Raw genomic sequence first — 138,787 nt, 5'->3', positions numbered from 1 at the left:
GTAGGGAGGAGGGACTTGGGGGAGGGGCATTGGGAATGCGATAGGTGGAAGGAGGTTAAGGTGAGGGTGATAGGCCAGAGAGTGGGTGGGGGCGGAGAGGTCGGTAAGAAGATTGCAGGTCAAGAAGGCGGTGCTGAGTCCGAGGGTTGGGACTGAGATAAGGTGGGGGGAGGGGAAATGAGGAAGCTGGAGGAATCTGCATTCATCTCTTGTGGTTGGAGTTGGACCACGAGGTTACCAGACCAGAGGGAGTCTGATTAGAGAGGTACAACAAGCAAACCACTGACCTTCTACACAACTGGACACCGTTTATTAATGCACACAACCCTTACACGGGATGTGCAGGTATCTCATCCTCCACTAACATGTCCACCTCGGTAGCACTTTATTAAAAACGGTTTCTCATGGAAGAGTCTTCAGGGCACGCAAATGTGCTACAAGGAGGAACCTACCAAGGGCCAGTGGGGTATTTTGACCCAACACAAACATACCCCTGTGTGTATCACTACATCTCAACTCCTAATTAGGAAATGGAAATTTCACATCCCATCAATTGGTCAGCCTTGAGGCCACATTTCCTGCTTGTGGGGACTCTAGCCACACAGCTACATCCTGGTGAGTCTATCACTAACACAGATATGGATGGAGGCTTTCACACTGGGTAAACTGAGGTGGGGCAGATTTGGGTGACATGGGGGTGAAATAGGAGACATAGTGATGTTGCAGTTATGTGATTGGAAGATCAATCCAGGGCCAATCAAATCTGGCACTAAGGTTCTAAACTTCTGGTTTCCAGGGAGAGGGATACAATTGGTATCTAGGAATATGGAGTTCATGGTGGGATCCGAAAGAGAATGTTTTCAGTCATCCCAGCAGTAATTTGGAGCAAGTGTGTGCTCATACAGTACAGTTTGTCTGTGAAGCAGTCTGTCTGTTTTGAGTGGGTGCTGCTGTTGAGGAGGGGATGCTGGGGTCTGTCTGGTTGCATCATGGAAACTGACAATGGGCCACTTGTAGTGTTGATGATCCCACTGCTCCCTGGCTGGCCTCTATCTATCTCCTCCTCTCAACATGAGTTCATCTGAAACTTTGCTGCAAGTATTCACACTGGCACAAAGTCATGTTCATGAATAACTCCTGAGCTCACTGACCTCTGCTGGCTCCCAGTCTGGCAATGTTTCAATGACATATTCATATTCTGGTTTCAGATCTCTCCATGGCCTTATTCCTCACTCTGTGTGTGACCTCCTCTTGTCACACAACACTCCAACGTCACTATGCTTCTCCAATTCTGTATCTGGTTCATACCTGATTATAATCTCTTCACTATTCATTGCTGTTTCTGAGCTCTGAGCTCTGCAATTACCCCCATGAACATCTTTACCTCTCCCCCTCCCTCTTCTTTCCAAAGTGCCTTAAAAGTTTCAAAGATTTTGGTCATCCATTCTCATGTTTCCTTTTATTTCTTACTATCAACAATATATGTTGATAGTAAGAAATGTTGATAGTAGGCAATGATCTTCTCGTCTTCACTGGCAACGGGGGTGGTACCAGGGGACTGGAGAGTAGCGAATGTTGTGCCCCTGTTCAAAAAAGGGAATAGGGATAACCCCGGGAATTACAGGCCTGTTAGTCTTACTTCTGTGGTAGGCAAAGTAATGGAATGGGTACTGAGGGATAGGATTTATGAGTATCTGGAAAGACACTGCTTGATTAGGGACAGCCAGCACAGATTTGTGAAGGGTGGGTCTTGCCTTACAAGTCTTATTGAATTCTTCGAGGAGGTGACCAAGCATGTGGATGAGGGAAGAGCAGTGGATGTAGTGTACATGGATTTTAGTAAGGCATTTGATAAGGTTCCCCATGGTAGGCTTATGCGGAAAGTCAGGAGGCATGGGATAGAGGGAAATTTGGCCAATTGGATAGAAAACTGGCTAACCGGTCGAAGGCAGAGAGTGGTGGTAGATGGTAAATATTCAGCCTGGAGCCCAGTTACAAGTGGAGTTCCGCAGGGATCAGTTCTGGGTCCTCTGCTGTTTGTAATTTTTATTAATGACTTAGATGAGGGAGTCGAAGGGTGGGTCAGTAAATTTGCAGATGATACGAAGATAGGTGGAGTTGTGGACAGTGAGGAGGGCTGTTGTCGGCTGCAGAGGGACTTAGATATGATGCAGAGCTGGGCTGAGGAGTGGCAGATGGAGTTCAACCCTGCCAAGTGTGAGGTTGTCCATTTTGGAAGAACAAATAAGAATGCGGAATACAGGGTTAATGGTAGGGTTCTTAGTCAGGTGGAGGAACAGAGGGATCTTGGGGTCTATGTACATAGATCTTTGAAGGTTGCCACTCAGGTGGATAGAGTTTGTAAGAAGGCCTATGGAGTATTATCGTTCATTAGCAGAGGGATTGAATTCAAGAGTCGTGAAGTGATGTTGCAGCTGTACAGGACTTTGGTTAGGCCACAGTTGGAGTACTGTGTGCAGTTCTGGTCGCCTCACTTTAGGAAAGATGTGGAAGCTTTGGAGAGGGTGCAGAGATTTACCAGGATGTTGCCTGGAATGGAGAGGAAGTCGTACGAGGATAGGTTGAGAGTTCTCGGCCTTTTCTCGTTGGAACGGCGAAGGATGAGGGGTGACTTGATAGAGGTTTATAAGATGATCAGAGGAATAGATAGAGTAGACAGTCAGAAGCTTTTTCCCCGGGTACAACAGAGTGTTACAAGGGGACATAAATTTAAGGTGAAGGGTGGAAGGTATAGGGGAGATGTCAGGGGTGGGTTCTTTACCCAGAGAGTGGTGGGGGCATGGAATGCGCTGCCCGTGGGAGTGGTAGAGTCGGAATCATTGGCGACCTTTAAGCGGCATTTGGATAGGTACATGGATGGGTACTTAATCTAGGTTAGAAGTTCGGCACAACATCGTGGGCCGAAGGGCCTGTTCTGTGCTGTATTGTTCTATGTTCTATGTTCACGCTCTTGCTAACCATCCAGAACCATCTTACTGTTATAAAGATGTGAATGCATTGTTTTTCCATAGGCAACATTTCCTGATAAGAGACATTAATTGCATACCAGAGCAGGCAAAGATTAAAAATGCTGTACGAATGTTGGTGTTGCTGCAGTGTTTGACATTTTGTTATCTAGGTTCTGGATCAGTGGTGCTGGAAGAGCACAGCAATTCAGGGGATCGTGTTGCTGGAGGTAAGAAACTAGGATGAGGTGGGGGAAGGGGAAATGAGGAAACTGTTGAAGTCCACATTGATGCCCTGGGGTTGAAGTGTTCCGAGGCGGAAGATGAGGCGTTCTTCTTCCATGTGTCTGGTGGTGAGGGACCGGCGGTGGAGGAGGCCCAGCACCTCCATGTCCTCGGCAGAGTGGGAGGGGGAGTTGAAATGTTGAGCCACGGGGCGATTTGGTTGATTGGTGCGGGTGTGTTGGAGATGTTCCCTAAAGCGCTCTGCTAGGAGGCGCCTAGTTTCCCCAATGTAGAGGAGACCGCATCGGGAGCAATGGATATAATAAATGATATTAGTGGATGTGCAGGTAAAACTTTGATGGATGTGGAAGGCTCCTTTAGGGCCTTGGATGAAGGTGAGGGAGGAGGTGTGGGCACAGGTTTTACAGTTCCTGCGGTGGCAGGGGAAAGTGCCAGGATGGGAGGGTGGGTCGTAGGGGGGCATGGACCTGACCAGGTAGTCACGGAGGGAACGGTCTTTGCGGAAGGTGGAAAGGGGTGGGGAGGGAAATATATCCCTGGTGGTGGGGTCTGTTTGGAGGTGGCGGAAATGTTGGCGGATGATTTGGTTTATGCGAAGGTTGGTAGGGTGGAAGGTGAGCACCAGGGGCGTTCTGTCCTTGTTGCGGTTGGAGGGGTTGGGTCTGAGGGCGGAGGTGCGGGATGTGGACGAGGTGCGTTGGAGGGCACCTTTAACCACGTGGGAAGGGAAATTGCGGTCTCTAAAGAAGGAGGCCATCTGGTGTGTTCTATAGTGGAACTGCTCCTCCTGGGAGCAGATATGGCGGAGGCGGAGGAATTGGGAATACGGGATGGCATTTTTGCAAGAGGTAGGGTGGGAAGAGGTGTAATCCAGGTAGCTGTGGGAGTCGGTGGGTTTGTAGAAAATGTCAGTGTCAAGTCGGTCGTCACTGATGGAGATGGAGAGGTCCAGGAAGGGGAGGGAGGTGTCAGAGATGGTCCAGGTAAATTTAAGGTCAGGGTGGAATGTGCTGGTGAAGTTGATGAATTGCTCAACCTCCTCGCGGGAGCACGTGGTGGCGCCAATGCAGTCATCAATGTAGCGGAGGAAGAGGTGGGGAGTGGTGCCGGTATAATTACGGAAGATCAACTGCTCTACGTAGCCAACAAAGAGACAGGCATAGCTGGGGCCCAAACGTGTGCCCTTGGCTACCCCTTTGGTCTGGAGGAAGTGGGAGGATTTAAAGGAGAAATTGTTAAGGGTGAGGATCAGTTCGGCCAAACGAATGAGAGTGTCGGTGGAGGGGTACTGCTGGGAACGTCTGGAGAGGAGAAAACGGAGGGCTAGGAGGCCCTGGTCATGGCGGATGGAGGTGTAGAGGGATTGGATATCCATGGTGAAGATGAGGCATTGGGGACCGGGGAAACGGAAGTCTTGGAGGAGGTGGAGGGCGTGGGTGGTGTCTGGAACATATGTGGGGAGTTCCTGGACTAGGGGGGATAGGACAGTGTCGAGGTAGGTAGAGATGAGTTCAGTGGGGCAGGAGCATGCTGAGACAATGGGTTGGCCGGGGTGGTCAGGCTCGTGGATCTTGGATGCTGGGTTCAAAGCATCCAAATGACTGTCACCCACATGCTCTACTGTTGCTATGCCAGGGATGTGTAAAGTGCACATCCTCAGGCACCAGCTGGAAGTCACGATTCCAGAAAGTCTGAATGATACTTTTGCAGTACACCATCCTCAGGCGGTCTGTAATTGGTTCCCCCTTAATCTTCGTGATGTCTTTGACCTTGGTTGCCATGGTTCTCTGTCGTCAATCGCTGCAGGCTGCTGTTTAATTTACTTTGGCCAATTTTCTGTTAGGCCTGATTTCTCCAGCTGTTGGTCAATTTAGAATATCCAATTTTGGGTGCATGGTCCACAGTCTCTCCTGCTGATTCCTTGAAGTATCTAGCAGAAATAGGATCAGAGGTTCATAACACACTCTCATGCAGGAAATTACCAAGTCTCCGATGGAAATAGCCTAACTCCCTGAGTGTTTGAGTTCTCCATTGTCCAATGACAACAATGCCCGATCCACCAACTACCATCTATCACACATTAATAAGCTTAACAGTTCTATATTCAAACAACCAAATACATGTGGTGATGCTGTCACTTTAACAAGGTTATTTTGTCCTTGGGTTTTTTTTTAAAGAGAGTTTGTGAAGGCAGAGGTGCCAAAATGTCTGGGAAAGAGCCTAGTTTAACAATGGCAGGAGAGAGGCCACTTCCCTCAGTTCAGACTTTGTTTTCTCCTGTGGTAGTTATAACAATGAGAAGTTGCTTGCATTGGAGAAAGGTTCCAAGCTTCAGCAGATGGTTCCTGGCTGATGTTCCTCTCTGAAGTCTCTCCTGCCTGTCAGAAGCTGTGTTTGAATTTACCTTTTGCCAAGGAGTGTGTTTATGGGATGTTACGGGAATTGGAAAAGCTCCTTAGTTAAATTGCGGTATCAAGTCAGTTGAGTTTTCAAGTAGTTGTTATTCTAAAGACTGTTTTCTTTTGTTCATATTTCAACCTTAGTGTTTAAATAATTCTGTTTTACTTAAAGCCAAGTGGTTTGACCAACTGCATCATACATGGAATATTCACTTCACATCTGCTTTTAAATAAGAAAAAGTTAGGATCCAGACTACCTTCTCAGATAATGCTGACATTTTCCACCTCAAAGACTTGTGGCTGATTTTGATTTGGTGTATTGATTGGGATCCTCAGCACCATCACCATGTCCTTTCCTGGATTCCCTTAAAATCCCCACTCAACCAAACAGCGTCAATTGCCATAATTGACAATGTGAAATATTTGGGCGATTTTTCCTGCAGAATGACTGTTCTGTCCATTCATCACTGATCCATGATGGGTCCTGCTTGGCCTGCTGAATGTTCTCCCACAACTGATTTGCTCATTCACTGGCCACAGATGCTGCACAGAGTCCTATGCTTAATGTCACCATCTATCTTTTCCCAAATGATCTTATTTATGTTTCTGGCATGAACTTCTAGCACCATTGCTGGTCTTGGTCTGCCTGAGTTTCTATAACCCCCCCCCCCCCTCAGAAACGTGCTAACTGTCCTGATCAATTTTATGGTACATCATGGTGGGTTCAGAGTTTGAGTTTATTATCCATTTACTATTAGCCAAATTGAGGGTATTGACTCCCATTTCGTAAACTGGTGTCACATCATTCAATTTTTCTCTTTTATTACGTCCCACTGGCCTGGGTCTGGCCTCCCCCATGTCAATCCCTGTTTTCCATTCTAAGAGCCGATGGGTCAAATACAAGTATAATGTCTGAAGTTTGGAAGAGCCATTCTGTCTATTGTTTTCCAGATATATCTAACACCATCAGTACCAATTTGGGGTGTATATTGTGATACAGGTTTGCCTGTGTCTTTTACAACCACCCCACTGTGTGGTCCTGGGGTAGTCCTCAGACAAAAGATGCACTTCTGACTGGTTTTGACCCATTTCTGAATTCCCTCATTACTTTCCTGGGGCATTATTACCAATTTTTCCGGGCTGGTCATCAAAATTCTCATTTCCGTATATCCGTTTGTGCAAGACACCATCAGTCTCCTGTGGTGTCTGTGCTCCGGTAGTAATAATCCAAGCACCCATTTGTCTTTCTGTAGACAGCCTGCTGGTTATCACACCCAACCATCATGGATTTCTTAGGATGGACCCATAAAACACCATCCTCACACTTGCCTGCCTCCAGTGGGGCAAACCATAGAGAGCCGGGGGAGGTTGGTGGTGGGGGTTTGGGGGAGAGGGCTCTGGCAATTGGGGACTTGCTCCTCCAACTTGTCATGGTGGGAGCATTGGAATGGCTGCCTTTGTAAAGGGATTTTTAAAGGTTCATTCACGGGATGATGGCATCAATGGCGAGATGAGCACTGTTTGCCCATCCCTAATTGTTAAGAGCTAACCGCATTGCTGTGGGTATGGAGTCACCTGTAGGCCCGACCCGGTCAGGATGACAGTTTCCTTCCTTAAAGGACATTAGTGAACCAGATGGGATTTTCCTGACAACCAACAATGGATTCACGGTCATCATTAGACGTTTAATTCCAGATATTTATTGAATTCAAATTCCACCAAAGTCTTATACAACTGTAAGATGAGCTGCCAACCCTTGTATTCAATACCCCATCTGATGAAGGAAAGTATGCCATATGCCTTCTTGATCACTCTATTGACCTGCGCTGCTCCCTTCAAGGTACAATGGACCTGAACACCTGGATCTCTCTGATCATCAATTTTCCCCAGGAATGTTCCATTTACTACACAGTTGACTCTTGAACTGGATCTTCCAAAATACATCACCTCGCATTCGCCCAGATTGAACTCCATCTGCCATTTCTCCACCCAACTCTAATCTATCTATATTCTGCTGTATTTTCTGATAGTCCCCTTTATTATATGCCTCTCTACCCATCTTATTGTCATCTGCAAACGTGCTAATCAGACCACCTAGACCTTCATCCAGATCATTTATGTATATCATAAACAACAGTAGTCCCAGCAGAGATCCCTGTGGAACACGACTGGTTGCAGATCTCCATTCTAAGAAACTCCCTTTCACTGCTACTCTCTGTCTCCTGATGCCCGGCAAGTTTTCTATCCATCCAGTAAACACTGGACCCCAAGCACCTTATCTTCTTACATCAGCCTACCATGAGAAACCTTATTAAAAGCCTTCCTAAAGCCCATGTATATGACATCAACAGCCCTTCTCTCATCAATCAAATTTGTCACTTCCTCAAAGAAGTCTAGTAGGTTAATAAGACACGACCTTCCCTGCATAAAACCATGCTGCCTATCACTGATAAGCCCATTTTCTTCCAAATGGGAATAGATCCAATCCCTCAGTATCTTCTGCAGCAGCTTCCTTAACACTGACATCAGGCTCACTTGTCTATAATTACCTGGATTATCCGTGCTACACTTCTTAAACAAGGGGGCAACATTAGCAATTTTCCAGTTCTCCAAGCTCACCCGTGTTTAAGGATGTTGCAAAGATATCTGTTAAGGCCCCAATATTTCCTCACTTGCTTCCTTCAGTAACCTGGGATAGATCCCATCACACTTGGGGACTTGATCATCTTAACACCTTTTAGATTACCCAACACTTCCTCCCTCCTTAAGCCGACTTGACCGAGAGTAATCAAACATCTATCCCTAACCTCAACATCCGTCATGTCCTTCTCCTCGGTGAATACTGATGCAAAGTACTCATTAAGAATCTCATCCATTTTCTCTGACTCCACGCATAACTTTCCTCCTTTGTCCTTGAGTGGACCAACCCTTTCTCTAGTTACCCTCCTGCTCCTTATATATGAATAAAAGGCTTTGGGGTTTTCCTTAACACTGTTTGCGAAAGATATCTCACGATCCCTTTCAGGCCTCTTAATTCCTCATTTCAGATTGGTCCTACATTCCCGATATTCTTCCAAAGCTTCATCTGCCTTCAGTCGCCCAGATCTTATGTACGTTTCCTTTTTCCTCTTAACTTGTGTCACAATTTCACCTGTCGTCCAGGGTTCCCTAATCTTGCCAGCTCTATTCCTCATTTTCACAAGAATATATCTCTCTTGCCCTCTAATTAACGTCTCTTTAAAGCCTCTCACCTATCAAATGTGGAGTTCCCTTCAAACAGCTGCTCCCAATCTGCATTCCCCAGCTCCTGCCTAATTTTGGTATAATTGGCCTTCCCCCAGTTTAGCGCTCTTCCTTCAAGACCACCCTCATCTTTGTCCATAAGTATTTTAAAACTTATGGAATTGTGACCAGTATTCCCAAAATAATCCCCGACTGAAACTTACCTGGCCAGGCTCATTGTTCAACACCAGGTCCAGTATGGCCCTTTCCCGAGTTGGACTATTTACAAACTGCTCTAGAAAACCCTTCTGGATGCTCCTTCCAAATTCTGCTCCATCCAGGCCTCAAACACGAAGTGAATCCCAGTCAGTGTTGGGAAAATTAAAATCTCCCATCACCACCACCCTATTGCCCTGATATCTTTCCATGATCTGTTTATATATTTGTACCTCTCTCTCACGCTCACTGTTGGGAGGTCTGTAGTACAGCCCCAACATTGTAACTGCACCCTTCCTATCTCTGAGCTCTACCCATATTGTCTTAAAACTCCATACTGGCCTCCTTCAGCACAGCTGTGATATCCTCTCTGACCAGTAATGTAACTCCTCCACCCCTTTTACCTCCCCCTCTATCCTGCCTGCAACATCGATATCATAGAGTTATAGAGTCATAGAGATGTACAGTACGGAAACAGACCCTTCAGTCCAACTTGTCCATGCTGAGCAGATATCCCAACCCAATCTAGTCTCACTGCCAGCCAACATCCCTCTAAACCTTTCCATTTCATTTACCCATCCAGATGCCTTTTAAATGTTGCAATTATACCAGCCTCCAACAGTTCCTCTGGCAGCTCATTCCATACATGTACCACCCTCTGCGTGGAAAAGTTGCCCCTTAGGTCTCTTTTATATCTTTCCCCTCTCTTTTATATCTATGCCCTCTAGTTCTGGACTCCCCCACCCCAGGGAAAAGACTTTGTCTATTTAGGCAAAAACAAGGGCTGTAGATGCTGGAAACCGAGTCTAGATTAGAGTGGTGCTGGAAAAGCACAGCAGGTCAGGCAGCATCCAAGGAGCAGGAAAATCGACGTTTCGGGCAAAAGCCCGTCATCAGGAATATTTATCTGATTTATGTCTATTTATCCTATCCATGCCCCTCATGACTTTATAAATCTCTATAAGGTCACCCCTCAGACTCAGATGTTCCAGGGAAAACAGCCCCAGCCTATTCAACCTTTTCCAAGCGCAAATCCATCAACGCTAGCAACATCCTTGTAAATCTTTATTGAACCTTTTCAAATTTCACAATAGGAAGGAGACCAGAATCGCACACAATATTCCAACACTGGCCTAACCAGTGTCCCATACAGCCACAGCATGACCTCCCAACTCCTGTACCCAATACTCTGGCCAATAAAGAAAGCATACCAAACACCTTCTTCACTATCCTCCCTCCTTCACCATCTCTCAAGCCATGAATTCATCCTGCCTATTCTTTCATTTCTACGCTGACTGGCGCATGGCATTGGAAGCAATCCTGAGATTACTACCTCTGAGGTCCTACATTTTAACTTGGCTCCTTAATTACTAAATTCTGCCTAATCCAGTTTTTTACCTGTATCATTGGAGCTTATATGCATCATGACTGCAGGCTGTTCACCCTGCCCTTTCAGAATGTCCTGCAACCAATCTGAGACATCCCCGACCCTTGCAGCTGGGAAGCAACATACCATTTGGGAGTGTCATTTTTGACCACAGACCCACTTATCTACTCCCCTTAAAATTGAATCCCCTATGACTACAACCTTCCCGCTCTTTTTCCTGCCCTTCTGTACAGCAGAGCAAGCCATGGTGCCGTGAACCTGGCTACTGCTGCCTTCCCCTGGTGAGCCATCTCCCCAGCAGTGTCCAAAACGGTCTACCTGTTTTGGAGAGAGATGGCCGCAGGGTACGCCTTCACTGCCTTCCTGCTCTTTCTCTGTGTTTTGGTCACCCATTCCCTTTCTCCCTCAGCAATCCTAATCTGCGATGTGACCAATTCACTAAATGTGCTATCTATGACCCCTTCAGCATTGTGTATGCTCCAAAGTGAGTCCATCCGCAGCTCCAGAGCTGTCATGCGGTCTAACAAGAGCTGCAACTGGACGCACTTCCTGCAGGTGAAGGAGTCAGGGATATCAGCCGTGTCCCTGAGCTCCCACATTGAACAAGAGGAGCATAATACGGCTCTGGGATCTCCTGCCATTTTTAATCTGAAATTTAACTTTGTCATAACTTAGGTAAACAAAAAAGGAAAAAGTTTTTACCAGTCACATGATACAAAAAAAGTAGAAAATCCTTATCATATCAACACACCACAGAGTCCTTTCCTTTGGTTAGAGGACGAGGGTGGGTGGGAGACACTAGACGTGTCGTCTCAGGTTCAGCCACGGCCCAAATATAATCACCTTCCCAGAGCGCAAATCGACCACTCCTACACAGCTCCTCGTTCTCTCTTGCTCCTCCAGAAAATGGAGGCCTGAAGCTCAAGGTGAGTCCCTTTTCAGTGGGAAATTTACTTTCCTGGGAGCAAGAGATTGCTGTGCCTTTGGCAATGATCTTTGCATCATCACTGTCCACTGGTGTAGTCCCATTTGAAGGGGGCAAATTTTATTCCCTTGTTCAAGAAGAGTAAAGGGTAATCTTGGGAATTACAGATCGGTCAGTCCTCCGTCTGTGGTGGGCAAATTATTGCAAGATATTTTGAGTGGCAGAACTTATAATTACTTGGAAAACCATAGCTTGATTAGAGATAGTCAGCATGGCTTTGTGATGGGCAGGCCATGGCTCACAAACCTTATTGAATTCTTCGAGGAGGTGACAAACACACTGATAATGGCAGAGCAGTGGATCTGGTATATATGGATTTTAGTGAGGCATTTGATAAAGTTCTACACAGTAAGCTCATTCAGAAAGTGAGGAAATCTGCCTGTCTGGATATAGAATTGTCTGGCCCATAGAAGACAGAAGGTGGTAGTAGATGGAAAGTATTCAGCCTGAAGACTGGTAAGCTGTGGTGTTCCACAGGGATTGGTTCTGGGATCTCTGGTCATTGTGATTTTTATAAATGACTTGGATGAGGAAGTGGAAGTGTGGGATAGGAAGTTTGCCAATGACACAAAGGTTGGTGGAGTTGTGGACAGTGTGGAGGACTGTTGTAGGTTGCAACGGGACATTGACAGGATGCAGAACTGGGCTGATAAGTGGCAGATTGAGTTCAGCCTGGACAAGTGTGAAGTGAATCACTTTGGAAGGTTGAATTTGAAGGTGGAATACAAGGTTAAAGGCAGGATTCTTTGCCGTGTGGAGGAACAGAGGCATCTCTGGGTCCATGTCCATAGATCCCTCAAAGCTGCCACCCAAGTTGATAGAGTTGTGAAGAAGGCATATGGTGTGTTGGCTTTCATTAGCATAGGGTTGAGTTTAAGAGCTGTGAGGTTATGCTCGAAAGACCACACTTGGAACGTTGTGTTCAGTTCTGATCACCTCATTATAGGAAGGATGTGGATGCATTCGAGAGGGTAAAGAGGAGATTTACCAGAATGCTGCCTGGACTGGAGGGTGTGTCTTATGGAGAAAGGTTGAGGAATCTCGGGCTTTGCTCATGGTGCAAAGAAGAATGAGAGGTGACGTGATAGAGGTGTACAAGATGATGACAGACAGAGATAGAGTGGATAGCCAGAGGCTTTCCCCCAGGGTGGAAGTGGCTGTGATGAGGGAGCATAATTTGAAGGTCATTGGAGGAAGGTTTCAGGGAGATGTCAGAGGTAGTTTCTATACATAGAGAGTGGTGGGCACGTGGATTGTACTAGGCAAAAGTGAGGACTGTAGATGCTGGAAACCAGAGTCTAGATTAGAGTGGTGCTGGAAAAGCACAGCAGGTCAGGCAGCATCCGAGGAGCAGCAAAAGCCCGTCATCAGGAATATTTATCCTATTTATGTCTATTTATCCTATCAATGCACCTCATGATTTTATAAATCTCTATAAGGTCACCCCTCAGCCTCCGATGTTCCAGGGAAAACAGCCCCAGCCTATTCAACCTTTTCCTAGCGCAAATTCACCAGCCCTAGCAACATCCTTGTAAATCTTTTTTGAACCTTTTCAAAAGCCCTTTTTGGGCAAAAGCCCTTCATCAGTCCTGATGAAGGGCTTTTGCACGAAACATCGATTTTCCTGCCCCTTGGATGCTGCCTGACTGGCTGTGCTTTTCCAGAGCGGATTGTATTGCCAGCAGGGGTAGAAGAGTCGGATACATTAGGGATATTTGAGATGGCAGGTCATGTGTATTGCACTTTGAGTGAACACCTGTACAGGTGGTTGAACATGCACCTTCAGAGGTACAAACATTGGAAAACCAGTCAGGATTATTTGTATTTAGCTTGATGTCAGCACAAAAATAGCAAAAGCAGATCTTTTTAATACAAGTCAAATAAAAGCAAAATGTTTTCAATAATTCAAATTATTTTGAACATTTCATTTTTATTTGATGGGAGTTTAAAAATAAAGTTCCCATTGACTTTTTGAATTGGGTTTCTGGGAAGGGTCTTCAAGGCTGATTTTTTTCTAAAAAAATATTCAGTGCTTTTATCCAGCTGCCCAGCTATATTTTTGAATAAATTGAATGGTTATACCAGTATTTTCAACTTAATTTATAATTCTGCTTTATATTCTGCTTTCGGATGCATTATCTCAAATTGAAGTTAACATCTGAACCATAGCAGTCACATTGTCATATTGACATGGCAGAACAACCTATAAACTTAAAAGAAACATCCAAGACAACATCATAAATCAATTAATATACTGAATAATCTGTGCTCAGAAAAGAACTTGGTTTTATCGCTTGATGTTCCCTACTTCATGAATTTCAGACGAACATGATGTTCCAGAGGAACAGAGAAACAGGGGTAGGCCATTCGGCCCTCAAAGCTGTTCCACCATTCGATTGGATCATTGCTGATCTGTGATCTAACTCCATAGACTGCCATTGGTCTATGCCCCTTAATACTTTTGCTGAACAAAAGGTTATCTATTCCAGATTTAAAATTAACAATAAATCTTGCATCACCTGTCTTTTGTGGAACAAGTTCTAAAACTCGAGCACTGTTTTTGTGTGAAAGTTCCTCCACAACCCTCCTTCACCTCGCTGAGCTCATTCTCATTTTAAACAGCTTTTCCTTTAACTCATCTGACTTTCTGCTTGTCCTCCCTTTTTCTCACTAGACTCTGCATTCCAAGGATTATCCTCCACCATTTCGACAACCTCCAGCAGGATGCCACCACTGAATACATCTTCCCCTCCCCTCCAGTGTCAGCATTCCTCAGGATATGTTCCCTCCATGACATTCCAGTCCACTCTTCCGTCATATCCTCAATCCCCACACGCCCACCTTACAATGCAATTACAGAGGTTGAACACTGTCACTTCTTGTCCAGTCACTGTCTTAGTCCCAAACACACCTTCATGGTGATGGAGCATTTCACTTGTAATTCTTTCAATCTCGTGTACACATGCTCACATGGAACATGGAACTGTTATCATTTTGTCTCATTCCTTTCATGTAATTGTGTTCAGTAAAACCTGTGGACATACATTGACCTGAATGTGGACCTTAATCTCACTGCAGCTAAAACGACACAATCTTCCATATTAACACACTGATGTTGGACAGAATTGTGTTGAGGGAACCATCACAATCAAATAGAAACGCCATGCTAATGTAACAGTGAATGAGGGAGATATTTCAATCATTTCCTGCACATTCTTCATGCAACATTTTCTCTAATAGAGCTGATAACTAAAATAAACCCAGTTTTTCACTTGCACCTTCTGTGTGTCTGTGACACAATACAAGACCTACAAATAAAACTGAATGGCCATCAGTCTGATATTCTCTGTTGTTGAAGATTTATTGCGTACTGAGCTGGGGGATCATTTGCTGATCCTACCCACAGCATATTATTGCTAGGAATGAATTTTTAACTTGGAGGAGTTAATCTCAATATCCCTGGAACAAAACTAAATATTGAAAGAGCAATTTTACAGTTTCAAAGAAAAGTAGGCAATCCACTTGACTGCTTTTATGTTTTTGATGTTGGAAGAGACCGTTACAATTTTAACTGAGTACTAACAGGGATCTCTGTTGTATGAGCTTCTGACAAATAAAGGTTCACTTGGGACCATTCCCTTTAACCCCATCAGTGCTGTCAAACTTGTTAATGCAAAATAAATGCATTTATTCACTGAGTGTTGTGCAACCAATGCAAATACATTCCCAAAGTTGCAGCTCCCTCGGTACGGTGTGACCCATGTAGAGATGCACAGGGTACAGGAGCTGTACAAACCTCCACAGTCGCAGGTCCGGAGACATATCCCACCCCCAGTGAGGAGGGACAAAGTCTACCCAGTCAATGACATGGCAAAAGAATGAAAATCATATTCCTAAAATTCAGAATTTATCAGAGCCCAGAGTTGAATAGCAAAGGGAAGAGTACATGACTGGCAGTAACATTTCATTTGTTGAGGCAAGGATCAAGGAAAAGGCAATTAGCATGGAAAATAATTATTCTGGTCAATAGTAGAGATTGAGCAGCATGGTGGCTCAGTGGTTAGCACTGCTGCCTCACAGCGCCAGGCTCCCAGGTTCGATTCCAGCCTTGGGTGACTGTCTGTGTGGGGTTTGCACATTCTCCTTGTGTCTGTGTGGGGTTTTCTCCGGTTTCCTCCCACAGTCCAAAGATGTGCAGGTCAGGTGAATTGGCCACGCTAAATTGCCCATCGTGTTAGGTGCATCAGTCAGATGGAAATGGGTCTGGGTAGGTTGCTTTTCGGAGGGTCGGTGTGGACTGGTTGGCAGAGGGGCCTGTTTCCACACTGTAGGGAATCTGATCTAATCTAATCTAGAGGATTTCACATGAGCTCATTCTGTATCTGGGATTATCAATTACTGTCCTCTCTTTAACTCTTAATTCCAGATGTGCTGGAGGCCCTATACTGGTGATATTTAGAATACAGGCCTCTGGCACACCAAGGGGAATTGGGCATCAATGTGTGTTCAGGTTAGTTCAGTCTTGGTTTCTACTTACGTCTTCCATGTGGAATGAGGTGATGCATAGAGTGCAGTAACCACACCAGTCTCTTCACTAAAGAGCCAAGGGTATGGTTTGTACAGGCTGAGATAGGTGATCATTCAAGATATCATCAAATAGGAAGCCCTTGAGGAAATGTAAAAAACCTGTCCCAATCTCATGGTGAGAGATGACTGTAATGTTGAACACGTGACGAGAGGGTTTACAAATGAAAAAGACCAAATGGTTTCAAATCAGATGTCCTGGACCTCTAATGTTCAGATGTTTGAAAGGGATGTGACCTGCTCTGTGCTGGTTACACTCCTTCAGGTAATGGAACCCTATCAGTGGCATAGCAACAGTAACAGTTCCCACCAAGCTGCAGTGAGTCAGAGGCTACTGTTCTGGGTCAATGCCAAAATGGCAGCCAGTCAAATTTAAATTTAATTTGAAAACCTGCAATTGAAAAGAAATCCGGTCTCAGCAATAGTAACCAGAAAACTATTATAGATTGCTGCAAAAACACATCTGGATCACTCATATCCTTGAGGGAAGGCAATCTACTGTCTATCATTGGTCTGGCCTCCATGTGACTCCAGACCCATTGCACTATTGCTGATCCCACTGCCCATTGAAATAACCTGACAAGCTCCTGGGTTCAGGGACCATTAGGGGTGGGTAACAAGTGCTGACCTTGGCAGTGACGTGCACTTCCCACGATAGGAGATAGCGTAAAGTGCATTTTTACAGCAATCAACATTACACTGATGTAATGACAGTTTTCTAATTTGTGTCTCAATTTTACGGAAATGATATACATTGTTCAGCCTCCAAGTTACTGACCTCCGCAGTTAGACTTGATGCTATTTCATTTCAAAATGCAAATGTTCTCCAACCTGTTGATCTGGTAGAACTGCAATGAGATACAAAGTATTTGGATGGTGCAGTCAGACAATAGGAACAGTCTTTACCTGATGTGGAGCTGAATCATCCTTAATCAGACGTCCAGTGCTGGATACATTGGAAGACGTTTAGACAATACGACTCTCCCTAATCTTTGTATCCAACCCAAACATCCAAGCAAGTGGAAAAATCTCCCATCCTTGGTGATAAATGGACAGGGGACAATTGTTTCTTTGTAGGTCCTCGCAGATTGGCCAACAAGAGAATACGGTGAGTATTTTATCAAACCATGATAGTAAACTCCGAACATTCTGAGTGTGATGGTGTTCTGGGGACTTTGATTTATGTGAATTGTAATGGTTCTCTCTGGGTTTCAGAGTATTTCCAAATTGCCATTTGATTGCTGCAATTTAGACATGGTCTTGGAACTCATGGGGGCTTTGAGGGCAAACTAATAGCACTGACACAATGCCCTTTGAATCTGACGTCAACTTCAGTATTTAGCACAATTACAGATTAAGGTGGAAACCCTGAATTTGCAGTTGGTCATTTCCCGATTGTGCACAAGTTAACCTGTATCCCCCAGCTGTCTATCAGAAGCAAACAGAGAAATTCGTTTCTCTGACAAGAAAGTCCCATTTTCTACACTCAGCACAATGTCAGAAATCCCAGGTAAGAATCAGTATTTATCAAAATAACTGGGCCCGTGATAATCTGAGTAGTAAATGCTGAACAACTGACTTGGTTAGAGACAAACAAACTGCAGGTGCTGGAATCTAAAGGAGACAGAGAGGAGACTGGAAGAATGCAGCAAGCCAGTCAGCATCCGGGGGTGGAGTGTGCAAACCAAGGACTGTCAAAGGGAACAGTCCTTGTGGAAGACAGAGAGGGCGGGGTAGGGAAAGATGTTCTAGATGGTGGGGTCCAATTAGAGTTGGCAGAAGTGTTTAAAGCTGATTTGTTTCCAGCCCCTGTCACTCCCTTCCATTCCTCCCAGCCACCAGCTAGATTCATTCCTCCCATTGACCAACCAGGTTGTACCCTCTACCTGTCCTCACCTCTCCCCACTTCACCACTCTGCCCATGCCTCCCCCTTTATCTGCAGCTCCCCCCACACCCACCCCCAGTCCTGAAGAAGGGTTACACCCAAAATGTCGACTTCTCCACCTTCTGATGCTGCCTGGCTTGCTGTGTCCCCCCAGCCTCCTGCCTGTCTATTAACAACTGACTTGGCCCTGAAATATTCAACATGTGAAATGTTCTTACGGTTCCCTTTGCTTAATTACAGTGATTTTTAAACTCATCTTGTTACATCATTGCATAATGACTCTTTCTGAGGATAGTTCTGCTTGTACACATTTGTTATATCCCAACTCTTTAAATTTCTTATCGTGTGCTTTAATTAATTCTGATTTTCATTCCCTGATTGGGTGTCAGTGAGAATTATTTAATTCGATTGGCTGCATGGACAGCTGGATGTATCACAGCAGCTCAGCAATAGGTTCTCACATAAACTGTTCCACCATCAAAGTGGACATTGAAAAATGCAAGCTGACCAGTGAGGTTGTTAAATCTCTCAATACAGATCTCTTTGAAGTCAGGGCCAATGATGAGGTGATTGTTTTGGCACTGGGTATAAATCCCAAGTTAGTTTTTCCCTAATGGGTGAAACATGTGCTTTTTGCTTGAGTTCTGGTCTAATCTCTGACTCAGCCATTTCCACTCTCTCCCTCAGGTTGCCAACAATGATGCTGTAAATGAAGATGATGAGAATGTGGAGCGAGGTAACTGGTCCTCGAAGACTGATTACTTGCTCTCAGTGATTGGCTCTGCTGTGGGTCTGGGCAACATCTGGAGGTTCCCGTACCTGACTTACAAAAATGGAGGAGGTAATTTTAACAAATCCACAACACAGCAGAGAGAAAACAAAAGGAAAGGGAAGAATAAACAGTTTATAAATAATATTAAATTCCATTAAATTTAAAATAGTTTATTGAAGTTGGTCAATAATACAGGGTTCAATAATTAGATTAGATTACAGTGTGGAAACAGGCCCTTCGGCCCAACAAGTCCACACCGACCCGCCGAAGCGAAACCCACCCATACCCCTACATTTACCCCTTACCTAACACTACGGGCAATTTAGTATGGCCAATTCACCTAACTTGCACATCTTTGGACTGTGGGAGGAAACCGGAGCACCCGGAGGAAACCCACGCAGACACGGGGAGAACGTGCAAACTCCACACAGTCAGTCGCCTGAGTCGGGAATTGAACCCGGGTCTCTGGCGCTGCGAGGCAGCAGTGCTAACCACTGTGCCACCGTGCCGCCCACGGTGTTGACATAATGTTGACATAAAAGACAGTGAATTTAATCTGACATCTTTAAGTTGTTTATTGGGGGCCCAATTTTCCAAACAATGACAATCTCCCACAGATTTCCACTCTGATCCTTCCCTTATTTAAAAATAGAAGGAGTTCTTCATTCCTGAGATGAGATTCTGATCATGACTATTTCAGAAATGTGGAACAGTGTTACTGTTCTGACAGTTCTTTCTCAGCCTAGAACTGTAGTGGAGGTGGATAAGGAGCCGGGGGCTGGTTAGAGAAACCATGGTCCCCTTTCACAGCTCTCAGCTGCTATATCCTGAAACGTAAAGGTTTTTGCAGCCTCTTTGATAGCTGCTGTCCAACAGTAAGTATATAAAGGAAATGTGATATCCTGGCGCTGGGAGGGCAGGGTGCCATCTGGGGGATATGCCAGGGGGTGAGGTAAGGGGGTATAGACTGTGTAGCAGATAAGGTTATGCCTCAGATTTTACGCAGACACCACTGGTTGAAGACATCCAACTTTACCCTTTAAATATGAGACTGGAATAAAAAGACACAGAAGTTATAGTCCAACGATTCGAAGGGTCTGTGTCTGTGCTGCAAAACTGTACAATTCTATGAGTAAATGAGGATAAATTGCAAATTGAAAATTACTTTCATAGAATAAAAGAATGAAGCAAGGAGATAAGAGGACAATGTTGATCAAAGTTTCTCCTGCTAAAATAATGCCAGACTGGAGAATTGCCTTTTTATGAAGTTGCTCCGATTGCTCCCCAGTTACATTTTTAGAAAGTCACACTCTCATTTCCTCATTTTGATTGAATGATGGTGATGTTTTTCCTTAAATGCTAACATTCCTTCATTTCCATGAATGTTTCTTCTATTTTTAGTGGAGTGATTCGAGAAAGCACATGAAAAATGGTCAGAATCATTTAAAAAAATTAAAGTTCAACTTGGCTGTTTTCCTGGCTTGGAAATGCTGGTGTTGGATGGGGGTTTACAAAGTTTAAAATCACACAGCATCAGGTTACAGTCCAACAGGTTTAATTGGAAACACTAGCTGTCGGACCGACGCTCCTTCATCAGGTGGTTTGGAAAACCACAACTTACAACCACACTGCATGGACATTGTAAAGGGAGGCTACAACCACACTGCATGGACATTGTAAAGGGAGCCTACAGCCACACTGCATGGACATTGTAAAGGAAGACTACAACCACACTGCATGGACATTGTAAAGGGAGTCTACAACCACACTGCATGGACATTGTAAAGGGAGGCTACAACCACACTGCATGGACATTGTAAAGGGAGCCTACAACCACACTGCATGGACATTGTAAAGGGAGCCTACAACCATCCGCATGGACATTGTAAAGGGAGGCTACAACCACACTGCATGGACATTGTAAAGGGAGCCTACAACCATCCGCATGAACATTGTAAAGGGAGGCTACAACCACACTGCATGGACATTGTAAAGGAAGACTACAACCACACTGCATGGACATTGTAAAGGGAGGCTACAACCACACCGCATGGACATTGTAAAGGGAGCCTACAACCACACTGCATGGACATTGTAAAGGGAGCCTACAACCACACTGCATGGACATTGTAAAGGGAACCTACAACCACACTGCATGGACATTGTAAAGGGAGCCTACAACCATCCGCATGGACATTGTAAAGGGAGGCTACAACCACACTGCATGGACATTGTAAAGGAAGACTACAGCCACACTGCATGAACATTGTAAAGGGAGGCTACAACCACACTGCATGGACATTGTAAAGGGAGGCTACAACCACACCGCATGGACATTGTAAAGGGAGCCTACAACCACACTGCATGGACATTGTAAAGGGAGCCTACAACCACACTGCATGGACATTGTAAAGGGAACCTACAACCACACTGCATGGACATTGTAAAGGGAGCCTACAACCATCCGCATGGACATTGTAAAGGGAGGCTACAACCACACTGCATGGACATTGTAAAGGAAGACTACAGCCACACTGCATGAACATTGTAAAGGGAGGCTACAACCACACTGCATGGACATTGTAAAGGGAGCCTACAACCATCCGCATGGACATTGTAAAGGGAGGCTACAACCACACTGCATGGACATTGTAAAGGAAGACTACAACCACACTGCATGGACATTGTAAAGGGAGGCTACAACCACACTGCATGGACATTGTAAAGGGAGCCTACAACCATCCGCATGGACATTGTAAAGGGAGGCTACAACCACACTGCATGGACATTGTAAAGGAAGACTACAACCACACAGCATGGACATTGTAAAGGGAGCCTACAACCACACTGCATGGACATTGTAAAGGGAGGCTACAACCACACTGCATGGACATTGTAAAGGAAGACTACAACCACACAGCATGGACATTGTAAAGGGAGCCTACAACCACACAGCATGGACATTGTAAAGGGAGCCTACAACCACACTGCATGGACATTGTAAAGGGAGGCTACAACCACACTGCATGGACATTGTAAAGGAAGACTACAACCACACTGCATGGACATTGTAAAGGGAGGCTACAACCACACTGCATGGACATTGTAAAGGGAGCCTACAACCACACTGCATGGACATTGTAAAGGAAGACTACAACCACACTGCATGGACATTGTAAAGGGAGGCTACAACCACACCGCATGGACATTGTAAAGGGAGCCTACAACCACACTGCATGGACATTGTAAAGGGAGGCTACAACCACACTGCATGGACATTGTAAAGGGAGCCTACAGCCACACTGCATGGACATTGTAAAGGAAGACTACAACCACACTGCATGGACATTGTAAAGGGAGTCTACAACCACACTGCATGGACATTGTAAAGGGAGGCTACAACCACACTGCATGGACATTGTAAAGGGAGGCTACAACCACACTGCATGGACATTGTAAAGGGAGCCTACAACCATCCGCATGGACATTGTAAAGGGAGGCTACAACCACACTGCATGGACATTGTAAAGGGAGCCTACAACCATCCGCATGGACATTGTAAAGGGAGGCTACAACCACACTGCATGGACATTGTAAAGGAAGACTACAACCACACTGCATGGACATTGTAAAGGGAGGCTACAACCACACCGCATGGACATTGTAAAGGGAGCCTACAACCACACTGCATGGACATTGTAAAGGGAGCCTACAACCACACTGCATGGACATTGTAAAGGGAACCTACAACCACACTGCATGGACATTGTAAAGGGAGCCTACAACCATCCGCATGGACATTGTAAAGGGAGGCTACAACCACACTGCATGGACATTGTAAAGGAAGACTACAACCACACTGCATGAACATTGTAAAGGGAGGCTACAACCACACTGCATGGACATTGTAAAGGGAGCCTACAACCATCCGCATGGACATTGTAAAGGGAGGCTACAACCACACTGCATGGACATTGTAAAGGAAGACTACAACCACACTGCATGGACATTGTAAAGGGAGGCTACAACCACACTGCATGGACATTGTAAAGGGAGCCTACAACCATCCGCATGGACATTGTAAAGGGAGGCTACAACCACACTGCATGGACATTGTAAAGGAAGACTACAACCACACAGCATGGACATTGTAAAGGGAGCCTACAACCACACTGCATGGACATTGTAAAGGGAGGCTACAACCACACTGCATGGACATTGTAAAGGAAGACTACAACCACACAGCATGAACATTGTAAAGGGAGCCTACAACCACACAGCATGGACATTGTAAAGGGAGCCTACAACCACACTGCATGGACATTGTAAAGGGAGGCTACAACCACACTGCATGGACATTGTAAAGGAAGACTACAACCACACTGCATGGACATTGTAAAGGGAGGCTACAACCACACTGCATGGACATTGTAAAGGGAGGCTACCACCACACTGCATGGACATTGTAAAGGGAGGCTACAACCACACTGCATGGACATTGTAAAGGGAGCCTACAACCACACTGCATGGACATTGTAAAGGGAACCTACAACCACACTGCATGGACATTGTAAAGGGAACCTACAACCACACTGCATGGACATTGTAAAGGGAGCCTACAACCACACCGCATGGACATTGTAAAGGGAGCCTACAACCACACTGCATGGACATTGTAAAGGGAACCTACAACCACACTGCATGGACATTGTAAAGGGAACCTACAACCACACTGCATGGACATTGTAAAGGGAACCTACAACCACACTGCATGGACATTGTAAAGGGAGGCTACAACCACACTGCATGGACATTGTAAAGGGAGGCTACAACCACACTGCATGGACATTGTAAAGGGAGCCTACAACCACACTGCATGGACATTGTAAAGGGAACCTACAACCACACTGCATGGACATTGTAAAGGGAGGCTACAACCACACTGCATGGACATTGTAAAGGGAGGCTACAACCACACTGCATGGACATTGTAAAGGGAGGCTACAACCACACCGCATGGACATTGTAAAGGGAGGCTACAACCACACCGCATGGACATTGTAAAGGGAGCCTACAACCACACTGCATGGACATTGTAAAGGGAGGCTACAACCACACTGCATGAACATTGTAAAGGGAGCCTACAACCACACTGCATGGACATTGTAAAGGGAAGCTACAACCACACTGCATGAACATTGTAAAGGGAGCCTACAACCACACTGCATGGACATTGATAAATTCAGGCAGAGATTTACTTGTACATCCTATCATCTCATCACTTGTATCTGTTGCTCTTAATGTGGTCTCCTCTGCATCAGACAGACCATGTGCAAACTCGCGGGACAGTTAAGGGAACATCTCTGTTCTGTATGCACCAACCAACCCTACCTTCCCTTGGCCATGTACTTCAACCCCCTCTCTCACTCCCCAAAGGACATATCCATTCTGTGCCTCCTCCACTGCTGACACAAGGCCACCCACAAACTGGAAGGGGAACACATCATCTTCCGTCTTGGGAGCCTACAACCACATGACATGAACATTGAATTCACCAGTTTCCAAATCTCCCCTCCCCCCATCCCAGATCCGACCCTCCAACTCGAATCCGACCTCTCCATCTTTCTTCCCACCTATCCACTCCACCCCTTCCACTGACCTATCACTACCACCAGCTTTGCCCACCTGTCGCCTACTTTTCCCCTAGCCCCACACCTTTCCCCCAATTCATTTCTCAACTCTCGTCCCCCTCCCGAAAACTGAAGAAGGTTCCTGCCTGAAATGCCAACTCTCTTGAACCCCGGATGCTGCCTGACCTGCTGTGCCTTTTCCAGTGCCACATTGAAGTAAAAATGCTAACAACTTTAACAATATGCACATCTTCAAATCTATATGTTTGATGAAGCTCATCCACATAAATCTTAAAGAACATTCATTTGGTGTATCTCACTCTGCCCTATGACACTGAAATGTCACCTCGATACAACAGAGATATCCTCTCAAACAAACTGTCATCAGGATCAATGAAAGAGGAGAACATTAATTTCTAGTGTCGGGAAAAAGACGTGATTATAAATGACTCTGGATAGATAGACAGATGGAAAATAAAATGGACAGCAAGACAGAGAGAGACATATTTCAGATTGGTTTCAGAAGTTTACTTTGAGTGATTATTCTAATCTTTTCAAATCTAATGCAACCCTGAAATTGTTTCCTCCATTTTCCAGCTGTATTCCTTATTCCCTACACCCTCATGTTGGCACTCGTTGGGATGCCACTGTTTTTCTTGGAAACTTCCTTTGGACAGTTTGCCAGCCTCAGTCCTGTGGCAATCTGGAAAGCTGTGCCCATGTTACAAGGTTAGTGTTTATTCCACAGCAGTCTAAATGGTCTTGGGCACTTCATCAAGAAATACTGGTTCTGTCTTGTGATCTAATGGAGACTTGGTGAATTACTGGCTGTAACCTGATCTTCCTCCTACTTCACAAAGGCCAAAGCAGGCTGTGAAGAGACAGGCATCATCAGTGAAATGTCTTCATTTCTTGTTCAATACCCGCCCTGTTGGTGAAATAGTAATATTGGAGCTGGGTTTATTTTCAATTTTATAAATCAAAAAATCAAGTCAATTATCTGACACCAGGTGAAAAGAAAGAAATAACTTGAGGTTTCATGAGAATCATACAAAGTCTTCAGGTGTTTTCCTGTCAACACTGGAGTTTGGAAGTGCAGTAATCTGGGGAAATCTTGTCAAGGGAAGACTTTACACCCTGCCACACACATTGCTGCGAACGTAGCGCTGTGTTCAACTGAGTCTATTATTTCACCATTCAATGACATCATGGCTGATCTGTCCCTCAATTCTGTGCTTACTACATACCCCCCTGTTCCCTGTGACTGATGAGAATTAATCAATCTTCAGTTTGAGCAGTAACACCCACAGCTTTATGGACAAATGATTCAAGATTACCAGTGTCTTTAGTGAGAAAAATTCATTCCTCATTCACACAGTGACTGGTCTCTAATTTTAAACAAATGTTTCCTTTTATTTTTAATCCTAGAAACCTGATGAAACAGATTTTCTGCACTTATGTATCTGAATTTCCTAATTATTTAAAGGGTGTCTCTTAAATTAATCTTCGTCTCAATGAATACAACAAATATAATCATTCTTCAAAAAGTAACCTTTTAAACTCTGACACTATTCCTATCACCACCAGCTGTGCACTGAGCTGACCTTTCTGAGTTATGATGCTGAATCTGAATGAACCAGACGCCATCAGAGTAAATCTCTGGACAATACAACACCAGCTCCTTCCTGTGTTGTAGCTCCGTGAACAATTCCAATCGCCATTTTGGTTACATTTATTATTGTGTGTACATGGACATCAAAATCCCTTTGTTCCATATATCAAAGCTCCTGATCCGTAAGATTCCATTTATCCTTCAATAATGGGTTCGCGTTCAGATATTTGTAATTATCAAGTAAATGAGGCATTCATCTACCAGTATAAATAACTGGCATCATGTCAGCCTTTATTCCTGCTGTTGGGTGAGATTACCATAATACCCCAGATTAATCTAAACACACGTGATTCCTGAGTTAAGCGCTGTGGGAAAAGGGGAACTGGTGAATGTCCTGTTTCCATAATGTTACATGACAAAGGTTTTTCATAAATAGAATCACCGAAACCCTACAGTGTGGAAACAGGCTGATTTGGCCAATCAAGTCCACACCATTGCTCCATGCAGCATCTTCCCCAGACTCACCATCCTACCTTGCATTTTCAATGGCTCTCCACCTAACTTGCACAACATTGGACTGTGGAAGATAGATGGAGCACCCAAAGGAAACCCACACAGACATGGACAGAATGTCTGTGTGGAGTTGCACAGTCACCTGAGGCTGGAATCGAACCCAATATCTGGTGCCATAAGGCAGCAGTGCTAGTCACTGGAGTCCCAAGCCATCCCCGCATACGTTCATGACATGTAGGAGCAGAATTAGGCCATTCCACCAATCGAGTCTGCTCCACCATTCGATCATGGCTGATTTGCTCCTCCACCCCCATTTTCCTGCTCTGTCTGCATAATCCTTCAACCCATTACCAATTAAACATCTGTCTGACTCATCTTTAAATTTGCTCACTGTCCCAGCGTCCATTGCATTTTGGGGTATCAAATTTCACAGATTCACAACCTTTTGGGAGCAGTAGTTTCTCCTCAATTCTGTTTTAAACTTGCTACCCCTTATCCTAAGATTATGACTTCTCGTCTTAGAATGCACCACAAGAGGAAGCATCTCTTCCACATCTATTCTATCCACACCTTTTATCATCTTGAATAGCTCAATTTGACCTCCCCTCATTTTTTTAAATTCCAGAGATGTAGGCCGAAACTGTTCAATCTCTCTTCATACGACAAACCCCTTAATTCTGAAAGCAACCTAGTGAACCTCCACTGACCTGCCTCAATGTCATTACAGCTTTCCTCAAATATGAACACCAAAACTGTGCACAATACTCCAAGTGTGGTCTCACCAATACCTTGTGTCATTGCAATAATACTTCCTTACCTTTATATTCTATTCATTTGGCTGTAAAAGCCAACATTCCATTTGGTTTCTTTATGATCTGCTGTACCTGCATACTAGTTTTCTGTGACTCATGGATGAGGACACCCAGATCCCTGTGTACCATAGCACCCCAAAATCTCTCCCCATATTGATAATAGGTTGCCTTTCCATTTTTCCAACCAAAACGCATGCCCTCACACTTATCCACATTTTGGCCTACTCTCCTACCTATCTATGGTCATTTATAAGGTTCTTATGTCCTCATTGCAATTGACCGTCTTATGTCATCAAAATTATTCTTATGCCATCCACTAATTTGGCTAAAGAGCCTTCTATCCCTGTATCCAAGTTGTTAATGTATATTGTAAATAGCTGGGGTCCAATGACCTTACCCTGTATCCCACGATTTACTTCTTTCCATCCAGAAAAGAAACCATTTATCCTGACTCTCTGTCTTCTGTCCATCAGCCAGTCACCTGTGCAAGCTAATAAATTACCCCTAATCCCATATGATCCAACTTTGGGAATTAACCTTTTGTGTGACACCTAATCAAAAGCCTTCAGGAAGTCGAGGTATATTACATCTACAGGATCCCTATAATCCACTTTGTTCGTTATATCATTGAAAACCTCTACCGAATTAGCCAAACATGATTTGCCCTTCATGCTGACACTGATGGATAGCGTTTTGACTTTCCAAATGTCCTGACATTGCTTCCTTGATAATTGGTCTGACCCTTCCCCAACAGTAGATATTAATCTAACTGGTCTTTAATTTCCCATGTATTGCCTCTCTTTCTGAGTAAGGGCATTGTATTAGCATTTTTCCAATCCACTGTCCCCTTTCCTGTGTTCAGGGAATTTTGGAATATTGTAAACAATGGATCCACCATCTCTACCACCGCTTCCTTTAATATCCTAGGAGGTAGGCCATCAGAACCGGGGCATTTTCTGCCCTCAATCCTCCTAGTTTCCTGAGTACCTTTTCCCAATCGATTTTGATTGTTCTTAGTTCTACCCCTTTTACTGCCTCTGACTTGGAATGGTAATATTATCCTCCATCATGAAAACTGAGGCAAAGATTCAGCATCCCTGCCATTTCAGTGCTCCCCACTATTAACGCTCCGATTTCTATCTTCCAAGGGACTCTTTTCACTTTTATATACCAGTAGAAACATTTGCTATCCTTTTTGATATTTTGTACTCACTTTCTTTTGTAATTTACCTTAGCTCTTTTTATTAATGTTTTTCTATTCTTTTGTTTATGGTTAAAAGTTTCCCAATCTTCCAGCCTGCCATTAGTCTTTGCTTTGGGCATACCTTAGTTTTTGACTTGATATTGTCCTTCAACTCCTTGTTTATCCATAGATGTATTTACCCTCCTTACCATCTCTCTTCCTTACTGGTATATATTTTAGTTGTGAGGAATTGGGTAGCTCTTTAAACAACAGCCACTGCTCATCCACTTTCTTACCATGTAGCTTTCCTGCATAATCTACTCAGACCAAATGTGTCCTCATGCTCATGTAATTTCATGTGTTTAATTCCAGAACACCATTGTGGGACTCTGCTTTCTCACCCTCAAACTGAATTTTGATTTCTACCATATTCTGGTCACTACTCCCTGGAAGATCTTTAACTGAGATTTCATCAATTAATCTCTCTTCATTTCACATTACCAAAACCAGGGTAGTCTGCTCCCTGGTTGGTTCCATAACATTATGTTCTAAGAAACAATCTCAAATACATTCAATGAACTCTGCCTCCAGGCTATCCTTGCCAATTTGATTCTTCCAATCTATGTGCATGTTAAAATCACCCATAATTACTGCTGTACCTTCCTTGTAAGTCACTAATATTTCCAGATTTATACTGTGCTGCACTGCAGAACTCCTGTTTGGGGACCTGTAGATTATTGCAACCAATTCCTTCCTCCCTTTGCTATTTCTTATTTCTATCCAGACTGATTTGACATCTTGATCTCCTGTGCTTATGTCATTTCAAATGAGAACACTGATCTCTTCCTTCACCAGCAAAGCTCCACCACCTCCTTTTCCTTTCAGTCTATCTTTCCAAAATGCTGAGTAGCCTTGGATATTCAATTCCCAGACCTGGTCTCCTTGTAATCATCTCTCAGTAATCACAACCAAATTCTACCCTTTTGTTTCTATTTGCACTGTTAACTCATTAATATTGTTTTGAATGCTCCATGCATTCAGAATCAAAGCTTTAGAATTTGATCTCCTGGTAAATTTTCCACTGCTATTTAATAATTCCTTGTTGCATAAAGCTGTTCACCTGATCTGTCCCTCACCACTATTGTCTGATAACCATCCACCACATTGCTAACCTGCACTCTTACCTCCTCCTTGAATTTAGGTTTTCTAATTTTCCTTACAACTGAACTCTCCCTTCGACTATTTAGTTTGAAGACCTGTCCACAGCCCGACTTACGTGATTCTCAAGGACTCCGGTTCCAGCACGGTTCAGATGAAAATTGTCCCGTTGGAACAGGTCTCTTTGTCCCCTCTACTGGTGCTAATGTCCCATGAATTCAAATCTATTTCTCCCACACCAATCTTTAAGCCACACATTTACCTGCTTAATCATGTTGACCCTCTGCCAATTAGCTTGTGGCTTAGGTAGCAACCTAGAGATTATTTCCTTTTTGGTTCTGCTTTTTAATTTAGCTCCTCGCTCTTCTTCATGCTCGCTTAACAGAATCTCTGCCCTAGTTTTATCGATGTCGTTGGTACCTATTGGATCTTTACCCTCCCTCTCCAACTTCCTTTGTAGCCCAGGTGAAATATCCTGAACCCGAGCAGTGAGTAGGCAATGCAACCTTTGAGACTCTCGATCTTGGTCACAGAGAACAGATGTCTATGCCCCCAACTAAGATGTGTGACTGTCTCCTGAAACTCAGCGTCCAGTTAACTCTCCCCCTCCCTGTCACAACATCCAAAGCTCAGAATTCAGCACATCAACTCTGAGCTAGATTTCCTTGAGTAACCAACATTTACTACAGACATAGTCACTGAGACCGACAATGGTGTCCAACAGCTCCCACATCATGCAGGAACAACACATCACCTGACCTTCTATCCTCATTTAATTAATTAGTTTTGAATTTGGGTTTTTTAAAAAAAATTAACTGCTTATGATCTCAATCTTAACATAAGTTATAAACAATAATCTAGCATGTATTCAATTGAACACAGACTCAACGTTAACACAGATTCAAACTTAGCAGATTCCCTATTAGCCAATCAAGTCATAGCCATCCTGTGACATTATTTTTCAGCTCCCCCCTCAGTTGAAACACTCAGAATCAGAAACTCTTACCTTCCCAGGCTGCCCTCTGGTTCATTCCCACTCAGGCCTGCTCCTGAAGTGAAGGCCCCAAATCCTCATGGTAAGTTTTTATATCACTTAGCTTCCCAGTCTGCCCTCCGGATCATTCCTGCTCAGCTCCACTCCTGAAGTGAAGGCCGCATATGCCCGTGGTAAGTATTTCTATCACTTACTGTCCGAGGCTGCTCTCCGGCTTGCTCCCTCTCAGTTCTACTCCTGAAGCGTCGGCCGGAAACCCCAGAGATAACTTTTGACATCACTTACTGTCCCAGGCTGCCTCCAACTATTCCTGCTCAGCTCCCCTCCTGAAATGAAGAGCACCACTCCTCCCAATCTGCTTCAAAGTGATGCTGACTTAATGGACTCCCGTCCCAGTCAATTTACTATTAATTTATATTCATAATTTAAAGATATTAATGAGAAGAAGGGACTGAATTAGAATACCAAATTTCTGATAACACAAAGATAGTTAGGAAAGTAGGGAGAAGATAAGAAAGCTAATAGGTTTAAGTGTGAAAGCAAATATCTGACAAATGGAATCTACAGAACCGTAAAATTGCCCATTTTTGCAGGAAAAATTGATAAGGACAGAGCGGTAGACATGATCTATATGGATTTCAGTAAGGCATTCGACAAGGTTCCTCATGGGAGACTGGTCATCAAGGTTAGATGAAATACAGGGAGAACTAGCAATTTGGATGCAGAACTGGCTCGAAGGTCGAAGACAGAGTGTGGTAATGGAGGGTTGCTTTTCAAACTGGAGGCCTGTGAGCAATGGAGTGCCACAAGGATAAGTGCTGGGTCCACTACTTTTCATCATTTTTATATATTATTTGTAAGTGAACACAGGAAGTATAGTTACTAAGTTTACAGATGACACCAAAATTGGAGGTGTAGTGGACAGCGAAGAAGGTTACCTCAGAGTACAACAGGTCTTGGCAATGGGCTGAGGAGTGGTAGATGGTATTTAATTTAGATAAATGGGGGTGCTGCATTTTGGAAAAGCAAGTCAAGGCAGGATTTATACGCTTAATGGTGTGTTCCTGGGGAGTGTTGGTGAACAAAGAGACCTTGGAGTGCAGGTTCATAGCTCCTTGAAAGTAGAGTCTCAGGTAGATAGGATAGTGAAGAAGGTGTTTGGTATGCTTTCCTTCATTGGTCAGAGCATTGAGTAGAGGCATTGGAAGGCAATGTTGCAACTGTACAGGACATTAGTTCGGCCACTTTTGGAATATTGTGTGCAATTCTGGTCTTCTTCCTATTGGAAAGATGTTGTGAAACTTGAAAGGTTTCAGAAAAAATTTACAAGGATGTTGCTAGGGTTAGAGGATTTGAGCTAGAGGGAGAGGTTGAATAGGTTATTTTTTAGACTAGATTAGATTACTTACAGTGTGGAAACAGGCCCTTCGGCCCAACAAGTCCACACCGACCCGCCGAAGCGCAACCCACCCATACCCCTACATTTACCCCTTTAACCTAACACTATGGGCAATTTAGCATGGCCAATTCACCTGACCTGCACATCTTTGTGACTGTGGGAGGAAACCGGAGCACCCGGTTGTGCCGGTTTTCCCTGGAGCGTCAGAGCGTTAGAGGCTGAGGGGTGACCTTATAGAAGTTTATAAAATCATGAGGGGCATGGATAGGATAAATAGACAGGGTCTTTTCCATGGGGTAGAGGAGGCCAGAACTAGGCGGGCATAGGTTTAGGGTGAAAGGAGAAAGATATAAAAGAGACCTGAGGAGCAACTTTTTCCACAAAGAGAGTTGCGTACATGGAATATGCTGCCTGAGGAAATGATGGAGGTTGGTCCAATCACAGCATTTAAAAGGCATCAGGATGGATATATAAACAGGAAGGGTTTAGAGGGATAGGGACCAAGTGCTGTCAAATGGAACTAGATTAGGTGAGGCTATCTGGTCGGCATGGACATGTTGGACCGAAGGATCTGTTTCTGTGCTGCACATCTCTGTGACGCTATACCTCTAATATTGGTGTGAGAAATGCAAAGGGTGTCCTCATGAAAGAATTGCTGAATGTCAGTATGCAGGTCAGTAGGAAAGCTGATTGCATGTTATGACTTATCATGAGGTGAACTGAATTCAAAACTGGGGTGTTTGTGCCTTATTTATATGGAGCACTGGTGAGACCATTATCTGGAGTATTGTGCACATTACTGGTTATCTTATTTAAAGAAGGTGATAAATGTGTTGGAAGTGATTCAGAGAAGGTTTGCCAGGGTAATGTATGAAATGAGAGGATGTAGCTTAATACTCTTTAAAAAGAAATTAACATTCTTTGAAGAGAAACAGTCAGGATATATAACCTGCCCCTTTACATTCATTGCTTTGTAATTAGATTGTCATTCAATACAGTAATAAGGCTTGATTATTTTTGTCATGTAACCACTGTCTCTATGGAAAACAAACAAAGGAAGCTCTGTCTTGTCAAAAAGGTACATTTTAGTTCAATTATTTGAGGCATTTGTGTCACTGAGGTCAGGCACTCACAATTACTCTTTGTACTTGGTTTAAAATCACACAACACTAGGTTATCGTCCAACAGGTTATTTGGAAGCACTAGCTTTCGGAGCACTGCTCCTTCATCAGGTGGTCATGGAGTAGAAGATCATAAGACACAGAATTTACAGCAAAAGTGTCCTACGATTTTATACTCCACAACCACCTGATGAAGGGGCAGTGCTCTGAAGCTAGTGCTTCCAAATAAACCTGGTGTGTGATTTTTAATTTTGTACACCCCAGTCCAACTCTGGCACCTCCAAAGTTTTGTACTTATTGCAACAAAATGAATACATTCTGTGAAACTTATAGAATTGCATTTACATCCAGAGAGATCTGGCAGCTGTACAGGACTAAAAGACTTATAGATTGTCTTGCTGAGCTCAGTCAAGAAGTGTAATTGATTGAAGTCTTACGAGAGAGGTGAAATTAAACTGTCCACATTTTACATGTTTCTGAATCGTTGATGTGGAATGAGTTGAAGCAGTGACATTTCTCCCTGTTCTGGACATCCTGAACAGTCTCACTGGTCTTCCTGTATTTCCAGTTTCAAAATAAACACTATGTCAACATAGTAGCTACAGGAGCAGGTCAGATGCTAGGATTACTGTGGCCTGCAACTCACCTCCTGTATCACCAAGGCCTGCTGACCATCTGCAAGGCACAACTCAGGAATGTGATGGAATACTCCCCACTTAGCTGGATAGGTGCAGCTCCAACTACACACAAGAAACTTGTCACTATCCAAGACAAAGCAGCCAGCTTGATTAGCACAATATCCACAAACAGCCAATGCCTCCACCACAAAACCTCAGTAGCAGCAGTATGTACTGTCGACAAGATGTACTACAGAACTTCACCAAAGTTCTTCAGACAGCACCTTGTAAACACACAACCACTTCCATCCTGAAGGACAAGGACAGCAAATGCATGGGAACACAACCTTCAGGGTCCCCTCCAAGCCATTCACCATCCTGACTTGAAAATTGATTGCTGTTCCTTCACCATGGCTGGGTCTAAGTGCTGGAATTCCCTCCATAATGGCATTGTGGCTCACCCCTCGGCAGGTGGATTGGAGCAATTTAAGAGGGTAACTCACGACCACCTTCTCAAGGGCAGTAAATGCTGGCCAGCCAGAGACACCCACATCCCACTAATGAATTTCAGAGAAAATCTAATTTCAGAAAAATACAATTGCTTTACTGTCAAGTCAAATCCATGTCAAAAAAGGTATTTCAAATTAAAAGTTGACAAACTAATCTACTCTTCCTTGTTGTATATGAAGGTGTGGGGCTCACCATGATCATTGTTGTTTCCGCTTCCATCGGTCCATCAACCTGCATCCTCGCCTACAGTCTGTACTACCTGTTTGCTTCCTTCCAATCACCCCTGCCGTGGGCAGACTGCTTCAGTTGGTGGGGAGCAGATGAAACATGCAGCAGGACTCCCAAAGGTACAGTACTTACTTTGATTGGGGAGAGTATGGACACCGACTGTTGTAGAGTCATTGAAATGTTCATCACAGAAACAGACCCTTCGATCCAACTGCACCAGCTCCTCAGCTTCACATTCATCTGCTCTATCCTCCTATTCCTACTCTTACTAGTACATGGGACCGGGAATAATCCAGGTATTACTACCCTCGAGGACCTACCTTTTAATTTCCTGCTTAATTTCCTATATTCTCTGTCCAGAACCTTGTCCTTTTCTCTTCGTGTATTGCTGGTTCCAATGTGTTCAATGACCTCCTGTTGGTCTCTCTTCCCTTTGAGAATATTCTGCACCCTCTCAAACCTGTGTATCAACCAGAACATACTTCCATGTGTGAAGCATCGGTTTCTGGAAAAGAAACAGGAGTTCCTGTGACCATAAGCCTCGAAAGAATCGTCAGCAAAGATAATTCTGTGCCAAAACCTGGGAAGTGACAAGGGAAGCTTCACCAGCCAGTTACCTGTGATTTGCTCATGGTTTGCTCATTTGCTTTTTACAATGATGTCTTTAACTGAACTTGAACTAGTCATCATGTTGTCTGCTGTTCTTTGGCAGTGCCACCCAGTAACTATCAGCTGGAGGTTTCCTTCCCCATATTTCACCAGATGTCAAGAGATTTCAGGTATTCTGAAACCAATTTTGTAAACTTCCAGGGTCACTGCCTTCACACTGTTGTTAGGGCACAGGGTAAACCCCTCTGCTAATGTAAACCAGCAGCACAGAAAAGATTCACCCCATGCTATAACCTTTTAAATTCGAGAGGCAAAGAGCTATCCCAGAGGTCACTATTTAAAGTAAAAATTAACAACTTTATTATTTAAATCCAACAGAGAATATTAGAACCAACAACTGTTTACAACTCCTTTCTCTTAAACCTATCTTTTACCTCCCACTCGACAATACTAGTCCGATTAACATATCCCGATTAAGATTTACAAAAAAAATCAACTTTCAAACCAGTCAGCTGTCAAATCTTCTTTTTGTATCTTCCTCTGCAGATTTTGCTCTGTCGTCTTTTTGATGTTCTGCTGTACAAACATCTTATAGACAGATACCTTTCAGAGAGCTGGTCTGCTGGCAGACTGTACTTGTTGGTGGCTTGGCAGTTCTCCTCCTAACTTTTCAAAATGTCAGGCTTTATACCACAAAACATCGGATCGTTTCATTGGTTTTAATGTTATCAAAATACTAAATTCAAATTTGATTGGATTTTGGTATCTTGGGGCATAATTTGAAATGATTGACCAAATTTGAATTGGTTTTGTTTCATAGCAACCCAGCTGCTGCTGTTTGTTTCGACCAAGTGTTACATTGTTCCCTTTTTCCGGACTCTGGTGCTTTGTCCTTGCTCGCTTTTCAACTTTCTTAAAGGTACAGTACTGCTACACCTTCATAAAACTGCAAAGGAGGAGTCTGGACTGTTACTTCCTATAATTCACAGCACATGACCATGTCAGAGTAATACTTGATTAATCTGTGGAGCAGTTCTCCCAGTTTTAATAAAAGTTCCCACATGTTACTGGAAATAATTCTGCTGGGTCACCTCTTCCTTTGTTAGTTCCAACGTCCAGGTCAATGCTGTGTGATGTGTTTGTTTGTATTCTCTTTCACATTTTCTGTCATGTCTTGTCACCTGATAGGCTTCCTAGCCTGATTGAAAGGTACTGAAGCATCAATTAGATTGCTGGAGCCTCATGCTGTCAAGACCAGGTAGGGAGAAGACAGAAAAGGGCAAAGATTTTAATATTAATGTGCATCAGTGTCCTATGTCCATGGGAGCGATGAAATAGAGATTATTGCTTTTGATTCTATAACAGATGGTTTATGTTTAGGTCAATAATAGGATGTAGCTTTGGAAATTGTTGTGTTTCTTATCCCTTTGTGGTGCTTGGTTCAATTTAAGCAATTCAAGAAAGTTTTGTTCTCAAATGTTTCCTATAGTTTAATGCATCGTGCATACCCACACACAAACAAGGAATGGATGCAATGATATCGATTTTACATTAAACATAAAACATTTTTAATAAAATTTTCATTGGCTCGCCGTGTGTTCGGCCGAATGACTTCCATGACAGATTTCATGCTTCAATCTGGATTAAAGTTTGTGTCGATTGTAGATTTCACAGCAGGTTGTTGGTTACTCAGAGCTGAGTAGCCAGAAGGTTGGATCTCAGCTGAACGTGGAGACTGGAACAGTTGCAGTCCTTTGATTTCGGGTTGAATTCTAGCTGAGAACAAAAGGTTCGGATAGTTTGTAATTGTCCTGTTTTCCCTTTGGTTTCTGGCAAACTTTAGCTGGGAAAAGGCAGTGGCATAGCATGGGGAGTGGGTGGTGTATTGATATTGTGAATGGACTAGAAATCCAGAGATCCAGACGAAAGTCCTGGGCCATGGTTTCAGATACTACCACCTCAGCGTGACATTTACATTCAGTTAATAAACCTGGAATGAGAAAAGAGTTGCCGAACGCTTGGATAAAATACTGAGGTGCAGAATGTACTCTGGCTGGTTGACTTCAATGTCCAATTTCTAGAGTAACTCAGTAACACTGTTACTGATTGAGCTGGTTGATTCCTAAAGGACATAGCGGCTAGACCTGGTCTGCATCAAATTATGAGGGAACCAAGAAAAGGTAAAATTAATCATCATTAAAGTGAATGAATAAACGATTTTATTATCACACGGAAGAATACAACAAAATACATTGAAAAGCTTTCAGTTGTCTCCATGTTTCGGTGCTATTTTGAATAATTTATGAGTAGATAAAGGTTGAAGAGTGCCCATCAGTCCTGAGCCAGCTCATCATCAATGAAGCCTGCATCACTATCACTCCTCCACCACTCCACCACCATCTGCATCAGACTCAACCAACATCAAAGTCATCAATCATCTGGCGCATCTTTTGCTGCTGGGCTGATAATCCTCTGCTACTTCCTGTGCCAGACCAACCAACGTCGGAGTCACGTATTTTACTGCTGGGCCCACATCATCAATATTGCTATGATACCCTTATGCCAGCACGAACCCAACCAACGACAAGTTAATGATCCCCAGACACCATCTTTCGCTGCTGAGCCTCCCTCGCCAACATTTCCTCGCTCGATGCAGCAGTGGCCAAACCCAATGCTGGTCCTGTGCTTGCCCCAGAAAAAGGTAAGGGCTCCCTTGAAGTTTACGCTGGGCCTACCTGAGGACCGCAGGCTGGTCTTGCCTGAGGTCCACGCTGGACCTGCTCAAGGACCACACACTGGATCCACTCAACACCCGCTACTGGGTCTGCTCAATGTCAGCACAATAGGCTCACTCAAAGTCCGCACTGGACTCTCACCAGCCCCAATGCTGTCCGAGCTCAGGGCAAGAGGTAAGTAAAGGTACAGAGAGAAAAAAACAAGAGAGAGAACGAAAGACAACAAAAAGAAAAGCAGAGGATGAACTCTGGCTCCATGAACAAGATGATGGAAGATATCATCAATAGTGATGTCAAACAGCAGCTGCTCAGCAAAAAACTGTCTCCAGGCATTCATTTGGGGTTTCAACAGAATAACGTAGTCCCTGATCTCATTTCAGCCTTAGCCAAACATGGACAAAACAGCTGAGGTGAGAATGACTATATTTGACACAAGGCCACATTTGACCGAATGTGCCTCGAACGAGCCCTCGGTCAATGGAAATGACGGGAAGGCTCTCTGCTGGTTAGCACAAGCGAGGATGTTTGTAGTGGTTGAAGGTCAGTCATCTCACTCCAGCATAGCTCTGAAGGAGTTCCTCAGGGTCATGTCTAAGGCTCAACCATCTTCTGCTGCTTCATCAATGACATTGCCTCCATCGTAAGGTCAGAAGTGGGGATGTTCACTGATGATTGCAGAGTGTTCACCATTTGCCACTCCTCAGGCACTGAAGCTGTTCATGTCCAATACAACAAGACATGGACAACATCCAGGCTTGGGCTCACATGTGAGAAATACCCCTGAAAAAAATCATGGACACAGTATCCTTGAGAAATGGAACAGCTTTTCGAAAAAAGGGACCAGGTTTGTGTCTCCCTCCACCTTAAAAAAAATGAACCATCAATATCAAAATCCCGGTTAGTAGTTTAAACACACAGATACACTATACTGACTATACACCTGCAAACATGCGCAACCACAGGCGAGTTCAGGCCGTGGCACACGCACAACCGAACGCCTCATTCGAGCCACGATAACGCATCGATAATCACGTCTTCGCGACCTGCCACCTGCACAATTGTCAAACTGAATGGCTGAGACAACAAGCTCCATCTAAACAGTCTGGGATTTTTGTCCATAAATTTTTTCTCAAATGTCAATGAGTTGTGATCAGTGTATACGATTGTCTCAGGTGCATTGCTGGTAATATAAATATTGAAATGTTGCAATGCCAAGACCAAGTCTCTTTCTCCACTGTTGAATATTTCCGTTGATGAACGTTGAACTTTATGGAAAAATACCAGATGGGTCTTACTATTCCCTGGTCATTCTCCAGCAGGAGCACTGTACCGATACCCACATCACTGGCATTGATAGCCATCTTGAAAGGCTTCGGGTAATCTGGTGTGGCTAATTCTGGAGCAGTGGTTAACACAGTTTTTAGACTGTCAAAAGCATTTTGACAATCCGCTGTCCACTGAAACTTCTTGCCCTTTTTTTAACAATTCGATGAGTGGAGCAGCCACACTGCTAAAGTTCAACATAAATGTTTGGTAAAATTTACTCATTCCCAGGAACCGTAGTACTGCTCTTTTTGTCAATGGTATGGGAAATTCCCCAATTACTTTCATTTTCACATCCCGTGCGGCCATTTGCCCATGTCCAATAACATAGCCCAGGAAAATGACTTGTGCTTTGGCAAATTCACTTTTAGCTAGGTTAACCACCAAGCCTGCCTTCCAAAATCGATCGAACTGGTCTGATAAATACTGTAAATGTTCCTTCCAGGAGTGACTAAAAATCACCAGGTCATCAACGGACACCACACAATTGGGTAACCCGGCAATGACCTTATTAGTCAGTCTCTGAAATGTGGCTGGAGCGTTTTTCATACCAAATGGCATGAATTTGAACTGACAGAGTCCCTTTGGTGTTTCAAAAGCCGAAATTGTCTTTGCTCTCTCTGACAGAGGTACTTGCCAGCAGCCTCTGAGCAAGTCCAACTTAGAAATGTAAGTTGCTTGTTCCACTTTTTCGACACAATGCTCCAACCGTGGAACCGGATGTGCATCAGTCTTTGTAATGGCGGTGACTTTGCGATAGTCCACACATAACCGTTGCGTACCATCTGGCTTTGGCACCATGAGAATGGGTGAGCTCGAGTCACTGTAGCTCACTTCGATTATGCCATCTTGGAGCTTGCGCTCTATCTCCTTCTGAACCTGTGCCAACTGTAGAGGGTTATACCTATAAGAATGTTGCTCAATCACAACAGCATCCCTATATCTACATCATGAACAATTAGGTTAGTACTTCTCAGTTTATTTCTGCATATCTCCCCATGTGATAGTAACAACTCTTTCAGGTCATTTCAATTTTCTTGTGGAAGGTAACATTATAATTTATCCCTATTTTTGACAACTTCCTCATTGTCCAATTTGATGGGAGGAATGTCCATTTCAGAGTCCTCTGAACTTGATTCTTCCTTCTGTGCTGTAATCATTAACATCTTCTCCTCTTGCTTTCCTTCCCTTTCAAAATACTTTTTGAGCATATTCACATGACACATTCTGTGAGGTTTCTTCCTGTCTGGAGTCCTTATCAAGTAGTTCACCTCACTCAATTGCCTCTTGATTTGATAAGGTCCACTAAACCTTGATTTTAAAGGCTAACCTGTTACTGGAAGTAACACCAATACCTTCTCCCCAATTACAAAACTGCGAATTTGTGATTTTTTTATCTGCTTCCTGTTTTATTGTACGCTGTGATACTTTTAAATGCTGTCGAGCCAACTCTCCAGCTCTATTTAATCGTTCTCTAAGATTTGACACAAGGTCAAATGGGCGGTCTCTGAATTCTGACTTATTAATTTCTCCTTAATCAATTTAATGGTTCTCTTACTTCATGCCCAAAACTTAATTCAAATGGACTGAATTTGGTTGATTCTTTTCGTGCATCTCTGATCGCAAAAAGTACAAACAGAACTCCCTTATCCTAATCATCTGGATAAACCTGACCATAAGCCATCATCATGGTCTTCAATGTTTGATGCCATCTCTCTATCGCTCCCTGCGATTCAGGACGGTATGCAGTAGATTTGAATTGCTTTATTCCCAAGTTATCCACAATGTCCTTGATTAGTTTGGATGTGAATTTTTATCCTTGATCTGACTGGATCTCTGTTGGTAGTTCCTCTCTGCCTACTTCCTCATCCCAGTTTGCAGCCTCCCTTTGTAAACCGCCCTCCCAACTCCATATCATCATTTGGAGCCTCCTCCATCCTTGCCCCACCCCCTATAACAGGCAGCAGCCCCTCGATTTTCATTGGTTGACAGCAGTCCCTGAGGAGTGGAGTTGTGTTGGGGCTTCCAGTGAGGCCCAGAGCTGCACTGAAACATTCCCAGTGACTCACTCATCACAATCAATTACCTTCCTGGCTATTTGTCCAATCAAAGGCTGTTTCTCTCCTGCATTAGCTGCAGATTTGCTTTAGCCCTTATACAGCAAATGTGAGAGAGAAACAGCCTGTGATTAGGAGAGATGCTGCTCAGAGATTCTGTCTCTCTCCTGAAGAGAATGATCTTGCTCTGACAGGTCACTGATGTGGACAGTGCTGGTTTAAACTGGGCCCACTTGCAGGCACAGAGCCCAGTGATTGGAACTGGCTGCAACTCTCCCTCTCCAAGGTTATGCTGTGATCTCTCTGTAACCTCCTCCATGGATTCAACAAGGTAGTGCTGAGTCAGTCAGAGTGAAACAGTGGCTCTGATTCTCATCATTAGAAATCAGAGCATCATTCCCAATGAACTGTAATTCTAAAACACATTCCACATTTTCCAGACCCACTCTGCAACCTCACTCTGGATGATGGATATTTTAGAATCGTTAATACAACATGGCTGCAGGCAAACAATGAAAGTTGTCCACATGGATCAGAAATCTCCATTCCTCACCAGGGTCCGAGTGAGCAATACTGGGAGTAAGTACATTGCTACAGAGAGCTCCGCCTATACCTGCATAGCTGGGCCAGTAACTCCTCTTGGGAAGGTCAGTTGGTGAATGTCCTGTTTAATGAGACAGTAGCTGTTTGATTTCGGCACAGCTATTGTTTACATCATACTCCTGTTACAATACAACAGAGTGGAATCAATGTCCTTGGGGGATCTTTTGCTACTGCTATTGGGGGGGGGGGGGGGGGGGGTTAAACTAATGCGGCAGGGGGCTGGGAACCAGAAGAGAAAACAACAAGGCAGCGAGATGGAGATTACAGAAGTTGCGGTGTGGGATTTCTTTGGGAACAGTGAGCACAATTCTGTAAGTTTTAGAATACTCATAGATAAAGATGAGAGTGGTTCTAAAGGAAGAGTACTAAACTGGACCAAGGACAATTATATCAAAATTAGGAAGGAGCTGAGAAATGTGGATTGGACACAGCAATTTGAAGGGAGGTCCACATTTGAGATGTGGGAGGCTTTCAAAGATAGGTTAAAGATAGTGCAGGATAGGCATGTCCCGTTGAAGCTGAAAATATGTTGCTGGAAAAGCACAGCAGGTCAGGCAGCATCCTGCTCCCTGGATGCTGCCTGACCTGCTGCGCTTTTCCAGCAACAAATTTTCAGCTCTGATCTCCAGCATCTGCAGTCCTCACTTTCTCCTAGAAGATGTGCCGTTGAAGGCAAAGGATAGGCAGGGCAAGATTCGTGAACCGTGGATGACAGAAGAAATTGTACGACTCGCCAAGAGGAAAAGGGAAGTATACATAAGGTCTAGGCAGCTAAGAACAGAACGGGCTCTGGAGGAATATTGGAAGAGTAGGACAAGTCTTGAACAAGGAATCAAGCGGGCTAAAAGGGACATGTAATAGCTTTAGTGAGCAGCATTAAGGAGAATCCCAAAGCCTTTTATTCTTATATCAGAAGCAAGCGGATAACTAGACAAAGGATTGGCCCACTAAAGGATAATGAAGGAAGGCTGTGTGTCGAACCTGAGAGAATGGGTGAGATTCTGAATGATTACTTTGCATCAGTGTTCACTGAGGAATGGATTATGATGAATCTTGAGATTAGTGATAGACGTTTGAATAGTCTGGATCACGTTGGCATAAGCAGGGAAGATATGTTGGGTTGGCAAGAGGTTATTAAGGTGGACAAATCCCCAGGACCAGATGGGATCTGTCCCAGGTTGCTGAGGGAGGTGAGAGAGGAAATAGCTGGGGCTCTGACAGATATCTTTGTGGTATCCTTAAATACAGGTGTGGTGCCGGAAGACTGGTGCTCATATTGTCCCCCTGTACAAGAAGGGTCGTAGGGATATTCCAGGTAACTACAGACCAATGAGCCTGATGTTGGTGGTGGGAAAGTTGCTGGAGAGTGTACTGAGGGATAAGATCTATTTATATTTAGAAAAGAATGGGCTCATCAGTGATAGGCAACATGGTTTTGTACAGGGGAGATCATGCCGTACCAACTTAATAGAGTTCTTCGAGGGAGAGACCAAGTTGATAGATGAAGGGAGGGCTGTTGATGTCATATACATGGAATTTAGTAAGGCATTTGATAAGGTTCCCTATTGTAGACGAATGGAGAAATTGAAGTCACATGGTGTGCAGGATGTTCTAGCTCGGTGGATAAAGAACAGGTTGAGCAACAGGAGACGGAGAGTAGTAACTGAATGGAGTTTCTCCAAATGGAGAAAGGTGACCAGTGGTGTTCCACAGGGGTCAGTGCTGGGACCGCTGTTGTTTGTGATATACATAATGATCTGGAGGAGGGAACTGTTGGTATGATGAGCATGTTTGCAGATGACTCAAAGATCGGTGGAGTTGCAGAAAGCATAAGGGACTGTCAGAGAATACAGGAGGATATAGATAAACTGGAGAGTTGGGCGGAAAAGTGGCAGATAATTTTCAATCCAAACAAATGTGAGGTGATGCATTTAGGCAAGACTAATTCTAGAGTGAATTATATCATGAACAGAAGAGCCTTGGGAAAAGTTGATGAGCAGAGAGATCTGGGAGTGCAGGTCCATTGTACCTACCACAGGTGGATAGAGTGGTCAAGAAGGCATAGAGGATGCTTGCCTTCATTGGACAGGGTATTGAGTATAAGAGCTGGCAAGTCATGTTAAAATTGTACAAGACATTGGTTTGGCCGCATTTAGAATACTGTGTACAGTTCTGGTCGCCACATTACCAAAAAGGTTGTGGACGCTTTGGAGAGGATTCAGAGAAGGTTTATGAGGATGTTGCCTGGTATGGAAGGTGCTACCTATAAAGAGAGGTTGAGTAGGTTAGGTTTGTTTTCATGAGAAAAAAGGAGATTGAGGGTGGACCTGATTGAGGTTCACGAAATCATGAAGGGTATCAACAGGGTGGATAGAGACAAGCTTTTTCCCAAGGTGAAGGATTCAATAACGAGAGGTCAGGCTTTCAAGGTCAGAGGTGGAAATTTTAAGGGGGATACATACAGAGGATGGTGGGCATCTGGAATGCGTTGCCAACAGAGGTAGGAGAGGCAGGCACGGTAGATTCATTTAAGATGCATCTGGACAGATGCATGAGTAGGTGGCGAGCAGTGGGACACAGATACTTAGCAAGTTGGTGACAGGTTTAGACAGTAGATTTGGATCGGCTCAGGTTTGGAGGGCCGAAGGGCCTGTTCCTGAGCTGCAAATTTTCTTTGTTCTTTGTTCTTTACAACATCACAACAGGGCCCCTTTGTTAATTAACAGCTTCTTGATTTCTAACACTATAGGTTTATTAGCAACACTTATACAATGAATGTTAGGTGAATTGGCCAATGGTTAGTTAAATTGGCCATGCTAAATTGTCCATAGTGTTCAGGGATGTGTAGGTTAGGTCCTTTAGTCAGGGATAAATTTAGAGGAATAAGGTTGGGGAATAGGTCTTGGGTGGTTACTCTTTGGAAGGTTGGTGTGGACATGTTGGGCCAAATGGCTTGTTTCCACACTGCAGGGGTTCTATGAATATTGAATATGTCTGCTTATGTGTTTATTAAGGAAGAGATTCAACATAGGAATTCCTAAAGATTATATAGTTGAAATTATCTGCGATTGATATTCCTTTCTCTGTGATTTTAATTGAGTACAGTTTTATGTTTAATCCATAGAGTGGGATTTGAGGGAAACTATCTGGGAGCAGTTCTGCTGTTTAACAATGTGATGGAGCTGAATGATTGGGAGACTCTGTGACTGACCCAGGTAGTTTTAACAGTGCAAGGTAAGGCAGTCAATGAAGTACTATCAGGAACCCCATCAAATCCAATCAGCTCTCCAGGGATATTCATCAACACTCCTCACTATTTAAACAAAGTGGAGAAGCACAATTTTATGTCCAGTTATGTCAATATGTGTACACCATAATACAATGGTTTAGTTCAATCTCCATGTGCTACATGATCCTTTCAGACATTTCGCGATAGGGTTAGGATTGTGGATACTCCTTTCCAAATAAAATTGGGCTTCCAGTAAGTTCAGAGAGGAATTGTGTGTCTTTTATTTGCTGAGATATAATTTAAAGAATCTTATCTTTGTGAAGAGGGCTGTTTGTACATAGAGGTGAACTGACCTTTAAGGATGTCTTCATTAACGGGTATTATTGGGAGACTGGGTGAGGACAGTCATGATCATGAATCTTTGGTGCATATGTAGCTAGTGCGTAATATCCGGAATATTCCAGATATGCTGGCTGTCAATCAGGCAATGAGTGAGAGGAATTGGGTGATATCTCTCACTGAATCAGACCCAGAAGCAGATGAAACATTCAAGGATTTGCTCCCCTTGATAAACCAAAACGCATTCCACTGTCAGACATTGTGTAGGATGAACAGCACGACAGTTCCAAGATATTGGAGATTACAGAAAGCTATCAGCATGGAACAAGGGCTCAGTGAAGGTACTGGAGAGTTCATTGTAGCTTTAAGGAAACTGTTCAGCCATTTTAATTGGAAAGAATTGAACGAGAGAGAGAGCTTAGCAGTCAGATTTGTGAACAGGTGAAAAAGTGCAAGCATTTCCACTGAGCTCCTGACACAGTTTGGGAAATCGCATTGTCCTTGAATATGGCAGAACAGAACTCGAGAGAAGTCAGAGGTAACAACAGTGAGGTCTCTGCTCAAGTAAATAAACTGTAGCTGAGTAATCCAAAGGCCGCAATGAAGACAAAGTCCTGTTTCCAACACTTAGACCAACACTGGGCACAGAATTGTCCTTTTGTGAATGTGGTAGTAGAATTACAAGAAGAAGGATCATTTTCAGCAAGAAATTCCAGATGAAGCAACATGGAGAAAGTACTAGCAGAAAGAAAATGACCTTTCACATGGTTCTCAAACACCAGCAGGTCAATGGGAGGTCAGGACAGATTTAAACAATGAGAAGATTAAGGACAATTATTCATTTTTTGGTGTTAACTTTCCACTCACTGTAGACTTTCCAATCTGTCTTTCAAAAATATCCCAAAAGCTTGATAATTAAAAGGAAATGAATAGAAATTGAAGTAAACCATTAAGTACTTTGTTGAATTTTAATGTTGACACTGTCGGCAATTCCATTCTGAAATAAAACTGAATTGAATTATAATCAATCGATAGTTTTAAGAACAAAGAAGGAAGAAAGAATAAAGAAAATTTATAGCCCAGGAACAGGCCCTTCAGCCCTCCAAGCCTGTGCTGACCAAATCCACTGTCTAAATCTGTTGCCCAATTCCTAAGGATCTGTATCCCTCTGCTCCCCACCTACTCATACATCTGTCCAGACGCACCTTAAATGAATCTACCGTGTCTGCCTCTACTATCTCTGCTGGCAATACATTCCATGCACCTATCACCCTCTGTGTAAAGTACCTGCTGCACGTGCATCCCCCTTAAACCTTTCTCCTCTCACCTTCAACGCATGACCTCTCATTCTGGAATCCTTTACCCGATGAAAAAGCTTATCTCTATCCACTCTGTCCATACCCTTCATGATTTTGTAGACCTCAATCAGGTCCCCCTTCAATCTCCTTTTCTCTAATGAAAACAATCCTAACCTACTCAACCTCACTTCAGAGTGAGCACCTTCCATCCCAGGCAACATCCTCATAAACCATCTCTGCAATCTCTCCAAAGTGTCCACATCCATATGATAATCCGGCAACCAGAACTGTGCACAGTTTTCTAAATGCAGCCGAACCAAAGTCTTGTACAATTTTAACTTAACCTGCCAGCTTTTATACTCAGTACCCCGTCTGATGAAGGTAAGTGTACCATATGCCTTCTTGACCACTCTACCCACCTATGCAGTCACCTTCAGAGTACAATGGACCTGAACTCCCAGATCTCTCTGCCCATCAACTTTTCCCAAGGCTCTACCGTTTACAGTATAGTTCTCTTGAGAATTAGAACTTCCAAAATGCATCACCTCACATTTGCCCAGATTAACTTCCTCAGCCACTCCTCCATCAAACTCTCCAGTACACCTATATTCTCCTGTATTATTTGACAGTCCCCATGCTTTCTGCTACTCCACCAATCTTCATGCCATCTGCAAACTTACTGATCAGATCATTAATGCTCTCTTCCCGATCATTTATGTCTGATAGTAACTGTGTGTAATGGACAGTGTCCTTGTATAATATGTTTTTCTGTTGTCTTTTATTTTTAGTCAAGTGGTTTTACGCCGTTCCAGTTCAATGGATGAGACTGGGGAGATAGTCTGGTATTTAGCTCTTTGTCTGCTCCTGGTCTGTCTGATAATTGGGGCAACATTATCAAAAGGAATCAAATCTTCAGGAAAGGCAAGTCTTGAATAGCGTTAAAACTAATGACAAAGTACAGATTTCTGCAACAATAAAACTTGAATTTAGAAGCCCTTTTGAGAAGTAGCTGGTGACCTCCCAGGTGATGTTGACAGTGCCTCATTGAGGAGCAGCGGATCCATAATACATCAACACTTCAGGCCTGAGGGAAATGTTAATCCAAAGCCTTTAATCTCTGTATCATTGGAGAGCAGACATATGCCCAAAGATACCCATTGGGATCTTGTGGAAACCCTGACACACAGATCAAAGTGTTAAATGACCAAGAAATTGAAAATTCCGATGGATAATTTCCCTGCTCATTGAGACCTTCCATAATGATTTAAACTTAGTTCTAATGTACTTAGCTGGATAGTTCCCCAGGAATTGTTAGACAGATTCGTAGAATCATACAATCACTATAGAATCCCAACAGTGTGGAAACAGGCCATTCAGCCTAACAAGGCAACACCAACCCTCCGAAGAATAACCCACCCAGAACCATTCCCCTACTACTCTACATTTAACCCTGACTAGTGTACCTAACCTACATATCCCTGAACACTATGGGCAATAAACTATGGCCAATTCACCTAACTTGCACATCTTTGGACTGTGGGAGAAAACCCACGCAGGCATGGGTCGAGTGTGAAAACTCCACACAGACAGTTACCCGAGGATGGAATCGAACCCAATTCTATGGCACTGTGAGGCGGCAGTGCTAACCACTGAGCCACTGTGCCGCCCCATTCAAAACGTACCGAATTCTTTGGCAGTGATATGGTGGCAGCAGTGGAAGTGGGTGTGCACCATTTGAGGGAGATTGAAGAGAGGTTGTGGAGAGATCAAGTTTCATAAAATGTCTTCAGCTACAATGAAGCCTTGATTGATTCCACCGTCCTCCTGAAGGTTTCGGAGTGTCTGACATGTCCGTTAATACACACAGCATCTCAGCGTCACTCCTCATCAGCATTCTTCTGCATACATCCCCACCGAGATCTTTACCTGAGTCCCCGATAACAGGGCTTCCTGTTGACCTTGCCCTGCACTGAGCTGGAATGTGAATCATTCTTGTTTGGCTGTAGTCCACTCACACCCAGTGACTCACCAAATGTTGGTCCTAGTTCGATACCAGCCTCCAACACAAGTGTCATGCCAATGTTTGAGTTGGTGTCTGAGTGTCAGATCAGGAGCTTCTTCATCAAGGTGGTACAGATGCTGTCCTCTTCCTCCATGGGACACTGAGACTGATCAGGCTGGGGATCTAAAAGTAGACAATTAGAAAAGAGATGAGGTTTGGATGAGGGTGGGCTGGGTAGTAGGATATCCATAGTCACACTGTAACCAGCATCATGATTATACCAGACAACAGGATGGTAGTGAGTGCGTTTTGAGAATATGCAGAAGGAATAGTCCTTCTGTTTTGCGTAATGTGTCCAATTGCTGCAACAAAATAAAGTTTGAGGTAATGTAAATCAGAAAGCAAAAACACACCATCATACTCAGTTTACTCCCTGCGACACTGTTCCCTGCGATACTGTGATCTATCTTAGGGGGACTCAGGAGATGCAGACATTATCGTTATCTCACTCGTTCTAACCATTTTGTTGTGTGAAGGATCAGCTGAATAGCTGAAGGTGTGTGGGAACAATGAGACCTGGGTGTGAGCCTGGTAACTGGATTGTGAATGAGGGTTAGACTGAGTATCTGGATGTGGGAGAGGAGTCTTGTTGGGGTTACTGCTGCTGAACAATGGACATTGAGTCTGGTGCAGTGTTGAGGAAATATCCCTTTCTGTTTCATTCTCGACATTGATTACTCTCCTATTAGTGTACAGTTCAGTGTGGTCAATGATGTCCCACTAATACAGGGAAATCTAACAAGTTACTCTCCACACTCAGGTGGTTTATTTCACTGTGACATTCCCATACGTGGTTCTGACCATACTCCTGATCCAAGGGCTTACCCTGGAAGGAGCCAATAAAGGAATTCAATTCTACATTGGGAGCCAATCAGACTTCTCCAAACTGGCTGATGCTGAGGTAAGTGTAATATTCGAGTTGACTGAAGTTCACATTGTTTAATATACTTGCTTTTTATTTCAGTTTGGTTTTGTTAACAACCTGCAATCGTCAATTTTAAAACCTGATTGTTGCTTTAGGGGGCTCTTGTTTAAATGCCACAGAACACTCACTTTTGATGTTGTCAAATTTTAACAGAGCTCCATGATAAATCATAATGAGTTAGTTTACAGTTTCTATCATGCTGCTGCTTTGAGGTGGGAAGTGTTGGAGAGGGCTATGGTAGGGAGGGAAAAGATAAAATGTCATGGAATGGGTTGGCAAGGGTTGTGATGGGAGAGAAGGTATTGGAAAACTGGCTCAGAAAGAATGAGAGGGAACTGAATTCATTGAAACTTCTTCTCGATGACTTCTTTCTGAAATGTTGAAAAAGAACAAATCATAACATTTTCGGGTGACTGGATAAATATTGGGGGAAATTGGAGAAAAACGTACTCCTCACTCTCATCAACATCTTTGGTCTGAGTGAACATGGAAAGTGACGGAGAGTCGTATCCACCAATCAGATTATTGTATTGTGAAATGTATCGCTGATGATCTCCGATAAGAAGGAAGTGTGAGGTTAGTCTATGTGCATGTGATTAAGAGAGAGGAAGATTACTCATTCATTGTGGTACCAAACCCCAACCCACTCCACACTCCTCACAATAATGTAGTTTTATCAGTTAGATGAGATGAAGGGAAATCTCTCAGCATTGATTAATTCTTCATTTGATTTACCAGGTTTGGAAAGATGCTGCAACACAAATTTTATATTCCCTTGGAGTTGCCGTGGGACCTTTAATAACTCTGTCATCCTACAACAAATTCCACAACAACTGTTACAGAGATACCATCGTTGTCTGTGTTGTTAATTGTGCTACGAGTGTGTATGCTGGATTCGCCATCTTCTCAGTCCTTGGACACATGGCTCATGTACAAGACAAGCCTATCGCAGAGGTTGTACAGTCAGGTAACTGCAGAGTCAATCTTCCTGATCTGAGTGAATGCAGGAGTACAGCATCACATGATGTCTCTCATTAGTTAACTATCCTCATGCAGCCTTTACTTTATAAATATTTATGGCTCTCAATGGAATTCTGAGCTGATAACAAAGGGAACAGAGTGCCTGGACAGAATGGACATGGAGAAAGATGTTTCCGTGCTTAGGAGAAATTAGGACCCAAGGGCACAGCCTCAGAGTAAATGGATGCGCCTTTAGAAGTGAGATGAAGAGGACTTTCTGCAGCCAGAGTGTGGTGAATCTGTGGAATTCATTGCCACAGAGGGTTGGGAGGCCAAGTCAGTGAGTGCCTTAAGACAGAGATTAGAAAGGGGAACAAGGGTTGGAGGGAGAAGGCAAGAGAATGGGGTCGACAAAAATATCAGCATATAATTGGATGACAGAACAGACGAACTTTTCTGCTCCAATATTGTACGGTCTTATAGCACACTGTGATGTTCAACAGAAGATGGATTGAGAGGTGGGAACTCTGCAACAACTAAATTGGGGATTAGATCCCTGGAAATCTGGGATCTGAGTATCAGCTCAGGGATAACTCTCTAGAGCGAAAGGAATCAAATATCTCTATTTAATCCCTTCTCATCCTGACCTCTTCATCATTCTCCTGCTCCCTCTCCCAAGGATCCGGTGTTGGGTTTGGAGTTGTTGTAATGAGGTGGAAGGTTTTTATTTCTGAAGAATGTGATTAGCACCACCCATTGTAATGGTGTAAGGATAATGGAGAAGCCTGAGAATGTCAGAGGAGAGTCAAGGAATACTTCAAGCATGGATAGAAGGATTCATTTAGAGTCACAGTCATAGAGTCACAGAGATGTACAGCAGAGAAACAGACACTTTGGTCCAACTTGTCCATGCCAACCAGATATCCGAAATCAATCTTGTCCCATTTGCCAGCATTTGGCCCATATCCTTCTGAACCCTTCCTATTTATAGAACCATCCAGATGACTTTTAAATACTGTAATTGTACCAGCCTCCAACACTTTCTCTGACACCTCATTCCATACATGCACCACCCTCTGCATGGAAATGTTGACCATCAGGTGCCTTTTACAACTTTCCCATCTCATCCTAAACACATGACATTTAGTTTTGGACTCCCTCACCCTGTGGAAAAGGCCATAATTATTTACCCTATCCATGCCCCTTGATTTTATAATCCTCATAGCCTCCGATGCTCCAAGGGAAACAGCCACACTCTTTTCAGGATCTGCCCATAACTCAAACCCTTCAATGCTGACAACATCCTTGTAAATCTTTTGTTAATACTTTCAAGTTTCACAGCATCTTTTCCGGAGCAGGGAGACCGGAATTGCATGCAGTATTCAAAAAGTGGCCTAACCAATGTCCTGTCCAGCCACAATGTGACCTCCTAACTCCTGTACTCAATGCACTGACCAATGAAGACAAGCATGTCTTTTTCTCTCCTGCAGTTGCAGTGGGAAGAGCGACAGCGGTGACCAGCAGCCTGATGGGAAGATGCTGGGGGTGGGGGAGGAGGTGGTGGTGGTGTGGTGGGCTGCTTGGTTAACTGAGGCTTTGTATTTGGGTGGTTGCTTTACCCCAAACACAACTCGGATAGTGTCTCCCACCCACCCTCCTCCTCTAACCAAAAAGAAATCCTGTGCACTGGATTGATAAGGCGACTAGTCTTTTTTTCCTCACCTTTAATTTTCAGATGGCTCATTGGGAATTTAGAATAGCGGGAATGGAGGTTAGGGCAGTTGAATGTTCCTCCCACAGAATGTGGGAAGTAAGGGTCACCGCAAGTGTCCCTGCTGACTGCATCTGTGGGAAGTGCCCCCAACTCCAGCTCCTCGAAAACCATGTTAGGGAGCTGGAGCTATTGCTGGATGAACTTTGGATCATTCGGGAGGCAGACGGGGTTACTGAGAGGCATTACAGGGAGGTAATCGTACCTCAGGTCCAAGAGGGATGTAGATGGGTTACCGTCAGAGGATAGAAAGGGAACCGGCTGGCAGTACAGGGATTTTGAGGTTAGGGATAGATTTTTGATTACTCCAGGTCAATTCGGTATAAGGAAGGAAGAAGTGTTGGGTATTTTAAAAGGCATTAAGATGGACAAGTCCCCAGTTCCAGGTGGGATCTATCCCGGGTTACTGAGGGAAGCAAGAGAGGAAATAGCTGAGGCCTTAACCGACATCTTTGCAGCATCCTTGAACATGGGTGAGGTCCCGAAAGATTGCTATTATTTTCTCCTTGTTTTAGAAGGGTAGCAGGGATAATCAAGGTAATTATAGACTTGTGAGCCTGACATCAGTGGTAGGGAAGCTGCTGAAGTAGATACTGAGGGATTGGATCTATTTACATTTGAAGAAAATAGGCTTATCAGTGATAGGCAACATGGTTTTGTGCAGAGAAGTTCTTCTCTTAACAACTTAAAAGAATTCTTTGAGGAAGTGACAAAGTTGATTGATGAGGGAAGGGCTGTAGATGTCTCATACATGGACTTCAGTAAGGCGTTTGATAAGGTTCCTCATGGGAGGCTGATGGAGGCAGTTAAGGCGCATGGGGTCCAGGGTGTACTAGCTAGATGGATAGAGAACTGGCTGGGCAACAGGAGACAGAAAGTAGAAGTGGAAGGCAGTTTCTCAAAATGGAGAACTGTGACCAGTAGTGTTCCACAAAGATCCATGCTGTGACCATTGCTGTTTCTGATATACATAAATGATCTGGAGGAAAACATAGGTGTTCTGATTAGCAAGTTTGCTCATGACACTAGGATTGGTGGAGTTGTAGGTGGTGAAGGGGACTGTCAGAGAATGCAGCAAAATATAAATAGGTTCGAGAGTTGAGCGGAGAAATGGCAGATGGAGTATAATCTGAGCAAATGTGAGGTGATGCATTTTGGACAATCGAATTCAAGAGTGATCGATACGGCAACTGAAAAAGCCCTGGGGAAAATTGATGGAGCGAGAGATCTGGGTGTTTAGGTCCATTGTACCCTGAAGGTGGCAATGCAGGTTGACAGAGTGGTCAAGAAGGCATACGGCCTGCATTCCTTCAAAGGACGGTGTATTGAGTACAAGAGTTAGCGGGTCACAGTTGTGTAGGACTTTGGTTCGGCCACATTTGGAATACTGCATACAGTTGTGCTACCGAAAGGATGTGGATGTTTTTTGAGATGGTGCAGAGGTGGTTCACCAGGATGTTGCCTGATATGGAAGGCATTCACTCTGAAGAGAGATTGAGTAGATTAGCATTATTTTCATTAGAAAGGTGAAAGTTGAGGAGGTCCTGATTGACGTCTATAAATTCATGAGAGGTATAGACAGGGAAGATAACAAAAAGCTTTTTCCCAGAGTGGGGGACTCAATTACTTGGTCATGATGTCAAGGCGAGAGGGGAAAACTTCAAGGGAGATATGAGTGGAAAGGTCTTTGCACAGAGAGTGGTGGACGCCTAGAAAGCGTTGCCAGCGGTGGTGGTAGAGGCGGGCATGATATTGACACTTTAGATGTATCTAGACAGATACAGGAGTGGGCAGGGAGTGGAGGGATACAGATCCTTGAAAAATAGGTGAAAGGTTCAGGTAGTCTTTGTTTCTTTGTTCTAATTTGTCCATCAATGTCAGCGAAACAAAGGACCTGGTCATCAGCTTCAGGAAGAGGAGCAAAAGGCACACCTCTGTATGTGCAAAGGAGCAAAGGACACACCCCTTGGATTAGAAGGAACTTGAAGCGCATGTAGACTGTTTCATTGGAGGCAGTAGTATGTACTACCTGTCCGGTTAAAGTCAGTGAGCTGAAATGTGAATGAAATGTATAAGTTTGCATAATGGGTGGGATCTCAAACAACAACAAGAGTATAGGAAAGAAATTGAGAGCTTTGTGGCATAGTGTAAAGACAACCATCTGTCCATCAATGTCAGCTAAACAAAGGCCCTGGTTATCAGCCACAGGAAGAGAAGCAAAATACACATCCCTGTATGTATCAAGGTGCTGAGGTGGAGATGGTCAAGTTACTAGGAGTAACAATCTCCAACAATCTGTCCTGGTCCATCCACATCGATGCTACAGTTAAAAAAACACACTAATGCATCTAGCAGGCAAAGAAAATTCAGTCTGTCCAAAATGACTCTTACCAATTTTTATAGATACACCATGGAAAACATCCTATCTGGAAGCATCAGAGCTTGGAATGGGGCAACTGCTCTGCACAAAACCACAGAGAGCTGTGAACTCAGCTCAGTCCAACACACAAACCAACCTTCCATCCATTGATTCCATCTATATTTCCGGCTGCCTCAGAAAAACAGCCAAGATAATCCATGCCCCCTGCCATTCAGATTGTACTCTCCTCCACCCTCTTCCATCAGGCAGAAGATTCAAAAGTTTGAAAACATGTACCAACAGATTCAAGAACAGCTTCTTCCCAGCTGTTATCAGACTCTTGAATGGACCTCTCAAATATTAAAGTTGATCTCTCTCTGCACCTTCTCTGTTGTTGAAACACCATATTCTACATTCTGTCTTATTATCCTGATGTATTAATGTATGGTATGATCTACCTGGCTAGCACAGGGAGCAGCACGATGGCTCAGTGGTTAGCACCGCTGTCTCACAGTGCCAGGGATATGGGTTTGATTCCAGCCTTGGGCGACTGTCTGTGTGGAGTTTGCACATTCTCCCTGTGTTTGTGTGGGTTTCCTCCCACATTCCAAAAGATGTGCAGGTTAGATGCATTGGCCATGCTAAATTGCCCATAGTGTTAGGTGCATTAGTCACGGGGAAATGTGTCTGGGTGGGTTACTCTTCCGAGGGTCAGTGTGGACACGTTGGGCTGCAGGGCCAGTTTCCACACTGTAGGGAATCTAATTGAATACTTTTCACTTATCTCCAAATAACTGACAGGAGCAAATCCAATCAAATCCAATTATACTGGAGTAGAGAGAAAAACAAACCTCACTAGCACCACAAGAAATCTGGGCTGAGAAGTGAAATGATTTATTGGAATTTGCCGAGAGATCACATGTCATTGCTATGACATTTGGCCCTGCGGAGAGATTTGTTTAAGGAGATTGGGAGCCACAACAAAAAAAGCATCAGAAAACATTCATTACTGCAGGAAGCAGCAGGGACTCCTTAACCACTGCAAAATAATTCTAACGTCAAAGTGATGAAAACTTAAAAAAAGCACAGAAAGGGAAGGCATCCAAATCTCACAGCAACTAAGTTTTAATCCGAGAGATGGATCAAGATAAATATAAAATTGGACATTTCGGAGACTGTTTTCAAGATATAGACCAGTTCACAATTGGATATCCAGTCAGACCAGAACAAACAATACACTTTCTGTCATTGGAAATGTTATTGTTGATTTAACTGTTCACAAGGAGTTCGTGAAAACTAAGGAATCAGATTAACTGAAAATTTTAACAGCTTTTACCTCTACTTGGAAGTAAATATTAAAGACTATAATGTCTCCAATTAAGAAGGAATGTTGGCTGTAAATTCACATCAATATTTTTGTAACAGTTCTGTTTCACAATTTAACACAATGCTCTGAAAGATAAAATGGATAGTCAAACAAATATTTCAATAAGATTGTACTCACAGTCTCAGTCTAATTCTATAATAAATTGATGTATCTTTATCTCAACTGCAGAGTGATAAAGAAGGCATTTGACAGGGGAGTTGGCTTCATTGGTTAGTCCATTGAGTATAGGAGTTGGGGCATCATGTTGTGGCTGAATTGGACATTGGTGAGGCCATTTTTAGAATAAAGTATACAATTCTGGTTGCACTACTATAGGAAGGATATTGTCCAACTTGAAAGGATGCAGAAATGATTTAGAATGATGTTGCTGTAACTGGAAGGTTTGAGCGATAAGGAGAGGCTGAATAGGCTGGGGATTTTTTCCCCTGCAGTGTTGGAGGCTGAGGGATGATCTTCTCAAGGTTTATAAAATCATGAAGGGCATGCATAGGGCAAATAGGCAAGGCCTTTTTCTGAGATAGGGAATGCTAAAGCAAGAGGCAATGTTTTAAAGTGAGAGGGAAAGATTTAAAAGAGACCTGAGGGGCAACCTTTTCATGCAGAGGGTGGTGAATGTATGAAGGAAGCTGCCAGAGGAAGTGGGGGAGGCAGAAACAATTGCAGCATGTGAAAGGTATCTGGACAGATACATGCATAGGAAGGGTTTAGAGGGATATGGGCCAAACGTTGGCAAATGGGACTTGATCAATTTAGGGTATCTGGTTGGCATGGACAAGTTGGAACAAAGGGTCTGTTTCCATACTATACATCTCAATAACTCTACGAGAGTATCAGGTTGTGAAAAAAACACATTTTCTTACAATTGATACATTTTGCTGATATTAAAATTGACTTTTCTGAATTGAAAATGGCTGCTACCTGTCAGATTATGTGCAAGTTTCCGACCAGTTCTAGAAACTTCCACCAGTACCATTATAAAAGATAAAGCTAAACCACCATCAGTTTGGAGTCTCCATCTTTCATTGTGTCGGTGTTGCATTCAACAAGTAGAAAAGACTAGTAGATAATCCATCCCCCAGTTAGACTTGGAAACAAAAAGGAGCTATCAAACTTCATTACACCTGAAAAAGCGCTGATGGACTATCATCTCGCTCAGCCAATCAACAGGAGCTGCTAACCCAGGTCAAAAAAATTGACTTGTGTATTTCCTCTTGATCCTGAAAATTTTCTTTGTCATTTATGGAGTGTCCTTGTCTTATTTTGGGACAACCAAATTGCAATCTTCTAAGTATTGACCATAGCCAGATGCCAAGCATAACGCAGGTCTTAATTACCACAAAATCTAATTCCCAGACATTTTCCTGTTAGAAATGGAAAAAATTGATCAAATCTCATATTAGATTAGATTCCCTACAGTGTGGAAACAGGCCCTTCAGCCCAACCCGACCCTCTGAAGAGTAACCCAACCAAACCCATTTCCTTCTGACTAATTGACCTAACGCGATGAGCAATTTAGCATGGCCAATTCACCAGACCTGCACATCTTTGGATGATGGGAGGAAACCAGAGCACCCGGAGGAAACCCACGCAGACACAGAGAGAATGTGCAAACTCCACACAGACAGTCACCTCAGGCTGGATTTGAACGTGGGACCCTAGTGCTGGGAGGCAGTAGTGCTAACCACTGAGCCACTGTGCTGCCCATAATCACAATTGAAAGGAATTCTGCAATTGCTGCCTATAATCAGCTAAATATGCTGCAGTCTGAGCTTCATCAGAAATGTACCCTCACTGGACATTAACTTTCTGAATTCAGACAAAGCAAGTGAATGTCCATGTTTTTGGATTTTAAGTTATTAATGTTAACAAATTCTTTCACTCCCTTTTGTTTCTTCCTTGGACGCTTGAGCATGTGCAAGTGTTGCAAAACCCACTCCCTGATGTGAACGGATGATTAAATCGTACATTTAATTTAATCCGAAAGAGAGACTTTGGAAATTGGACTTAGAAAACATCCAGCAACCTGTTTGAAAAGGAACAAACAAAAATATAAAACACATCCACTTACAGTCTGAAGATGAGAACAACTAAAATAATTTAATTTAACCCATTTTGCTCAAGTCCGTGACATGAGACATGAAAGATTTCTGGTGTGTGCAGAAGCACACATGTAACTTGTTTATAGATGACAGTAATGTTTTAAATGTTTGAACATTTAACTCTTGAAATTTCTGCGGTTGGACCTAACGAGTGGTAGACTCCATCCACCCAAACACAAAACCGGGGTTGGGCTTTTACAGTTGAATTCAGCAAGGTCATAAAGTCAGAGGTTCCGATATGTCTGGAAATATTGACTTGAAAAAGCTTTGTAATTTTTTTTAAAAACACTTAAACAATGAAAGGGGACTGGATTAGTGGTGCTGGAAGAGCACAGCAGTTCAGGCAGCATCCGAGGAGCAGCGAAATCGATGTTTCGGGCAAAAGCCCTTCGTCAGGAATAAAGGCAGTGAGCCTGAAGCGTGGAGAGATAAGCTAGAGGAGGGTGGGGGTGGGGAGAAAGTAGCATCGAGTACAATAGGCGAGTGGGGGAGAAGGATGAAGGTGATAGGTCAGGGAGGAGAGGGTGGAGTGGATAGGTGGAAAAGGAGATAGGCAGGTAGGACAACTCCAGACAAGTCATGGGAACAGTGCTGAGCTGGAAGTTTAGCACGAGGGCGAGGTGAGGGAAGGGGAAATGAGGAAACTGTTGAAGTCCACATTGATTGTCCACTTCTCCCAGTTCAGGGTTTGGTTTGGTTTGGTTTGGTTTTAGCAAGCTGTTTTGTTTTGTCGCTGTTAGTTACATTTTAACTGGAAACCCAGAGGAGCTGTTGGGGTCCCACAGAAGCAGATCCACGCTGATCCTCTCTCTCCGGGCCACCTTCCTGACATGTTTCGAGGGAGTCTACCCTGCCTGACATCACAGGGTGCTGGCTTAGCACATCCACCATCACACATGATCAGAATGTGCCACATGCCACAGCAGGAGTGCCTGCTGACATTTGTTCCCTTCTGGGTTTTCATTGGCACCAATGCTGTTAATCTTTAGTTTCGGTTCCATCTGTCTATTGTAAGCATCACTAACATTACCATATAATTTCTATCCACTGTTTAGGTTTTGGATTGGTTTTTATTGCCTATCCAGAAGCTCTTGCCCAGTTGCCATGGGCACCTTTATGGTCCATTTTATTTTTCTTCATGCTGCTCACTCTTGGACTGGACACTCAGTTTGCAGGTTTAGGTAAGAGCGACATTACTTCACTGAACTAATCATTTTCTACTTTCTTGATAGGAAGTTATCTGAATCAGTGTGATTATATTGAAGTAGAAGTTATTGTTTGTGATATTAGTGGATGAATGAACAAAGAACAAAGAACAAAGAAAATTTACAGCCCAGGAACAGGCCCTACCCCCTCCAAGCCTGAGCCCATCTAAATATACTGTCTAAACCTGTCGGTCAATTCCTAATTCCAATTTGTATCCCGCTGCTCCCCACCTACTCATGCATCTGTACAGACGCATCTTAAGTGAATCTACCGTGCCTGCCTCGACCACCTCTGCTGGCAACGCATTTCAGACGACCACCATCCTTTGTGTAATGTACTTGCCGCGTGAATCCCCCTTAAACTTTCCACCTCTCACCTTGAAAGCCTGACCTCTCGTTATTGAATCCTTCACCCTGGGAAAAGGCTTGTCTCTGTCCACCCTGTTGATACCCTTCATGATTTTGTAAATCTCAATCAGGTCCCCCCTCAATCTCCTATTTTCTAATGAAAACAAATCTAACCTACTCAACCTCTCTTCATAGCGAGCACCTTCCATTGCAGGCAACATCCTCATAAACCTTCTCTGCACCCTCTCCAAAGTGTCCACACCCATTTGGTAATGTGGCGACCAGAACTGTACACAGTATTCTAAATGCAGCCGAACCAATGACTTGTACAATTTTAACATGACTTGCCAGTTCTTATACTCAATACCCCGTCCAAGGAAGGCAAGCACACTATATGCCTTCTTGACCACTCTATCCACATGTGCAGCAACCTTAAGGGTACATGGACCTGCACTCCCAGATCTCTCTGCCCATCAACTTTTCCCAAGGCTCTTCTGTTCATTGTATAATTCGCACTAGAATTAGTCTTGCCCAAATGCATCACCTCACATTTGTCTGGATTGAAAGCCATCTGCCACTTTTCCGCCCAACTCTCCAGTCTATCTATATCCTCCTATATTCTCTGACAGTCCCTTATGTTTTCTGCTACTCCACCAATTTTTGTGCCATCTGCAAACATGCTGATCATACCAACAGTGCCCTCTTCCAAATCATTTATGTAAATTACAAACAACAGTGGCCCCAGCACTGATCCCTGTGGAACACCACGGGTCACCTTTCTCCATTTCGAGAAACTCCCTTCAACTACTACTCTCTATCTCCTGTTGCTCAACCAGTTCTTTATCCACCGAGCTAGAACACCCTGCACACCATGTGACTTCATTTTCTCCATTAGTCTACAATAGGAAAACTTATCAAATGCCTTACTAAAGTCCATGTATATGACATCAACAGCCCTACCTTCATCTAACAACTTCAAAGAACTCTATTAAGGTGGTAAGGCACGATCTCCCCTGCCTGTCACTGATAAGCTCATTCTTTTCTAAATATAAATAGACCCAATCTCTCAGTACACTCTCCAGCAACTTCCCCATCACCGACTTCAGGCTCACTGCTCTTTAGTTACCCGGAATATCCCCACGACCCTTCTTGTACAGGGGGACAACATGAGCAACCTTCCAGTCCTCCGGAACCTCATCTGTGTTTAAGGATGCCACAAAGATATCTGTCAGGGCCCCAGCTATTTCCTCTCTCACCTCCCTCAGCAACCTGGGATAGATCCCATCCGGTCCTAGGGATTTGTCCACCTTAATAATCTCTAGCCGACACAACACATCTTCCCTGCTTATGCCAACGTGATCCAGACTAATCAAACTTCTATCTGTAATCTCAAGATTCATCATCGTCCTCTTCTCAGTGAACACTGATGCAAAGTAATCATTCAGAATCTCACCCATTCTCTCAGGTTTGGCACACAGCCTTCCTTCATTATCTTTCAGTGGATCAATCCTTTCTCTAGTTACCCACTTGCTTCTTATATAAGAATAAAATGCTTTGGGATTCTCCTTAATTCTGCTTACTAAAGCTATTTCATGACCCCTTTTAGCCCGCTTGATTCCTTGTTTAAGACTTGTCCTACTCTTCCAATATTCCTCCAGGGCCCCTTCTGTTCTTCGCTGCCTAGACCTTATTTGCACTTCCCTTTTCCTCTTGGCTAGTCGTACAATTTCTTCTGTCATCCACGGTTCACGAATCTTGCCCTTCCTATCGTTTGCATTCAATGGGACATGCATACCCAGCACTACCATTAACCTATCTTTGAAATCCTCACACATCTCAAATGTGGACTTTCCTTGAAATAAGAATCATTCTTTATCTTATTTTGATTCTCTGCTTAATGTCTCAATGGGGCATCAAAGTGTTTGAGTGAAATAGGTACATAGCTGTATTAACGAAAAAAACACAGAAATGTGGATGCTGGAGATCTGAAACAAAAACAGGAATTACTGGAGAAACTCATCAGGTCTGGCAGCATCTGTGGAGGGAAAGCTGATTGAACATTTTTGCATTCAGTTCTGAGAAGGGTCACTGGACCTGAAACATTAACTCTGCCTTCTCTGCACAGATGTTGCCAGACCTACTGGGTTTCTCCAGCAATTTTTGTTTTTGCTTCACAGCTGCATGAAGGGAATGACCAGCAAAATGCCCCATTGGTACTAATGACATCGGCAGGCAGAGTGACGGTTACCTGCAAAGGGAATTCAAGGAGTTCGGTAATAAGTTGAAAAGCAGGCCCTCTAAGGTTGTAATCTCAGGATTTCTCCCTCTGCCACATGGTGGCAAGGCCTGGAAGAGGAAGATGACATCATTGAATGCATGGCTGAAGAGCTGGTGTAGGAGGGCCTGGGTAGAATAGCTTTCGTAGGATCAGTGTGAATGTGTTGATTCGCAAGGTCTGTTTCCACACTGTAGCGAGTCTTAAAAACTGGAGGGTTCTATGTATCTGGATCATTGGGATGTTTTCCAGGGCAGATGGGACTTGTATAAGAAGGGTGGGTTGCACCTAAATTGGAAGGGACACCAATACCCTGGTGGAGAAGGTAAAGTCACATGGGATCCATGGTGAGCCAGTACGATGGATACAGCATTGCCTTGTGAGAGGAGACTGAGAATAGTAGCAGAAGGATATTTTTCTGACTGGAGATTTGTGACCAGTTATATTTCACAGGGATCAGTGCTGGGAGCCCTGTTTTTTGCAATAAATGTAAAACATTTGGAGCAGAATTTAGATGGTCTGATTAGACAACACAATGATTGGAGAGCTGTGGATAATGAAAGGATAACCAGAGAATGCAGCAGGATATGGGTAGTCTGGATACTTGGGAGAGAAATGGCAGATGGAATTTAATCTGAACAAATGTGAGTTGAGGCATTTTGAAAGGTCTTATGAAGGAGGGAGGTATAGAGTAAATGGCAGAACCCTGAGAACCATTAACATACAGACAGATCCAGGCAATCAGGTCTATAGTTCTGTGAAGGGGGTAACACTTGTGGATAAGATGGTCATGCTGGCATACAACATGCTTACTTTCATTGGCTGTGGCAGAGAGTATAAAAATTGGCAAGTCATGTTGCAGCTTCATAGAATTTTAGTTCGGCCACATCGAGTCATAGAGTCAGAGAGAGGTACAGACAGAGAAACAGACTGTTCGGTTCAACCCATCCATGCCAACCAGATATCCTAAACATTTGCCAACATTTGGCCCATATCCCTCTAAACCCTTCCTATTAATATACCTATCAAGGTGCCTTTTAAAAGTTGTAATTTACCAGCATTCACTACTTCCACTGGCAGTTCATTCCATACTTGCATCACCCTATGTATGAAAAACTTACCTCTTGGGTCCCTTTTATATCTTTCCCCTGTTCCCCTAAACCTGTGCCCTCTAGTCCTGGATTTCCCCACCCCAGGGAAAACACCTTGCGTATTTATGCTATCCATGCCCCTCTTGATTTTATAAACCTCATTAAGGTCACCCCTCAGCCTCCGACGCTCCAAGGAAAACAGCCCCAGCCGATTCAGCCTCTCCCTATAGCTCAAATCCTTCAACCCTGGCAACATCCTTATAAATTTTTACTGAACCATTTCAAGTTTTCCAAAATCCTTTCGAAAGAAAGGAGACAGGAGTTGCACGCAATATTCAAAAAGTGGCCTCACCGATGTCTTGTACAGCCGTAACATGACCTCCAACGCCTATTCTCATTCTCTGACCAATAAAAGAAAGCATACCAAATGTCTCCTTCACTATCCTATCTACCTGCAAATCTACATTCAAGGAGCTATGAACCTGCATTCCAAGGTCTCTTTGTTCAGCAACGCTCCCCAGGACATTACCATTAAGTGTGTAAGTCCTGCTCTGATTTGCTTTTCCAAAATGTAACACCTCACGTTCATCTAAATTAAATTCCATCTGCCACTCCATTGGCTCATCTGATTAAGATCACATTGTGCTCTGAGGTAACCTTCTTCGCTGTCCACTACATCTCCAATTTTGGTGTCATCTGCAAACTTACTAACTACATTTCCTTTGTTCACATCCAAATCATTTATATAAATGACAAAAAGTATTGGACCCAGCACCGATCCTTGTGGCACTTCGCTGGTCACAGACCTACAGTGTGAAAAGCAATCCTCCTCCACCAACCTCTGTCTTCCACCTTTGAGCCAGTTTTGTATCCAAATGGTTACTTCTCCCTTTATTCCATGAGATCTAACCTTGCTGACCAGTCTCCCATGGAGAACCTTGTCAAATGTCTTACTAAAGTCTACACAGATCATGTCAACCACTCTGCTCTGCTCACATCTGGAGATCTCATAACAGGATCTCTGTTTGATTTTTATTACAATAATTTTCAATCTCACTTTGTTCAGGTCACTCTTTCTTCCCTGTTCTTTGATCAGAGTAGCTCATATTTTTTCAGTTTGTTCTGAGGCACTGTAACCATTTAAGGATAACCACTACATAATTTGAGGTAGATCTTGAAAATGTTCCCCAGTGTTGGGCAGAGTAACAGGAACGGGATGAGATAAAATGCATTGAGGAATGATGACACTCTCCTGTTACTGCACTGATCCAGAGACACAAAGTCAAATTTCACCTCAGCAGCGAAAGAATTTGAATTAAATCAATCAAATAAAGTTGGAAGGAAAATTAAATATTAGGAATGGTGATAATGAAACTAATAACTTGTTGAAAAAAGCCATCTAGTATGTAATGTCCGTTATGGAAGGAATTTCTCACTGAAGACTGACAAGAACCTCTAGGTTCACTTTCCGAAATGACCAACAACCATTCAGCTCCTCAGAGACTAAAACAATCTGTGTTTGCATGCAGCAAAACCTGGACAAAATACAGAATACCTCATATTTATACATTTACACCAGACAAGTACCAGACTGTGACTAATACTAATAAAAGGAATTTAACCAGCTCTCCTTGAAATTCGATCTTTGCTGCTTCCTCACGATCCCTTATCCTGGGGATTATCAACCACCAGAAACTGAACTGGTCCAGCCACATCAATACTGTCGTTAAAAAGAGCAGGTCGGAGTCTGGGAATTCCCAAAGGTCTGTCCGTATCAGCAAGGTACAGGTCAGCAATGTAACAGAAAAACTTCCCCAATGCCTGGTTGAGTATGTTTCTCAGGGTATGTAGACAATAATTAAAACTGTTTGGAGTCATAGCTACCAGATCACCAATTCTTCCACAGGATGGTCTCTGATTGCTGCTGTCCCACTGAAGATTAACTGTCTCCAGTTGGGGATAGGTAAAGGTGGTCGGTAATTGTGTTCAGCCTGTCACCAGGATGCAATGTCTGTCTGGATGGTGTATAAAAGGGGAAGACAGTGTTGTAATGGTATTGGCACTGGCCTGTTAATCCAGAGGACAAGACTAATGCCCTGTGAGCGTTGGTTTGAATTGTAATTAATATAAAGTTAATCATCGGTGCTGCTGACCATGAAACTACCATTTATTGTAAAAATCTATCGATTTACTCATGTCAGTCAGGGAAGGAAATCAGATCCACATTCCCAATCCATAGTAATGTCTGAATGAGTGAATCGGTTCAAGGGCAATTGGGGATGGGCAAGAAATACTGACCAAACCAGCAATAACCACATCCAGTGAAATAATAGAAAAATGTAGCAAACACTTCCTCAGGGGACACAGGACATTGGGGAGCCCATCCTTCGAGTACAATATACAACTTTAGCTTTCTTGCTTCAGGAAGTGGGTAATTGCATTGGAGCCAGTTAAAAGGAGAGTCACTGGGCTGTTTGACTCCCCGGGGAAGAATGAATTACTTTATGAGGAATGGTTAGTGCTGTACTCATTGAGTTTTGTAAAATGGGAGGTGATCCTATTGAAACTCTCTGTGAGGATTGAAAGTTATGAGCTGAGTGAATGTGAAGTGGTCTCGAATGAGCATTGCAGTTCAAGAAAATGTCTCCATTTGAGGCACAGATGAGGAGCAATAGTTTCTGTTAGATGTCATTACGTCTTTGGAATTCTCCACCACAGAAACAGTGGGAGTTGGGCCATTGAATATATTCAAGACTGACTGTTGATTAATAAGGGAGTTAAGGATTCTGGGGGACTGGCAGGAAAGTGGAGGTAAGACCACAATCAGATCAGAAACTATCTTATTGAACAGCAGAGCTGGCTTGAGGGGCTGAATAACCAATTCTTCCTCCTGTTTCTTATGATCTTATGTTTCCTACAGCATGGAACCCTTCCAGTGTTGGAAAGATTGCAGCAGCATCTCGTGTCAGGCCAGAGGTTGTCATGGAAATGGCACTCACTGTTGCCGGGCAAGAAGCAGTTTCTGTTGTTCACCCAATTCCAGCAAAATCACCTGGAGGCAGAATGTACTGGGCCTGTGACCTGACTGTGACCTTTTGAATTTGTCTTCTGTTCTTTTCTCCATTCCTCTCTCCACACATCTCGCTGGATTCTGCCTGGGACAGAAGAATTTGTCCTGATCTGTCCCTCTGGACTGCAGAGCTTCAGTCTCTCCAGTGTTGGGTATCTCTGGGACTGTGTAAATTATTCATGAATTCCTAACCTCATTGAAATTTTGTTTTTTTCTCTCTCAGAAATAGTTATAACAGCACTGCTTGACCTGTTCCCCAAGTTTCTTCGAACAAAACGCCTTTATTTGACAATTGGTATTTGTTTGATATTTTATTTCCTTGCCCTTCTTTGTGTGACACAGGTATGTATTTTTTAAAAATATTTTGCTCTGTTTCCGAACATAGTTCAGGCTAAAACTAACAAGTGTACTGATGGTATCTTTGGTACAGTTCTGTTGAGAATACGGTGACTTGTAACATTGATTCAATCACATGGTGTTGGTGACAATTTGGTGCATTACTGAGGGCGCAGTGCACTGTCCGAACTGGAGGCTGTTCTAGCCTGAGGGAGCTACAACAGGATGGGAATGTGGACAAGACCGTTCAATTAGAAACTGGAAATATATTCCTAAAACCAGCACGCCCAGATGAAACAGCAAGATATGATCAGGGAGGTTTCAAAAAATAATAAGCAGTAACTTGGACATGAGGATGAACAGAAAGTGTGAGCACCTTGTGGAATGACAGTATCTGACTGTTCACAAGAGGAACCATTGACAACAGATCCTCTCCAAACAAAGATGTACAAGTAAACTCAATGAACTGTTCATGAATTCATCCCAACTGAAAGTCACAGACAGTCAATGAGTTTAATTCCTACAGATTCTCAATGTTGGGTGGTGTTTCTAAGTGCACTTAGAGTGACTTAGGAGGAGAAGTAGAAGGCAGAGAAAGTCTGTGTGATGGAGCCGATGAACTCTGAGATTGTCAAACACATTTCATGAATAATGTTAAAATGGCTGAGGAAGAAACCGAACCTGACTTTGTAGGATTAAAGTTAAATCTGTGAATTTATAACCCATGCTCCAACTAATGAAGGCAAGCATCCCAAATGCCTTCCCAATTACCCTTTTGTCCTGAGCTGCCACCTTCAGGGATCTGGGGATAAATAGCTCAAGGTTCTTCTGTTCCTTTGCTACCTACTGAGTACTCACTTAAATTGTTCATTGTGAGAAACGAAGCTCACTCATTTCAATAATTTCAGTCCGAGACAAGATCTGAATCAGTAGTGTCATGTATTTCGCTCTTGCAAGAGAGGTGTGGTGTCTATTGTGTACAAAGGCAGTCTCACACACACACTGAATTCAGCTAGTACACAATTTATGTAATTTGTTTCCCTTCCCTCCTCCCATTGTTCCTCCCCTGTTTACATCTCCACCCTCTCTAAGACTGGCACCCATTTCTCTTGTTTATCTCTTGCCTTATCAGCCCCTGTCTGTGACAAAATGCTTTTTCTGGCCTCACAAGGCCATTTGACCACATCCTGCTGTTGTCCATTGTTAGGTATATCCTCCTTCACTACCGTCCATTTCCCTTACTTATTATGACCTTATGACCTCATGACTTCATGATTGTGGTTTGTTCTTGTTTTTGCAGAAGTGGGAACAGATGCTTATAACTACTGTTTGTACAGGCATTTCTAGCTTAACCCCCGCCCCTCACAGCACCTTATCTATTTGTCTGTAACATCTACCATTGTTTGCAGGCACATTTCATTCTTGTATGCACATTTGAGCTAATACGAAAACAATTATCTATTTCCTTCACATAGTTTTCATTCTTGTTGACTCATCTCTTGGCTGAAACAATTATACACTGGTGTGAGTTCATTTACCTTGCATAAGTAATTACGATTGCAGAAGTAACACTACTTTACCTATATCTCACAGTTTCCCCACCACTGATGCTTGACTTACTGGTCTGTAATTCCCTTGTTTCTCTCAAACACTCTTCTTGTGAAAATGAACCACATTAGCTTCCTTCTAGTCCTCCAGCACCTTCGCTGTTGCCAGAGAGGAATTAAAAATTTGGTTCAGTGTCCATGAAATTTTCTTCCTCATCTCCCACTGCAACCTGGAGGACAACTGTAGTCCAGGACAGGGCGCTGCATGGACCTTGCAAACTCCCTCAATATTGTTTGATTCAGGATTTCTCCCGGACCTTGCAGACTCACTTGATATTGATCGAATGAAGGGGATCTCTCAGACTCTGTGGACTCACTAGAATATTGTTTGGTTCAGGGTGTCTCTCGGACCCTGTGGGCTCCTTGACCAGAATGTGAGATTAATTTACCCAGGTCTCCCTGTGTGTATCAGGGAAAAGGGCAACACAACATGAGCCCACAGGCAGAGGGATCTCTCCCTCTCTCTCTTTCTCCCTCGGTCTCTCTCTCTCTCTCTCCCCTTTGCTCTCTCCCTGCCTACAGTCCGAGGACAAGCTGCTCTGCTCTCTGCCATGTCCCTCAGCTGGAGACTGGGGTCAGGTCAAGCCCTGCCAGGGCCGCTCTCTTCTACTTTCCTGGCTGCTTTCTTGAATCTTTCGAGTACCTGACCAATCAGGGGCATGGAGTTATTGGTTTGAATCACCTTGACATGGCTTTCCAAAGCTCGTTAACAATTAACCTTTTGCCGTGTCTGCTCTGGAGCCTGGATGTCTGGTTTTTTGGACCAGAATATGCACCTAGCTTTTTTGTTTTACTGTCACTTTAAGAGATTATTTTGTCCTTTTCTTTTGAAAAGAGGTTGCAAGGCAGAGATGCCGAGCTGTCTCTGTGAAAGTAAACATTTAATGAGGCCTTGGAGTTATTTTTAAAGTTGGACCAATGGAAGGAGCCTGGGTATAGCCAGCTCTCACAGACCAGGTTCTCGAGTTTTTCTTTAGCTTTTAGGATTAGTTTTTAGTTTTAGCTTTAAGCAGAAGCCTTTGGGGCCTTAAAAGAGTTGGAACTTTCAGTCAGAGTCTCCCAGCTGCTACGTTCTGTGCAGTTTCTCTGGATGTTATTTTCCCTCCTGAATTGGGGAAGTACATGTGAGAATCTATGGTCTGACAGGAAGTGGACTGAGAGTGGGGCTGACAGTAAAGCAAGGCTGTTCCACACACACAGCCATCAAGTGATTGGAACTGATGGATCATCAGGATGTACTCTCCTAATTCTCAGACAGTGACCTCTTGCAGAAAGAAGAGGGACCATGCTGGCTTTGGGCTTCACGGGAGACAAAGAGTGACCTCCGAAAGGCAATCACTGAAGGGATAATGGGGGCGTTAGGGGTGATCTTTCAGGAATCACGGGAGTCAGAGGACTGGAAAATCACTAATGTGACCCCTCCAGACCCACTCCCCTCTCATTTATCTCTCACACCCCCAGTCCACAAGCCTCATTCCTGATGAAGGGCTTATGCCCAAAACATCAATTCTCCTGCTCCTCGGATACTGCCTGACCTGCTGTGCTTTTCCAGCACCACACTCTCCAGCATCTGCAGTCCTCACTTTCTCCCTGTTTAAAAATGGAGTAAGACAAAAAAATGGAAAATTACAGGCCACCTAAACTCATCTTGATAATGGAATTATTGTCCTGATCAAACAGTGGAGGCAAACATTTATGAAAATGTGGAAAACATTTTGTGATGGCATTGTAGGGATTGCAAAGGAGATTCACCAGGATATCGTCTGGAATGGAGTATTACTGCTATGAAGAGAGGCTGGAGAGGCTCAGGTTGGTTTCTTTGGAGCAGAGAAGGTTGAATGGTGGGACCTGACAGCAGTGTCTAAGATAATGAGGGGCAGGCACGGTGTGAGTAGAAAGCAGCTGTTAACCTTAGCTGAAGGGTTAATAACAAGGGGGCATAATTTTAAAGTGAACAGCAATAGCTTTTTCACTCAGAGTGCGGGGGGGGGTCTGGAATGTGCTGCCCAGGGTTGCCGTGGTGATGGGAGTGTGTAATTGAGGCAGGAAACTTCACAACCTTTAAAAAGTACTTGGATGAGCACTTGAAATGTTACTATTCAAAGCTCTGAGGCTAATGCGGGAAAGTGGGACTCGTGTGGGAGTTTTGACAGTACAGATTTGATGGGCAGAATGGGCAGAATGATCTCTGATTCTACAGTGAGACCCTGCAACATTAGGATGTTAGTAAACGATTATCAGCTAAATAAAGATAGACTAAACAGCCTTGTCATTCACAAAAATGCTATAATCTCAACATTGGTTGGTGGAGTTACTCATATAACATACGGAAATATATTTAAATTGGATCAGAAATGACAGAAATAATTTAATAAAGGTAAATGTAACGTTGTGAGATTCAGCAGATGGAAGGTAGATGTGAAATATACTTTAAAGGGGGCTATGGTAGATTGAGGTCATGGGAGGGGAGAGAGATCATGGGAGTTTGAAGCTGTTTTGTGCATTTAATTACATTAAATTTCTCTCTGAATGTAAGCTGTTGCTGTTTTGATGAATGTGTTATCAATACTATTAGCATCATGGAACATAGACTATTGCAGCACAGTTCCGGCCCTTCATCCCTCGATGTTGTGCTGACCTGTGAAATCAATCTGAAGCCCATCTAACCGACACTGTTCCATTTTCGTCCATATGTCGATCCAATGACCATTTAAATGTCCTGAATGTTGGCGAGTCTACTACTGTTGCAGGCAGTGTGCTCCATGCCCCTATTACTCTCAGAGTAAAAAAGCTACCTCTGACATCTGTCCTATTTTGATCACCCCTCAATTTAAAGCTATGTCCCCTCATGCCAACCATCACCATCCAAGGAAAAAGGCTCTCACTGTCCACCCTATCTAATCCTCTGATTATCTTCGATGTCTCAATTAAGTCACCTCTCAGCCTTCTTCTCTCTAATAAAACAGCCTCAAGTCCCTCAGCCTTTCCTCATAAGACCTTCCCTCCATACCAGGTAACATCCTTGTAAATCTCCACCTCATCCTTTCCAAAGCTTTCACATGCTTCCTATAATGCGGTGACCAGAACTCTGTGCAATACTCCAAGTGTGGCTGCACCAGAATTTTGTACAGCATAATGTTACCAGGCAGTTAAAGCAGAAAACAGGATATTGAGATACTCAAAGGAATCCATATTAAATCCAATGGGATATATCAACTTTCTGAATTCACATGTGGTGTACTAATTCGAATTTTGGTCTATTTATTTCAAGAAAGGGAACAGAAATCAGCAAAACTGACTCCACACTGTAAAGGAATGAGTAGACCGATTAGTGTTGGATGTTCTGTCGTTGAGATAAAGAAAACCTTCATGACCCAATATTCTCTTGTTTTGAATGTCAGAGTTTTCTAAAATTCCGATGTAACAGTTTCTGACTTTCCATTTAATTTTAGGCTGGGATTTACTGGCTAAATTTGATGGATCATTTCTGTTCAGGATGGCTTCTCATTTCAATAGGTCTGGTAGAACTGATCAGTCTCAGCTGGATCTACGGTAAGTGGAACAGGAACAAGACTGAAATAAAATAAAATAATTAAATTCAGAAAGGCTTGTGGGGATTTTCCTGTGCCTTCAAAACTGCATGATAATGCTTTGGGTGAAATGATATTCCTCATCCTTCTTCTCTGAAACTGATGGGAATTCAAATTACCTTCACCCATTCATATTCTCATTTTGGGAGCTTGGGTTTAAAAGAGGCAGTACAACAATCATGTACTGACACAATTCTGATCCACGGATGGACCTGAGTGTTCAGTCCCCAATTCCAAATTTTACTGCAAGACCTTGGAGCCTCTAAGTCCCTATCTGTCACTTCTGCATGGGTTTTAATCTCCTTCTTGTCTATAGCCATTTAGAGAGAACTTCCTTTGCCTCAGAAATGAGCTTCACCCATTCTTCAGTGAAATATAGAATAGGTGGGAGTTCCATAGCTATGAAACACTGGAAATACTCTTCTGTATCATTTGGGTGGACGGATAGAGTTAGGTGCAGTTTTTCACCAGGTTCTGGCTTGAACAGAATTTGGTGGAGAATGGTTCAGTTAAAAGGAATATTGCTGATTGCCAGTTAATTTGTAGATTTATCCAGGCCCATTTGACTGATCTTGTGTGTCAGGGTTAATATGGTCACATTTCCGACAATTTTTCACGAAATGTTCGGACGTGCCCTTTTAATCGTGGCCACTAACATACTTCCTTAAACCTTTCCAAGGTGTTTTCCAACTCTTAGTGTCCATATATGTTATGGGACAAATGAATCATCAGATTCTTTTCTTTCCCTGGTCTGACACATTCCCTTTCGCACAGTATCACAGCCTCTTTCATGTACATGCCTTTTTATTCAGTATATTCCTCTGCTTCCTTCGCTTACGAGACTTTGAAGAATTCCTTTTTGTTCTCCTGCTCGATCAGTTGAGCCCACTTCTTTCTCTTTGGGTTCTCCTGTTTCCTTGACCTACAGTTGCCATCCTTCTCCAGCTGTTGCCCCTCATTTTGCTCATTCATCTGCTTTTCTGTTTCTCTCTCGTGATAACTTCGAATGAGCTTTCACTTTCATCACTCTACATTCTTTCCCTTTCACTGATCAAAGATGTACCTCAGCAATGGGGCAGATTGTAGGACCTTTCCATCTGCTGACACAAAGCCTCTCGCCTCCCATCAGGGGAGGTGTTCTGTCAGACTGTTGCACAGGTACATCCTGTCTGAATAGATGGTAGACTCAGGGGGTGTTTATCTGGGTGGCTCATTATATACACCACTGCTGCCAACTCAGCTGCTTGAGCACTCCTGGTCTTTGGCATTTTGAGGACTATACTATCCATCTCCCATCCTTGTTCATCTTCCATATAGATCCCACAGCCAGTTCTCCATTCTCCATCCTCTACAGATGAAGAGTCATCAACAACAAAGTAAGGATTATTTGACATTCCCATCCTGTTCTCCTATTTCTGTTTGTCTCTTGTCTTGGCTATTCCCTGTGATCTCTTGGCCAGTATTCCCTCCTCTTTGTTTTGATAGAAATAATCCCTTGGTTTCATTTGCGATCACCACCTGACAGTCATGGGGTGTCCTCTGGTAAATTAGGTTATTTGCTCACATGGTAGTATTTTTAACCCTTTTTACCTCTCTGTTTCATCCTTGTAATCATCGTGTCCATCTCGCAATTCTGTTTTGGCTCACTCTGCCAATGTTAATATGTCTATCCAGCAGCATCTGAATGGGTATATATTCTATCAAAATTGTCAACGAGTTGAATCCTACAATGTAGATGAAATTTTGTAATTCCCAGAACGCTGCCAATAAATACCTTTCACATACCCAGGATCCCTGTTCTACTGGTGTGAGCATGTTTGAGGAACAGGCTATTGGCCTCAACTGAGCATGCACCTCTTGGAATAAGACTGCCGATATTGTAGAGTCTGTAGTAGCCATCTCCAAGGAGAATGGTTCAGCTGGGTTTGGGGTTTTTCAGGGCAGGAGCACTCACCAAGCACAGGTTTAAGCGACTATTGCTTGTGTGTGTTCTGCCTTCCATTCCCATGGGGCATCTTTCTTTACGAACATCATTAGTGGTGTTAACTTTGTAGCAAAACCATCAATATGGTCTCTGCAATACTCAGTCAAGTCTAAAACAAATCTGAATCCCTTCACATCTGTGGGGATGGGAAGTCTAGTTGCTGTTTTAAATTGTTGTTTGTCTATCTTTCTTTTTCGTCGTGTTAACACTCCTCCTAAATAACTCACTTAACAGACATTATTATTTGAGTCTTCCTTGGATTCACTTTTGACCCAAGCCCCTTTTGCAATTGCAAACAGTTATCTCTCTATCCCATCCTGTTTTGTATTACACATTTATATTGGAGAGGCCTGAGACCATCGTGTTGGGTGAGTGCAACAACCCACTTGTTGCTCAGTTGATGACATATGTGGCACAGGCTGATGTCCCTCTAGTGGCAAGGGCTGGACCTGCATCTGATTCATCCCACCTCTCCGGGAGTTTGGACAATCTCTGGCATTGTGTCCTTCTTCACTGCATTTAAAGCACTTCCATGAGCCCCTGGGGATCTGATCACTCTCTGTGACCGCAGCCGGGTCTTCTCGTTCGTGCCTGCATCCCCTTCCTACCGTCTGAGAGGGCAGTGGTGGTCCCCTTGGGACTGGTCCCTTTCCTTCATTTCTCCATGCTGCCCCTTGATCTCTAAGAGGTGCCATTCATCCTCCCTGAGCCTTACATTCCCTGGTCTTCTCTTCCCAAACTCTGCCATTTTCCTCAACACTCACGCCTCAATGTGTATGTTGTTGGAGGGTTAAACACATCACACACCTTTCACAACTTCTCTGTGCAATGGGACACCATTGTATGCACCCACCGATTGTTAAAAGGTGCAGCCAAATGTCACTGGTCTAGCCCTGGGTCGAAGACACTCTGGAACACTAGCCACAGTCTGGCAGCAAGCACAGTTCAGTGCTCCCCTTTCCTGTGTCTACACTCAGTCAGGGCTTCCACTGGGTGCCCTCTATTAGCTCCCACAGCCGTCAGTACAGCCTCCTATAACACATCTAATGCTCCCCCTCCCACATTTTGTGGCTTGGGCCAAGCTGACTGAATATTGGGATCAGTATTTGTGATTTCCTCCTCCTCATTATCGAACCCGTGTGTGGTTCTCTGCTTGTGGATAGCTTGGATTAGCTCCCAGGGATTATCTCCAGGCTGACAATCTCTCACACACTTGGCTGTATCCCTGAACATCATAAGGAGTGATACTTGAAATATCTGGAGGGTTGGTGGGGAGTATGGGTGTTACCCTCCTGCCTGTTCTCTCCTACAATGTCTCTATCTGCTTCATACACTTTGTATGTTTGTCTGAGGTCCCTTACACTCAGGGACCTGTGTTGACATATGTAGTACATTCATAGCCATTTTCAAATCACTAAACTGTTTCTTTAACCCTTCTGTCTGCACATGAGCCCCTTTCTTCTTCACTTTTCATCTTTTCCCTCATCAATTTCTCACACTGCGTATGAAACAGGTTCCTATGCATGAGGTCTGAATCTCTGTGGCTTTGTAAATTCCTGATCTTCTCAGTCAATCTCTTTATCTCTTCTCTCATCTGAGTTCCCTCTGATGGCAACTTCAGCTCTCAGTGCTGGCTTCCTGCCCAGACATGCACCACACAGCTGACTGCAACAGCTTTATGCATTTTCTTAAAGTACCTTTCTCTCATACTCTCTTCTGGCAAACTCCAGAGAGTGTCCCCATGTATTCTCGTTCCTGTACCAATCCTACCGTTATACTTACACTACTTCGGCTGTTTCCCAGCCACATTGGTGAAATCCCATCCAATCAGAGTGCCCTTGAGTCATCACTTGCTGTTAGCGCTAGCTTCTTTAATGTGTCCACTGTTCTTTTTCTGTCTTTCTCACAATCAAATTTCCACCTTCTCCTTCCCGCACTCACTTACTCCATTGGGGCTTTGGAAAAATCAGACAGTACGATGTCCAGCACCAGAGTAACATAAAGCAACTTCTTATCAACATCCAGCCAGGGACGCCAAGTTCTGTTGCCCATCTCTGACAGACAACTGTCTCTATATAGTTCAAGATACAGCAGAAACACTTAGAACTCGAGAAAACTCAATTAATTTATTAGGAACTTAAATGAATCTCACACACGTTTAAGGACTAGAGATATCTCTATCACTGTCTTTCACTACCCTGTGTTCTGTGATTAACCCCAAACATTATTTCCCAGGAGTGTTGGCAGCTAGCCAGTTTGGAACTCTTCTCGGTGTCTTCACCATGCCTCTTGACATAGGGTACCTCCTGCAAAGTTAATCTTTGAAGTTCTGCTGACAAAAGCATTTTCTCAGGTTTCTCTATACACAGGATTCTGTGCCAATTGTATGCCTCATTTGGAATTATCTGTGCACGTGACCAATCTCAACTGTCTTGTCCTTATTTGGCAGAGACAGCAGTTACTGATGTCCTGCAACCTTAGCTCTTAGCAGACCTGAATGATTCATCATAATTCTGATCACATAACAGCCCATTGTAAAGCCTCTCATCAGTTCCAGTCACCTTCAGCCTAATCCAACAGCTATTTGTCATTTGACTCAGTCAGTCAGCATTTTCTCCCACTGCGGTTGTGGAAAAACAGAACTAATTCTCCATCAGTCTGTTTACAGTTCCCCTGACAGATAATCACCTTGGTGATTGGGAACAGTTTATTCACCCTGTTTGCAATCCTGAATGATCTCTTCACTGGTTAAACCTGCTCATTAGAGACAGACAGTGCGGGATGGACGATATGATTGTGTTCTGCTTTCTTGTTGTTCACAGGGGCAAACAGATTCATCAAGGACATTGAGATGATGATTGGGCAAAGGACTTGGCTCTTCTGGCTGTGGTGGAGAGTCTGTTGGCTTTTGATCTCTCCGTGTTTGCTGGCAGTAAGGAAATGTTACACATTTTAATGATCTAAAGTGACAATGATCAAACTCCAGATAGGCGGGTTACATTCTCGTTGAAGTACTGTGAGCAGATGTGGGTACCACACACCTTAGGAAGGATACCTCGGTCTTGGAAGGGTTACAACATACTGTAGGTTCACAAGAGCAATATCTGGATTGCAGAGGTTAAATTATAAAGAGAGATTATACCAATTAAGCCTGTTTTCTCTAAAATCTAGAAGGTTGTGGGTTGATCTGATCAAAGTTTTCAAGATATTAACACAACACATAATGGGTAAAGATAAATTATTCCTCCTGGTTTGGGAATCTAGAATTAGGGGTATAGTATAAAGTTAGGGCCAGACCATTCAGGAGGGGTGTGAGGAAACACTTCTATACACAAAGTATGGTCTATGTTTGAAATACACTCTCACAGCAGCAGTGGATACTGAATCAGTTGTTAAAATTATCCTTCTCAGATTTAAAGTTATGTTTAGCAAAGATATTGAGGGATATGGTGCCAAAACCAGGCACATGGAGTAAGGCCAAAGGTAAGTCATGATGTCATTGAATCAATGGGGCTCAATGGCCGATAACTGCTGCTCTTAGTTGTTCAGCCTTTTTGAGAAATTGTTTTGTGCTTTCACTTCATTTCAGGTCATCTTGCTCTGGTCCTTAGTAACATATGCTTCCCCAAGATATGGGCCAGTTGAATACCCTGTCTGGGCAATAGCACTGGGCTGGTGTATGACCACCTTCTGTATGATGTGGATTCCCATTGTGGCCATTGTGAGAGTTGTTCAAGCTGAGGGCTCCACCTTATGGCAGGTAACTCCTTGATACCTTTCAACAATTGAAGAGCAGAATTTCTGTGATGTCCTCCAAATCTCTCGGTTTGACAACAATGAAGTATCCTCATACAGCAACACAACCATCATAAAACATCCAAAAAGAAATTTGCAGACATTTTTACAGCATAATTTCACATGGCTACATAAAAAGATGCAAAGCATATAAATAAATGTTTGCTTTTAATGAAGATCAAAATGGAAGTGGGCAGGTAAAGCAATGTGGAGCCCAGTTCAAGAGTACAAAGCTTAGGCAGCTAAAGGCTTGGACATCAGTCGCAGGACAAAATAACTAGAGATTGTGAGGAGTACATAATTAGAGTAGGGTGGATAGAACAATAAAGAGCTGAACAGGCTCTTCAGCTCTTGATGTTGCGCCAAACTGTGAACTAATCTAAGCCCATCACCCTACACTATCCCATCATTATCCATGTGCTTGTCCAAGGATTGTTTAAATCTCCCCAATGTGGCTGAGTTAACTACATTGGCAGGCAGGGCACTCCACACCCTTACCATTCTCTGAGTAAAGACCAGCCTCTGGCATCTGTCTTAAATCTATCACCTCTCAGTTTGTAGCTATGCCCCCTCATACAAGCTGAAGTCATCATCCTAGGAAAAAGACATTCACTCTATACCCTATCTAATCCTCTGATCATCTTGTATGTCTCCGTCAACTCTCCTCTTAGCCTTCTTCTTTCCAATGAGAACAGGTCCAAATCTCTCAGCCTTTCCTCGAAAGACCGACCTTCCAGACCATGCATCATCCTGGTAAATCTCCTCTGCACCTTTTCCAATATTTCCACATCCTTCCTCTAATGGGGCGACCAGAACTGTACGCAATATTCCAAGTGCGGCCACACTAGCGTTTTGTATAGTTGCAGCATGACATTACGGCTCCGGAATTCTCTCCCTTTACCAATAAAACCTAACATACCGTATGCCTTCTTAACAGCATTATCAACCTGCATGGCAATTTTCAGGGATCTATGTACATGGACACCAAGATCCCTCGGTACACACTACCCAGAATCTTTACATTGTCCCAGTATTCTGCCTTCCTGTTATTCTTCCCAAAGTGAATCACCTCACAGTTAACTGCATTGAACTCCATTTGCCACCTCTCAGCTCAATTCTGCAGTTTATCCAAGTCCCTGCAACCTGTAACATTCTTCCACACTGTCCACTACTCCACCAACTTTAGTGTCATCTGCAAACTTACTAACCCATCCATCTCTGCCTGCATTTAAGTCATTTATAAAAATGACAAACAACCCCAAAACAGATCCTTGTGGCACACCATTAGTAACCAGACTCCAATCTGAATATTTTCCACCAACCATCACTCATTGCCTTCTTACAGAAAGCCAGTTTCTAATCCAAACTTCTCAATCCCATGCCTCTGCATTTTCTCCAACAGCCTACCATGTGGAACCTTATCAAAGGTTTTACTGAAGTCCATGTATACCACGTCAACTATCCTACCCTCATCCACATGCTTGGTCACCTTCTCAAAAAGCTCAGTGAGGTTTGTGAGACACGACCTGCCCCTGACGAATCCGTGTTGACTATCTCCAATCAAATTGTTGCTTGCTAGATGATTATAAATCCTATCTCTTATAATCCTTTCCAAAACTTTTCCTACATCAGACATATGGCGCGAAGAAGGCATATGGCGTACTGGCTTTAATTGGGAGAGGAATTGAGTTCCGGAGTCCTGAGGTCATGTTGCAGTTGTATAAGACTCTGGTGTGGCCGCATCTGGAGTATTGTGTGCAGTTTTGGTTGCCATACTATAGGAAGGATGTGGAGGCACTGAAATGGATGCAGAGGAGGTTTACCAGAATGTTGCCTGGTATGGTAGGAAGATCGTATGAGGAAAGGCTGAGGCACTTGGGGCTGTTTTCATTGGAGAAAAGAAGGTTTAGGGGTGACTTGATGGAGGTGTACAAGATGATTAGGGGTTTAGATAGGGTTGACCATGAGAACTTTTTTCCACATATGGAGTCAGCTATTATGAGGGGGCATAGCTTTAAATTAAGGGGTGGTAGGTATAGGACAGATGTTAGGGGTAGATTCTTTACTCAGCGAGTCGTGAGTTCATTGAATGCCCTGCCAGTAGCAGTGGTGGACTGTCCCTCTTTATGGGCATTTAAACGGGCATTGGGTAGGCATATGGAGGATAATGGGCTAGTGTAGGTTAGGTGGGCTTGGATCGGCGCAACATCAAGGGCCAAAGGCCTGTGCTGCGCTGTATTTTTCTATGTTCTATGGTATCTAGGAATATGAAGTTCATGGTGGGATCCAAAAGAGAATATTTTCAGTCATCCCAGCAGTAATTTGGAGCAAGTGTGTGCTTATACAGTACAGTTTGTCTGTGAAGCAGTCTGTCTGTTTTGAGTGGGTGCTGCTGTTGAGGAGGGGATGGTGGGGTCTGTCTGGTTGCATTACGGAAACTGACAATGGGCCACTTGTAGTGTTGATGATCCCACTGCTCCCTGGCTGGCCTCTATCTATCTCCTCCTCTCAACGTGAGTTCATCTGAAACTTTGCTGCAAGTATTCACACTGGCACAAAGTCATGTTAATGAATAACTCCTGAGCTCACTGACCTCTGCTGGCTCCCAGTCTGGCAATGTTTCAATGACATATTCATATTCTGGTTTCAGATCTCTCCATGGCCTTATTCCTCACTCTGTGTGTGACCTCCTCTTGTCACACAACACTCCAACGTCACTATGCTTCTCCAATTCTGTATCTGGCTCATACCTGATTATAATCTCTTCACTATTCATTGCTGTTTCTGAGCTCTGAGCTCTGCAATTACCCCCATGAACATCTTTACCTCTCCCCTTTTCTTTTTTTTCCAAAGTGCCTTAAAAGTTTCAAAGATTTTGGTCATCCATTCTCATGTCTCCTTTTATTTCTTACTATCAACAATATATGTTCACGCTCTTGCTAACCATCCAGAACCACCTTACTGTTATAAAGATGTGAATGCATTGTTTTTTCATTAGCAACATGGCTTTCCTGATAAGAGACATTAATTGCATCCCAGAGCAGGCAAAGATTAAAAATGCTGTACGAATGTTGGTGTTGCTGTAGTGTTTGACATTTTGTTGTCTATCCCAGTTCGTTCTTCATTCGGTCCTGGTGAAACCTCTTCCTGAACCCCTGTAATACGCCTTGTGAATGTGCTCTCACAGTGTCCTCAGCACACACCATGTCTCTGGAATGAATGATCAGGGGATATGTTAAAGCTGATGAAAGTCAATCGGTGATACGTCCTGTATCAAGAAGATTTAGCTATCAGTGAGACTAAATGAATGGCTCAGTAACACTGCTTCAGTTAATGTGGCAGTGCTCACAGTAAACTATAAGTTATAACACATTCCTTGAGTGTACTTCACTGCTTAAGAAATTAGAGTTTACACACAGGAGTGGATTCTCCAGAATACATACACAGCTTAAATATATTTTCAGTACAATATGAAATGCTATGTGTTAAAGGAAAATCTCAATAAAATCAGGCATTAACCTGGTTAAATATTGTTTAAAATCAGGAAGGATTTCTTCAACATTTCTTTGTTACTTTCACAGAAACTTTCTGCCGCTTGCACATCAGCTCCTGATTGGGGTCCATTCTTGAAACAACACAAAGGGGAAAGATACGGAGACAGAGCTGATTCTGCACAACTCTCAAACTCTGTGCAACTTCTGGCCACACCAGAGATGTGAACATTTATGGGGATATTTCTGTTTGATTTGTAAACAATGGATCTGAAATTTTATTGTTGTGATGATGCACACCACTGTAACTCCAGGGAGGATGTTCAGAAACTCAGCCAGGTGTAACACCAGCTGGTATCTCCTCTGTCAACAGCAAACATGGGCATTAATTTGGAGCAGGGTGGAGTGTGGTGGAATTACTGAGCATTACGTTTCCTGTATCATGAGTTTTTTGACATGAGCTGAGGCTCCTGCCTAAGACCTCATGCTAATACTGTTTTTTTTTATTAATTCACAAGATATGGGTGTCACTGGATGTGCCAGCATTTATTGTCCATCCCTAGTTGCCCTTGAGAAGATGGTGCTGCTTTGAACTGCTACAGTCCATGTGCTGTTCATAGACCCGCAATGCCATTCACAACTGAGTTCCAGGGCATTGAGCTGGTGACTCTGAATGAACAGTGGGCGATATGGTCAGAATGTGAGTGGCTTGGAGAGGAACTTGCAGGTGGTGGTTTTGTCCATGCTTTGGACTCTTTGTTCAGAAACACATGTTAAAAATACTATACTCATTTGCCCTTGACACTGAGATGGACACAGAGACACAGAATTCAGTTTGCAGTTCAATTTATTCTTATTAACAAAATGTTCCTTATTAAAACACAATGTTAGCATTTCCCAAATTCCCATAATATTTATGCTTTGTCAATTTCCATCCATCTGAGACAGGATATTGCCCACAATGATCCATGTGTTTGAGCTCTGCTATTGGGAATATCCTTCCTCTCTGACGTACAGCTAGCTCTTTTCCATGAAGGTGGGTTTTTCATCTCAGGGGCAATTTTCTTCTGGGTCTTCATGGGCTGCTGCATGATCTTCTGTCATGAGTCTTCACAGCAAAACTTCCCTGAGAATCTTCACTGTGAGTCTTCACTGAGGGGAGGTGACCATGTCTGTTCTTATCCCTCGTTGCCCCAGATCTTCCAGAATGTTCTGTGGCCTTTGGTCAATAGGGTCATGAGCTGTGTTCAAAGGATCCAAATGATTCACACCCACACCCTTCACTGTTGCTATGCCAGGGAAGTGTAAAGTGCACATCCTCAGGCACCAGCTGGAAGTCAAGGTGCCAGAAAGTCTGATTGATACTTCTGCAGTACACCATCCTCAGGATGTTTGTAATTGGTTCCCCCTTAATCTTTATGACCTCTTTGACCTTGCTGCCACGGTTCTCTGTAGTCAATAGCTGCAGGCTGCTGTTTAATTTACTTTGGCCAATTTTCTGTTAGGCCTGATTTCTTCAGCTGTGGGTCAATTTAGAATATCCCATTTTAGGTGCATGGTCCACAGTGTCTCCTGCTGATCCCTTGAAGTGTTTCACAGAAATAGGATCAGACGTTCATAACACACTCTCATGCAGCAACATACCAAATCTCCGATAGAGATACCCTAACTCCCTGATTGTCTGAATTCTCCATTGTACAATGCAACCATACCCTATACACCAGTTATCATCCTACTCACATTAATAAGCTTCACAACTCTATATTCAAATACCCAAATACCTGTGATGATGCTGTCACTTTAACAAGGTTAGTTTGTACTTGGGTTTTTTTTTAGAGAGTTCGTAAAGGCAGATGTGCTGAAATGTCTCAGAAAGAGTCTAGTTTAACAATGGCAGAGAGAAGCTAGTTCTCTCAATTCAGTTTTTTTTTCTACTTTGGTAGCTGTAACAATGAGAGATTGCTTGCAGTGGAGAAAGGTTCCAAGCTTCCGCAGATGGTTCCTGACTGGCTTTCTCTCTGAAATCTCTTTGAAAGTAGCTGCAGAGAGGAAAGGTTCCATGCTTCAGCAGATGCTTCCTGGCTGATGTTCTTCTCTGAAGTCTCTCCTGTCTGTAAGAAGCTGTGTTTGAATTTACCTTTTCCAAGGGGTGTGTTTATGGGGTGTTACAGGAATTGTAACATCTTTACATCTCCTTAGTTAAACTGCGTTCTCGAGTCAGTTGAGTCTTCAAATAGTTTAGTTATTCTAAATTCTGTTTTCTTTTGTTTGTGTTTCAACTGTTGTGTTTAAATAAATTCTGTTTTGCTCAAGGCCAAGTGGTTTGACAAACTGCATCACAGCTGGGATATCCACTTTGCATCTGCTTTTAAAATAAGAAAAAGGTAGGGTCTGGACTACCTTCCTGAAATACCTTGAGGGAGTCTGGCCTGGTCCATAAGAGATATCAAAGGAGAATTAGCCACTATTTATGTACGTTGGCTCATCCTCAAGCCTCTTTGGCGATTAGTAGTACTCGATAGAATAATATACATACCATGCATCAATTAACATAGTCCATTCCCGATGGAGTCTGGGTTCATTAATTTCTTGGCTCCTGTTGTTGGTCCATTGAGTCCATTGCTGGTTTCTGGATGAATCCTTGCTTACACAGATTAAATTAACAGTAAAAATGGTCAGGTTGATCAAAGCAAACTGGATGTTCAACACAGCCATTTGTGATAGGACTTGTACCCACTGGTGTATCTGCACATTTGACCCCCAGAGCCAGAAGTCTTACCATTAATTAACCACTTTGATTTCCCTGATACCCTTTTAAATTTGTTCTGTCTGCTAACTAACAGGAGTAAACAATTTCTGTGCATTTGCCAATTCTGACTGGACCTGCTGTAATTGTTCTTGTCAGAGTTCAATGTCTGGTACTTTTCCCAATAATCCCCAAATGTTTGCCCAAGTTCACCACTGACATTGACAAAGGTCTTAGTTCTCCTGTGGATGCTTATGAGCTCGATGAGGCCTATCTTGGCTGTCATGTGTGATCTAACACAAAAGGTGGTGCTTTGGATGTTACATGTGAAGGTCCTGTACTGACAGTGAATTTGTGATTCAGTGTTCTCCTCCTCCCCTCTCCACTACCTCAGTGTACAGGCTCTGGATCTCTACTGTACAGTATAGAAGAGTGTTCATCTGAAAACTGTGCAGGGCATGTTCATTCAAATATACGAGTTAGTGGCACACATTTCCTTCTTTTGTTTGCTGGCATTCATCCAAAATGGTATCTATGAGCCTTGTTTCTTTCTCATTCTTTTACAGAAGAATGCCATTGTATTCTAACCCTGCACCCTCTCAGATAATGCTGCCATTTCCCACCTCAAAGACTTGTAGCCGATTTTGATTTGGTGTAAGGATTGGGATCCTCAGTACCATCACCACGGCTTTTCCTGGATCCCCCTGAAATCATCACTAAACCAAATCGTGGTCAATTGCCATAATTGACAATGTGAAATATTGGGACAATGCTTCCTGTGGAATAAGTGTTCTGTCCGTTCATTGCGGATCCATGATGGGTCTGGCTTGGCCTGCCCAATGTTCCTCCTCAACTGATTTGCTCATCCCCTGGCCACAGATGCAGCACAGCCTGCTGGTTGTCACACCCATGGATTTCTTGGGATGGACCCAGAATGGAGGGTCAGGAGTGGATTTCATTGTGTGTCTATGCCAAGCCTCAGCTCAGACCTGACATTTGTTCATCCAAATGGGGGCAGATTAGTGGGGGGGAGGGAGTCGGGAGGGTGTGTGTGTTGGGGGGTGTTTGGGGTCGGAAACTGGTCAGTATGTTGGCATAGTCAGAGGTTCAGATGATTAAAATTTCAATGACACGATGGACAATGGCCAAAGACAAAAATGACAGCTGTCTTTCGTACGGTACTGTAGCCCTGTGTGATCACAATAGACTGACAGATTGAGGCTACAGTGCTATGAGAGGTTTATGGCAATATTCCTCTACGAACATGATGGATTAACGGAGCACCAGGTTAGGGTGTGCTTGCCCATGTCTGTCTGTCTGTGTCTGAGTCTCTGTCTGTATAAACATGCGTGCAGATGTACGTGTGTACAAGTAGATTGCGTTCCCTGCCGGGGGGAAGGCTCTAGCTATCTGGGACTTGCTCCTCCAGCTTGTCATGGTGGGAGCATTGGAATGACTGCCTTCATGAAGGAATTTTTAAAAGTTCATTCACGGGATGATGGCATCAGTGGCTAGATGAGCACTGGTTGCCAATCCCTAATTGTTAAGAGTCAACTACATTGCTGTGGGTATGTAGGCCCGACCCGTTCAGGATCACAGTTTCCTTCCTTAAAGGACATTAGTGAACCAGATGGGTTTTTTCAGATAATCAACAATGGATTCATGGTCATCATTAGACTCTTAATTCCAGATATCTATTGATTTCAAATTCCACCATCTGTTGCAGTGGGATTTGTACCCAGGTCCCCAGAACATTATCTTGCTTTCTGGATTAACACTACAGCAATAATACCATTAGATCGTTGCCTTCCCCTGTTGTTCTTGAATCTAGGATGAAACCACCACATAGGACACTTTGTTGGGTGGACATTCCCTAATCATCCTTTTCACTTTAGGGCTGCTACACACTGATGCCCTATCTGTACTGGCCATAATTGGTGGGGCCAGCTATGCTTCAATTCCTGAGAAAGAGGCGTCAAGAGGGACAGTATTCCAGGACAGCATCCAGGATCCTCCTCTGGATTGAAAACTGGGGCTGGTTCTCAATTGGGATTGAAAATTTGGACTGGCTCTGGAGCAATGGCTGCTCTGGTCTTCTTCTTCTTTAACTCTTACTTTCTCCAGTTCCTGCTTTCATCATTAGCAAAGGAGGCTGAGGAAGAGATTGCTGTGCCCTTGGTGATGACCTTTGCATCCTCACTGTCCACTGGAGTAGTGCCAGATAATTGGAGGGTGGCAAATTGGATCCCCTTGTCCAAGAAAGGGTATAGGAATAATCCTGAGAAATACAAACCAGTCAGTCTTACGTTTGTGGTGGGCAAATTATTGGAGGGAAGTTTGAGTGGCAGGATTTATGATTACTTAGAAAACTATAGCTTGATTAGAGATAGTCAGCATGGCTTTGTGAGGGGTATGTCTTATTGAATTCTTTAAGGATGTGACAAAACAACATGGATGAAGGCAGAGCCGTGGATGTGGTGTACATGGATTTTAGCAAGGCATTTGGTAAAGTTCTGCATGGTAGGCTCATTCAGAATGTCAGGAAGCCTGGCTGTCTAGATACAGAATTGGCTGGCCCAGAGAAGACAGAGGGCGGTAGTAGATGGAAGGCATTCAGCCTGGAGCTTGGTGACCAGTGTGTTCTGCATGGATCAGTTCTGGGACCACTGTTCTTTGTTATTCTTTTTAAAGTTGGGGAAGCAGGATGGGCTGTCCTAGAGGTGATCGGAAGGTGTCAGGGTGGACAGAGAGCTGGAAGGGGCATAGGGGTGGGCTGCCTTAGAATGGCTGGAACATGGAAGGGACTGGTGGCTTGCTGAATTGCTGGGGCTCTGTATTTAATGCACTTTTTAAAAATGTAATTGGACTGTCCTATGTACAAATCTGATTGTTACTGTTTAGTAATGATTGAAACTGAGATTTGAGGTTTGTCCTTATTTCCCTGAAAACTGGTTGAACAGTGGGATTTGGGGCCTAGCTTTGCTGTTCCTTTCCTTTGTAAAACTGCTGTTTCTTTGTATACAGCTGTTCATGTTACTTGTTTTGTAAACTGTGTATTGTTGAATGGAAAAAAAATTTAAAAACAGGAGATTTAAAGTCTCCTCAGTTTAGGGAACTGACTCTGTGCTGGCTGGGCCACAGTCAGCATGTTACTGTGGCTGTTGGTTTCTGCTTTTGTTTGGGTGGAAACCTGATTCCTGAACTGGCTGAATTATATAGCTGGTTTGTTAACTGGTATTGTTTTTTATTAAGGACTGATTTCTCAACTGCTTCATCTACCCAGTCAATATGTCTCTGGGGTGGAGGAGGGATGGGGGGTGGGGGGGGGCGTATCTGTATTCTATGCACTGTTTTATCTAATTGGACTGTCTTATATGTATTTGCTGGTGTTACTGTTTTGTGGTGACTGAAACTGGGATTTGAGGTTAGTCCTCATTTCCCTGAAAACAGTTTGAACGGTGGAGTTTGGGGCCTGGCTTTGCCACTCCTCACCCTTGTAAAATTGCTGTTTCATTGTATACAGCTGTTAATGTCAACTGTTCTGTAAACTGTACTATTTCCTAAAATTTGAGAGTGTCAGTCATTCTAGTCACTGACAGCTGGCTCTCAGAGGGAGCTGGATATGTACCAAGGTCTCTCCATTCATGTCAGAGGACTGACTCTGAGCTGGCTGGGCCACAGTCAGTGTGTACTAATGCTGTTGGTTTTTATTTGTTTTGGGGGGAAACCTGATTCCTAAACTGGCTGAATCATATAGCCAGTTTGTTAACTGGCATTCCTTTTTATTGAGGACTGATTTCTAAAATTGCCGTGTCCTGGAATTCGGGAGTGGACCAAACCCACATGAGTTAACTGTGCCTTCACAATGTACTGTGTTCCTGTGAATGGACCTGGTTCTCTGTGGTTAAACCAGGCCTCCATGGAGGCATGAACTCTTGTGTGTGTGCTGTGGGGGAATTATTTATTGCCTTCAGGAGTGGACTCTGCATAACAGCATGGATTCTGTCTTTGGTTGTGGACTCTATCGCTGATAATGCATTCTGCATACTGGAGTGGATTCTGTTCCTGGAAATGGACTCTGCATCTTGAAGAGAACTATTTATGGTAATGGACTCTGTGCACCAGAAAGGACTCTGTTGGTAATTGACTGTGTCTTGTTAGTTGGTGGGTTATCACCTGCACTGTCTTGTGTATCCCTGGGTCTGGCAGGCCTTGCTGTGAGCTGAGAGGCTCAGGTCATCCCAAAGGCTGTCACCCTGAGGGCTGGGTCGGCCAACCTGTGAACCTGAAGGTGGGTAGTCCATCCTGATTCTGGCTCTCGGGACAACTGTCAGGTGGTAGGCAGTTCTGAGCACTGTTGTCCTGACAAGAGGTAATTGGGATGGGCTGTCCGAGAGGTGACCAAAAGGTGTGTCAGGGCAGATGGAGAGCTGGAAGGGGTGTAGGGACAGGCTGCCTTTGAGTGGTCGGAAGGTGGAAGGAACGAGTTGTTTGCTGGGTTGCCAGGAATGTCTGTTATATGCACCAGTTTTGTTGCTCAGTTTATCAAACTGTTTGTATGTGATTGTGTTTTACTGTTTCCTCTTTGATGTAAGGTGGGATTCGAGGTTCATCCATGTGTCTCTGTGAACTGATTGTACGGTGGCATTTGGGATCTGACTTTGCTACCCCTTGCCCCCATATATTGCTGTTTCTTATATACAGCTGTTAATGTTAACTGTTTGGAAATTTGTACTGGTTAATAAAATAGGAATGTCGGTCATTCTGTTCATTCTGACAGCTGTCTCTGGGGGCATTGAATCAGTGTCAAGGACTCACCATGCATGTCAGGGAGTGATTCTGAACTGGCTGCTCACATCCAGTGTGGACTGATGCTATTGGTTTCTGTTTTGCTTTTGGGGGAAACCTGATTCCTAAACTCTCTGAATTATATCGCCAGTTTGTTAAGCGATATTCTTTTTTTTTGACAAAGGGTGTTTAAATCTTTATTATTTTCCACCACCAGGAAGAAAGGAAACACCCGAGTGCCCTTCACGTCAAAGGGCAATACCACGTGATCAAAAAAGTGAGGAGGGGGTAGGGATGAAATCAAAATAGACGTTATTCCTTTTTAATTTTGTTAAACAGTACAAAATACAGTTGACAATAAACAGAAAGCAGCAGTTCACAAAAAACATTATATACAGGGGAAAGAGCAGCAAAGTCAAACCCCATTTCTCACCGTTCAGCCAGTTTTCAGGGCGATAAGGACAAAGCTCAAATCCCACTTCCGCTCATCACAAAGATAACAGTAACAAACACAGACAGGGCAGTGCAATCAAATCAGAAACAGTGCATAGAACACAGACCCAATATAGCCACAAAAAAAACCACCCGACACCCATCCGCTCAACATACCAATCAGACCATCCTTGGCTAGCCTTCCGGTCTCTGGCTGCCCTGTGTGCTGACTGACCCTCCCCAGCCCACTCTCTGGCTCCCGGTCACCCCGTGTGCGATCCAAACCACCCCCCGACCTGCTTTCCTACCGTCAGGTTGTTGGCCTTCCAGCACCCAGCCACCCTGTGTACTGACTGACCCTTTCTCCTGGAGTTGATCCCATTCCTGGGAATGGACTCAGCTTTTGGAAGTGAATTGTTTATGGTAATGGACTCTGTACCAGAAAGGACTGTTTGTTGGTAAATATCTCTGTCTTGTTGCTTGTTGGGTTTATCACATGCACTATCCTGTGTGTCCCTGGCTCTGGCAGGTCTCGCTGTGAGGTGGGAGGCTCACAGGTCATTCCAAAAGTTGTCACCCCGAGAGCCGGTGGTTGGATAGGCCGTCTTGAGAAATGGGAGATGGGCAGGCTGCCCTGAGAGCTGGAAGGTGGGCCTGATGCCAGTCACCCTGACAACCGGAAGGTGGGTAGGCCATTCTGAGTGCTGTCATCCCGCGAAGAGGTAATCAGGGCAGACTATCCTAGAGGTGGCCATCACGTTTGTCAGAGGGCTGAGAGTCAGAAGATGTGTAGGGACACACCAACATCCATATGACTTGTAGGATGCCCTGTGCGCTGCTGTCCCAGGAAGGGTGGGGGGGGGGGGGATCCAAGCTTTTTAGACATGGCCCAGATGTTTATCAGCGCAGGTTTGATTAGATTAGATTACTTACAGTGTGGAAGCAGGCCCTTCGGCCCAACAAGTCCACACCGCCCCGCCGAAGCGCAACCCACCATTCCCCTACATTTACCCCTTTTACCTAACACTACGGGCAATTTAGCGTGGCCAATTCACGAGACCTGCACATCTTTGGACTGTGGAAGGAAACCGGAGCACCTGGAGGAAACCCACGCAGACACGGGGAGAATGTGCAAACGCCACACAGTCAGTTGCCTGAGTCGGAAATTGAACCCGGGTCTCTGGCGCTGTGAAGCAGCAGTGCTAACCACTGTGCCACCGTGCTCGCTGAGTTGTAGGTTTGATTACCTGGCTAGGTAACATCATCAGTGGCGACCTCCAAGTGAAGCGAAGCTATTGTCTCCTGCTTTCTATTTATATCTTTCTCCTGGATGGGGTTCCTGGAGTTTGTGGTGATGTCATTTCCTGTTCGTTTTCTGAGGGGTTGATAGATGGCATCTAGATCTGTGTGTTTGTTTATGGCGTTGTGGTTGGAGTGCCAGGCCTCTAGGAATTCTCTGGCATGTCTTTGCTTAGCCTGTCCCAGTCGAAATGGTGTTTTTTTTCCTCCGTGTGTAGGGCTACGAGGGAGAGAGGGTCGTATCTTTTTGTGGCTAGCTGGTGTTCGTGTATCCTGGTGGCTAACTTTCTTCCTGTTTGTCCTACATAGTGTTTGTGGCGGTCCTTGCATGCAATTTTGTAGACAACGTTGGTTTTGTCCATGGGTTGTACTGGGTCTTTTAAATTTGTTAGTTTTTGTTTGAGAGTGTTGGTGGGTTTGTGTGCTACTAGGATTCCGAGGGGTCTTAGTAGTCTGGCTGTCATTTCTGAAACTTCTTTGATGTATGGTAAGGTGGTTAGGGTTTCTGGCTGTGTTTGGTCTGCTTGTCGTGGTTTGTTCTTGAGGAATCTGCGGACTGTATTTTTGAGTATCCATTCTTCTTGAATACGTTGTATAAGTGGTTCTCCTCTGTTTTCCGAAGTTCGTCTGTGCTGCAGTGTGTGGTGGCTCGTTGCAATAGTGTTCTGATACAGCTGCGTTTGTGTGTGTTGGGATGGTTGCTGTGTAGTTAAGTATTTGGTCAGTATTTGTCGGTTTTCTGTATACGCAGGTTTGTAGTTCTCCGTTGTCCTTTCTTTCGCCTGTGACGTCCATGGGATCTCCGCTATCAGGATTCATAGCAGAAGCTGTAATGCAAAGACTAGAACAAACAGCCCTACCAACCATCAAACCAAAAATCTGGGTCCTCTATGTAGATGACACCTTTGTCATCACAAATTGAAACAAGATAGAAGAGACATTTACTATCATCAACAACACCCTCACAGGCATAAAGTTCACCAAGGAGGAAGTAACCGACAACAAACTCGCATTCCTGGACGTCACCAACACTCTCAAACAAAAACTAACAAACTTCAAAGACCGAGTACAACCCATGGACAAAACCAACGTCGTCGACAAAATTCTATGCAAGGACTGCCACAAACATTATATAGGAAGAAAGTTAGCCACCAGGATACACGAACACCAGTTAGCTACAAAAAGACACGACCCTCTCTCCCTCGTAGCCCTAAACACTTAGGAAAAAAACCCACCATTTCGACTGGGACAACACATCTATCCTGGGACAGGCAAAGCAAAGACATGCCAGAGAATTCCTAGAGGCCTGGCACTCCAACCACAACGCCATAAACAAACACAAAGATATAGATACCATCTATCAACCCCTCAGAAAACGAACAGGAAATGACATCACCACAAACCTCAGGAACCCCATCCAGGACAAACATATAAATAGAAAGCAGGAGACAACAGCTTCGCTTCAATTGGAGGTCGCCACTGATGATGTTACCAAGCCAGGTACTGAAACATCTAGATATCAAACCTACAGCTCAGCGAGCAAACCTACACCCTAAACCTCAACTTGAGCTACAAACCTTCACAAACTTTGCAGTCATAGAGATGTACAGCATGGAAACAGACCCTTAGGTCCAACTCATCCATGCCAACCAGATATCCCAACCTAATCTAGTCCTGTTTCCAGCACTTGACCCATTTCCCTCTAAACCCTTCCTATTCATATACCCATCCAGATGCCTTTTAAATGTTGTAATTGTACCAGCCTCCACCACTTCTTCTGGCAGCTCATTTCATACATACACCACACCGTGTGAAAAAGTTGCCTCTTAGGTCCCTTTTCTATCTTTCCCCTCTCACCCTAAACCTCTGCCCTCTATTTCTGGACTCCCCCACCCCAGGGAAAAGACTTTGTCTGTTCATCCATTCCATGCCCCTCATGATTTTATAAACCGCTATAAGGTCACCCGTCAGCCTCCAACACTCCAGGGAAAACAGCCCTAGCCTATTCAGTCTCTTCCTAAAGCTCAAATCCTCCAACCCTGGCAATATCCTTGTGAATCTTTTCTGATAGGAAGTAGATCAGAGCTGCATGCAATATTTCAAAAGTGGCCTAACCAACATCCTGTACAGCTGCAACATGACCTCACAACTCCTGTACTCAATACTCTGATCAATAAATGAAAATGCCGCCTTCAATATCCTATCTACCTATGACTTTACTCACAAGGAGAGTCACTATGAACCTGCACTCCAAGGTCTCTTTGTTCAGCAACACTCCCTAGGACCTTACCATTAAGCGTATAGGTCCTGCTTTGATTTTCCAAAATGCAGCACCTCGCATTTATCTAAATTAAATTCCATCTGCCACTCCTCAGTCCATTGGCCCATCTGATTAATATCCCATTGTACTGTGGGGTAACCTTCTTCGCTGTCCACTACACCTCCAATTTTGGTGTAATCTATAAAATTACTAACTATACCTCATATGTTCGAATCCAAATCATTGAAATAAATAACAAAAAATAGTGGACACAGCACTGATCCTTGTGGCACTCCACTGTTTCCAGTCTGAAAAACAACTCTCCACCTCCATATCTTCTATCTTTGAGCCAGTTCTGTATCCAAATGGCTAGTTCTCCCTCTATTCCATGAGATCTAACCTTGCTAACCAGTCTCCCATGGGGAACCTTGTTGAGGGCATTATTGAAGTCCATATAGATCATGTCTACCGCTCTGCCCTCATCAATCCTCATTGTTACTTCTTCAAATAATTCAATCAAGTTTGTGAGACATGATTTCCCATGTACAAAGCCATGCTGACTATCCCAAATCAGTTCTTGCCTTTCCAAATACATGTCCATCCTGTTCCTCAGGATTCCCTCCAACAACTTGCCCACCACCGACGACAGGCTCAAGGTCTGTAATTCCCTGGCTTTTCCTTACCAACGTTCGTAAATAGTGGCACCAGTGTTAGCCAACCTTCAATCTTCTGGCTCCTCACTTGTGATGATACAAATATCTCAGCATGGGGCCCAGCAATCACTTCCCTAGCTTTCCACAGAGTTCGAGGTTACACCTGATCAGATCTTGGGGATTTATCCACCTTTATGCGTTCATTCTTTGGTTTATTGGACTCTCTGTATGTGATTGTGTTTATCGTTTCCTTTTTGACATAATAAGGTGGGATTTGAAGTTTGTTCACTTTTCCCTGTGAACTGGTTATATGGTGGGATTTGGGGGTCTGGCTTTGATGCCCCTTTCCCTTGTAAATTGCTATTTGTTTGTTTGTAATTTGTACGGGTTATTAACATTTTTAAAAAATAAATAGGAACTGTCAGTCATTCTATTTACTCTGACAGGTGGCTCTGAGGAAGTCGGGTCAGTGTCAAGGACTTTCCACGTGGGAAAAGATGACGGAATACGAGCGTCTGTGGAGTTATTTCTGCTACATTTTCTCTGCTTTCTCTCCATGGTTGTTGCCAGACTTGCTGTGTTTCTCCAGCAATGTCTGCTTTTGCTTCAGCTCCCTTGTGCTCACTGGCAATAGGAATGATCACTCTGCTGAGACCTTCGATGTTCATTTGGCACCAGCACCATATTTAAACCCCAGGCTTGCACCCGGTCAAATGCTGCCAGTTAGAAGTAGACCTTCACAACACATGCAGTCGGAGGAACCAGGAAACAGGGGCTTCTCCAGGTCGGATGAATTATCAGATGCACTTGGTGGTAACAACGTCGATTTGCATTCCTACTCATTTTCTGGATCTGCAATTTAATGTTATGCAAGTCATCTCCTCGGACACCAGAGGCTCTACACCTCAGCATTATATAAACTTTCTCCCTTTCAATATTATGCTTTTTTCACTTCCTACCAAAGTGGATAATTTGATTTTATTCATACTTTATACACTCTTGTTAACACGCTGCTTCAGGATGGATAGGCTGATCGGTGTCTCGGCTGCTCTCTCTGCTGTCTCCAATACCTTTCGTCGGTAAATCGAGGTGGCCGCTGCCTCAACATTTCCAACTTTATTCCAAATCAAGGCACACCATCATCCTTGTTCTTTGATTTCTTTTTGCCATTTGAGGTGTTCAGAAAGCACAGGCTGTTCACAAATTAGTCTCCTTATAAGTTAATCTTTGAAGAAAAGCCATAAAGTCAATGTGTTTTGATATACCCATGGGGAAATTCTCAGTGAATTTGAAATTTTCCTTGTGACCCCTTTGGAGATAAATTTGGTCTGGTCCCATATAATATTGGGAATTGTTTAATATTCAATCAGCGTAGTGTGATGTGATATCCTGAGAGACCATGTTGACTTGCAGTCCATTGTAAAAATGTAACCTTTAAATATAGTTCTCAAAAAATCAGAAATATCAGAATGGTATAATGACATAACATTGTATATATTTACAAATTTTTTTACACCTCCCACGAACCTCTAAGTTCCTACATTTGTTCATAGACATTTTTATTCCTTTGATCATTCACAGGCTCTGACAAGGGATTTCCTGACTCAGTCTGTTGGTGATGGAATGTCAGGCCCCAGTTCACTCAGAATTCCCCACCCTGAGTATACTGAGACTGGCGTTTGACCTCCAATGAGACCAGAATGCCCTCAACTGGTCACATTCCAGCTTTAGCCACACCTCATATGGTCTGTTCTTGGAGTTTAAATTCTTTCCCATTCACTTCAAAGAAAAGTCCAAAAAATCTTTATGCAAACCAACTATAATGACTGTTTCAGTCTCACCCCTGTTCATTTTGTCAGGTTAATTTCAACAGTCCTGTTCAATCTGTATGCAGCATACTCAGACTTTATGTCAGGACTATATGGTGATGCATCATTCCCAAATTATGCTGGACTATTTGGGACTGTAAAGTATGTGGTCTGTGTTGGATGAGGTAGAAAGTTTGATGGGAGAATAGAAAGAGAACATTCAGTGTTGTGGGGATGATGCCTGACTGCACTGAGACACATTGAAATCCTCAGGCCCACTCTGAAACACAGATTATCTGAGTGAGATTTTGTTTTGTGGAATATTAAAAACGTTGGGACAAATTGAATAGGATCTGTGTTTATAAACAGGAGAGATGGTGAAACTTAAATTCCATGATGTAGAAATTCTTCTAATAATTTCCATTTGATTTAAGCTGGCACAACACGAGCAGCAAAGGACAGCACAGTACTCATAGGATCGCCATTCAGCAGTCTACAGGATAGATATTATAAACTGTGATACAGTTGGTAATACACTTGCCTCTGAATTTGGATTGAGGGAGTACTGCCCTACTGTCTCTTGTAGGACTGTGTATTGTTGGAAGCATCATACTAAAGGACAGATGTGAAGTAATTCTCAACCTTGACCACTGAAAAGAGATGCCTGGTCAGTATTACATTACCACTATGGGAGCTTACTGTGTGAAAATTGACTGCTGTGTTTCTGACATCAGGAGAGAGTAATAGTGAATGATGAAAACACCCTTGTTGGCTGTCAAGCATTCAGAACATCTTGAAGTATTTACAATATGCCATGACATTGTAAGTTATACTTTAACTGGGCAGGGCACAGTGCATTATCATGTTACCAATAACTTTATTTCATTGGTCAATAATAATCCAATGCTCAAAACAATCATTGAAAACATAACAAGAAATGCAAACTTACAATGGCAGTCTCACAAACTCATTTTTATTTTATTAGCCTTATATTATACGGCAATTGACATTTTAATATTGCATAAAAGAGAGGTATGTTGCTAAAGCCTTTCTTCTTACATTCTTCTGAACAAATGCCAAATTTCAAAATATCAAAAATCTATTATACTGTAGGAGAAAGGGGAACGTATTGGTTGGAAAGTGAACTCATGTAGGCTAAGGCAGTGCCATGGAGGAGAAAGGGGAGGCTCCTTCAGTCCCCAGGTAATTCACAGCAGACAGAGGGTTTGAATCTATTACTTTTCTTGGAAAAACCAGGTTCCTGCAATTGGACCAATATCATTGTTAGCAAGCAGAAATGAGCGTGACTGTTGGGCTCAGACCTCAATGTTTCTGACAGTTAGTGTCTTGACATACCTTAAGTAGTTCATGTTGTGACATCTTGGAAGTCCCATTGCAATTGGCTCAAATAGCCAACAGGTAGTTACCTCATGCCTGGATCTCTCCAACCAAGTCTTAGAGTCGGAGATTTAATCTCCATGTATGTATAACAATGCAGGAAAAATTGGAGGGATTAAAATTGTTACAACTCATGGCTAGCAAGCTTTTCCCAGTCACCAAGTCCTCTAACCACTACCACCACCCCAAACCTCAACTCCCACTCACCTATTGCCAGCTCTGCAACTCAACACTGTCCTCACAATCACTCACACTGACTATCTCTACCCTCCTTTAAATGTCTGACACTCCCCGCTTTTGAGGACATGTCACACCCTTAATGGGTCATGAACACCTCCCCACAGATACCCAGACTGACCTGCCCTTTCTCCAGTTACCCAGTCCAATCGACACTCTGACACAGTTACTTGATACACATACACCCTCGCTGTACTGCCAACCTATCTCCATTTTCATCAGACATCTTACCTCCTTTCCTACAGATCACATCTTTCCCTGAATTACTTACCACCTGTACCCCTACACCCACCTGCCACATTACCACACTCCTTACTCTTGACTCTATAAAGTCACCAAGTCACACAGCACCCTTCAGTCCAACGAGTGCATGGCAAACATCATCCCAAACTAAACTAGCCCTGTCTCCCTGCTCCTGGCCCACAGCCCTCCAAAGCATTCTTATTCATGTACCTGTCTAAATGTCTTGTAAATGGTGCAATTGCACCCGCATCCACTACACAGCAATTGGGCCTATACTAGTGAACATAAAGCAATTGACTATATCAGTACATTACACAGCAATTGATTATACTATTGGAATGTAAAGCGTGTGATTCTATATCATCAGATTACACAGCAGTTGGCTCTATACTATTGGAATATAAAGCAAATGATTCTATATCCTTAGATTAAACAGCAATTGACTATACTATTGGAATGCAAGGTAATTGACTCTGGATCATTACACAGCAATTGGCTCTGTACTATTGGAATGTAAGGCTGTTGTCTCTAGATCATTATATTAATCAGAGATTGACTCTATTATTGAAATGTAATGCAATTGACTGAATACTATTGGATTACATGGCGATTGTCTCAAAACAAGCAGGAGGCTGGAAGAACACAGTGAGCCCAGGCAGCATGTGGAGGTGGAGAAGTCCAATGTTTCAGGTATAATCAACTTCTTCAGGAATGGGGATGGGAAAGGGGGAGTTGCAGATAAAGAGAGGGTTGGGAAGGGGTATGGGTGGGGAGGGGGGCAGAGGGGTGAGATGGTGATAGGTGAATACAGGTGATGGATATAACCTGTTTGTTTGATAGGAGGAATGAATCCAGTTGGTAGCTAAAAAGAGGGGTTGGTTGGAGGGATGGAAGGGAGGAGGCAAGGCTAGAAAGGGAGTCGTGCCATAGGTTGGGTTCCAATGTCAAATAACCTTCCCCCTTGCCTATCACCACCTCACCTCTATACCCCTCTTCCCACCCGTAACCCTTCCTCCACCTCTATCTGCAACTCCCCATACCCCCACTTCCATTCCTGAAGAAGGGTTACCCCTGAAACGTCAGGCTTTTCCACCTCCTGATGCTGCCTGGCTTGCTGTGCTCTTCCAGCCTCCTGCCTGTCTACTTCGGATTCCAGCATCTGCAGTTTGTCTGTCTCTAACTAATTGCCTCTAATCTGCTAGATTACATTGCAATCACCTCTGCATTAGTGGATAATACTCTAATATTATCCAGTAATAGAGTCAATTAAATATAATCCACTCTCTATCTCTACAGCAATTGACTATAAACTTGTATTACAGTGCGATTGGCTGTACTACAGGATGATATGAGAGTAAGCTTGATACTTTTAAAGAATATAGGTATGGGGCCTAAATTTCCATGAGCATTTCTCCAATTAATTTACTCGATCCTTGTAAAATCTCAGAGAATTTCAAACAAAGCGTTGGCAATTTACTTGAATTTTCACTGCTCTTCAACAGCAGATGAAATGGAAAACATAGCAATCCCAAAAAAAAGGACCAGTTATATATTTTGAAATATAGACTGCAATTGGAGTGAATCAGATTTAAGCTAAATCTGACACCCAGTATTTTCACCTCCATAGTCAGATACAGAGGATGACTATCTCCCATGCTGAAGTTGTGCGTCCTGACTTGACTAAACAGTATGATGATGGTCCTGCACACCCTGCTGCAGGTGGGGCAGGTAGTGTTTGAAGGGGCGAGGGGAGAGGATGCTCAGTAGCTTCTTCCAATCTTTGTGTCTGACCTCCAGCTAGGTCTGTCAGAGATGGTCGAAACAGTTTGAATCTTTGTAGATGTTGCTTCTCTACTTTGGTTGATCTTGGGTAAGAGTTTCCCACGAGCCAGTGACAGTTTTGCATTTTAAGAGGGAACAGGTTTATTAGAGAACCTATCCTTACAGATTATTTGCAGGGTTTTTTTGTGACAGCATTACTGTGATATTTCCTGAGGAATTTGAAATATCTGCTGTACATTGTCCATGTCTCTGACTCGGATAGAGGAGCAGGTAGCAGTACTTGGTGCTAGGTTTGAGGTCTTTATCATCAAAGACTCTGTTCCTCTGACAGCTACGTTGTGGGCAATGTTACATTTCATTTTCAATACCTGCCCTCATGGGAGGAGGTTGCCAGTGCATAAGAATTGACCCACATTATCCAGTTGCTCAAAATGGATCTTGGTAATCATTGGACAAACTTCTACCTTGAGGACAGACTGGTAAAAGTCTTGGTCTTCCAAATGTTTAACCAATGGCTCATTCTCACATATGAACTTGTGACTGCATCAGCAATGGACTAGGGCTCAGCCGTTAAATCTGTGCGCTCCCAAATGCATCATTGCAGCTGCTTCATGACAGAGGCTGGGGTAGTCTTGGTTCTGGACTGCAAGTGGCTCATGTTGGCTGGCTTGCTGCTGAAGCTGTTGAGATGCTTCACTCCATCAGAAAGCTTTCCAGATACGAGATGCAGTGTCATGATTAGAAAGATGGGGAACAGTGTTGGTGAGATGACAGCCTTGTTTCACCCACTGTGACAGGTATTGGGTAACTGCTGGATCGATTGGTAAGGATCATAGCTGCATGCTGTTGTGCAGCTGATGGAGAATGCTAACAAATTTCCATGGGCAGCCAAATTTGAGCAGGATGCTTCATTGTCCCTCTACGTTGACAGAGGTTGAAGAAGGCCATATTTGAAGGTTGTAGTGTTGTCTGAACTTGTTTCACTGTGATCATATTTACCATGCCTCTTGATACATAGAGTTGACATTGTGACTCTAAATCAGACCTTCTCCAGCACTAAGAGGACAGCAGGAGAGGCCCATATTGTTCCCACAATCCATCTTGTCTCCTTCCATAAGATGGTCACAATTACAGCATCTCAGATCTGCAGGTGTGCTCACCTTCTTCCACATGAGCATGATTACACCACATGCCAGTGACTAAGGTGTTTCACTACAGTATTTCAGTATTTTGGCGGGATTCCATCTGAGCTGGTGACCTTTTGGTTCTCAGTTGCCAGATGGCCTTGTCAACCTCATGTTGAGCTGGAGCTATGCTGAGACAGTGATGTCTAGCAAGCTGTGCTCAAGGATACTCACATTGAGTACTGAGTCCTGGAAGAGTTGCTTCCAATGAGCACTGATCTTCCTTGATGAGCACCGCTCCATTTGTACCACTCAATTAACTAGTTGTTAGTATACTTGGGCCATAAATGGTCCTAACTGTGCGAAAGAATCCACATTCGTCATGGCTGTCAGTGTGTAGCACAAATGTACTCATTCATGGGGTTATTTGTTGGCCCTCATTTTTCTGGAGACCTTCTTATTTTCCTTGGTTTTCAATGGTGTATCTTGTTCAGGAAAGGCTTCAACTTGAAACTTAGTCGCTCCTGGATTAGCTGTTTATTTTTCTCAAACTAATGTGTGTGGCACTGAGTTCAACACATATTCAAATCTTTAAGTGAGTATTTATCTGAGATTCAATGACAGAAAAGTCAAGAGTATTGCAGCCACTATATCCGCATGAAAACAACACAAGCTGTAGATGCTGTTTTACACACAGCAACCTCTGCTATGATGGTTTGGCAGGAGGGAAATTCCTACACAGACGAATCAGTCATGTTTCTGAAATCAGTGTGTTGATCACAGAAATCAGGAATAGATGAGAAACATTCCGGAAGGTAAAATTGAGAGATCAGCAAATTGTATGAGGAGTGGAAGTGCTGCAATTTTCCAATTTATCCTAACTTTTTCCTGGGAATTGAGCACATGATCTTGGCAGATACATGGTATCGTGCTCACTGCAGCAATACTGATATGGTGTCTTCCAAACGAATGTGCTTGTTCCTTTTAGTATGAAGCATCGCTGGAATTATTTGATAAAGAGCAGAGAAGGTCTCTGAGCTTCCTGGGAAATAAGTCAGTAAAAATACAATAGTTGACCAGTTATCTCAATTTCTTCTGAGATCGTACTGTAATCCAATGAGCTGCTTTGTTTTTCTCAGTCATATCAGTGATTACCCTTTAAACAGAATTAATTGACTACGGGACAATTTGGAATGTCCTGGGATATGGACAATGCCATAAACAAAAGGTTCAATTTCTTTCTGGTATTTGAATGATTTATTGGAAACTCAATGAAAATCAGAGTCAAATGCAACCTGTACCACTCCCTTTGCATTCCCTGTAAGATCATCCAGTACACCATGCAAAAGTTTGTAGGTCATGAGAAATGATGATCCTGCTCCAAAGATGGATCCAATAATTGGTATGAGATCGAGACTCAGCTCAATTGCTGAAACGGTGAAAAAGGTTGTGCCCGCTAACAATCTTTTCACAAATTGTTCATTTATTTCCCCCACTAGGGGAGTTTTCACCACAGCTTTCAGCTGACTGACAGGTTTGCCTGATGTGTTTGCCAACCTTTGAAGGGAGACATCATCCAGACCCAGATACTTACGGAAATCTATAATTGCAGTAACCAGTATCCCGATGTCACAAACAAAGGACAGGCCAGGAATCGGAACAGCTCCTATTGCACCAGAAAGTGTGGCCAACATCCAGATTCGAATCTTCAGGTCTTTTCTCTTCTCTTCTATTATCTTCAGTGTTATGTTTGGAAGGGACAACAAGAAAACATGCTTCTTTATGTCATCAAGATTACTTCTGATGGCATCATTTAATTTTGGAAAATCAAAATTGTTCATTTCAAAGTTTGAGATCAAAAAAACAGGTGATAGAACTCCTTGCTTTTCCAAGCTGCTGACACAATATTTCCTGATTTTGTCCAGCTCTTCATCTTTATCAAATGGTATATTTTGCTTTTGAAAAGATTCAAGATCATTATCAATTTTAGATCGAATGAAGTAGAATTTCTTCCCCAGCTTTTCAATTTCTTTGGCAAGTCGTGCATCATTTTCTCGAAAACGACAGTCTGACAGAATGAGGAAGAAATCATATTTATCAAAGTTCATTTCCTTCACATATTTATCAGATTGGAATTCTGGCGTTCCAATTCCTGGCAGATCCCAAAAACAAACATTCGGCAGGTTGGGGTGTGGGTATGAGGTTGGCTCCATTGTGGTTTCTGTGGGCCCAGTTTTAGCTGCTCCCTCATCACCATCCTGAAGTCCTCTCATCGCATTGATGAAGGAGGATTTCCCTGACCCTGTTTCTCCCATCATTGCAATATGCAGCTTTGTATTTGTCAGATCATTTATCTTCCTCTGTATCAGAGGCACAGCAGCACTTAGCCCACCTGTTTCATAGGCAGTCTTGAGATCTTCGAGTTCCTTCAAATTGAAAAATGCAGAGTATGAAGACTGAGCCATCTAATCTCTGTGGAAAGAAACAAATATCGCACATTGTGCATAATTTCTCTAAATTTGTGTGCACCTTTAGTCAAAGGTTGAAGAAGAACTACAATCAGAATTTATTAATCTAAAGCTGAAATCACTGGGACTGCCACAATTCACTCACAACAGCCAAAAGGTTAAAGGGCTCAAAGATAAAGAACCTGTATTAAGACCAACTTATAACTTTAAATGCAAAATGTAATTTCAATCTTGTTTTCCCCTTGTTAACACGTGGTTTCCCAGTTTTAGAGTTTAATTTGTGAGTATGTAAATTGATGCCAAGTAGACTGGAGGTCTGTTTTCTTTAAGGTGTGTTTTAATGATATTTTAAACACTTCAGTTGAACTGTTCAATGCATTAAAAAATAGCAGAGAGAAAAATAATTTGCTGTTGTTTAGCAGCAGGCACGGCTATTTTTGGGAAGAAGGGGTAGTGTTCTAATCTGATGTCTAAAATGAAATCTTTCCAACCTTTCTTTTTGTCTCCTGTAATATAGTTTATGTCCAATAGGGCCAATCGACTAACTCACAGAAATGTTACAGCCATTCAGAACATTGTGTCTGTTGCACTTCGTCAAATGAGCATCATGAATTAATGTAAGTCTCTTGTGTTTTTTTTTGCCTTTTCACATTATTTGATTAGAAACAATCAACTGATTACTGCTCTCTGAATGCTTCAACTGAATCCATCTCCATTGACTCCAGAGTGCACTGCATTTTGGTATAACCTGTTCATCTTGTAAAAATATTTTTCTCACATCACACTCGCTTCTCTTGAAAATTTGTTTTTTTCATTCTGGACACTTATGAATGGCAACAGTTTCGCCCTATCTACACTATCCAGCTTTGTCATGAATTTAAAAACAACTGTTTTACTCCTCTTCTTTCCAAGGAGAAAAGTCCTAACCTCTCAAACAATCCTCATAACTGAAGTTTCCCCTCCATTTAAACATTCTTGTGAATCTCTTCCATGCTCTGTTCACCTTCTTCAAACTACTCCAGTGGAGGTCTAACAAATGTCTTGCACAAATTCAACTTCACCTCATTGTTCTTGTACTCTACGCTCCTATCAATAACGCCCAGGATACGGAAAGTGTTGCTTACTGCTTTCTCCAGCTTTTCCACCTTCAATGGTCTGTGCCCATATTCACCCAGGTCCCTTTGCTCCTGCAGCCTCTTTAAAATGTTACCCTCTCTTTTATGTTGCTCTTCAGTGTTCTTCCAACCAAAGTGTATCACCTCACTCTTCTCTGTATTGATCCTCACCTGTCGTCTATCTGTCAACTCTCCCAAATTTGTTTATGTCCATTTGAACTTGCACACAATTCTCCTTACAGGTTGCAACTTTTCCAAGTTTCCATCACCTGCAAACTTTGAAATTGTCCTCTGCACATCAATTGGGGAACTCCAATACAAACCTTCCTCCAATTCAAAAAACATCCATCGACCATTACATTCTGTTTCCTATCTCTCAGCCTATCTTATATCCATATTGCTACTGAGCCTTTTATACCAAGACATAACATAACTTCACAACACACATGTAAGCAATCAATAACCTTTTGGAAATCCATGTTGGCCACACCAACAGCATTATCTTCGTGGAGCCTTTCTGCTGCTTATTCAGAACACCCCGACAAGTTAGTGAGACATGATTCCCCCTTTCAAATCCAGGCTGGCTCTTCCTAATCAACCCTCACGTTTCCTTATAAACACTAATTGTAACCTAAATAATGGCTTCTAGATATTTTCCCATCACTGATAGTCAACTGAAGCGAAAGCTGAAATTGTTGGAGAATCTACGCGGGTCTATCTGCTTCTGTGGAGAGAAAGGAGAATCAATGTTTTGGACCCAGTGACCCTTTTTCAGAACCTTCTCTCCGCAGACGCTTCCAGACCTGTTGAGTTTCTCCAGCGTTCAGATTTCAAAGAACAAGAAGAACAATACAGCACAGAAACAGGCTGATTGCCCCTTCAGGCCTGTGCTGCCACATTTTGCCCTTCCATACTAAAACTGTCTTCACTTACAAGATCCATATCCCTCAAATCCTTCTTATTCACGTATTCGTCCAGGTGCTTCTTGAATGCTGCTATTGTGCTTGCGTCCACGACCACCTCTGGTAGCGTGTCCCAAGAACTTACTAACGTTTCCATGAAAATCTTCCTTACACATCTCTTTTAAACTTCTCCCCTTGCACCTTGAATCTGTGTCCCCTAGTAATTGATCCCTCCACCCTGGGAAGCTGTCTCATACTTTCCACCCTATCCATGGCCATTCACAATCTCATAAACTTCTATTTGGTTGCCCCTCAACCTCCTGTGTTCCAGTGAAAACAACGCCACTCTGTCCAACCTTCAATTCATAGCTAAAATTCCCAATACCAGGCAACATCCTGGTAAACCTATTCTCTACCCACTCCAAAGCATCCATATCCTTCTGGTAGTACGGTGACCAGAACTGTACACAATGCTCCAAATATGGCCTAACTTATCATGGCAAAACAGGATACAAGGATGCCTGTCAATGCTCCAGCAATTTGTTCTCTTGTCTCCCTCAATACACGAAATAGATCCCATCAGGACCTGGGGACTTACCTACCTTAATACGTTGTGCAATAGATCTTCCTTTTTAATAGCAACTTGGCTTGGAAATTCGACACTCCCTTCCCTGAGATCATCCTCCACCATTTTCTTCTCTGTGGTGAATACTGACACAAAGTATTCATTTGGAATCTCACCTACCTCTTCTGACTCCAGACATAAATTCCCTCCTTGTCCTTGACTAGGCCAACACTTTCCCTGGGCCAACCCTTTCCCTGGTTACCTTCTTGCTTTTGTCAATGTATAAAATGCCTTGGGATTCTCCTTAATCCTGTTTGCTAATGACTTTTCATGACACTTTTTAGCTCTTCTAATTCTTTGTTGAAGTTCTTTGCTACTTTCCTTATCTACTTCAAGGGCTACGTCAGTTCCCATCCTCCTAGACCTTTTGTATGATTTATTTTTCTTTCTGACCAAGGTCATGACATCGCTGCCCATCCAGGATTCAAGTGCCATGCTATACCTATCCTTTATTCCTGCAGGAACGTGCCACTCCTGAACTCTTATCAATTGTCGTTTGAATTACGCTGATGGAGATTTACCCTCAAACAACCGCCTGCAATCAAAATTCTTCAGTTCCTGTCTAATATTTTTGGAGTTCATCTTTCCCCAATTTAACAACTTCACCCATGTTGTCTCTATCTATGGGTATCTTAAAAACACGGTATTATGGCCATTACTCTCAAAATGCTCCCCCACTGAAACTTCAATAACTTGGCTGGGCTTATTTCCCAAAGTCAGGTCCAGTATAACTCCTTCCCTGGTTGGACTGTTTACTTATTGTGTCAAAAATCCTACCTGTATGGTCCATACAAATTTAGCCCCATCCAAGCCACTAACATGTAGTGAGTCCCAGTTATTACAGAGGAAGTTAAAATCACTCACCACAATACCCCTGCTGTTTTTACAAAGAGTCATACAGTCCTACAGCATGGAGGCAGATCCTTTGGCCCAAGCCGACCAAAACATCCATCAACGTTTACCACATGTCCCTGCACTTGGCCCAAAATGGACTTCAGGGGCAAATTTTTCACACAGAGTGGTGCATGTATGGAATGAGCTGCCAGAGAAAGTGGTGGAGGCTGGTACAATTGCAGCATTTAAAAGGCATCTGGATGGGTATATGAATAGAAAGGGTTTAAAGGGATATGGGCCAAATGCTGGCAAATGGGACAAGATTAGGACGAGATGTGGTTGGCATCAATGAGTTGAACTGAAGGGTCTGTTTCTGTGCTGTACTTCTCTATGACCCCATTATCCTTTCCTATCCATATATTTGTCCAAATGCCTTTTAAATGTTGATAATGTACCTGCTTCAACCACTTCCACTGGCAGCTCATTCCATATGCGTCCCACTCTCTGTGTAAAAAAAAAAGCTGCCCCTCGGATTCCCTTTTTAGTCTTTTCCCTCAAACCTTAAACTTTAGTTATTGATTCCCCAAAGCTGTGAAAAAGGCTGAGTGCATTCACCCTATCCAGATCTCTCATGATCTTATACACATCTATAAGGTCCCCCTTCAGTCTCCTACACTCTAAAGAAAAAAGTCCTCGCTTGTCCAACCTCTCCCTATTGCTCAGACCATTGAGTCCTGTCAACATCCTTGTACATTTCTTCTGCATTCTTTCCAGTTTAATAACATCCTTCCTTTAACAAGGTGACCAAAACTGAACACAATACTCCCAACTGCAACCTCACCGACGTCCTGTATAACTACAATACAACTTCCCAACCTCTATCCTCGGTGCCCTGACTGATAAAGGCCAGTGCACCAAAATCCTTCTTCACTGCCCTCTCCACCTGTGACTCCACTTTCAGAGAACCGTTCACCTGAACTCCTAGGTCCCTCTGTTCCACTACACTCCTTAAGGCCCTAGCATTCACCATGAAACTCCTCCCTTGATTTGATTTTTCAAAATGCAAGACTTCACACTATCTATATTGGACTCCATTTGCCATTCTTAGCCCACTTCTCCAGCTGATTAAGGTCCTGCAGCAATTTCTGATAACTTTCCTCACTGTCCAAGATACCATCTATTTTAGTGTCATCAGCAAACTTACTAATCCTGCCTTGTGCATTCTTATCCATATTCATTGATATTGATGACCAACATCAATGGGCCCAGCACCAACCCCTGAGGCACAGCACTCATCACAAGCTCCCTTCCACTATTACCCTCTGCTTCCTACCATCAGACAATTTTGTATCCAATTTGCCAACTCTCTATGGATTCCATTAGATCTAACCTTCCAGAGCAGTCGACCATGTGGAACCTTATCAAAGGCCTTACTGAAATCTATATAAACTACATCTACCACCCTGCCCTCATCAACCTTCCTGGTCACTTTATCAAAGAACTTGAACAAATTTGTGAGGCATGATCTCCCACACACAAAGCTATCTCTCCAAACTCTATCTACATTCTCTACTCTAACTCCAGCTGGCTGTTGGGAGGCCTGTAGTGTTTCCCCAGCATTGTGACTTCACCTTTCCTATTCCTGACTTCTACCCATTTTGCCTAGCTGCACGAATCCTCTGATATACCCTCACTCAGTACAGCTGTAAAATGCTCTTTTACCAGTAATGCAACTTCCCCACCCATTTCTATAACCTTTGAAATATCTAAATCCCAGGGCATTCAGCTGCAAGTCCTGTCCTTTATCCAGCCAAGTCTCTGTAATCGCAATAATGTCATAGAGCTTTGGTTAGTATTTGGAGCTGAGTTCATCTACCTGTCCATAACTGCAGATATTTATTTTTTGTGTACTGAATGATCTGCAATTGCTGATTTATGCCAAGCAGCTTTCTTGAACAAGGCTGTGACATTTGCAAGCTTTCAGTCTTCTGCCAACTCCCCAAGTATAGCAAAGACTGCAAGTTGATGGTTAGTGCCGCTGCAATTTCCACGCTCACTTCCTTCAATCTCTTTGGGTGCACCTCATCCAGACCAACACCTTGTCAATTTTAAATACAATTGGTTCTGCTGTAACATATGTTTCTTCAACGTGAATTGGTTTTAACACAATTGAAGAATTTAGACCATTATTTGTAGATGGCAAACTTTCATTACCTGTTGGCTATAATGTTATTCCAGTCCCAGCGCTTCAAATAGCGCAGCTATTGTACAATTTTCTTAAAAAGCGAGATCACATGAGAATGGAACTATCATGTTATATCGGAACCAACTGCACCAAGAATCTATCCAACACTTTTTCCTTCACAATGTTGAACACTTCTGTTGACCATATTAATTGAACACTGCAGCCTTGACCCTTGTCTAGGAAGCCTTGCTGAAGTCCTGCAGTGCATCATTCAGATGCTATACACTGCTGCTCCTGAGCATTGGAGTAGATCTTTGTGAATGTGGTGCCAATCAGTGGTTCACTTTGTCCTACATTGTATCAAGCTTCTTGTGTGTTGTTAGAGCTGCACACGTCCAGTCAAGTGGGAATAATCCATTACTCTTGTCTTATGCCTTGTCGATATGAGGAGATTACTTGCTGCAGTATTCTTCGCCTCTGAACTGCTTTAGTAGCACTGTGCTTAGCCCAGTTCAGTTTCTGGTCAATGGTAACCCAGGTGTTGATAATGGAGGATTCAATTTTAGTTAGATCATTGAAAATAAGGAGGCAATAATTAGATTCTCTCTGTTTAGAGATGGTCATTGCCTGCAATTGGGTAGCACAGATATAGTTTGCCACTTATCAGCCCAAGCCTGGATACTGTCCAGTTCTTGATGCATTGAAACATAGATTGCTTCAATCCCCTGAGGATTTGCAAATGGTGCTGACCATTGTGCAATTATCAGCAACCATCACCACTTTTGACACTATGCTGGGCAGTGCATCATTATTGAAACAGTTAAAGACCATAAAACACTATCAGACAATAAGCCAAAAACCTCCCTTCAGTCAGACAGTACATGTATGTGAAGTATTAAATGTGTAAGTATTTCCAGTTCTATCCTTCATCAACTGGCCAACTGGATCTGAGTAGTCATTGCTGGATAGTGAGAAGAGATATTACTGCTGAATCTACTGCCTGTAACTGGGAGGGGAGAGAGAGAGAGAGAGAGAGAGAGACACAGTATGTAAGACCCTGGGAGTCTTTTTGATGTGTATTGCTAGTGACTCCCGACATTAGGAAGGAATGAATTGGAGAGACAGCAAGAAAGGTTTACAACAACTATTTCAGAAGGTGAAGGAGAAAGTTACAGAATATCTTTCACAGTCAGGGATAAGTGCTTCATGCACATTTACACAAAGTGGTATTTGTCAGTGAGTGAGGAAGGCAGACTGAGATTGGAAATTATGATGATGTTAGTATATGTGAGTTTATGTATTTGTGTGATATCTGTGCATGCGTATTATGTCTCTGTGGGTGTATAATGGCGGTATGCGCATGTATGTGAGACAATGCTGTCACTTTAAAAAAGTTTTTTTTTAAATTAAGGACAAAATAAGTTTGTAAAGGCAGAGATGCCAAAATATCTAGTTTAACATTAGAAGGAGAGTGGCCAGTTCTCCCAGTTCAAGTATTTTCTAGTTTACTTTAGCTGCAGCAGTCACAGGATGTGAGTCCAGGGGAATTACAAGCTTCAGTGAAGAATTTCTCTGACTTTCTTCTGAAATCTTTTTGGATGTTGTTCCCTCCTGTCCGTAAGAATCTGTGTTTGAATTGACCTCTTTGCCATGGAGTGTGTGTAAGGGATGTTACTGGATTGGAGCAGTTAATCAGTAATTGTTATTATATCATGTCGGTTAAGTTTTCAATAGTTAAGTTATTCTAAATTCAGTTTCCTTTACTTCCAGTTTCAACTACAGTGTTTAAATAAACTCTGTTTTGCTTAGAACAGAGTGGTTTTACCAGTTGTATCACACTTGGAACCTTCACATGATCATTTATTTTTAATATGTTTACTTGTATAGTCACACATTTTATTTCATGTGTAACTAGCAGCAGAGTTAGTATCAAGCAAGAACTATCAAAAGCTGATTGGGAGCAGATGTTCGCAGGTAAAGGGACAGCTGGAAAATGAGAAGCCTTCAGAAATGAGAGAATAAGATTCCAGAGACAGTATGTTCCTGTTGGGCTGAAAGGAAAGGCTGGATGATGAAAGAAATTGAGGGTTTGAATAAGAAAAAGGAAGCATATTTCAGGTATGGACAGGATAGATCGAGTGAATCCTTAGAAGAGCATTAAGGCAGTAGGAGTACACTTAAGAGGGAAATTAGGAGGGCAAAAAGGGGACATGAGATAGCTTTGGCAAATACAGTTAAAGAGAATCCAAAGGGTTTTTACAAATACATTAAGGACAAAAGGGTAACTAGGGAGAGAATAGGGCCCCTCAAAGATCAGCAAGGCAGCCTTTGTGTAGAGCTGTAGGAGATGGGGCAGATACTGAATGAGTATTTTGCATCAGTATTTACTGTGGAAAAGGACATGGAAGATATAGACTGTAGGGAAATAGAGGGTGACATCTTGAAACATGCCCATATTACAGAGGAGGAAGTGCTGGATGTCTTCAAATGCATAAGTGGATAAATCCCCAGGACCTGATCAGGTGTACCCTAGAATTCTGTGGGAAGCTAGGGAAGTGATTGTTGGGCCTCTTATTGAGATATTTGTATCATCGATAGTCACAGGTGAGGTGCCGGAAGACTGGAGGTTGGCAAACGTGATGCCACTGTTTAAGAAAGCTGGTAAAGACAAGCCAGGGAACTATAGACCAGTGAGCCTGAAGTTTGTGGTGGGCAAGTTGTTGGAGGGAATCCTGAGGGACAGGATTTAAATTTGGAAAGGCAAGGACTGATTACAGATAGTCAACATGGCTTTGTGCATGGGAAATCACATCTTACAAACTTGATTGAGTTTTTGTTTGAAGAAGTAACAAAGAGGATTGATGAGGGCACAGCAGTAGACGTGATCTATATGGACTTCAGTAAGGCGTTCAACAAGTTTCCCCATAGGAGATTGGTTCACAAGGTTAGATCTCATTGAACTCCGGGGAGAACTAGCCATTTGGATACAGAACTGGCTCAAATCAGAGGGTAGTGGTGGAGGGTTGTTGTTCAGACTGGAGGCCTTTGACCAGTGGAGTGCCACAAGGATCAGTGCTGGGTACACTACTTTTCATCATTTATATAAATGATTTGGATGTGTGCATAACAAGTACAGTTAGTAAGTTTGTAGATGACTCCAAAATTGGAGGTGTAATTGCCAGTGAAAAGGTTACCTCAATTTGCAATGGGATCTTGATCAGATGGGCCAATGGGCTGAGAAATGGCAGATGGAGTTTAATTTAGATCAATACGAGGTGCTGCATTTGGGAAAGTAAATCTGAGCAGGACTTATACATTTAATGGTAAGGTCCTAGGGAGTGTTGTTGAACAAAGAGACCCTGGAGTGCAGGTTCATAGCTCCTTTAAAGTGGAGTCACAGGTAGATAGGGTAGTGAAGAAGGCGTTTTGTATGCTTTCCTTTTGGTCAAGAGTATTGAGTACAGGAGTTGGGAGGTCATGTTGTAGCTGTACAGGACATTGATTAGGCCACTGTTGGAATATTGCGTGCAATTCTGATCTCCTTCCTATCGGAAAGATGTTGTGAAACTTGAAAGGGTTCAGAAAAGATTTACAAGGATGTTGCCAAGTTTGGAGGATTTGAGCTATAGGAAGAGGTTGAATAGGTTAGCGCGATTTTCCCTGGAGCGTCGGAGGCTGAGGGGTGACTTTATAGAGGTTTATAAAATCATGAGGGGCATGGATAGGGTAAATCGGCAAAGTCTCTTTCCTGGGGTGAGGGAGTCCAGAACTAGAGGGGCATAGGTTTAGGGTGAGAGGGGAAAGATATAAAAGAGACAAAAGGGGCAGAGGATGGTACGTGTATGGAATGAGCTGCCAGAGGAAGTGGTGGAGGCTGCTACAATTGCAACATTTAAGAGGCATTTGAATGGATAAATGAACAGGAAGGGTTTGGAGGGATATGGGCCGGGTGCTGGCAGGTTGGACTAGATGGGGTTGGGATATCTGGTCGGCGTGGACAAGTTGGACCGAAGGGTCTGTTTCCATGCTGTACATCTCTATGACTATCATTAATGCATTAAGTAATCATGTAGTAACTTGACAGTAACTTGTAAATTAACAGGAATTAATTCCTTATAACAATTAGATTCACAGGGAAGGACAGAAAAAAACTTCAGGACATAATCATGTTCAGTTGCTGATATATTTTTAATTGCTCTGCATCACTATATCCTATAGCATGTCGTATTATTCTGATAAAGCTACTGTGATATCTCATCACAAGAAATTTACTACAATTTGTTTGTTTCTCTGATAAAAAGGCTAATTTAAAACTAATTTGAGTTGTTTTTAGAAATAAGAGTTTCAATCACAGCCAAAACTTCGGGAGAGAGAGTGAGAGTGAGAGGGAGAGAGAGAGAGAGAGAGACAGAGGCAATGAGGGAAATGATTCAGAACAATTTTTAAACAAAATTGCAGCTCCAAGTTAAAGCTATTGAATGGGAGATGATGTTGAATAATATCATTAGACTCGTAATCCAGTACCCAGGCTAAAGATCAAAGTGCGTAGGTTTGAATCTCAGTATGGTGTATCATGGATATTTAAACAAATCTCATCGAATTGCAACCATGTAACCATGATCTGATATTGTAAAAAACCATCTGGATCATTAATCTCCTCTCGGGAGATCTTCTATTTCTATCTGGTCAGCTCCATGTATGATTCAAGATTTACAGCCGTGGTATGTTCTAGAATTATAGAATCTATACAGCACAAAGTGTCCCTTTGGTCCATCATGTCTCTACTAGTTAAAGCATCTATCCATTCCAATCCTATTTTTTTAGCACTTGTTCCATAATCTTGCATCCCATGGTGTTTCATCTAAATAGTTCTTAAATGGCATGATCGTTCCAGCTTCTTTTTGCCTCTACCCTTTTGAATAATGATTTCCAGATACCCACCAGCTCCAAGGTGAAGAGAAATGTCTTTGAATCCCCTCTAAAGAACTTACTCCTGACCTTAAAACTCTGCCTCTCGTTGTTGACCGCTACAAAGAGGCAAGCAAAGAGAAAGTTGACCCTTACTGCCCTCTGGGCATTTTGACACAATCAATATATTCTGGTCTTACCAGTGATGCTCACAACCCACTGTCGGATGTAAATAAAATCTCCCTCATCATTTCACTGACTCCCCCTCAGTTTGTTGGTTGATTCATGGTACTTACCTGTGCTGCTTACTTGAAGGAAGAGAATCAATCTGTGAAGTTCTCCCACTGACAGTATGAAGAGGGGCCTCTTTGTTCGAGATTGGTAAAAAAAAATCAATGGAATGCAGTCTGTACGAAAGCAAGGATCATTAGTTTATTGAATTAAAGCACCTTGACACAATTCTATCCAGCAACACAGAGGTTAAAGCTTCTGTGTTCCGTGGTGAATTTGCACAATTACATTTGAAAATTACACATTATTTATGATTTTTTCAGCCTTAATTACAAGAAAAAAACCAATCATGTATAATGTGACATGATTTACAGCAAGTTAATCCAATGATATTTCCTGGGAAAGGGTTCTTTATTGCAAGCAAAGTGTAATATGGTGACTTGATTTTACCGGAGCGGCGAGGAGTGAAGCGAAGGCTGCCAGGAAGGGTAAGTTTTCCCGCATAAAAGGGGACTTACCTCGGGAGTCCGGCCTCCATTTTGACAGAGCGGCGAGGACTGAAGGAGGAGTGAAGCGAGGGCTGCCGGGAAGGTAAGGGCTTAATTTATATTTGGGCAGTGGCTAAACCTGAGATACTGCATGTGCAGTACCTCCCTCCTGCCCCTGTCCTCTAACCGGACGAAAAAGACCTTGTAAGATAAGGCTTTATTTCTTATCTTTCTTTTTAATTTATTTAAGTGCATTGTTTGGTTTTAGTTAGTTCATATAAAGCTAAGCTTACAATGGCAGGGGACCTCAGACCCGTGGCATGTGACTCTTGCTTGATGTGGGAACTTAGGAACATGTCTGACATTCCTGACTCTTACACTTGCAGGAGATGTGTCCAGCTGCAGCTGTTGCTTGGCCGCATGATGGCTCTGGAGCCGCGGATGGACTCACTGTAGAGTATCCGCGATGCTGAGGAGATCGTGGATAGCACGTTTAGCAAACTGGTCACACCGCAGGTTAGAATTGCTGAGGGAGACAGTGAATGGGTGACCAAAAGACAGAAAAAGAGTAGGAAGGCAGTGCAGGTGTCCCCTGCAGTCATCACCCTCCAAAACAGATACACCGTTTTGGGTACTGTTGGGGGAGATGTCTCACCAGGGGAGGGCAACAGTTGTCAAGATCATGGCACCGTGGTGGGCACTGCTGTTCAGAAGGACGGGAAAAAGACTCGTTGCGCCATAGTCATAGGGGATCCTATTGTGAGGGGAGTAGATAGGCGGTTCTGTGGCTGAAAACGGGACTCCCGGATGGTATGTTGCCTCCCAGGTGCTCGGATCAGGGATGTCACTGATCAGCTGCCGAGCATTCTAAAAAGGGAGGGTGAACAGCCAGTTACCTTGATGCATATAGGCACCAATGATATAATTAGAAAGCGAGATATGGTCCTGAAAGAAGAATTCAGGGAGCTAGGAGAGACGTTAAAGGGAAGGACCTCAAAGGTAGTGATCTCGGGATTACTACCAGTATCACGTGCTAGCCAGTGTAGAAATGAAAAAATAGGCAGGATGAACACGTGGCTTGAGAGACGGTGTAGGAGGGAGAGGTTCAGATTTGTTGGACCTTGGGACCGGTTCTGGGGAAGGTCCTATTACAAAAGGGACGGTCTACATCTGAACCAGACCGGAACCTATGTCCTTGGGGGAGTTTTTGCCATTAGTTTTTAAACTAATGTGGCAGGGGACTTGGAACCAGAAGAGAAAACAAGTAGGCAGCGAGGTTGGAGACTGGAGACTGTAAGAATAATGAAGATAACGTTAATAAAGGGAAGAATAGGCAGAGAGCAGGTGAGCACAAAAGAACTGGTGGCCTGAAATGCATCTACTTTAATGCAAGGAGTATAGTGTGTAAGGCAGATGAACTTAGGGCTTGGATTGGAGCCTGGGAGTATGACATTATTGCCATCACAGAGACTTGGTTGAAGGAAGGGCATGATGATTGGCAACTAAATGTTCCAGGATATAGACACTTCAGGCAGGACAGGGAGAGAGGTAAGAGGGGGTGAAGTTGCATTGCTGGTCAGGGACGATATCACGGCTGTGCTAAAGAAGGACACTATGGCGGTCTTGGGTAGTGAGGCATTATGGATGGAGCTGAGAAATAAGAAGCATGCAGTTACACTGTTGGGGCTGTATTACAGGCCTCCCAACAGTGAGTGTGAGGTAGAAGAACAAATAGGTAAACAGATTAGGAATAGATGTAGAGGCAATAGGGTAGTGGTGATGGGAGATTATAATTTTCCCAACATTGACTGGGATACACTTAGCGTCAGCGGTCGGGATGGGGTAGAATCTGTAAGAAGCGTCCAGGAGAATTTTCTAGAGCAGTATGTCAATAGTCCGATGAGTGAAGGGGCCATATTGGACCTGGTACTGGGGAACGAGCCAGGACAGGTGGTAGAAGTTGCGGTGGGGGATTTCTTTGGGAACAGTGAGCACAATTCTGTAAATTTTAGAATACTCATAGATAAAGATGAGAGTGGTACTAAGGGAATAATATTAAACTGGGCCAAGGCCAATTATATCAAAATTAGACAGGAGCTGGGAAATGTGGATTGGACACAGCTATTTGAAGGAAAGTGCACATTTGAGATGTGGGAGGCTTTCAAAGATAGGTTAACGGCAGTGCAGGATAGGCATATCCCATTGAAGGCAAAGGATAGGAAAGGAAAGATTCGTGAACCATGGATGACAGGAGAAATTGTATGACTAGCCAAGAGGAAAAGGGAAGCGTACATAAGGTCTAGGCAGCTAAGAACAGAACGGGCCCTGGAGGAATATTGGAAGAGTAGGACAAGTCTTAAACAAGGAATCAAGTGGGCTAAAAGGGGTCATTAAATAGCTTTAGTGAGCAGAATTAAGGAAAATCCCAAACCGTTTTATTCTTATATAAGCAGCAAGTGGGTAACTAAAGAAAGGATTGGCCCACTAAAAGATAATAAAGGAAGGATGTGTGTCGAACCTGAGAGAATGGGTGAGATTCTGAATGATTGTTTTTACCTCAGTGAACACTGATGCAAAGTAATGTAGTCTAGCGCACTGACCTCTACACCACTGAAGCCAGATACCAACTCAAGGACACCTCCTCCTACCGCCCCCTCGACCATGTTCCCACCCCCATCACCAAACCATCATCTCCAAGACCATACAGAACCTCATCACCTCAGGAGATCTCCCACCCACAGCTTCCAACCTCATAGTCCAGGAACCCCGCACTGCCCGGTTCTGCCTCCTTCCCAAGATCGACAAGCCTGACCACCCTGGCCGACCCATTGTCTCAGCATGCTCCTACCCCACTGAACTCATCTCTACCTACCTCGACACTGTCCTATTACCCCTAGTCCAGGAACCCCCCCCACGTACATTCGTGACACCACCCATGCCCTCAACCTCCTCCAAGACTTCAGTTTCCCCAGCCCCCAATTCCTCACCTTCACCATGGATATCCAATCCCTCTACACCTCCATCCACCATGACCAGGGCCTCCAAGCCCTCCGTTTCTTCCTCTCCCAACGTTCCCAGCAGTACCCTTCCACCGACACACTCATTTGTTTGGCTGAACTTATCCTCACCCTTAACAATTCCTCCTTCGAATCCTCCCACTTCCTCCAGACCCAAGGGGTAGCCATGTATGGGCCCCAGCTATGCCTGTCTCTTTGCTGGCTATGTAGAACAGTCCATCTTCCGTAGTTACACCGACACCACACCCCACCTCTTCCTCCACTTCACTGATGACTGCATTGGCGCCACCTCGTGCTCCCGCGAGGAGGTTGAGCAATTCATCAACTTCACCAACACATTCCACCCTGACCTTAAATTTACCTGGACCACCTCTGACACCTCCCTCCCCTTCCTGGACCTCTCCATCTCCATTAATGACAACCGACATCTTTTACAAACCCATCAACTCCCACAGCTACCTGGATTACACCTCTTCCCACCCTACCTCCTGCAAAAATGCCATCACGTATTCCCAACTCCTCCGCTTCCAACTTATTTGCTCCCAGGAGGGCCAGTTCCACCACAGAACACACCAGATGGTCTCCTTCTTTAGAGATCGCAAATTCCCTTCCCACGTGGTTAAAGATGCCCTCCAATACATCTCGTCCACATCTCGCACCTCCGCCCTCAGACCCCACCCCACCAACCGTAACAAGGACAGAATCCCCTGGTGCTCACCTTCCACCCTACCAACCTTCACATAAACCAAATCATCCACCAATATTTCTGCCACCTCCAAACAGACCCCAACACCAGGGATATATTTCCCTCCCCACCCCTCTCCGCCTTCCGCAAAGACCGTTCCCTCCGTGACTACCTGGTCAGGTCCACGCCCTCCTACAACCCACCCTCCCATCCGAGCACCTTCCCCTGCCACTGCAGGAATTGCAAAACCTGCACCCACACCTCCTCCCTCACCTCTATCCAAGGCCCCAAAGGAGCCTTCCACATCCAAAGTTTCACCTGTACATCCACCAATATCATTTATTGTATCCGTTGCTCCCGATGCGGTCTCCTCTACATTGGGGAGACTGGACACCTCCTAGCAGAGCGCTTTAGGGAATATCTCCGGGACACCCGCACCAATCAACCACACCACCCTGTGGCCCAACATTTCAACTCCCCCTCCCACTCTGCCAAGGACATGGAGGTCCTGGGCCTCCTTCACCGCCATTCCTCACCACCAGATGCCTGGAGGAAGAATGCCTCATCTTCCGCCTCAGAACACTTCAACCCCAGGGCATCAATGTGGACTTCACAAGTTTCCTCATTTCCCCTTCCCCCACCTCACCCCAGTTCCAAACTTCCAGGTCAGCACTGTCCCCATGACTTGTCCTAACTGCCTATCTTCCTTTCCACCTATCCACTCCACCCTCCTCTCTGACTTATCACCTTCATCCCCACCCCCATTCACCTATTGTACTCTATACTACTTTCTCCCCACCCCCACCCTCCTCTTATTTATCTCTCCACCCTTCAGACACTCTGCCTGTATTCCTGATGAAGGGCTTTTGCTCGAAACATCGATTTTCCTGCTCCTCGGATGCTGCCTGAACTGCTGTGCTTTTCCAGCACCACTCTAATCTAGAATCAGTGTTCACTGAGGAGAGGAACATGATGAATCTTGAGATTAGAGATAGAAGTTTGATTAGTCTGGATCATGTTGGCATAAGTAGGGAAGATGTGTTGGGTATGCTAGAGGTTATTAAGGTGGACAAATCCCCAGGACCAGATGGGACCTATCCCATGTTGCTGAGGGAGGTGAGAAAGGAATTAGCTGGGGCCTTGATAGATATATTTGTGGCATCCTTAAGTACAGGTGAGGTGCTGGAGGACTGGAAGGTTGCTCATGTTGTCCCCTTGTACAAGGGTTGTAGGGATTATCCGGGTAACTACAGACCAGTGAGCCTGACGCCGGTGCTGTGGAAGCTGCTGGAGAAGGTACTAAAGGATAGGATCTATTTATATTTAGAAAAGAATGAGCTTATCAGTGATAGGCAACATGGTTTTGTACTGGGGAGATCGTGCCTTACCAGCTTCATAGAGTTCTTCGAGGAAGTGACCAAGTTGTTAGATGAAGGAAGGGCTGTTGACGTCATATGAATGGACTTTAGTAAGACGTTTGATAAGGTTCCCCATTGTAGACTAATGGAGAAAGTGAAGTCACATGGTGTGCAGAGGGTTCTAGCTCGGTGGATAAAGAACTGTTGAGCAACAGGAGACAGAGAGTAATAGTTGAAGGGAGTTTCTTGAAATGGAGAAAGGTGCCCAGTGGTGTTCCACAGGGGTCAGTGCTGGGGCCACTGTTGTTTGTAGTATACATAAATGATCTAGAAGAGGGCACTGTTGGTATGATCAGCAAATTTGCAGCTGACACAAAGATTCGTGGAGTAGCAGAAAGCATAAGGGACTGTCAGAGAATACAGGAGGCTATAGATAGACTGGAGAGTTGGGCGGAAAAGTGGCAGATGGCTTTCAATCCAAAAAAATGTAAGGTGATGCATTTAGGCAAGACTAATTCTAGAGCGAATTATACAATGAACAGAAGAACCTTGGGAAAGATTATGGGCGGAGGGATCTGGGAATGCAGGTCCATTGTACCCTGAAGATTGTTACACATATGGATAGAGTGGTCAAGAAGGCATATAGTATGCTTGCCTTCATTGGACGGGGTATTGAGTATAAGAGCTGGCAAGTCATGTTAAAATTGTACAAGACATTGGTTTGGCCGCGTTTAGAATACTGTGTACAGTTCTGATCACCACACTACCAAAAGGATGTGGATGCTTTGAAGAGAGTGCAGAGAAGGTTTATGAGGATGTTGCCTGGTGTGGAAGGTGCTAGCTATGAAGAGAGGTTGAGTAGGTTAGGTTTATTTTCACTAGAAAAAAGGAGATTGAGGGGGGACCTGATTGAGGTTTACAAAATCATGAAGGGTATAGACAGGGTGAATAGAGACAAGCTTTTTCCCAGAGTGAAGGATTCAATAACGAGAGGCCAGGCTTTCAAGGTGAGAGGTGGAAAGTTTAAGGGGGATGCACGCGGTATGTACTTCTCACAGAGGGTGATGGATGTTTGGAACACGTTGCCAGCAGAGGTGGTAGATTCATTTAAGATGTGTCTGGACAGATGCATGAGTCGGTGGGGAGCAGAGGGATACAAAATGCTTAGGAATTGACCGACAGGTTTAGACAGTATATTTGGATCGGCTCAGGCGTGGATGGCCGAAGGGCCTGTTCCTGGGCTGTAAATTTTCTTTGTTCTTTGACAACAGACTAATCCAATAGAATTCCCTGGGAAAGAAATCTTATTTACATAAATCATCATGCCATGGTAGCAGTTCAAGGTTAGTTCGAATGGTCAATTAATGTGTCTGTATTCATTTTATGAAAACTCCATTGTCCTCTTATCTTTGGATTTCAGCTTAATTCTGCACATCAGCAGTACAAGTTCACAGGGTTCAATCACTATTCTCAGCCATTTTGTTGTATTCTTTTAAATTGAAAAGCCATTTTGTGATTAGTAAAAATATATACTTGTTACTTCTAACAATGACCTAAATTCAAATTTTAGATCCTCATCTTCCATGACCATATCATAAAGGCATGGATCAAATTATTCCAATTCAATGGCAGCTGAAGACTGCCATACTTTCTCTTCCTCCGAAGAGGAACCAAGGGCAGGCATTGGTGTTTCCTCATCTTCACCTAAGTGGAGAAGAAGCATTTTCTGGTTGGAACCAATATTGTCAATAGAAGTCAATACTTTAGCAATAATACACTTAACTAAAGCAATATCAACAAAAAGACCAATTAAAACAACATACATAGCCATATTAATTAGTCAGTTGTACCATGAGCTAAAACTCCAATCTCCCTATCCCGCACCTTTATTAATTTAGTTGACAAAAGTGCGGATATTATCAATATGTCTCGTAATGTTTTCGATAAGATCAGTGACCCACCCATAATGCATTTTCCTTTAATTATAGCGCAAACTCCACCTTCCTTCCGCCTCAAATATGTAATCGAGGGCAGAGTAGTTTTGTTGGGCAAACAAGCGCAACTCTGAAAGCATGTCCTTAATTTCTATTAAGGCAGCAGTTGTCTCATTTCCCAAAATCGTGAGTCCGCAAATGAAATAATTATGGTTTTGATGAGTAATAATTCCTGAAGACCCTCATAATGAAAGAACACATGCTAATGAGTGAGTTTTACTTCTTGATATGGCCTTTGGATTCTTCCAGACCATTCTGCACAGAAGTCAGGACAAACTGAATGTTTAAAAGGAGATATTATGATGTCATTGTGATCTAATTGGTCAGGGACAGTAGTTGGAAAGAGTGTTCCTACAACTACGGCACGAGGAGTACTTCCTCTATTTAGGACAAGGTAGCTAGATGTCTTATTATAACTGAAAAAATAATATCCAGGTTAAGTATAGATAATGGAGGGGCCTTCCCAGTAAGAAGCAGGCCTATCTTTGTGACTTCCTGGAGTATGTGGATAGTTCATGATTGCATAATTTGGTCCTGGTGCTGAGGGTGAAAATCATCTCATTGAATGAGGGGGGTTTCTTGATAAGAAACATGGTCGAAATCCCAAAATGGTTCTACCCATCCAATAATTGGGAAAATATTAGTGCCGCTAGGAATATCATAATGAAAGTGGATGTTGTTACCCACTCCACATAGGGTTTGAATTCCAGTGGTCATAGGGACACATTTCTTGTTAAGGCATACACATGAGATGCGAGGTCCTTCAGAGAAGCAATGATGACTAATACACTTAATCATAGCACAGGGGATAATTTTAGACACCCTTACATAAGCGCACCCCCATCCCTTACCATTGTCGCAATTTGGATAGGATATTGTGGATTTATTGGAGGAAGTCCATAAAGAAGTAGCAGATGGGGATAGGTAATAACTAAAAGAGATATTATGTCCTGTAAATACTTTAGTGCTCTTCCATACCCTAATGTTAGGATGGAAGGATAAAAGGGCTCAGAAGTCTCTTGCTGAAATAAGGGTGTAATTTGGGCAGCACGGTGGCACAGTGGTTAGCACTGCTGCCTGACAGCGCCAGAGACCCGGGTTCAATTCCCGCCTCAGGCGACTGACTGTGTGGAGTTTGCACATTCTCCCCATGTCTGCGTGGGTTTCCTCCGGGTGCTCCGGTTTCCTCCCACAGTCCAAAGATGTGCAGGTCAGGTGAATTGGCCATGCTAAATTTCCCGTAGTGTTAGGTAAGGGGTAAATGTAGGGGTATGGGTGGATTGCGCTTCAGCGGGGCGGTGTGGACTTGTTGGGCCGAAGGGCCTGTTTCCACACTGTAAGTAGTCTAGTCTAATCTAAATTACTTCATCCTCTCCAAATATTTTATTAGAGGTTTCAAGAAACAAATTGTTAGTGAAGGATAACATCCCCCCTTTGTCTCTTTTACTCTGTGATCTATCCGAAAGGGGACAAGGCCTACCAGGAATGCCCATAGTAGAAATGAAATCAAACTGGCACACAACACCTTTACAAGGTAAAGACCATTTAGACTTTATCTGTAAATGAACTGTTGAATCTTTTTGATGCAGTTGACCACTGCAATAATCATTCTTTCGGCACACAAGGTGCACAGTCTCTGTTTGCTCAGGATCGCACAGGTAAACTGTACCTTCTTGTGCACCAATATTGGCAATGACAAGCCCACACCGCAGGTCAAGTTTGATCTTTATCATCTCCCCCCTTGCAAGTTGGAGACCACGGAGTGTCCATTAGGATAAAGTATAAACCATTACCTCCTTGTGTATAAGTTTATACAATATACATAAAATCAATTAGAATTGGCAGCAGCAAAGAACGAACACAAACTAATTTAGTAGGGGTTACCCATATTCTGGTTTGAGTACACTATCTGAGGCCAAACCTTGTGGTCTTCAGCAGGCTAGAAGCCCTGAGAGCAAGTTTGAAATAAATAAATATATAAATGAGTAAATATGTTGCCCATTCTGGCAAAAAGCTCACTCATTTTAAACTGCACTAGACATCCCCTTTCTATCCATTATTTTCTTACTTTATATGGAAGAGCCCCGGCATGGGTGAATTAAGCAAGTCAATTTTTTTATAAATCCAGCTTTGCTAGGATGTAATACACTTTGAAATTTTTCTACTAAAAACATCAATATTATCTAAAATTTAGATTAGGTCTACAATATATTGTATTTTTTGTTAAAAATAAGTACATTAGCCTTGTGCCCAATCAAATGGTCTGATCTACAGCTGTAGTTAACAATATTTAGAATTAAGTGTAGAAACCAGTTGGTGATTTTGAGCAGAAAAGTTGGTGATAAATACTGGCTGGAGGGCAATGCTGTCCCCAAATTATGGTAATACGACACAAAACTTTCAAACCACACTGAAATGTTTCTAATATTGAGCTAACCCCAGAAGTTAGATAATGACACAGTCTTAAAATTATAAACCATCACTGTTCAGTATTAAATATCTAAGTGAAGATAATAGCTCAGCCAGACACTACTTCTTAGATCTAACAGTCCAATCCAAAAATAAATCAAATCAACCAGTGTGTATCCTTATAAGCTCCATACACAAAGCAAAGCAAGGCTTAGCGTCTATGTATGAAATCAAATCACTTGATAATTCAGTCAGTAGTATATTGTAATATAAACTGCCTGTAATTATTTCAGAAATGAAAATTTGCAAAGTACTTCCAAATTTCTATACAATATGGAAAACAATCCAAACATTAAACTTGTATGATTACAGTCAGTAAGCAATAGAGAAATCAACCTCTACCCTATGAATTGGCACTGAACAGACAATCTCATTCCCCCTTTTTCACCTTACCCAGGTCTGGCATACCCATCCTTATACTGTATCTAACTGGGTTTGGCTGGGGACCCAATGGGATCAGAAGTTTAGGGGGTAAGGCTGCCTGCTTGACAGCTGCATATACTTGCGCGTTACTTTGGAAACTGTATCAGTTTCATCAGCATGAGCCGAACATCTTAATAACTGTCAGACTGATTGGACAAAATAGCATTAATATAACGCTGCCCCTTTAGGGGTTAAAAATCTTCAATGTTCCCACAAGGCTCAAAGATCATGGATCATATTAAAAGCACAATGAAGAGACAGTGTATATTAGTAGATTTTCCATTTGATAGGATGAAAGCATGTCGATTTCCAATGTCAGCTCCGAGGTAACAGCAAAGACACATTATTCCCCTTTGGCCACATTTCAACAGTTAAAGCATGGGCCAGGCATTTGTCCCTGGGGTTTTTGATGTCTTGTTGCCAGTCTCAAAGGTGAAATACTGGGGCCTGCCTGACCACATTTTCAGGACCCCGTTGGGAAACAGTTGTCCAGTAGTGGTGACCGGGTGGGCATGAGGTAGGCTCCCCCCTCCCCCCCCAGTAGATATCCTGGTTCCAATCAATCCAGGCTGACATACGGCATTTGGGATCATGTGGGTGGTGGATATAATTAGTTTTACCTGTAACTTGCATCGTGGTTCAATCTGGTTCTGGCCGTCCCAATAGAAAACTACCACTCACCTCATTTGCTACTGGAAATTTCTGGACTGGTTTGGACTGTTTGCCTGGATCCTGACAGTGACTCCAGGTGGAAAACATTGCAAAAACATTGGGTTAAATAAAGGTAATTGAGCTTCTTGATTATTGTTCAATTGTTTGTCACTTGTATCAGAAAGATAGGTGCACCTTTCAGTCTTGTAACACAAGCCATTCATATTCAGGCCACTCCCAGAATTTTACTGCATTTACATCTGTATTACCCTTGGACATATTGAGCAAATTTGACTGGTTTGGTCTTGCAGTTAGGGGCATGCTTCATTAACATAACTCTAGTTCCCAGGAAGGGACCTGGTTTAGGATGGTGCAGGCCACTTGTCCCCATGATATCGGCTATGAAGACTGGATGCTTCATTTTCAAAAGAAAGAAAGGTTTGTAACAAGTGGATGGTTTAAATTAAGGCTGGGGACAGTCAGGAGATGTTAGGGCTCAGCAGGTATACAGGAACAAAATCCCAATCCTCAACAAGGGTCGGTATGCCAGACATAGATTCTACTCGGAATCCCGAGCCTGAGTTCTTTATTTATAGTATCGTTGCTTTAACCTTGTTTATATATTCCTCAACCTTAGTGGCCTGACAGTGTTTTCTCATGTCCTTTTCTTTATTTTTAAATATATACGTATACCCATTCAGAGTCACCTGCCCAGCTTTCGGGAGTTCCATCTGCTATATATATCTATCCCTATCCCCCAGTCAGATGCAGAATCTCTACAACTGGCCAGTAAGGTAATTTTCCATTCTTTAATTAATAATGAATTAATGCAGCCATGTATTAAATTAACCATGAGGCAATAAGACAGGTCACTGACAATGTGTAAAGGAATTAAAAACAAGCATTCCTGCCAACTAATTTTGATTTGGACTAATACAATTGATTATTATAAATATTATAAAATAAGGTTATAAAAAAATAAATAAAATCATCATTATCTGTAATTCAGGGTGGCCACCCAACAAGTGACTAAAACATTTTAAAACTGTACTCTGCTGCTTTATCTTTCTTATTGCATCATTCTCTTCCCTTCTGTAGTTGATCTCCTTGCCTCGATTTTCATTTTAATCTTAATTAACCAATTTATGTTTGTCTAACTTTAAAGCCTATTCCTAGCTATACATTTTGGAATCTTGATTGTCATAATCTGAAAGCTAGTTTTCGGATTTGAATTTTCAGCTAATCAAAAATTGCAAGAGGAGAATAACTAAATAGGTGATTTGTCTCATTCACTTCTCCTGGTCACTGTATCACATGGCTGTGACATCATGCAGCCTGATAACTCCATGGCAAAGGGGCAGTGATGCTACAAAAGAAATAGTGATTGATATACCACCTTATTCCTCAATATGTTTTGCTGTCCCTATTGTCCAAAAGGTGGAATGCTAGGTGACAGCAGTGCCTGGTTAAGTCAGGCAGTAATCCTTTTTCATTTGTTAGGGACACCTAATGATATGGATAGAATTCAGTTTGAATTTTGGGAGAGCACTAAGTGGTGTGGTACCAAGCATACTTTATGCAATACTGAGTGGCGATCCAGCTTAAAGATAGTCCAGAAAACAAGTTTCCATTTATTTTTGTGGACATTGGAGGACCAACAGAGCTTAGATCTCTTTGTCTTGTTTTGAGAGCAGATTTCCTCTGTGGCATTTATATCAATGGTCATTATTTTTACAATATACATCTGAGTAACATGCAATATTTTATTTTCTTACAATCATCAACATAAATTGGAAATTCATTTATTCAGTATTTAATATTTAAAATGTATACAATTCCCAACTTTGAAATCCACTATAATTACCTGGTTTTAGTCCCTTAATTTAAATCCAAGATTAGGTTTCTTAAGTAGTCCTGACCAGTCAGAGTCATAGAGATGTACAGCATGGAAACAGACCCTTCAGTCTAATTCGTCCATGCCGACCAGATATCCCAACCCAATCTAGTCCCACCTACCAGCACACAGCCCATATCCCTCCAAACCCTTCCTATTCCTCTACCCATCCAAATGTCTCTTAAATGTTGCAATTGTACCAACCTCCACCATTTCCTCTGGCAGCTCATTCCGTACACATACCACTCTCTGCATGAAAACATTGCCCCTTAGGTCTCTTTTATATCTTTCCCCTCTCACCCTAAACCTATGCCTTCTACTTCTGGACTACCTGACCCCAGGGAAAAGAGTTTGCCTATTTAACCTATTCATCCCTCATAATTTGTAAACCTCTATAAGATCATGCCTCATCCTCCGACGCTCCAGGGAAAACAGCCGCAGCCAGTTCAGCCTCTCCTTATAGCTCAAATCCTCCAACCCTGGCAACATCTTTGTAAATCTTTTCTGAACTCTTTCAAGTTTCACAACATCTTTCCGATAGGAAGGAGACCAGAATTGTACGCAATATTCCAAAAGTGGCCTAACCAATGCCCTGTACAGCCGCAACATGACTTCCCAACTCCTGTACTCAACACTCATTGCTCAATGAGTCCTGGATCTGAAGCTTTTTCACATACTTTTACTAACATTGAGGATGGATCATCTGTTCTGTTTATGTAATTATCCATTTTTAAATTACTTCAGATTTATAGCAGCTAATTAAGAAAAAAATTTACTCACCAGACTTCCACAAACCTCAATTAATTTCAGAAAGCATTTTCAAAAAAACTAACTTGTATTATAAAACATCACAATATTTTCTTTTATTAATCAACTTTTTTTGCTATTAAGTTATTATTATTAACTTATTGTTAAGTTCCAGGCCTCCTTTCTACCAATTATAGGCAGATACATCTGTGGGATATAAATGAATTAATGTTATTTCTGCAACTATAAATTCTGATACAGAACAGGAATGAGAAAATATATATTCAGCAAAAAGAAAATGGTATGTTAGCATGAGACGTGATTACAGAACAATGGTGGATGTGTGGACAAACAGGGAAACATCTGTTTTCCCCGCTTGCAAGAGACACAGGAACAAACCCTAATTAAAGAGGTAAAAGTGGCCTCTGGATAGAAATAGATGCTGATAGAAGAAAAGATATGCCTAATCAATAACCTACGGTAGACTGACGTCAAACACCCTTATGGGAGTCAGAGATAAGAGTTTGTCACGGGCAAGACAGGATAAACAGAAGTTGTGGGATCAGTCTTAAGGAAATGAGTGACGTAAGCGAAGCAGGGAACAAACAATGGAATAGGGAAAACATATGGGAAAAGAAACTGTATAAATTGCAAGAGTTTGTTGGGATATACTGTGCATTTCTAATTGCCGTACCTGGCAATAGGACAGGGCACCCACTTGCAAGTGTACAAATAAACGGCTGATTCAGATATTTGGTCTCGGACTGAAAATATTAAAGTGAGTGAGCTTTTGTTTCTCACAATTGGGGGCTCGTGTCCGGGATTTTCTTCCATCACCGGGGGGAGTGGCTGGCCTTGGACACTGGGAAGACGCGTCCCGTTCCCCATTGAGGAACGGTCTCGTGTCCCGGTTTGGTCTGCTCCCTTGGGTGACTGATGTGAATCCTATAAGAGAGACATCTGAATCAGACAGTGATAGGAGCTCGATAGAAGATACAGTGACATAAGGAGCCAGGTAACTCTGTGCACAGACCAAGGTAAGAAAATTGACTTTTAATTATTGCCTTGGTGGCCGGGATTGAGTTTTAATAGTTAATAAGGGACTAACGAAGGAACTCAATATGGATTGCACTGTGGGTAAGGAAAAAGCCTCTGGGGAAACAAAGTAAGGAAACGGCAATGGAAATGGAGGCGGGGTCCCTTACAACATTCCTCCGGAAATTCCTTTGGGCAGGATGTTGTGGAAATTGGCAAAATAATACTTGTACAAGGGAGAAAGATGATTAAATATTGTTGCTTTGTATGGACTAAGGAATCCATTCTTTATCCCGCTGTCTTCTGGCAAAAGTACAGATCGGACGAAGACTGGGTTTGTGAATATCTGAGTTTATATGTCAATGTGCGAGAGAGAGAGAGAGAGAGAGAAAGAGAGAGAGAGAGAGAGAATGTAAAGAGCTGTACAGCTGGTCGGAAGTTTAACCCTTTGTGATTTGGTTTGAGTGAACATTTGTTTGTTGATGATTGAATGTTTGTGTTTTATTCCCTGGAGCTTGAGTTCCAGGACTGTTTTGAATCTGATTTTTTGTTATGGAAACTTAACATGATTTCTTTTAAGGTTAGGGATTCTATTGAGATTATGAAGAAAAAAAAGGAATGATAACTCCTGTTCTTTTTACAGATCATGACTGCCTTACTATCAGTTTCTAACTAATCTCTTTTATCTTTACATAACAGCGATTTATGGAGGACAGTTGAAGTTTCAGTTCAACATTAGATTGTAGTAAAAGCAAAATTCTATGGTTAATATCTGTGACCTTGGATTCAGCCATTGTTCATGCATTAGAAGATTTTTTTTTTTAAAAACTTGAGTAGACAAATTCTCTTAAGGCAAGCTCTGATTATTTTATGACCTATAGTATTGTAATTGAGCAATGATTGGTCAGGACTATTTAAGAAAACTAATTTTGGATCTAAATTAAAGGACTAAAACTGGGTAATTACAGTGAATTGCAAAATTGGAAACTGTATGCATTTTGCATTTTAACTATTAAATACTGAAGAAATGAACGTAAATATATATAAATATATTTATAAGTTAGGAACAGGCTTTAAAGGTTAGTCAAGCATGAATTGATGAATTGGTGTTTGAAGTTATGGGGAGCTAGAAATATTGCAATATTTCTTTAAACAAAGAAAAAGGGGAAGAACGTAACGACTTATCCCCTTTGGGAGGTACCCATAGGGGACAAAGAGATTGGGTTTGTAAGTGCCCCCCTCACCAGTGGGGAGGTCAGAACATTTAAAAAGGAAATGAAGGTCCTGGTTGAGGATCCGGTGGGATTGTCTGAACAAATTGATCAATTTTTGGGGCCCAGTCTGTATACCTGGGCTGAATCAATGTCTATTTTGAATATACTATTTACTGGGGAGGAAAGGGGACTTATACGAAGAGCTGCCATTAAAATATGGGACAGGGAACACCCGATTGGAGATGGGGATGCTGGACAGGGAGAGGTGAAGTTTCCCCTCAGAGACCCCCAGTGGGAAAACCAAAACCCGGAGCATAGAGAAGAAATGAGGGAATTGAAAGACCTGATTCTAAAAGGAATAAGAGAGGCAGTTCCGAAGTCACAGAATTTGATTAAAGCCTTTGAAATTAGACAGGAGAAAGATGAGACTCCCTCAGCTTTCTTGCAAAGATTAAGGGACTCAATGCGGAAATATTCTGGAATGAACCCTGAGGACCCAGTGACACAGGGTCTGTTGAAAGTACATTTTGTGACAAGAGCATGGCCAGCTATACAGAGAAAGATATAGAAGATAGAAGGATGGAGCGAAAAACCATTAGATGAATTGTTGAGAGAGGCACAGAAAGTGTTTGTAAAAAGGGAGGATGAGAGACAAAAACAGAAGGTGAAAATGATGGTAGCTACGGTTGATGAGGTAATTAAGAGGAGAATGGAACCAATAGTGAGCAATCGGAGCGGCGGGTGGCAGCATGTAGGGCAGAGAGGGAGAGGGGAGAGGGAGAGTACAAGGGGGAACATTTGATAGAGGGTTTGAGCGACAAGGGCAGAGATGGAAGTCTCCACAGGCAGGTGCTATTATTGTGGAAAGATAGGGCATTTTAAGCGGTGGTGTCCTGATCTACAAAGGGAAGAAAGGGCAATTCCGCTTATGAATTATGATGAAGAATAGGGGTGTCAGGGGTTCCTGCCCTCGGGGGCCCACCAGGAACCCTTGATAAACTTGAAGGTGGGACCCTGTAGGGAGGAGGTAGTCTTCCTAGTAGATACGGGGGCAGCACGGTCATTGCTGAATTTTAAAACAAAGAAGGTAGAAATGTCGACACGGTCAATTATTGTTTCTTTGTTTCACGAGTAAAAGGGGAAGGATTTACTGTTCCAGTATTTGAACCTATGATGATAGAAGATCCTAAGGATAGGGTCACAGGGGAACTGCTGTATATCCTTGATATAGGAAGTAACTTACTGGGGAGAGACTTAATTATCCTTTTAGGACTGGAGATTGGAATTGAGGAAAAAGAATTAGTTGTACAACTGGCGATGTTGACAGAGGATGCAGAGAGAAAGATAGACCTTATTGTATGGGCTAGAGAAGGGAATCGTGGAAAACTACAGATCCCTCCCCTTACAATAAATTTAAAACGAAAAGGAGACGTTATCTGTGAACGACAATATCCTATTTCCATAGGAGGTAAACGAGGACTGCAGCCAGTAATTGAGGGACTGATTAGAGATGGACTATTGGAACCATGTATGTCTCCTTATAATACCCCAATTCTACCAGTGTGGAAATCTGATGGAACTTATCGATTGGTGCAGGATTTGAGAACATTAAATCGAATAGTACAGATCAGGCACCCAGTGGTGCCAAACCCCTACACGTTATTAAGTAAGATCCCTCATGATTACAGATGGTTTAGTGTGATAGATTTAAAGGATGCCTTTTGGGCTTGTCCCTCGGCGGAGGAAAGATTTGGGACTATCCCCCTATGAAAACTTATTTGGATTACCTTATCTGGGAACGCAGGGAGAATTGCCAATTCCCGAAACTAAAGATTTGTTTTTAAAGAAGTATATACTGGGCTTGTCCTCCTCTTTATCTTTCCTCAGAAAACAGCGTCTATTGGCACAGACTCCGCCCCTTGAATTTGCTGTTCATCCCATCCGGCCAGGAGATTGGATCTTAATAAAATCATGGACAGAGACTAAGCTGCAGCCAGACTGGGAAGGGCCGTACCAGGCTCTTTTGACTACCGAAACGGCAATAAGGACGGCGGAAAAAGGCTGGACTCATTATACTTGGATCAAAGGGCCAGTGGACCCTCCAATTGAGGAAGAAGTCTGGACAGCCGAATCAATGCAAGAACCGCTGAAACTCAGACTAAAGAGACTTTGAGTAATTGACTATACAGTGGCGACGCGAGCACGGGATTATTTCTGTAAGATTGTATATTAAGTCTTTTTGTGTTTTAGCATAATGATTAGAATACTGGGAATGCTTAGAGTTATGATGCTAGCCCTCTTGGTATTAGGATTTTGTCACATATCATTTTCATATGTATTATTAATGGTTCCTGAGTCTGATAATCCACAAGTAATAGACACTGATGTATGTAGCTTAGTAAATTGTGGGGATGTAGCTAATCAGAGACAATACCGCAACTCAGAGATACATCTTAAGTCCTATGGGGATGGCCTCTGGGATGGTATTTGGTATTATGGTCTCGTCACAGTACACCGGGCCCCCTTCCGACCAGCACGTGATTGTCCCGATAAAAAGTGTAACCCCATATATTTAACGATAAGGAAAACCACATGGCACTTATGAGATACAATTAAATGAAACATTTGGGATTGAAATGAAAGCAAATGGGAAGGAGTTTGTGGGCTGTTGTTTTCGAATTAGCGTAGGGCAGGGAAAACGGGTAGAATTACTGGGTAATGAGATACAACCTTTTACCCCTCCCGATGATCCTAAAGTAGTAAAAATTATAGAGGTAAAGGATTTGAAACAGACCATCGAAATAGAGACTGGGTACGGGGATGCAAATGCCTGGGTTGAATGGGTAAAGTATACTGTAAAAAGTCCGAACAAAAGCAATTGCTATGCATGTGCCTCCGGTAGGCCAGTGGCCCAGGTGGTTCCCTTTCCACTCGGGTGGAAGCGAGACAGGAAGGGCATGAAATGTATGATAGACCTGTACCAGGATGAGACTGCATGGAGTGATAGGAATTGTACCTCCCTATCTCTAATATTCCCTCCCTTGGAGAAGAAAGATGTAAAAGTTCCCCCCACATTTTCCGCCGCAGTTGGAAATCACACGTCGTGTGTGCGCAGGCGAGGTATGAGTTGGTCGAGAGATTTGGGGGAGCTGAAATTATGTACAGAGATTAAGAATGTTACCGAAACGGAGAAGGGAGGGAACTACTCAGCATTAAAGGTTCCCCGAGCGGATCTGTGGTGGTACTGTGGAGGAAAAATATTGAGACCCACCCTACCTCCGGATTGGAAAGGGATATGCGCAATTGTACAATTGGCAATTCCATTTACCTTGGCATTTGAGAAGGAAAAGATAGTAGGGAAAAAGGGAAGGGGTAAGAGATTACTGTTAGATACTTCTTTTGATGACAGGATTTATCTCGACTCGGTAGGAGTCCCTAGGAGGGTACCTGAATTCAACGCTCGTAACCAGATTGCAGCAGGCTTTGAGTCAGCTCTCTTTTGGTGGGCAACAATTAATAAAAATGTAGATTAGATAAATTACATTTTTTATAATCAACTGCGATTTATAAATTATACAAGAGAGGCGGTTAAAGGAATATCAGAACAGCTTGATGCGACAAGTAGGATGGCATGGGAAAACAGAATAGCCCTTGATATGATTTTAGCAGACAAAGGGGGTGGTGGTTTTTATCCTTACTTCCCTGATAGTAGTAGTCAGGGTATTGGTGGCCATTGGCTGTTGTGTCATACCCTGTATACGAGGGCTCAACCAAAGACTGATTGAAACAGCCTTGGTGAAACGAATGCCCCTGAGGGGAATCAGACAGAGGAACTTTATCAACTAAATAATAAGGAGATGAGTGAGACTAAGATCGATGAAATCTCTGAAATTATGCTTGCGAATTTTAGGAACAATGTTTAAAAAAAAGGAGACAAAAATGCAGAAGATAACAGATAGTAATGAAAAGAAAAAGGGGAAATTGTGGGATATAAATGAATTAATGTTATTTCTGCAACTATAAATTCTGATACAGAACAGGAATGAGAAAATATATATTCAGCAAAAAGAAAATGGTATGTTAGCATGAGACGTGATTACAGAACAATGGTGGATGTGTGGGCAAACAGGAAAACATCTGTTTTCCCCGCTTGCAAGAGACACAGGAACAAACCCTAATTAAAGAGGTAAAAGTGGCCTCTGGATAGAAATAGATGCTGATAGAAGAAAAGATATGCCTAATCAATAACCTACGGTAGACTGACGTCAAACACCGTTATGGGAGTCAGAGATAAGAGTTTGTCACGGACAAGACAGGATAAACAGAAGTTGTGGGATCAGTCTTAAGGAAATGAGTTACGTAAGCGAAGCAGGGAACAAACAATGGAATAGGGAAAACATATGGGAAAAGAAACTGTATAAATTGCAAGAGTTTGTTGGGATATACTGTGCATTTCTAATTGCCGTACCTGGCAATAGGACAGGGCACCCACTTGCAAGTGTACAAATAAACGGCTGATTCAGATATTTGGTCTCGGACTGAAATTATTAAAGTGAGTGAGCTTTTGTTTCTCACACATCTTAGTCAATATACTTTAAATTACCATCAACCACCTATATTAAATAACAGAGGCCTCCTCCCTCTGTAATAATCACAAATATCGGGGGCCTCCTGCCCCCTGTGATAGTCAACTGCCTGTATTAAAACCTTCGAGGCCACCAGCCTCTGAAAATTGCCAACGACACAAAGATCGAAGTTTTTCTTTAAAATCATAAATTAACGAAGGTCGGGAGATCGAAGTTTTTTTTTAAACTTCGGAAATCAATGAAGCCTGAGAAATCCAAAGATTTTTTTTAAACCCAGAAATTAACAAAACTCAAGAAATCAGAGTTCAATACTCCCCTCAGAGTTCAGCAATCTTTCGGAAACCATTGTCCGTAAGTACAAAAGTACCCCCAACTTCAGTTAATCTCTCCCCCCCCCCCCCGTCCTCTAAAGTCCCCCAGAACCAACCCTTGCTAAGACCGATCCTTTCAGGCTGGACTGGAAAACAAACAGCGAGGGGTCACGTCAAACACCACTTGAATGAGATGAAAACCAGACGCCCTTAAAATACTGACGAGCTGAATTCCTCAACACTCAATAGTGAAGGACATTTAACTCTTACACTCGCTGCTCACAATCTGTCTGAGCCAAAACGAATCACGGCATCAAAGTAAAGATACAAGACCCCTCAAGAGGGGCCTCTTGGTTCGAGATCGGTCAAAAGAATCAACGGGATGTGGTCTGTATAAAAGCAAGGATCACTAGTTTATTGAATTAAGGCACCTTGACGCAATTTATATCCAGCAACACAGAGGTTAAAGCCTCTGTGCTCCGTGGTGAAGTTGCACAACTACATTTGAAAATTAAACATTATTTATATGTTTTTTAAGAGATAGTACAGCCTTAATTATAGAAAAGACCAATTACACATAATTTGTTGTATTCTTTTAAATTAAAAAGCCATTCTGTGGGACAATCTATATATACACACTAGTTGCTTCTATAGTAACAATCTATAGTAACAATCTATATATACACACTTGTTGCTTCTAACAATAACCGAAATTCAAATTTTAGATCCTCAATTACCTTAATGCTGAGTGACTGCTCCGACTGGTTCACCGTCTCTCTCACACCAGCAACACCGAGGGTCACCCAGCAGAAACTCTTAAAGTCAGTCCGCTGATTACTGTCCAATTACTGTACACTGTCCAATAGGAATCACACACAGTGGATGCTCACTTGTTGCCGGTTAGATTATAGTTTTATAGTTTGTGATTCTTGACCTCTGAATTGTGGGTTTATTGTCATCAGAAAAAAGAATCAGTGAACTTGAAACAAATGAGGGACTAGACTGAGAAACTGTACTCCAAATCGATTCACCTGAAGCACCCACTCAGACTGTACTGTGTATTTTCTTCTATTAGCCTCACTGAATCACAGGAAGAGGCCATTCAGCCCACTGTGTCTGTCCTGGCACTGACACTCAGACATTCTCCAATCAATCTTTCCCTCTCATTGTACTTCTTTCACACAGTTTAAGTGACAAAGGAATCACCATTAACAATACAGACCTCTGCAATCAAACAAGTACCATTTCACTCCAGATCACACTGGTAAATCCCTTCACCATTTAAAGATCTGGGGTTATTTCTCAAAGGCACTTTGGTTAAAGGAACAAATGTCTTCCATTGTGCAAACGTATTTTATAATCACGTGTTTAATATCAGGGAAAATATTTACTATTCCCCTTCTTCCAAATGAAAGCTGGCCTACAAACTATTGTTGCTGAAAATTATAGCACAGAAATGGGTCATTTACCTGAAATAGCCTGAACTGGTGTTTATAATCTACAAAAGTTTCATTCTGTTGGATGTACCTTATGTTCCATCCTTTTTCCACTGCTGCCCTCACATCTCCATTTGAATCTTCAGGTGTCAATGTAATGTAATAATCATTAATTAGATGTGGTTGCAAGGTTACGAAGGTACGAGCCTGAATGGTCAGGTAGACATTCTCTCCCTGGGCCTGAAACTGTCCCATGTGCAACAAATTTTACCACTTCCTCTCTTCCCGCTCTGGAATTTTGGTCTACATTTGCTCCATTCTGTTCTTTGCATTTCTTCATTTTTTTTAAGCTTGACATTTTCAATTATTCTCCCTTTCATTTATTTCATCCAACTGGCTATTGCATTGGCTTTGTTTAATTTGAGGGAAGGTGAACCTAACTCTTTCTGTGTCTCCTCCCTATTATTTTCCCCTTTTGAACCCGGACCTGATACTATCTTAGCGCAATATTCAGCCAACTGGGGCACTTCCTGTTTGGATATTTCCAGAGGATTCCTTCCCACTCTGAGAAGTCTGCCATTGTTCTGCTCTCCTGTTCCTCTAGGGTTTGGCCAAGGGATAAGGATGTGATTTTCACTAAATTCCCACCTAGTCCCTCTCAGTCCAGGCTGATTTGCAGACTTCACCCCAGCTCACTCCACAGACCCAATGTGTATACCAATTGCTGGTTGGTCACCTCTGTTGTCCTTCACCCACTTGAATCCTAGCTGTCTTGTGAGTAATGCCCTCTTAAATCCGGCTCAGGTTGGATGGTCAGGAATACAAGGCTGGTGGAGTCTGGCTTTGTCCAATTCTTACCAAAGCCCACCCGGGGACATCAGTGTTTTCCATGTTTTGGGCATTTGGACCAGTTTCTTCATAAACTCATTTCACTCATGTACTATACTTATGAGGCGAACAAAAGGATCAGAGGTGAATTGCAATTCAACATCATTTTATTCACTATAGTAAATATATAAAAGGTGTTATAAGGCTGAATATTGTCTTAAACCTTGCTCTTTTGCTCAAAAGACCAATCACTATGTCAAGTCAATGTTATTATCCTAGTCAAAACTACAAACCCCAACAGAGTAGTACCAGGTAGTACCTGTGCAGTTAAACTTAGCCAGGTTCTGCAGTGATTGATTTGATGAGGATTGCTCTCCCATATGGTCATTCTGGGTCTTCCCTTCTTTTTCTCTGGGTCTTCTGAGCTCCATTGCTGGATCAGCTTGAATCTTCTCTGAGGGGGTAGTTGCTCGGCATCCCTCCTTATCCCTCCCAACTGTATGATTCCAGAATGTTCTCTGGTCCTCAACCAATCAATCTTCCAGGTTACGGTCACAGTGTCCAATGGGATCCCCAATGCCATATATGGAAAATGCTGGTCCTGCTCTGGACACCCATCCCCCAATGTGTCAAAGGCACGTCCCCCTCTCCATACATGTTCTTGGCAGTAACCTGGATCACCAGTGAATCTGCTCATCATACTCCAATACATAAACTTCATCCACAACTTCATCACCTCATCTCCCACTCTCACAGCCTCCAACCTCATTGTCCAAGAACTCCACCCCACCCAATTCTCCCTCCAGCCCAAGATTCACAAACCCAGTGGACTCATTGATTAAGCCTGCTCCTGCCCCACCGAACTGATCTCTGCATACCTTGACTCCGTCCTGTCCTCCTTAGTCCAGGAACTCCACACCTACATTTAGGACACCATCCATGCCCTTCACCTCCTCTAAGACTTTTGTTTCCACAGCCCCCCAATGCCTTACCTTCACCATGGACATCCAGTCCCTGTACACATCTATCCACCACAATGAAGGCCTCCAAGCCCTCCATTTCTTCCTCTCACGTGAAGCTAACCAGTATCCTTCCACCGACACACTCATTTGCCTGGCAGAAGTGATCGTCACCCTCAACAATTTCTCCTTCCAATCCTCCCACTTCCTCCAAACCAAAGAGGTAGCCATAGGTAACCATGGGCCCCAGCTATGCCTACCTCTTCCTCGGGTACTTGGAAGAGTCCATCTTCATTCCCCACCTTTTCCTCTGCTACATTGATGACTGTGTCGGCGCTACATCGTAGTCTCACAAGGAGGTTGAACAGTTCATCAAATTCACCAATACCTTCCACCCTGACCTCAAATTCACCTGGACCATCTTGGTCACCTCCCTCCCCTTCCTGGACCTGTCCATCACTGAGAGTTTGAAACCTGAATGCAGGCTAAGTTAGAACATAGAGACTCATGACCTATGCCTACGTGACTATTGCAGCTAGAGACAAAATGGTTCCCTGTAGCTACATCTACTCTGCTAAAGTTACATAAATAACTAACCAATCGAATGTAGATGTAGACCAATAAGATGAGGAAATGCTAACCACACAGCGCAGCTGCAGATCCTGCAGGTAGCAGTGGTTAGCACTGCTGCCTCACGGCACCTGGGCTCTAGGTTTGATTCCAGCCTCAGGCGAATGTCTGTGTGGAGTTTGCACATTCTCCCTGTGTCTGTGTGGGTTTCCTTCGGGTGCTCCGGTTTCCTCCCACAATCCAAAGATGTGAAGGTTAAGTGAATTGGCTGTGCTAAATTGCCCATAGTGTTAGGTGCATTAGTCAAAGGGAAATGGGTCTGGGTGAGTTATTCTTCAGAGGGTCAGTGTGGACTTGTTGGGCCGAAGGGCCTGTTTCTAGGGAATCCAATCTTGTATCACAAGGTAAAAATGACCTAACTGTTATGATCTAAGTTGATTACCAGTTAATATCAAGCACTTATTAATGATTGTTAAAAATCACAAACACCAGGTTATAGTCCAACAGATTTATTTGGAAGCACTAGCTTTCAGAGCGCTGCTCCTTCATCAGGTGGTTGTGGAGTATAAGATTGTAAGACACAGAATTTATAGAAAAGTTTACAGTGTGATGCAACTAAAGTTATATATTGAGAAAGACCTGGAATGTTTGTTAAGTCTCTCATCTGTTGGAATGACTATGTTGGTTTCAGTTCTTTCATATGTAAATCGCAAATCATTTTTTTAAAAAGTTACATTCTCAAGTGAACTTTAACAATTGGTGTCATGTCAGCCCAGATAATGTATTGAAGGTGTGAGCTCCCCTGTGTGATACTGTCTGTACCACAATGTTTAAACTGATTCTGATCTAAAAAATGACTTTACAGAATCTTACATGGATTCATGAGGTTTTTGAGGAAAGTAAAATGTAACTCTGCAAGTACAAATTCACCCCACAAACGTGTGTGCGTGTGCGTGTGTATGGGGTGGGGGGGCGGCTTTATGACCCTCATGCATACGCTCACACATGCACCCTCTCACTACATGGCAGGTACACTGTTACGCTGTTGTTAGCCCTTTTGTCTTTTCCGGGTCACAGAATATGAGATAACCTAGCC

General features: G+C 43.1%; 2 protein-coding genes and 1 long non-coding RNA gene across 6 annotated transcripts; 2 read left to right on the top strand and 1 right to left on the bottom strand.

Annotated features, from left to right (window-relative positions):
• The first annotated feature begins 18,307 nt into the window (after positions 1-18,307).
• LOC148148869 (sodium- and chloride-dependent neutral and basic amino acid transporter B(0+)-like) lies at positions 18,308-81,982 on the top strand. The gene is made up of 14 exons (XM_087991814.1): positions 18,308-18,457; positions 18,579-18,732; positions 24,891-25,022; positions 34,392-34,559; positions 41,605-41,743; positions 47,422-47,554; positions 49,456-49,596; positions 50,359-50,587; positions 59,252-59,377; positions 66,409-66,527; positions 71,581-71,680; positions 76,525-76,634; positions 77,292-77,462; positions 81,079-81,982. Exons 1-14 carry the CDS (start codon positions 18,308-18,310, stop codon positions 81,214-81,216), a joined length of 2,010 nt encoding a protein of 669 aa, XP_087847940.1. The 3' UTR covers positions 81,217-81,982.
• A 13,849-nt stretch (positions 81,983-95,831) lies between these two features.
• LOC148148867 (interferon-inducible GTPase 5-like) lies at positions 95,832-134,737 on the bottom strand. Of its 4 annotated transcripts, none has more exons than XM_087992277.1 (3): positions 134,636-134,737; positions 113,092-113,202; positions 95,832-102,230 (listed from the first exon to the last, which is right to left on the bottom strand). In XM_087992277.1, exon 3 carries the CDS (start codon positions 102,221-102,223, stop codon positions 101,027-101,029), a length of 1,197 nt encoding a protein of 398 aa, XP_087848403.1. In that variant the 5' UTR covers positions 102,224-102,230; positions 113,092-113,202; positions 134,636-134,737; the 3' UTR covers positions 95,832-101,026. The 4 variants fall into 4 exon arrangements, with proteins under 4 accessions (XP_087848403.1, XP_087848406.1, XP_087848404.1 ...); XM_087992280.1 differs by having other exon boundaries at positions 95,832-102,184; XM_087992278.1 differs by lacking the exon at positions 134,636-134,737 and adding an exon at positions 127,554-127,743.
• On the top strand, positions 127,799-133,525 carry LOC148148868 (uncharacterized). Its single transcript, XR_015758704.1, has 2 exons — positions 127,799-128,121; positions 130,889-133,525. It is a non-coding gene; the product is annotated as an uncharacterized LOC148148868 (long non-coding RNA).
• Positions 134,738-138,787: the final 4,050 nt, after the last annotated feature.

Source organism: Chiloscyllium plagiosum, unplaced genomic scaffold (genome assembly GCF_037043375.1).
Source record: "Chiloscyllium plagiosum isolate Xiang-an unplaced genomic scaffold, Cpla_swu_hap1 HiC_scaffold_11, whole genome shotgun sequence".
Lineage (NCBI taxonomy): Eukaryota > Metazoa > Chordata > Chondrichthyes > Orectolobiformes > Hemiscylliidae > Chiloscyllium > Chiloscyllium plagiosum.
Note: the sequence above shows the minus strand (reverse complement) of the source record. Positions and strands in the feature narration are given on the sequence as shown.

Coding starts and splice junctions, on each gene's coding strand:
- LOC148148867 (XM_087992277.1), bottom strand. CDS start 102,223: ATGGCTCAGTCTTCATACTCTGCATTTTTCAATTTGAAGGAACTCGAA.
- LOC148148869 (XM_087991814.1), top strand. CDS start 18,308: ATGGACAGCTGGATGTATCACAGCAGCTCAGCAATAGGTTCTCACATA. Junction 25,023..34,391: donor AGCTGTGCCCATGTTACAAG/GTTAGTGTTTAT, acceptor TTGTATATGAAG/GTGTGGGGCTCACCATGATC. Junction 47,555..49,455: donor GAATCAAATCTTCAGGAAAG/GCAAGTCTTGAA, acceptor CTCCACACTCAG/GTGGTTTATTTCACTGTGAC.